Source organism: Oncorhynchus kisutch, linkage group LG1 (genome assembly GCF_002021735.2).
Source record: "Oncorhynchus kisutch isolate 150728-3 linkage group LG1, Okis_V2, whole genome shotgun sequence".
NCBI lineage: Eukaryota > Metazoa > Chordata > Actinopteri > Salmoniformes > Salmonidae > Oncorhynchus > Oncorhynchus kisutch.
The window spans coordinates 18,595,004-18,739,182 of record NC_034174.2 but is presented as its reverse complement, the minus strand read 5'-3'; the positions used below and the strand labels follow the sequence as shown (position 1 = coordinate 18,739,182).

The 144,179-nt window shown below is 44.0% G+C and overlaps 1 protein-coding gene across 1 annotated transcript; it reads right to left on the bottom strand.

Moving 5' to 3' along the window:
• Window positions 1–42,570: 42,570 nt before the first annotated feature.
• LOC109898180 (contactin-3-like) lies at window positions 42,571–139,130 on the bottom strand. Its single transcript, XM_020493037.2, has 23 exons — window positions 138,644–139,130; window positions 122,275–122,410; window positions 120,099–120,234; window positions 85,836–86,011; window positions 83,650–83,748; window positions 74,737–74,940; window positions 74,082–74,184; window positions 73,473–73,657; window positions 69,238–69,374; window positions 68,689–68,818; window positions 67,116–67,266; window positions 66,509–66,636; window positions 64,027–64,202; window positions 55,410–55,527; window positions 54,055–54,213; window positions 53,816–53,965; window positions 48,314–48,384; window positions 47,049–47,283; window positions 46,562–46,671; window positions 44,415–44,601; window positions 44,028–44,140; window positions 43,597–43,762; window positions 42,571–43,076 (listed from the first exon to the last, which is right to left on the bottom strand). The coding sequence occupies exons 2-23, from the start codon at window positions 122,327–122,329 to the stop codon at window positions 42,970–42,972; spliced, it is 3,096 nt and encodes a 1,031-aa protein (XP_020348626.1). The 5' UTR covers window positions 122,330–122,410; window positions 138,644–139,130; the 3' UTR covers window positions 42,571–42,969.
• Between the last annotated feature and the right edge of the window lie 5,049 nt (window positions 139,131–144,179).

The window sequence follows — 144,179 nt, the reverse complement described above, 5'->3', positions numbered from 1 at the left end:
TTAGCGTGAATGATTTCACACCAGCGTAAATTCTTTCATTGATTCTTTGACCAGCAAATATACACAGTTTTTCCTTAAGCCTAACCTCTCAGCATTACACATTGTGTGTGAAGAACATTAAAGAACATTAAACACCATTTTTTATAACCTGAATAGCCTTCCTCTGCATTCATTTCAAGCCACACAGATGCAGAGTTTGCAATGCCACTTAGGAGACGATAATTGCTGAAATCCAGGGCTCAGGAAGCATAAAAGTGCTTGGCTTGTTTGATAAATGGATGTTCCGGTTGAACTTTATTTATGTTGAGTGGGCTGAGGTCAAAGCAATATTTCACATGCTTGAGCATGAAAATCAGCATTGACAAGGAATTTTGAGAGTGGTGCACTTTGCATGGAGGCCATTTTATAGTCTAAGATGCACACTGAATGTAAATGTGTGCTTGTGATAGTAGCCTGGAGAAATCTTGAGAGCATAAAACGTTCTCTCTATCTTAAAGATATCTTGGTTCTGGAATACAAAATGATTGCAATGGACAAATGCTTGAAATCTACACAGATGTACAGCATTCCAATCTTCATCATCACACGCATATCTCAACACACATATTTTTGTTCACCAGATGAGACGGTCAAATTAATCGTCATACTCCTTCCCTGACCTACAAAGGCACATTCCAATCCATGAATTTGACCCTCCCTTTCATGCCTTTACACTTGGTCATCTCACACAACTCCCATATTCATTTCATTCTTTATCATTTTCATGGTCTGCAGAATGTCCCTATGGATACAGAATGTTGCCTGTCCATAGAAGACTGAAAATTACAATGAGGCCACCGTTGAATGGACAACAAAAGCTGCTAGTCTGGAAACGCTTGTTGCTGTCTCTTAGAAGAGATATGATTTGGCATGCTCTGTCAAAGCCTGAACTCTGGAAACAAACAATATGTGAGTCTATGACTCAAACAACCAATGCACTTACACACACACACGCACACGCACACGCGCACACACGCGCACGCACACACACATGACAATCATATCTTAGAAAGGGTACTTTAGATGGGTGGATCGAGCACATAGTTGTTATCACGTGGACATTTGAAGTGTATTCAGCCCTCTTCAAGCTGAGTCCCATAGAGACTTGTCTATTGATGGCAAATGCCAGCAAGTACTTCCAAGGCCTCTGCAGTATAACGGAAAAAATATAAAATGCAGCTATCTTAGTGATTCACATGGAAATGCCAGCCAAATATGTTGAAAACTACCAGCATGTGTTGAAGTGTAATATGTATATTTAACAGACTGAGAAAGTTCACAGTGTGGTAAAGGTCAGGTAGCATAGAGGCTAGAGGCCAACACCATGACAGAATTCAAATTCTACTGTTGCTACTAGCACTGCTGCTGGAACACTACTCAAATAGCAGGGGGAACATCCATGCACTGACAAAAGGAATAAACACTGTCCTAATTGTAGTCCGGGTCATATCATTTCATCTAATTGCAAATACAGCAGGAGAATAAACCTGCAAGGTGCAACACCACCAGGACCAAGGGAAGACAAAGGGCCGTGATGGCAGTGAGCCAACTGTCTCACACACACAAGTGCAAGATAACATACTGTGTTGCCTGTGCATTTCCCTACTGGTTGGTGCCTCGGGGGCGCAGCAGCGGCATTTGGGCAGCCTGATCTAAAGCCATGACCTGGGCCCCAGCTAAACTCTTGGGCAGAGCAGGAACGGGCAGGCCAAACAGCCTCTGCATGACAAGAGAGATACATCCCCATTCTGACTACAGCAGGGAGCCTGATAATGGCAGGCTGGAGCAGGTCTCCTCTGTTTACTTTCTCCTGAGCACCTGCTGTCCCTCCGCCTGTAAATTAGGTGGTGAAGCAGAGGTGCCAAACCGGAGGAACTGGAAATGTGTGGGAGCTCAACCCACCAGGATTAATCACCAGGGTCATGATAAGAGTCTGCAACTCTCTCTTTATCCTTACTGCATGCCACATCAGCAACACTTCACACATCCCTCCCCTTGTCCCTGTCTCCCCACCATGAGAACGCAGGTCCTAAAAATAGATGAGCAGAAACGTGTGATGACAGTACTAAATAGCAGGTCTTCATTCTTTCCTCTTTATTTATCTATCAATTGGACATCTGCTCACTAATTTTGCACAAAGAGAAATAGGCAGATGTAGTGAGAATGGGATGGCTACAGCGGGGTGAATAAAACAAGCGATGGACAAACACACAGATCCCTCCTCTGTGAAGACTTGTCATCATCCACTCTCAGGGGGATTGAACATTCAAGTCTTTGTTGGCTTTATTTCACCACTCACCAAGCCATCAAAACATCCAAAAGGTGATTTCTCAGATGCACTCACTATGAATAATGGGGAAGTCATTACCGAGGGAAACAAAAAGAAGAGCAATCTCCGTAACTCTGATGTTTAAAGTTGAACAATAGGATACACCTATTCAGTGATATCTCACCAAATTACTCAAAATACAACCCCCCCTCCCCAGTCAATCTGCCTTTGTATTTCATTAGACAGTCATTTGGTGAAGGGATATTACAACCTTTCAGAGAATTGTCAGTCAAAAGACTCCCTCTCATCTTTTCCCTCAAGCAAGGCCATGCAGCCTTTTTGTGTGTAGCCACTTAATATGAATGGAGTCACTCAGCCTGAAAATGTATACCAGGACTAATATTTTCAAAATGCCAGTTATCTGTAATGCATGCTGCATCTCGCAAAATAATGTTTGAACATTGGGCTTAAGACTGTCTCTGCATTACAAACATGCCTTTGCGTTTCACATGCATTTTAGCATACACAGCTGTGCCTGATGAATTTACCAGTCTTAATGGAGATCCAATGTTTGGGAATGGACACTCAACCATGTTTGACAGTAATCAAATGAAGCCGTAATAATGGTGTAATCGAAGACAGTATTTCTGCCTATGGGATCCATTCCAAGATAATGTCAAATATACCTAATAGGTCATGGCAACCCAACAGAAATACTCTGTTGCTGTGGTTGTTGCTACCGTGAGCATCAATATATGGGCCAGAAATAAATGCACATAAATATTATTTTGTTGCACATCATCTCAAGGGTATGACTGATAATATAATATGTCTTTCCAAATAATAAACACTAGCAATGCTTCTGCCATGCAACTGAACAAGGTCAATGACAAATAATCGGATAATTGAACTTCGCATTTTTCTCTTATCGTTGCACTGTAAAACCCCACTGAGAATTCCGCTTGGTGTGTACGGGCAGACCTGTTGTTGCTATACTGGTACATTAGTAGCAGTGATTTCTCTGGTGGTGAGGAGAGGATCATAGAGATCCTGATAGTGACCTGGTGCTCATACCAAGATTAATTATTTACAGTCAAAAGCAATTAGGTTTCAAAGGCAGCAGGTGAAATCTCTTCTCTTTGTCTGCTTTGCTCTTTGAAAAGTGTACTGCCCCTAATGGTTGTTCAATGTGCTCTTCAAAGTCACATAAATATAAATCTAGTGATTTGGTGCAGACATGTTGATGTGTTTACAAAGATAGATGTCTATGAACATAGAGGGGGGTCTGTGGAGCCTTATTAGACAAATCTGTCACTTGACCCGGGGTGGCAGGTACCCTAGTTGTTAAGAGCGTTAACCCATTCATTGAAAGGTTACTGGTTTGAATCCTCATGCTGACTAGATAAAACATCTTCTAATGTGCCCTTGAGCAAGGCACTTAACCCAAGTTGCTCTGGACAAGAGTGTCTGCTAAATGACTGAAATGTAAACTTTAATTACCATGAAGAGCAAACTGCTCCGCAATTAGAATGATAACTAACTCAGCAAAACAATTTCCCTAGCAAACATAGTTAAACCCTTAAGGTAAAATAATATGGAGTGGAATAGACTGCATTGTTTCGGTTGAGACACAGTGTCTTGTTGTATAGTAAGCGTTATAATTTCCGAAAAAAAATATCCCCAGTCATGAATGTAGATCAACATGTCATTGATTGTATCTGTATATGTGGGGGAGCCAGGTTCAAGTTAACTAATTAATTAACCAAGCTCGTCTCATAACTCAGTGCTTTAATTAGCTGTGAATTACACAATGCAGCCCTATGTGATTTATGTCTGATCAGTGGAATAGATTTCAGCAATTATGCGCCTTCCAATCAGGAGGGGAGAGTAAAAGCATGCTTAAGACACTGTTATAAATCTTTCTATTGATTTGAAGAGGGGATCATGGGGATTCAACAAGGCAGTCCTGAATCATTCTGTTGGCACTGCTCAAACTGAGGAGTTTTTCACACCTGGATGATGGGGTGGGGTGGCGTGATGGAGCGTTCAGATATTTAATTGTTATGTTAATGGTCGTATGAGCCCAAACAGAATCATAATATAGCTTTTGTGCTTTATGAATTACATGGGAAGGACTGCAACTCCTGTTAGAGAGGAAGTGTTAAAGAAACACCTCAGGCTTTTGAACTTGTACTGCACTCTTCAGATCTCTACAGAGTAAGAACAAATCTGTTTCTGAAGGAGTAGTAAAGATTTTTAAAGAAGAGGGTGTGGTTCAAAGTGAATCTCTGCTGTCCGGTCAGCACCGCAGCATATCAGGATATCTAGGATATCAGGACCATGGACAGAGTCAATCCAGTCCATTGCTCTGTTCACACTATTGTCCTTACTCTATCTGCAGTAACCTATTCAGTGAAGTGAGACAAAATAATTATATGTCCTTTAAAAATGTGCCAGACTGCCAGGCCAAATTCCAGACAGTGGGTTGTTAGTGGGAGGTGTTATCTTCCACCTGGAACATTTTCTGAACACCTCTGTAGCTCACCAGCCACAATTCAACATAATTTGACAACCTCCACTTCACTCTGTTTTGCCTTCAGGCACTCAAACTGGGGAACAATCGTTGCATGCATTCCGTGCTGTTTAGATCAGACTGCACATTCCCTGCTGATGGAGATTGTGTTTAATTCTAAGCCTCCTTTGAAAGCATTTTGTTTTGAGGCAATGCCTGGTTATTGTCTAAAACGTAGTAGTATCCCTCTGTACATGTGATGCTTTTTTTCTCTCATTGTAGTGGGGTTTAAGTTTGAGGTCAGTATTGTGTTATCCTTTTAAAATATAAAGAATAACGTAAATACAAATGGGAGGACAAAATGTAGGTTGTGCCACAGAATTCTGGGTCTGTAGTTCACTCAAATATTTAGTTACATAAAATGGGAAAACACTACAATGCTCAGAGTAATCCTTCATAAGCTGTTCATACAAAAATGTTTGTCTCTTGTGAGTGGCCTTACTTGAAGGAAATACTTTTCAATCTCTGCATTGTAAGCCCTGACTAGACTGGTAGTGCTGGATAAATGCTAAACCCTGGAATTATGTCCTTATTCGTCTGCCTGATCTGCAGTCATAGCTAGCACTCTGGAGTGGGATAGCAGTAGTGTCTGTCTCAGCCTCCAGTATTTATGCTGCAGTAGTTTATGTGTCGGGGGCTAGGGTCAGTTTGTTATATCTGGAGTACTTCTCCTGTCCTATCCGGTGTCCTGTGTGAATTTAAGTATGCTCTCTCTAATTCTCTCTTTCTCTCTTTCTTTCTCTCTCTCGGAGGACCTGAGCCCTAGGACCATGCCTCAGGACTACCTGACATGGTGACTCCTTGCTGTCCCCAGTCCACCTGGCCATGCTGCTGCTCCAGTTTCAACTGTTCTGCCTGTGATTATTATTATTTGACCATGCTGGTCATTTATGAACATTTGAACATCTTGGCCATGTTCTGTTATAATCTCCACCCGGCACAGCCAGAAGAGGACTGGCCACCCCACATAGCCTGGTTCCTCTCTAGGTTTCTTCCTAGGTTTTGGCCTTTCTAGGGAATTTTTTCCGAGCCACCGTGCTTCTACACCTGCATTGCTTGCTGCTTGGGGTTTTAGGCTGGATTTCTGTACAGCACTTTGAGATATCAGCTGATGTACGAAGGGCTATATAAATACATTTGATTTGATTTGATTTGGAGTTTGAGACTCTGTCCGTACCCACCGCCGTGAGCTATTTACCGGCAAACACTGATTCTGTGGTCTACCACAAGCTGCACCTCTTACACGTCAAGTGAAGTGTTATTAGAGACTGGGGGCTGGGGGGCTGGGAGTCGGCTAGCTACAGGAATAGTGCTGACCGAGCCCTTTTGATAGACAGGCCGTGTCTCTGGTCAGACCTCAGGGAAGCTCAGGGACCCTATGGGATAGCAGTAGTGTTTGCCCAGGGAAAAGGCAACAGCAAAACCAAAACCACTGCATTGCTGCTTCACTTACTGCCTTACTATAACCTGGGAACAGTCGCTGCATGGAAACCACATCCCCTTGATCACATTTGCCATTTTGTGATGAAAGATGAAATAGAGTTTGTTTAAAGAAAGTAAGAAAATGCTTGGGCAATTGACCTCACAGAAAAATGGTATATATCAGGACATTTTTCTCTTGGCTCCATTTTCACTCTCGTTTAATCTGTCTAGTAGGCTGAAGTTTCACTCTTGACACCAACATTTAAGCATGAAATATGAAATAGATTGGAGTGTAGAGGAAACCTTTGAAGTACCATTCAGACAGACAGACATACATAATGTCGCTTACAGACAGAGCAGCACTTGACTGTGGGCATAATAGACTGTGGTGAAAACTGACATTTTGCCAGGAGACAAAAAGGCAGAATCTTCCTCTCTGGCCTATTACCAGAGAATGACTTGTCAGTGATCTGTCTGCCTTTCTATCAAAACTCTCAATACAATGTGCCATCTAACTAAATCTCACACTGCCATATTTCTTCTTTGAATGCTGGAAATAATGAAAATGACGGGTAGGCTTACAAATCTCCACACCAAAACAGCTTTATGCACAACTATTATTCATATCTAATCTGCAGTAGGTCACTTACCATCTGCACTGTTCCAAAAAAGACTATTCACCAAACTTCCTACACTTGGTCCACGTGTCGGTCTACATCCCATAGTATGTGTATTCATTAAAGATCTCTGTTGGGAGTGACAGCAGTGTAGCCTCATTGTGTCAGTTCACAGCAGCACACTGAACTGGGAATCTACTGAGTGAATCAGACACCGTTTTCCGTCCTCGTAAGAACAAAATGTTTACGTTCATACCTCCCACGGAAGAAAAACTAAAATACATTTTCAGAAGACTGTGGACGTGGGTCATCGTATGACGCATTACCTGGTAGATTTAGACGATCTGCAACACACACTGCTCCCCTCAAAGCATTATATTGTCTTAGTGACGGTTGGTGTTCCCTGGGGAGAGAGCATACATTCTGGGTAAAACAGCACTTATCAACACCTCTCACACTCCTAGCAGACGCTGTCATTGGGAAGAATGTCCCACTCGTAGGGTCAATTGCTATTGTAAGGAGTCTGTCAAAACAAAGTACACATATACCTTCAATTAATAGCTGGGGCGTTTATTTGCCTCAATCACTGAACACGGCCTGCACTTATTATAGACTATTAGCCCTGTGTGGCTCAGTTGGTAGAGCATGGCACTTGCATGGTTGTGGGTTCAATTCCCACAGGGGACTAGTATGGAGGGGAAAAAAAGTTTTAAATGTTTGCACTCACTACTGTAAGTCGCTCTGGATAAGAGTGTCTGCTAAATGACTAAAATGTCAAATGGATCAGAGACTATTTTAGCCAGGTGTCTATTTGCAACGTAGATGCATGGAGTCAGGAAGCAAGTGCAGTTAGTGAGTTTAATAAAAAGAACATGAAGATGCAGAATAAGAGACGCGTACTGGACATGTAAAGAACACCAATACTGCCTGAAGACTGAAGCTACTGAGGGCTAAATAAAGGGGAAGTAATCAAGGTATTGATGAAGTCCAGGTGTGCATAAAGATAGGGAGCAGGTAAGCGTAATGATGGTTGCCAAGTATACGTAATGTGGGTTGCCAGGACCGGTTGTTGGTGGACCGGCGACGTTGAGCGCTGGAGTGGTAGAGTGGGTGTAGGCGTGACACTATTTCCTTAATGCACACAGCTTTTGTGCAATAAAATGTTGAAAAGACTACCACATTGTTTATTGTGACCAGTATGAACATTATAATACCAAATCCATCTCAGATCAGACTTGCAAAGACTAGGCTGCCTATCATGCACCCCTGATTTCGCACTTCAGCACCATGGAGAGTGCTACCACTACTCACTGAAGTTTTGTTTAGATTTGGGCAGTCTGGTTCCTTATGTCGATATGTTAGATTTATTTATTTTTAATATCAGAGCTGTGTCCATGGTAAGCTCGTAAAAATAGTATTTATTTGAATGGGATTTATTTGCTGAAATGTGTGCTGATGCCCGGCTATTAAAAGGGACAGTTTGCTATTTGAGACTGTGTTTGATTTAGGTTTTACGGTACTCTAAAATGCACAAAATGTTTTAATGCGTCAAATGTCCCTTGACTACCCAAGTGGAAATGCTTGGCATCTCTTCTTATTTTTTAACATAACTTTGTCGCCCAAAAATGATTTCACCTAATTTGAACATTTTGTCATAAAGACCTCATGTTCAACTTAAAAAAAACATATTTTTCCATTTCATGAAGTTAAATAAAAAAAACAATATAGTAAGTGTCTATTAAGTGCCAAATAAAGTAACTGGGTTGATGACTTCATCTTAAATCAGACATAAATACCATTGTGACAGTGAGAGTGAAAGCTTGTTGTGTGCAACAAGGAGTGGCAATAGAATGCAATCTTCACAAAATGCAACCCCCTCTTCGTTTTTCCACCACAAAACACCAGAAAATTGCCAAAAAGAGTAGAACCAGCTCTCCTGCTTTTATACTATGACACATTGACTATAAGATGCTTAATGTTTCTTTAGATAAAAAAAAAGGAATAGTTTAAACATATTAAAATGAGAGTCCAGTTCACGTAACAGGATTAACATTCAAATGAAAGACAGACATTTCATGTGATTAAATCACTAATCACAATTAAATAAATAATCATCTTCAGAAATGACTTTGTCAGTGAAAGAAAAATAACTAGGGCTTTACAACGATAGTAAAAACTTGGAGAAAGTTGTGGTTAAGTGGGTTAAAATGTTTCTAGAAGTCACAGAGGGTACGCAGAGGGACGTGTCAAATCCATGACATTTGGCACTTTAGAAAGTCCTTATTCATATGAATTGAATGGATGAATTGAATTTCCCATGTATTCTCTATTAAAGGGCACTTTATTTAATTTAACAGGATTTTAAAATTCAATATTGGTGGACAATTTCTACTTAAAATATCAGGTATTCTTTTCGTGGAACGACCCATTTGCCTTGTGCTTTTGTGGTCTGCTTTAAACAATCTGAGACTTTGGGGTTAGTATGTAAGACCAAATAAATGTAGTGCAGTATGTAGCCAAACAATTCTTTAAATATATTCTGGCATTTCATATCTTCTTCTTCTTCACACATTTGTTCAGTGACTATATTCATTAGGGAGGTCAGGTGTGTGTGTTTGTGTTGGACTATCATCTCTATTTCTGTACATATCAAGGGCAATCGCAGGATTGCCCTTAATAATTCATTGCAACTCCATGTTTCCAACCCAGCGGATTAAAGCCAAAATACAAAGATCATGCATAGCTCCAAGGCCAGTGAATTCCGTGTCAGTGAGTCATGTGTGGTGGCTAGGGTCTGTTTCACATACAGAATGCCAGTCCTCCTGAATCCCATGGCCCTCTCTGGCAGGGCAATACATTTCAGACTTGGCATACATATTGACAGCGATTGAATATTTGAAGATATTTATGAGTTGGAGGGGAGAAGTCAACGTAGTGAGGGGTAATGAAAGTTGATGCTGCTTCTCTGTCAGAACAGAAAACTGTTGAGGTGAATAATGTTACTGACTTACTTGAAGTAGCCTAATCTAGTTTTATGAAATAGAATACATATGGAAAAAAAACAGGATAAATATGGTAGATATACTATCTATTATGCTTTGTGATAGATATCCATCTTAGGGGGAAGTTAATTCAATTCTCCAGAGGTCAAGTCATGATGATGTGAAATGAAAAAGGGTAGACAGTCAGGAGGCTGGAGGCTGGAGATCTGGAGACTAGAGATCTTATCCTTACTGGCAGCCAAGGAAGAGAGCTTCCAGAGGACAGAACCACACAATGGCTTGGATAAATCCCAGGACTCGGTATCTCTCCTGGACATAGGACAAGCATGTGCTGAACAGATTCTGGATGTATGTTTGTCTGTCTGAAACGAACATCACAAATTGTGTACACAGTATCAAGTCAAATGTTCATAGCATTGGTACAATTAATTTTCCTTGCTGATTTTCCATTGTGGAAATATTTTAGATTTTTAGCAACCTGGTGTCACAGGTAGAGTGCAATAATGTATAATGTATAATGTACACTGAATTATGAGGAAACCAACATGTTAGAATTCAATGGTAGTTACACTGATGTACAACTGAAAATCAATGTGGGATTTGTCTCATTTTAGAAGTTTCCCACAACTTGTATAATATAAGAATCCCAGAACATAAAATCAATTGTAACCTTCATTAGTGTGCAGCAAAGACATCTGTGACACTTTCCCAGTAAATGTAGATCACACTGTATTGGATTGGAGATGGATATGAACAGGCTCCATATTATATCTGTGTGGGCGTGTCTGCCTCCCACAACATGCCAATAGTAGAGACTCGTGTTTCTAACTAATGAGATTAGAGCATATCTGCTTCAGACATGCTGCTCTCACCCTTCTACCTCCACAGGGCTCTCAGAGCAATCCTGATAAGGTGTAGTAGGATAGATAACATTCTCTCCATCACACATACTCTCATTCTCTCACTCTCCCTCCTCCCCGCTTTGTATCTCCGTCTCTTGTGTAATGCACACACAAACGTACAGTAATTTATTTGCAGTAACTTCCTTTAAACCACAGCATTTACAATATCAATCAGCAGTGATACAATGATACAGATAACTACTCTTACAAATGATGTGTCACATTCTGACCTTAGTTCCTTTATTATGTCTTTGTGTTAGTTTGGTCAGGGCGTGAGTTGGGGTGGGTAGTCTATGTTATTTTTTCTTTGTTGTATTTCTGTGTTTGGCCTGGTATGGTTCTCAATCAGAGGCAGCTGTCGTTCGTTGTCTCTGATTGAGAAGCATACTTAGGCAGCCTGTTTTCCCCATTTTGGTTGTGGGTGATTATTTTCTGTTTATTATTTTTCATCACCTTACAGGACTGTTCGTTTGACATTTTGTTCAGTGTTCAGTTGTTTTATTAAAATAATGGACACTTACCATGCTGCGCATTGATCCGATCTGTCATACTCCTCGTCAGAGGAAGACGAATTTCGTTACATGATGTTACTACATGATGAGCGCTATATCAAATAAAATTTTATTGTCACATACACATATTTAGCAGATGTTATTGTGGGTGTAGTGAAATGCTAGTGAGCAAACAACTAGACCTGCATGAACACATATTGTGGAGCTTTAATCTAAGAAATTATAACCATGACCTGTTTGGAACCTCTTAATGTGTATTGTAATGGAAGCACTCTAAATGCTACGTAACTTAATGCTACAAAATAACATCCATCCAGTACACATGTAATACATGGAGCAAACAGCAACTGGCGGCAAGTAGCCAACACTATCTCCTCAATACGGATTTGAGCTGGGTCTGTCAAGGTCTGGTGCTTCTTTTATACTTCTACCTTTAGTCCTAGCAGTCTGGTATCTGTTGTGGGCTTTGTTGGCAGTAGATTGGTGTTTGTGTGGGCATGTGAACTTGGCAGGGCAGGGTGTGAGAGAATGCACAGCTACATTCCATTTTCTTTTCAGTCCCAAGACTGTGCTAGGCAGTTCAGCTTGGGTGGTATGTGTTTCTAAGCTCTGCTGTGTACTTATCATCCAAAGGCAGGATTAGAGAAGTACATGCAACAGGATTTGGATTTCCTTTGAATGGCTCAATTTTCCTATCTCTTAGACCAAGACGTCAGTCTCAGGGTTCAAGACAAGGCACAGATCACAAATGCACACATTGATTTCTGGGGACTTGTCTATCCCATGGGGATTGTGTTCAAAATATATATTTATTTTGCACTGTAGCCTTTAGGCTACTTAAGCTTGACAACAATGTTTTCAAAGAAAAGTGTATTTTCAAGATGCCGATACTCTATAGCCATTGATTTATGACCTACTAGAAACATCCCTGAAATGTATTCGCACATATAGAAATATGACAGGAATATAAAACATGCATAGACAAGAAACAACAGAGGACAGAACTGGGGTTCATTACCCCCATCATGTCTCCTGTTGGTTTTTTCTCACAAGGGCGTGTCAGCCAGCTAACTACACCGACGTAACCTACGTACTGCATGACAACTCGCTGGTCTAACCTACCTCTGGGATAGACCAGGGGCAAGGGGATGGGGTCAGCTGATGCTGCATGAGGCTCCTTCATGTCTCCATAATTCACATTGTCAGCTGAACCCAGTGCCAACCCATAGCTGTGTCATCATCACACACAGTCAAGGGCCTGGCCTGTCGCTGCAGATGAAGCCACCAGCTCACCACTGTCCAGGAACATTGAGACCTATTTCACGTTCACATGTAGACAGTGCTCACTAAAGCCTTGTTCACATTGGCAGTTTGAAATATTTTTTCCCCATATCTGATTCTAATCTGTTATTTTTCCTGCAGTCTGAACAGCCAAACTACATGGAATTTGATATTTCAAGCCACATTTATGATGTCAGATACAAATCTGATTCCTGGCCATGCAAACGGTCAAATCTGATTTATTTGCCCTCAAGTGGTTTTTAGACTGTTATTTGGCTTATCTTGTTCCTTGCCAACTTCTCTGTTGACAATCTGACAACAACATGCGGTAACTAACTGGCTTGTTCATTGTTTACAAACAAATGAGTGAATGGCTAGAAAGCTAAACAGCTACCTTGCTGGCTATTTGACTGCTGTGGCAAGCTAAAAATTACTCGTTTTGAATGATGGATCATCTTATCATCTTAGCTTATCCTTTGATGCTTTAATAAAAGTTAAATGTTCTTAAAACCAGTTAGAGCTAGGCAGAATACTGCCCCCTTTGGAGGAATTGCGTGCCCATAGTAAACAGAAAAAAAATCTGTCCAAAATTACTAATATATGCATATAATAATAATTATTGAATAGAAAACACTCTAAAGCTTCTAAAACCGTTCAAATTATGTCTGCATGTAAAGCAGAACTCTCAGGGCAGCCATTCTCCCAAACTCTCTCTTGTCATCAAGAAAGTTGGGCCAACTTTGACGTCATCGCCCCCACCCTTCCCAACCAGCTACGGCTCTGGGAACAGTTTCTATCTCTTCAGCGCGATGTCTCCTTTCAATTGGGGCGTTTCATTGTGAAAATCGCACGCTCCCTCACCCTTTGGCAGGCTAAAAACTTCGGGTCACTCGAAAATACATGTACTCTCATGCGCGCGTCGCGTCTGGAGCTCTCTTTGTTCCGAGATTCACCAAACGATGTCAGTTTGTCTGTTCGAGCTGATAATTGTTTTGCACGTTTAGAATATCCTAAAGCTTGATTCTGCACTTAGTTTGACCAGTTTAGTCGACATATAATATGTAATTTTGAAGTTTTGATGCGCAACCCCTAGAATTTTGGCTGCATTTCAGCCGGAATTTGTCGCGTTTGATAACCCAAAGACACAGACTTGAAAGCCAAACGCAGTTTTTGGTAAGTATGACTCCTTGCACGACTTCCGATCGAAGAACATCAAAGGTAAGGGAATATTTATGTGGTAATTTTGTGTTTCTGTGGACTCCAACATAGCGGAGACATATTGCTAATCTCTGAGTGCCGTCTCATATTATTGCCTAGTGAACGAATTCTGTAACGTTAAAAATAAATGTAACACAGCGGTTGCATTAAGAAGCAGTGTATCTTTCTAACTATATGTAGAACATGTATATTTAGTCAAAGTTTATGATGTGTATTGCTTGTTATCTGACGTTATCTGGTGGAGCTATCATCATTTCTCCGGACATTTGAGTAGCATTTTTTGAACATGGCGTCATTGTAAACAGAGATTTATGGATATAAATGGCATATTATTGAAAAAAACATAAATGTACTGTGTAACATGTCCTATTACTGTCATCTGATGAAGATTTTCAAAAGGTTAGTGAATTATTTTTCTTTTAATCCTGCGTTTGTTGATTGCATCTTTTGTTCAACATGGCTATTCAAATTAGCTGTGTCTTTGGTGGTGGTTTGACATAAATATGTGCTATGTTTTCGCCGTAAAACATTTTAGAAATCTGACTTGCTGGCTAGATGAACAAGGTGTTTATCTTTCATTTGAGCTATTGGACTTGTTAATGTGTGGAGGTTAAATATTTCAAAGAATATTTTTGCATTCTGTGCGCCACCGTTTCAGTTGAGGGAGGGGGTACCCCTTGGGGGACCTGTACCCTTAACACGTTATTAATTAAACTATGATTTCTTTACACTATGATGTTGAACATTCAAAGCAACTGAGAAATGTTTATGGCAGGCATTGTTGTCACCTTAGCTTGCTTCATACAGTACCAGTCAAAAGTTTGGACACACCTACTCATTCAAGGATTTTTTATTTATTTTACTATTTTCTACATTGTAGAATAATAATGAAGACATCAACACTACTAAATAGCAAATTTGGACTCATGAAGTAACAAAAAAATTGTTAAACTAATTCAACAAGATTCTTCAAAGATGCTACCCTTTTCCAGCTATGCACACTCTTGGCATTCTCTCAACCAGCTTCACCTGGAATTCATATCCAACAGTCTTGAAGGAGTTCCCACATATGCTGAGCACTTGTTGGCTGCTTTTTCTTCACTCTGCGGTCCAACTCATCGCAAACCATCTCAATTGGGTTGAGGTCAGGTGATTGTGGAGGTCACGTCATCTGATACAGCACTATATCACTCTCCTTCTTGGTCAATCAAATAACCCTTACATACCCTGGAGGTGTTCGGTCATTGTCCTGTTGAAAAACAAATGATAGTCCCACTAAGCACAAACATGATAGGATAGCATATCACTGCATCTCACAAAGACACAGCGGTTGGAACCAAAAATCTCAAATTTGGACTCAACAGGCCAAAGTACAGATTTCCACCAGTCTAATGTCCATTGCTCATGATTCTTGGCTCAAGCAAGTCTCTTCTTATTATTGGTGTCCTTAGAGGTTTCTTTGTTACTTCAACTCCGTGAAGCATTTATTTGGGCTGCAATTTCTGAGGCTGGTAACTCTAATGAACTTATCCTCTGCAGCAGAGGTAACTCTTGGTCTTCGTTTCCTGTGGTGGTCCTCATGAGAACCAGTTTCATCATAGCGCTTGAGGGTTTTATGTGACTACACTTGAAGAAACGTTCAACATTTTTTAAATGTTCCGGGTTGACTGACCTTCATGTCTTAAAATAAATGATTGACTGTCATGTCTCTTTGCTTATTTGAGCTGTTCTTAACATGACATGGACTTGGTATTTGACCAAATAGGGCTATCGTCTTTATACCACCCCTACCATGTCACAACACAACTGATCAAACGCATTAAGAAGGAAAGAAATGCCACATATTAACACAAGATACACCTGTTCATTGAAATGCATTCCAGGTGACTACCCCGTGAAGCTGTTTGAGAGAATGCCAAGAGTGTGCAAATCTGTCATCAGGCAAAGGGTGGCTACTTTGAAGCATCTGAAATATAAAATACATTTTGATTTGTTTTTTTTGGTTACTAAATGAGATGTTTATACAACTTGATTGGAGTCCACCTGTGCTAAACTGACTTGATTGGACATGATTTAGAAAGGCACACACCTGTCTATATAAGGTCCCACAGTTGACATTGCATGTAAGAGCAAAAGCCAAGCCATCAGGTCAGAGGAATTGTCCATAGAGCTCCGAGACAGGATTGTGTCAAGACACAGATCTGGGAAAGGGTACCAAAATATTTCTGCAGTATTGAAGGTCCCCAAGAACACAGTGGCCTCCATCATTCTAAAAATGAAGAAGTTTTGAACCACAGGTGCCTCAATAAAGTACTGAGTAAAGTACTGAATACTTCTGTAAATGTATTGCAAAGATGTAAAAATATAATCTATGACCTATGATCAAGATTATCCTACCAAAGGGACATTAAAAACTGTAATATCTTGTGTTTCACTGAGTCGTGGCTGAACTACAACACGGTTAATATAAAGCTGACAGGATGTTCCATGCACCGGCAGAGCAGAGAAGCTATGACTGGTAAGATGAGGGGTGGGGTTGTGTGTCCAATTGTCAATAACAGCTGGTGTGCAATGTCTAATGTTAAAGAAGTCTCGAGGTATTGCCGGCCTGAGGTAGAGTACCTTATGATAAGCCACACTATCTACCAAGAGAGTTCTCATCTATATTATTCGTAGCCGTCTATTTACCACCACAGAACGGTGCTGGCACTAAGACAGCAGTCAACCAACTCTGTAAGGCCACAAGCAAACAAGAAAACGTTCTTGAACCCCAGTTCCCAGGGACTTCACTGCAGGCAAACATAAATCCATTTTACCAAATATCTACCAGCATGTCACATGTGCAACCAGAGGGAAAAAAACTCTAGATCACCTTTACTCCACACACAGAGATGCATACAAAGATCTCCCCCGCCCTCCATTTGGCAAATCTGACCATAATTCTATCGTCTTGATTCCTGCTTACAAGCAAAAACTAAAGCAGGAAGTACCAGTGACTCGCTCAATACGGAAGGGGTCAGATGATGCGGATGTTACACTACAGGACTGTTTTGCTAGCACAGACTGGAATATGTACCGGGATTCATCCAATGCATTGAGGAGTATACCACCTCAGTCATCTGCTTCATCAATAAGTGCATCAATGACGTCGTCCCCACAGTGACCGTACATACATATCTCAACCATAAGCTATGGATTAAAGGCAACATCCACATCGAGCTAAAGGCTAGAGCTGCTACTTTCAAGGAGCGGGACACTAATCCGGACGCCTATAAGAAATCCCGCTCTGCCCTCAGATGAACCATCAAACAAGCAACGCGTCAATACAGGATTAAGACTGAATCCCACTATACCGGCTCTGATGCTCGTCAGATGTGTTAGGGCTTGAAAAGTATTACGGACTACAAAGGGAAACTCAGACCTGAGCTGCGTGACGCTGAGTGAGCTGAGTGACGCCTACCAGACAGGCTAAATGCCTTTTATGCTCGCTTCGATGCAAGCAACACTGAAGCATGCACAAGAGCACCAGCTGTCTGGACGACTGTGTGATCATGCTCTCGGTAGTCGATGTTAGCAAGGCCTAGTCTTAGTCCGCCCCATTGTTCCGTGGCCTCCTAACCACAGCGACCCTTCTAAATGAACCCACTGGACTGAGGGGCAGCTCGGGACAGATGGGGCAGCTCGGGACAGAGGGGCAGCTCGGGACAGAGGTGGCAGCTCGGGACAGAGGGACAGCTCGGGACAGAGGGACAGCTCGGGACAGAGGGGTAGCTCGGTACTGGCTGACGACTCTAGCAGATCCTGGCTGACTGGCGGCTCTAGCAGAACCTGGCTGACAGGCGGTTCTGGCTGACTGGTGGCTCTGGCGGATCCTGGCTGACTGGCGGCTCCGGCGGGCACTGGCGGCTCCTTGCAGACTGGCGGCACTGGCGGCTCCTTGCAGACTGGCGGCACTGGCGGCTCCTTGCAGACTGGCGGCACTGGCGGCTCCTTGCAGACTGGCGGCACTGGCGGCTCCTTGCAGACTGGCGGCACTGGCGGCTCCTTGCAGACTGGCGGCACTGGCGGCGCTGGGCAGACTGGCGACTCAGGCGGCGCTGGGCAGACTGGCGACTCAGGCGGCGCTGGGCAGACTGGCGACTCAGGCGGCGCTGGGCAGACTGGCGACTCAGGCGGCGCTGGGCAGACTGGCGACTCAGGCGGCGCTGGGCAGACTGGCGACTCTGATGGCGCTGGGCAGACTGGCGACTCTGATGGCGCTGGGCAGACGGGTAGCTCCGGCGACGCTGGAGAGGAAGGCTCTGGCAGCGCTGGACTGAGGAGCTCTGGCGCCTCTGGAATGAGGGGCTCTGGCACCTCTGGACTGAGGGGCTCTGGCGCCTCTGGACTGAGGGGCTCTGGCGCCTCTGGACTGAGGGGCAGGAGCTCTGGCAGCGCTGGACAGGCGGGACGCACTATAGGCCTGAGGCGTGGTGCCGGCACTGGTGGTACTGGGCTGAGGACACGCACCTCAGGGCGAGTGCGGGGAGCTGCCACCGGAGGGCTGATGCGTGGAGGTGGTACCGGATAGACAGGACCGTGCAGGCGCACTGGAGCTCATGAGCACCGAGCCTGCCCAACCTTACCTGGTTGAATGCTCCCGGTCACCCTGCCAGTGCGGCGAGGTGGAATAGCCCGCACTGGGCTATGCAGGCGAACCGGGGACACCATGTGCAAGGCTGGTGCCATGTAAGCCGGCCCAAGGAGACGCACTGGAGACCAGATGCATAGAGCCGGCTTCATGGCACTTGGCTCGATGCCCACTCTAGCCCGGCCGATACGCGGAGCTGGTATGTACCGCACCGGGCTATGCACCCGCACTGGGGACACCGTGCGCTCACGGCAGTCTCTCTCGCACTCCGGTAAGCACAGGAAGTTGGCTCAGGTCTCCTACCTGGCTTCGACATACTTCCTGTGTGCCCCCCCCAAGAAATTCTTGGGGCTGCCTCTCGGGCTTCCTTGCCAGCCGTGTTCGCTTCGCCAACCTCATTCTCCTGTAATCTTCCTCGCACTGCTCCATCGAATCCCAGGCGGGCTCCGGCACTCTGCCTGGGTCGACCGCCCACCTGTCTATCTCCTCCCACGTTGTGTAGTCCAGATTCTGCTCCCATGTCCCGAAATCCTGACATAGCTGTTGCTGTTGCCTGTTACCACGCCGCTTTGTCCTGTTGTGGTGGGTGATTCTGTCACGGCATTCTTCTGTTGAAGGAGAGGCGGACCAAAACGCACCGTGGTTATTGTGATACATCTTTAATGAAGATGATAAATGAACAATATACAAAACAAGAAATGTGAAAAACCGAAAACAGCCCTATCTGGTGTAACAAACACAAAGACAGGAACAATCACCCACAAAACCCAACACAAAACAGACTACCTAAATATGGCTCCCAATCAGAGACAATGACTAACCCCTGCCTCTGATTGAGAACCATATCAGGCCCAAACACAGAAACGGACAAACAAGACATCCAACATAGAATGCCCACTCAGATCACACCCTGACCAAACAAAACATAGAACATACAAAGCAAACTATGGTCAGGGTGTGACATGATGCATGCAACGTCTGAGCAGGGGAATGTGACCATAGCCTCCACTGGGACTGAAACAAAAAGGTAGCCTTTTAACATAATATTTAAAAGCTTGTGCTAAGCAATCTAAAATGTAAGCAGCTAAGACAAATTTGCTTGGTTGAAATTTTTTTGTTTGTGAATGACAAGTTCACAAACAAATGACAAGTTTGAAGATTATGTCAAATTGAGGATAATTAACTGTATCAACACAACTGTTGTTGTACCAATCAAGGAAATCATGCTGCTTGCTTAGTGAGTACCACTTCTTCCTGATTCTTCTCATACCGACGCTTGAACCCAGGATCTCTTCCTCGCAAACACGTGACCGCCTTACTGAAGGTCTATACCCAGTCACGCCACCTAAATGCTAGCAATTATGGCAACGCAAATGGAGAGAAAGAAGGCTGAAGAGTGAGTTTCACCGTTCCCCATCACCGTTACCCGTAAGGTCATCAGCTGAGGTTCAACATAAAGCTGGTTGATTGTTTTACATAAGCTCACAAATATATAAAGTATTTGTTTTGGAGTATCTTCAAATAAAAAACTATCAGTGAACAAAAGCTTTCAAGAAGTCATATTGAAAGAGATGCATCTGTTGATGATACCCCATGACTATGCCTGTTGTAACTTAAATGGTGTTATTATTATTGAATGCTCCCAGACACAACACTTCAAAGCAGCCAGATAAATACCAACTGCTGTGAAGAAGGTGATACTACCTTCTACTAAGCAAACTTATTTTAAATTCCCAACTCAACAGCTACTGTACATTATATAGGCTGTTTCTATCAACATTTATCAAATTTGATTGGTCACAAACACGTGTTTAGCAGATGTTGTTGTGGGTGTAGTAAAATGCTTGTAATATTATATTGTAATTTTTATATTGCTGAAGTAATCATATTGTTTATTCTTAAACCATTGCTAACTGGCAGAAGACTTTCATAATATCAATGATTCAAGAAGTCTTAACGTGAACACACTAACCAATTAAGAAAAACTGTGTTTGTAAAGAGATGACTGATTTGAGAGACCCATCTCCCCTTTGGCTTGACACAGAGAGGGATACTGCTCTTTGCAACGAGAGGCACAGGTGCATTTTAAATAAGTCACTGTAAAAAACAAATAGCAAAACAATTATGAAGTTGGCAAACATGGCCACTCCTGAGGGCTCTTGAATTTATGAGGCCGATCCAATTTGTGGCTTATCGATGTACAAGTTCCCTCTCTGCCACAATGCTCTCATTTTTATTGATCCAAGAGCTAGAAACTATTCCCTTAAGGTCATATAAATGTAAAATATTGCCATAGTTTTGACCTGTAGCCCACAACTCAGTGCCAAGGGCTCAATATTCATTGTCGAAAGCTTCTTTGTTACAGATTACATTTCACTCCTTGTTCAAGTCACCATGATCTGCAACACCTATCTGCCTGACAGCAATGGCTTTGTTGAAGAGAAGCAGTACAAATGAATGCTAATGCTAGTATAGCGCCAACAGTCATGAATTTGTCTCGTCATAGAGGACCAGAGAAAAATGTGTTATCCTGCACCTCAAAAGCAAACTTATTTTATATCTTATAATATAATACATTATAACACAAGAACAAGCTGTGTAGGGCTGTCAAAGAGCTGCATAACGCCATAAGCAAACAACAAAATTCAAACAGAAGCCATGGATTAAAGGCAACGTCTGCGATCCTACCAGGTGAGCAAAATGCCTTCTATGCTGGTTTCGAGGCAAGTAACACTGAGCCATGCATGAGAGCACTAGCTGTTCAGGACAACTGTATGATCTTGCTCTCAGTAGCCAATGTGAGTAAGACCTTTAAATAGGTTAACATATACAAGGCCAGATGAATTACCAGGACGCGCTGACCACCTGGCAAGTATCTTCAGTGACATTTTCAGCCTGTCCCTGACCCAGTCTGTAATACCTACATGCTTCAAGAAGACCACCATAGTCCCTGTGCCCAAAGAAAGCAAAGGTAACCTGTCTAAATGACTATCTCAGTGGTGCATGCTTAATCCCCTCCTGTACTCCTTGTTTAACCACGGCAGCGTGGCTGCCTTCGACTCCAACATCATAAGTTTGCAGACAACATGACGGTGGTAGGCTTGATCACTTTCAACGATGAGACAGCCTATAGGAAGTAGGTCAGTGACCAGGCAGTGTGATGCCAGGACACCAACCACTCCCTCAACGTCAACAAGACAAAGAAGCTGATCGTGGACTACAGGAAATGAAGGGTCGAGCACGCCTCCATCAAAATCGACGGGGTTGAAAAGTTTTGGCCTGGGTCCTGAGATCCTCAAAAAGTTATACAGCTGTGCAAATTGAGAGCATATTGACTGGCTGCATCACCACTTGGTATGGCAACTGCCTGGCATCTGATCGCAAGGTGCTACAGAGGGTAATGTGTGTGGAACAGTACAACAATGGAGCCAAGCTCCCTGCCATCCATGACCTGAGGCGGTGTCAGAGGAAGGCCCTACAAATTGTAAAAGACTCCGGCCATCCAAGTCATAGACTGCTCTCTCTGCTACCGCACGGCAAGCGGTACCAATGTACCAAGTCTGGAACCAATAGTAGCCTGAACAGCTTCTACCCCCAAGCCATAAGACCCCTAAATAGTTAACCAAATAGCTATCTGGACAATCTGTATTGACCCCCTTTTGCACTAACTCTTTCGAATGATGAAGTAGGCTGCTGCTACTGCTTATTGTCCATCCTGTTGCCTCATCACTTTACCCCTACCTATATATACATATCTACCTCAATTATCTCATACCCCTGCACATCGACTCGGTACTGTACCCCGTGTACAATGCCTTCAGAAAGTATTCATACCCCTTGACTATTCCACATTTTGTTGCGTTACTGCCTGAATTCAAAATGGATTACATGTATTTTTTCTCACCCATCGACACTGTACTGGCTTCCTTCTTTTCACTCTATCATTTAGGTTAGTATTGCAAAGTAACTACAATGTTATTGATCCATCCTCAGTTCTCTCATCACAGCCATTAAACTCTGTAACTGTTTTAAAGTCACCATTTGCCGCATGGAGAAATCGCTGAGGGGTTTCCTTCCTTTCCGACAACTGAGTTAGGAAGGACGCCTGTATCTTTGAAGTGACTGGAGAAATGATACACCATCCAAAGTGTAATTGCCCGTCTTTGCATTGGAAAATCTCCCTGGTCTTTGTAGTTGAATCTGTGTCTGAAATGCACTTCTCGACTGAGGGACCTTACAGATAATTGTAGGTGAGGAGTACGGAGATGAGGTAGTCATTCAAAATTCATGTTAAACACCATTATTGCACATGGATACGAGTCCATGCAACTTATTATGTGACTTGTTAAGCAAATGTTTACTCAGAACTTATTTAGGCTTGCCATAACAAAGGGGTTGAATAGTTATTGACTAAAGACATTTCAGCTTTTCATTAGTATTAATTTGTCAAATAAAAATGTAAAAATAAAACATAATAGCACTTTTTCCACATTTTGTTGTGTTACAGCCTGAATTTAAATTGGGATTTTGTGTCACTGGCCTACAACCAATACCACATAATGTCAAAGTCAAGGGGTCTAAATACTTTCTTAAGGGAAAGACAAGTTATTGTTACTCACTGTGTATTTCTTCTTCATTATTGTTTTTCTATTATTTTTCTCTCTGCATTTTTGGTAGGTAAGGAAGCATTTCACTGTTAGTCTACATTTGTTTTTTACAAAGCATGTGACAAATAAAATTTGAATTGATTTAAACAATACTATTAGGTTTAGATTTGTAGCAATTCTTATGGTCTACATGTGTCACGCCCTGGTCAAAGTATTTTGTGTTTATCTTTATGTATTTGGTCAGGCCAGGGTGTGACATGGGGTTTTTGTAATTGTGGTGTGTTTGTCTTGGGGTTTTGGTGGTGGTATTGGGATTGTTGCTAGTAGGGTTATCTAGCAAAGTCTATGGCTGTCTGGAGTGGTTCTCAATTAGAGGCAGGTGTTTATCGTTGTCTCTGATTGGGAACCATATTTAGGCAGCCATATTCTTGGAGTTTGTCGTGGGTGATTGTCCTTAGTGTCCTATGTGTACTCTCGGTTAGTTTGCACCAGATAGGCTGTTTCGGTTTCGTTTTTGTAGTGTTCGTTTAAGTTCGTGTTTCTTTGTTTGATTAAATATTAATCTAAATCAACACGCTGCGTTTTGGTCCGATCCTTGTTCTACCTCTTCATCAGAGGAGGAAGTAGAAGAAAACCGAAACATGACCCAAAGGCCTTTGCTCAACATGGGATTAACTTTTACAGTCACACTATGAAACACATCATTCATGATGACTTATTCAGTTGGAATACCAGCTTCAAAAATAATTGTTTGCTGAGTGTGGTCATATCTATCAGTTTTGACATGCCCCTCGAGCTGTGTTTAACTTATTACCCATGGGACTATGGCACCTGAACAATCAAACACATTCATCATGGGTTTACTGGAAGACCCACAACACTACCTTAGAGGAGAATGCTAAACACAATAATATATAGGCCTCTATGATTCCTGTCAAAATTCCACTAAACCTAGTCACAAGGAAAAGCAGAGAAAAAGACTGGGCTTACAAGAGACATGGATAAGATCACTGAGACATAGTCATTGCTCAGAGCTACTTACTGTATATCTGTTAGAATAATTGATGTATTCAGTCCCTTACACACAAACTACCTATTAAGCTTAGACATGTCCTTGGACTGTTTTATTGAGTTAGGTCTTTGCATGTCATTGTTCTGCAGATGGCGCCAACAGAAATGGTCGCCTCCCTTCGCGTTCTTAGGAAACTATGCAGTATTTAGTTTATGTATTATTTCTTACATTGTTACTCCAGGAAATCTTAAGTCTTATTACATACAGCCGGGAAGAACTATTGGATATAAGAGCAACGTCAACTTACCAACATTACGACCAGGTATACGACTTTCCCGAAGCGGATCCTCTGTTTGGACCACCACCCAGGACAATGGACTTCATCCCAGTAACAGACCCAAAACAATAGCGCCGCAGAAGGGGCAGACGGAGCGGACTCCTGGTCTGGCTCCATAGACATGCACATTGCTCACCTCTCCCGAGTATACTACTCGCCAATGTCCAGTGTCTTGACAACAAGGTAGATGAAATTTGAGCAAGGGTTGGCTTCCAGAGAGACATCAGAGATTGTAACATTCTCTGTTTCACGGAAACATGGCTCACTCTGGAAATGTTATCAGAGTCGGTACAGCCACCCGGTTTCGTCACGCGTCGCGCTGATAGAAACATCTTTTAATCATGGCAAGGCGACTGGAAACATGACCAAATACAAACAGTATAGCTATTCTCTCCGCAAGGCAATCAAACAAGCTAAGTGTCAGTATAGAGACAAAGTAGAGTCGCAATTCAATGGCTTAAACATGAGACGTATGTGGCAGGGTCTACAGTCAATCACAAATTACAAAAAGATAACCAGCCCTGTCACGGACACCAACGTCTTGCTCCCAGACAAATTTAACAACTTCTTTGCTCACTTTGAGGACAATACAGTGCCACTGACACTGCCCTCTACCAAAACCTGTGGGCTCTCCTTCACCGTGGCCAACGTGAGTAAAACATTTAATCATGTTAGACCTCGCAAGGCTGCCGGCCCAGACGGAATCCCTAGCCGTGTCCCCAGAGCATGCAAAGACCAGCTGGTTGATGTGTTTAGGGACATATTCAATCAATCCCTTTCCCAGTCTGCTGTGCCCACATGCTTCAAGAGAGCCACCATTTTTCCTGCTCCCAAGAAATCTAAGGTAACTGAGCTAAATGACTATCGCCCCGTAGCATTCACTTCTGTCATCATGAAGTGCTTTGAGAGACTAGTCAAGGATCATATCACCTCCACCCTACCTGATACCCTAGACCCACTCCACAGATGACACAATTGCAATCGCACTGCACACTGCCCTAACCCATCTAGACAAGAGGAATACCTTTCTAAGAATGCTGTTCATCGACTACAGCTCAGCACTTAACACCATAGTACCCTCCAAACTAGTCATTAAACTAGTCATTAAGCTTGAGACCCTGGATATTGACCCCGCCCTGTGCAACTGCGTCCTGGACTTCCTGACAGTCTGCCCCCAGGTGGTGAGGGTAGGAAATAATATCTCCATCCGCTGATCCTCAACACTGGGGCTCCACAAGGGTGCGTTCTCAGCCCTCTCCTGTACTCCCTGTTCACCCATGACTGAGTGGCCATGCACACCTCCAACTCAATCATGTTTGCAGACGACACTACAGTGGTAGGCATGATTACCAACAATGACAAGACGGCCTACAGGGACATGGTGAGGGCCCTCAGAGTGTGGTGTCAGGTAAATAACCTCACACTCAACGTCAACAAACAAAGAAGATGATCGTGGACTTCAGGAAAACAGCCGAGGGATCACCCCCCTATCCACATTGACGGGACAGTAGTTGAGAAGGTGGAAAGTTTTAAGTTCTTCGGCGTGCACATCACGAACTGAAATGGTCCACCCTCAGGAGGTTGAAGAAATTTTGCTTGTCACCGAAAACTTTCAAACCTTTCCAGATGCACAATCGAGAGCATCCTGTCGTGCTGTATCACAGCCTGTTTTGGCAACTTCTCCGCCCACAACTGTAAGGCTCTCCAGAGGATAGTGTGGTCTGCACAATGCATCACCGGGGGCAAATGTTCTGCTCTCCAGGACACCTACATCACACAATGTCACAGGAAGGCCAAAAAGATCGTCAAGGACAACAAAAACCCGAGCCACTGCCTGTTCTCCCCGCTATCATCCAGAAGGTGGTCAGTACAAGTGCATCAAAGCTGGGACCGAGAGACTGAAAATTAGCTTCTATCTCAAGGCCATCAGACTGTTAAACATCAACATACAGACTCAAATCTCAAGCCACTTTAATAATTGGATGTAATAAATGTATCACTAGTCACTTTAAACAATGCCAATTTATATTATGTTTACACACCCTAGATTACTCATCTCATGTGTATATACTGTACTCTATACCATCTACTGCATCTTGCCTATGCCGCACGGCCATCGCTCATCGCTCATATTTCTATGTACATATTCTTATTCATCCCTTTAGACTTGTGTATATAAGGTAGTTGTTGTGAAATTGTTAGATTACTTGTTAGATATTACTGCACTGTCGGAACTAGAATCATAAGCATTTAGCTACACTTGCATTAACATCTGCTAACCATGTGTATGTGACCAATCACATTTGATTTGATTTGACTTCAAGACGGGAGATTCAAGGCAATCCACTTGTACCCATATTCAAGGTGCTGTGAAGTTATTATTTTCTCTGCCACCAAGCTGCAGTTGGTTCAGATGAAGAAAAATAACCATTTTATTTTAGATTATAACATTATCAATGTAGTTATGGTGTAAATTAAATTCATACTGCATTGATTTATCGAGACCCAGGGCCTGGATGTTGTAGGCGGGCATTGGAATCAGGAGTCTTGTGGCAATCTCAAACATAATTATCCCGGGGGGTAGTTACATCCTACTCAGTATGGTAAACTGTCTACGCACGTCAAGAGAAATCACAAGCCTATGCACAGAAAAAGTGTTTACTCCTTGATGATAGTATTCAAGGAGGGACACACATGCTCATTCTGTATGTCAGAATCATACCACTGGCTGTGGAGCTCTTTTACATGGCATTATAATTTTTTAAGGATCTTCAACCTAGCTAGGCCTATGTTTAATTCAACAACTAGTTTAAGTTTGTAGTGCGTCACGTATACATTTGGTAAAAGTTAGTTTGCATGAAAATATAGTTGATGTCGCCTATAGATGGGTTAGCTGACAACGTCACGAAAACAATGCATTTGCTTCAATGGGGCAGATGTCTGTTCCTGTGATTCTAGATATCCAGATAGCTAGCAACAATGACAAGAAGCTGCCTTGTGGGGAATTGTAAGTGACTCGTTTTAGCTTGTTGTATCTTGTTATTGACATCATGTCTTGTTTTGAGGTGTTTTGATTGATGTCATGTTTATGCTAATATGGCTGAAATTCACTAGCTAAACAACAACTGTAACAATGCATTTGAGAAACAACAAGTGCTCATAGTGCAAATGTATTTGTTTTCAATAAACATTGGAGATGAAAACTATACTAGAAATGCACCATGCAACAATTTCATTGATTTGACTGAGTTACAGTTCATAGACATCAGTCGGATAAGACCCTAATCTATGGATTTCACATGACTGGGAATACAGATATGCATCTATTGGTCAAATATACCTAAAAAATGTAGGGGCGTAGATCAGAAACCAGTCAGAATCTGGTGTGACCAACATTTGCCACATGCAGTGCGACACATCTCCTTGGTCAGGCAGTTGATCAGGGCCTGTGGAATGTTGTCCTACTCCTCGTCAATGGCTGTGAGAAGTTGCTGGATATCATCAGGAACTGGAACACGCTGTCATACACGTAATTCCAGGGCATCCCAAACAGGCTCAATGGGTGACGTCTGCTGAGTATGCAGGCCATGAAAGAGGTGGGACATTTTCAGCTTCTAGAAATTGTGTACAGATCCTTGCAACATTACCATGCTGAAACATGAGGTGTGTTCGTTGTCCATAGCTTATGCCTGCCCATACCATAACCCCCACCATCGGGCACTCTGTTCACAATGTTGACATCTGCAAACCGTTCACTCACACGACGCCATATATACGCTGTCTGCCATCTGCCCGGTACAGTTGAAACCGGGATTCATCTGTGAAGAACACACTTCTCCAGCATGCCATTGGCCATCGAAAGTGAGCATTTGCCGATTGAAGTTGGTTACGAAGCCGAACTGCACTCAGGTCAAAATCCTGGTGAGGATGATGAGTACGCAGATGAGCTTCCCTGGGATGAAATTCTTTCATTCTTTCATCAGCTGTCCGAGTGGCTGGTCTCAGACGATCCCACAGGTGAAGAAGCCGGATGTAGAGGTCCTGGGCTGGCGTGGTTAAACGTGGTCTGCGGTTGTGAGGCCAGTTGGGCATACTGCCAAATTCTCTATAATAACGTTGGAGGCGGCTTATGGTAGAGAAATAAACATTTGTAGTCAGCAGGCCAATTGCAAGCTCTCAAACTTGAGACATCGGTTGCATTGTGTTGTGTGACAAAACTGCACATTTTAGAGTGGACTTTTATTGTCCCCAGCACAAAGTGCACCTGTGTAATGGCCATGCTGTTTAATCAGCTTCTTGATATACCACACCTCAGGTGGATGAATTATCTTGGCAAAGGAGAAATGCTCACTAACAGGGATGTAAACAAATTTGTACACAACATTTGAGAGAAATAAGCTTTTGGTACTTTTGGAACATTTCTGGGATCTTTTATTTCAGCTCCTGAAACATGGGACCAACACTTTATATGTTACGTTTACATAGTTCCACACATCTCTGTTTTGTTGCTAAGCAACAAACAAGTCTATGGTAAATGTGAATATTGTGATGAAAAGAAACATGTTATTGTTCTTATAACAGTGTAATCTCATGACTCACATCCCTAATGAGCAGGCCACTTCAACCTCCACCCCTCTTCATTAACATAATTGTATTACCATTACCTGCCAGTGTAGCGTGAACAGATTGATGCCTTTTTATTATAAGATTTATGTAATTCAATCTCGTTGGGTTTCATATCTGTTTTAGGCATACCTAATTTAGGCATACCTAATTGAGTTCCTTAACCAACTTCTATGTCTATTCTGTTCTTCAATTCCCACAAATAAAGATGGTTTCCAAAAGCTGGGCACAATTGATGTCTACAGTTTAGTGATTGATGAAGCTAACCTCTGATAGTTCACGTCTCATAATGTTGTCTGGCGATACAGAGCAGATACCATATTAATAAACATGAGTGATTAATTTAAAAACCTCCCTCCTGTCTCCCCTCCCTTGTAATGTGTTGAAAAGGTGCCCTCCTAATTAGTAAAGCCTGATTGAGTGTCCGTCCTCCCAGAGTCAAAATTCATATTCAGCCTTTTGTGTTGTGAAAATTGGATATTCACACTAGAGGAGAAATTCAGTAAACTCAGAAGCCAAACTGAAATAGAGGATGAATTTGTTCTTCAGGAACAATAATGTCCTTGCACATGGACTCACACAGGTTGGATGATTTCATATGTGTAGGGATCATAACATGTCTTTATCCATATATTTTTATGTATTTATTTATTTTATTTAACCAGGCTAGTCTTTATCCATGTATGACTAGCTAGGGATGCTGGAAAATGTCATACTTCCATGTCCACTGAGACTACATTCTCAATTATGCATAAACCATATTTGTGATATACTGTAGCTAGTTTAAGTTATAACTAATATAATACCTGCTAGTTAGTGTTTTAACAACCTAGTAATATGCTGGTAAAGTCCTGCCTGGCCTTAAATATTACCGATTGGTAGATGTGTAAAAATAAACAAATATTGAATATTACTTTGAGCATGGTGAAGTTATTAAATAATCTTTTGATAGTGCATCAATTCGCCCAGTCACTACAAAGTTACAGGGGTCCTTCCTAACTCAGTTGCATTAGAGAAAGGAAACTGTTCAGGGATTTCACTATGAGGCCAATGCTGCTTTTATAAACAGTTACAGAGTTGAATGGTTGTGATATGAGAAAACTGAGGATGTATCAACAACATTGTAGTTACTCCACAATAATAGTCTAAATGACAGAGTAAAAAGAAGGAAGCCAGTGTCATGACATTGGCCTGGGGGTAAGTTTATGACAGTCATAAATACCTCTTCCCCCCTTTTTCCTCTCTCTACCCTACTGATTTGAAAATCCCTTGGTTAACATAGAGATTCTGGGAACATCAGAAGGTGGAGGGTAAATTAACTATATTCTGGTAATCCGACCATCCGCTCAATCAGTGGCCCGCCCCTGTGAAGAGACATGGGTATAAAACTTTTCAAACACACCCTTCTCGCTCCACAATGTAAAGCCTTGACGAAAATGTAACCTCCTGTTCCAAGTACGTGAGGTCTGCAGCCTCTGCATTAAAAGGACTAACATGTCAACTACAGAACTAAGCCAACCTCAGCATGAGCTTGGGTTGCGACTGGTATGAACTTTGAACTCTTATTCAATAGAAAAGTGATACCTCCTAGCCATTGAGTTAGAAACAGCAGCTGCAAACGTGGTCTAGGAAAGAACAGACAGAGTATCCCGTCTACCACACAACGACATTACTACAACGTATCCAATTGACCACCAGAGACATTCAACAAAGGACAAAGGACTTGGTTTGGCAACACGGACTTCCATCTACCACCAACCTACCGAAGAGCAGCTCAGAGTAAATATTTATTGCATTTTCCTTTTCCAAATGGGCGGTAATTTAGAATGCATAAGATACTGTATTTATGATAGCACAGCTTCTCCCTTTGTCCCTCAGTCTTCCCGCTCTTTCACTAACACCCAGCCCCTTTTCTTTTGTGTAACCAGCTGTCATATAATTAAACCCAATTTTGTATTGCTGATTCTACTTGTTAGCCAGGGTTCGTGAAGATAACCAAGAAATTACAACATTCAGATGAGACTGATTAAGGTGACGATTAATATTGACTGCTATTGATGTAAAATATTTCTAGGTCTTTAAGAGTTTATTCGGAAGATAACAGCTCTATGAATATTATTTTGTGGTGCCCCGACTCTGTAGTTAATTACATTTACATGAAAGGATTTTATAGAAGAGCATGTCATATCACTTAATCCGGCATAGCCAAAGACACGACACCGGTACAGAATAAAAAATATTCCAAACATGCGTCCTGTTTGCAACAAGGCACTTAAGTATTACTGAAAAAAAAGGCAAATAAATATATATTTTGTCCGGAATACAAGCATTATGTTTGGGGCAAATCCAAAACATCACATCATTGAGTACCACTCTTCTTATTTTCAAGCATGGTGGTGCCTGCATCATGTTATGTTGTGCTTGTCATCGGCAAAGAATAGTGAGTTTTTTAGGATAAAAAGAAATGGAATACAGCTAAACACAGCCAAATTCCTAGAAGAAAACCCGGTTCAGTCTGCTTTCTAACAAACACTAGGAGACAAATTCACCTTTCAGCAGAACAATAACCTTAACTTCTTATGGCTGGGGGGCAGTATTGAGTAGCTTGGATGAATAAATTGCCCAAACTAAACGGTCTGCTCCTCAGTCTCAGTTGCTAATATATGCATATTATTATTAGTATTGGATAGAAAACACTCTAAAGTTTCCAAAACTGTCAAAATATTGTCTGATATTGCAGACGAAACCCTGAGGAAAATCAAACCAGGAAGTGGCTTCTATTTTGATATCTCCATGTTCCATAGCCTGCCTTTGCTCCATTTAAAGCAATATCAACCAGATTCCTTTTCTTATCGCTTCCTCAAGGTGTCAACTGTCTTTAGACATAGTTTCAGGCTTTTATTTTGAAAAATGAGCGAGAAAGTTAACATTGTATGGCCGGGTGCCAGCAGCATTTTGTATGCGTAACAGAGTTTTGGCAGCCATTGACTTTCCCTCCCCGACTGAAAAATACAGTTGCGGTTGATATATTATCGATTATGTATTTTAAAAACAACCTGAGGATTGATTATAAAAAACGTTTGACATGTTTCTATGGACATTACAGATACTATTTGGAATTTGTCTGCTTTGTCGTGACCGCTCTTTCCTGTGGATTTCTGAACATAACGTGCCAAACAAACTGAGGTATTTTGGATATAAAAATCATCTTTATGGAACAAAAGGAACATTTATTGTGTAACTGGGAGTCTCGTGAGTGAAAACATCTGAAGATTATCAAAGGTTAATTAATTTGATTGCTTTTGTGATTTTTTTGACCAAGCTACTTAATGCTAGGTGTACATAATGTTTTGTAGAGCGATCGATAAACTTGGATTGCTTTCGATGTAAAGCATATTTTCAAAATCTGACACGACAGGTGGATTAACAAAAGGCTAAGCTGTGTTTTGCTACATTGCACTTGTGATTTCATGAAAGAAATATTTGTAGTAATATTATTTGAATGTGGCGCTATGCAATTCAGCGGTTGTTGATGACAATTATCCTGTTAACGGGATGGCAGCCATAAGAAGTTAAACACAAGGCCAAATCTACACTGGAGTTGCTTACCAAGATGACATCGAGTGTTCCTGAGAGGTATAGTTCCAGTTTTGACTGGATCCAGCTTCAAATCTATGGTAAGACTTAAAAATGGCTTTCTAGCAATGATAAACAGCCAACTTGACAGAGCTTGAAGAATATTAAAAGTAATAATGTGCAAAATATTGTACAATCCAGGTGTGCAAAGCTCTAAACCTCTATGGGCTAGATGGAACGGTACGTCCCACCTGGCCAACATCTGGTGAAATTGCAAAATAATATTAAACATTCACAAGTGTCTTACATTGTTTAAAAGCTTAACTTCTTGTTAATCCAGCTGCTGTGTCAGATTTCAAAAAGGCTTTACGGTGAAAGCACACCATGCAATTATCTGAGGACAGCACACAGCATACAAAAGCATTACATACATTTTCCAACCAAGCAAAGTCAGAAATAGCGATAAAATAAATCACTTACCTTTGAAGATCTTCCTCTGGTTGCAATCACAAGGGTCCCAGCCACATGACAAATGGTCCCTTTGTTCAATAAAGTCCTTCTTTATATAAAAAAGTCAGTTTACTTGGCACGCTTGACTCAGTAATCCACCGGTTTCCCTCATTCAATATGCATACAAATGAATCCCGAAAGTTACCAATAAACTTAGTCTAAACAAGTCAAACAAAGTTTCTAATCAATCCTCAGGTACCCTAATATGTAAATAAACGATAGCATTTAAGACGGAGAATAGTATGTTCATTACCGGAGCTAAATAACGAAGTGTGCGCCCTCGCCCTCACCACAACAATACAGCCAAAATGGGAGCCACTTAGAAAAAATACAAATTCTAGCAAAAAAAAAAAAAACAAGGTTGAAACTCTTTCTAAAGACTGTTGACATTACTGGAAGCCATATGACCTACAATCTGGGAGGTATTCCATTGATTTCCCCATAGACAGGCATTTTAAATGGTGTCACCTCCCCAAAAAATAAATCAGGATGGATTCTCCTCGGGTTTTCGCCTGCTATATCAGTTCTGTTATTCTCACAGACATTATTTTAACAGTTGTGGAAACTTACAAGTGTTTTCTATCCAATACTACCAATTATATGCATATCCTAGCTTCTGGGCCTGAGTAACAGGCAGTTTACTTTGGGCAACTCATTCATCCAAACTTCCGAATACTGCCCCCTAGCCAAAAAGAGGATTTATCCAGAAAGACTCACAGTTGTAATCAATTCCAAAGGTGTTTCTAACATGTATTCTGTCTCAGGGGGGTGAATACTTATCTAATCAAGATATAGTGTTTTATTTTCCATTATCTTTAATAAATCTTATAATTTTTCTTCCACTTTGACATTACAGAGTATTTTGTGCAGATCGTTGACCAAAAATGACAATTAAATCCATTTTAATACCACTTTGTAACACTCCAAAATGGGGAAAATGTCAAAGGGTGTGAATACTTTATGAATGCACTGTATATCTTAAAAGGACTTTCCCAACATATTACTCTTAGATAATTTAAGCAGACCTGTGATCTATAAGAAAATGTGAAACAACTTTGTTAGAAAGCTATATTAAGATGCTAAAAACAACTAGCTAGCTAAGTTAAGTTAGTCTGCTACCAAATCATGTAAAAATGTGTCAAATGACTCACCTTAGCAAGCCAAAAATACTTGAGTCAGCTTTCTAATTCTTGGTTTGTTAGTTGACAGTTCATCCATTGCACAATCATCTCTCTTTGCGCCAAAATCTAAATTACCTTTGAAGCGTTGGAGCCCCCATTGTCTTGCGTCAAGATGAGCATTAGGTAGGAGTGAAGCCATCTGACATAAGACAATGTTGAGCCCACTCAGACGGTGAGTGATGATGTCACAGCTCCATATTATTGGTCGATAGACCAATCAATCAAGCATAAAGAGCAGATGATGGTAGCCTACCTTATACGCATGTAGCCTAAAAAGTATCATGGGAGATCATATGTGTACCTCTGAAGGTACATTATGTGTACCTTCAACCCGGGGAACAAAACTGTGACCTAATTTTTGAATGTGTAAGAGCAAACTATTTCAACCTTTTGGGCAGGCTACTACTTTAAGTATTACTTCATGCCCAAATAAGAATCAATCATAAGTGAGTTTTTTCACCACACTAAATGTTATGCATTTAGTTAAGCGAAATGCATAACAATAAGTTTAGCTAAAACAGAAAAATTCTAAATAAATTGCTTGTGCAATAAGCAAAAGCTAAAGTGAAAGCTGTGAACGTGTATTTCAGGAGTAAGGACAGGCCCACTTTACTGACACTTTATTTACAAATAGCTTCAGTGGTTGGCATTCAAACACTGCGTTGGCCACTGTCTGACGAGCTTGGCATTTCTATTTAATTAGGAAAATGCTCAGTGCTGCTCAACCCCTAATTATACACTATTCAGAGCATTGGGCTGGTGTGAGTGGCAAGGCGATAGCAACCGACTGTAGACGAAAGTCTCTGAGTGAAGTCGGGGGAGGTGCATCTGCGACAGCCGAAAGTCAGACAATGATGTGGTTTTCCAACAGAAAGGCTCAGTGCAACATGGTAGTGTTGCCATTGTTTATAAAAGTTGTTCTTTATAATGTAGAAATAAACTCCAACCCTATATCACACACTCCCAAACTGAAGATACATGTGTGTACATTGTACAATCAATAAATTGCATCGAAGTTGGTTCCTGTTTCAGTTACTTCTTTGGTCACGTTCGCGTGGGTTAATCAAAAACATCCTAATGATTGGTTGCTAATAGAACCTTCCACAAAGCAGGTGATGGCTAGAGGATGAAGTTGGTGAAGAGCAACTGCAGAAACTTGCAATCGATGGCAATCAAAACTTCATGACCTTTGATCACATTATTCATGCAGTTGACATGTAGGCTCAAGTCGGACAATTTTTATCCTCATAATGAAACACGCTTTGAAAGGCGGTGAGCAATGATGGTCAATAACTATACAAAAGTGATCTGCTCAAAATGATCTGTAATCTCCTAAAGCCCTCCAAATGTCACAGGGTAAAACGATGCACCAACCTTAAATCAATGTTCAGAATCCACCTGTTTTTCTTATGTTGTTTAAAGTGAAACCAACAAGAAAATATGCAATTACGTGAAGAGATTCAAATGTAATGACATACGCTATATATACTGTAGCTTCTGTGCATACTGTACAGGTAACTGCCAAAATAATGAAAACAGTTGAGTAAATGAGGGATAAAATGTATATTGATGTCAGGTGCTTCCACACAGGTGTGGTACCTGAGTTAATTAAACAATTAATATCGCATCATGCTTAGTTATGTATAAAAATACTGGGCAGGCCATTATTTTGGCTACCATGGCTATGCCCACATAGGATGATAATGCGCCCATCCACCTGGTACAAGTGATCACTGAATGGTTTGATGAGCATGAAAATGATGTAAACCATATGCCATGGCCATCTCAGTCACCAGATCTCAACTCAATTGAACACTTATGGGAGATTCTGTAGAGCCGCCTGAGACCGTGTTTTCCACCATAATCAACAATTGGGTTAAGAAATTTCTCATGGAAGAATGGTATCACATCCCTCCGATAGAGTTCCAGACACTTGAAAAATCTATGCCATGGTGCATTATATTTGTTCTGGATTGTGGTGGTCCAATGCTCTATTAAGATACTTCCCATTGGGCACAGACTTCAATTCAATGTTAATTCCGCGTTGGTTCAATGTCATTTCATTAAAATGATGTGGAAACAACGTTAATTCAACTAGTGTGTGCCCAGTGGGCTTACGTTGGTGTTCCTTTATTTTGGCAGTTACCTGTATGTCTGCATAGATTTTATTCCACTCGTCCGTATCGCCACTGTCACGCCCTGACCATTGAGAGCCATTGTTTCTCTATGGTGAAGTGGGTCAGTGTTACGGTTTTCTTGCGTCAAAAGAGAGTCGGACCAAAATGCAGCGTGGTTAATTTGATACATGTTTAATACACGAAAAAACACGAACAATACAAAAACAAGAAACGTAACGCGAAAACCTATACAGCCTAAACTGGTGCAAACTAACACAGAGACAGGAACAATCACCCACGAAACACTCAAAGAATATGGCTGCCTAAATATGGTTCCCAATCAGAGACAACGATTATCACCTGCCTCTAATTGAGAACCAATTCAGACAGCCATAGACTATGCTAGAAAACCCCACTAAGCCACAATCCCAAAACCTACGAAAAACCCCAATACAAAAACACACCACAAAATAAACCCATGTCACACCCTGGCCCGGCCAAATAAATAAAGAAAACACAAAATACTAAAACCAGGGCATGACAGTCAGTGACTGGGGGTGATCTAGTTTGTGTATTACTATGTGGTGTTCTAGTTTGTTTTCTATGTTGGTGATTTGTATGATTCCCAATTAGAGGCAGCTGGTATCGTTGTCTCTACTTGGGGATCATATTTAAGTAGCTGTTTTTCCCACTTGTGTTTATGGGATATTGTTTTGAGTTAGTGCACGTAGCATCTCTGTAGTCACGGTTCGTTGTTAGTTTGTTTATTTGTTTTTGTCTTTGCTAAGTTTCACATTATTATTAAAATTATGTGGAAACCATATCGCGCTGCAGCTTGGTCCGACGTTCATTCCAACGATCGTGACAGCCACGTTATGTTCATTAGGTTAGGAATGTCTAAAAATAAGGCTTGAGCATGCATACAGTAGGCTGCATGAATTGCATGCACTGGTTTATAGTTATAATTCAAACTAATTAAGATTAAGGAATATATTGGGCCTGTGTGTGTGTGTGGTCTTCTAGTTAATATGAGCAGCAGTGAAAGCTCTTGAACACTCCACTCTCTCTCTGATGTTGAAAAGTGATTACACGCAGCAGCAGTGCTTTGTTCTACAAACTGATGTGGCAAAAAGTAATCCTTTCTGGATCCCACTGACTAAAAAGCCTTGCTTATCATTGACGTGTGAATCCCGGGAGCACAGCTTTCCCAAGACGTATTGAATTTTGCAATCCCTGCATGAGATTACATGAGGGAACTGTCTTCGACCCAATTAGGCATTACTATGTGTTACCGATGCAGGTAAAAAAATCAACTGCATAATACAGCACTTACACATCTGTAATTCTGTCACCCCTCTCTGAAATTTTGCAGAGTTGTCAAAATGATTTACAATAGCTGTGTTGACAACACTTTCAGAGTGGGGATGCTGAAAACCATCAAAGCTCAAATGGGTGTCTGTAGGCTGCTTTTTTTATAAACTAGATGTGCCTTATTATGAATATTAAAAGGTCAAATGGTGCTGGGAAACCTTTATCTGTCTGATGTGGCAGTTGAAAAGACCATACTGTAGGTCACATACTGTATGTGTGAGGAGAGAAGAAAAGTGGCTCTTTAAAGCAAACAACTTGCTGCAGTTTACGTTTTATTCAGGTCGTTTTAGAAAATTCAACACAAATGCACAAAACAATGATTCACATGCACAATTTTAGTATACAAGACAAAACAGTTACTTTTCAATATGAAACGCAGTTCTATAGGTCAGTTATCTCATGGAGATCATGGATTAATACATCAGTATTAAAATCAAGGGCCACAAGTTGTATAAAATATCAGTAAATTGTCTTTGTAGGCCATCTTTAAAAATATATATGCAAGCTATTTACATTTGACCAAGCACATTTGTCAGAACTAAAGCGCACTCTAAGTAACCAACATCAGTGTTTATCATGTCATGTTGTAAAAATGTAAACTCAAACGCAACTGACCTGATGGCTACAATAATTTTCTTGGATTGCATTTTGTACTAATTCACAAAGTACAATCCCAAAAAAGGTACATTATTTATCCTATATTTTACAGTCAGCAGGGTGTAACATACATATATATAGCTATGTAAATTATAGGATAGTCTGGCCAAATTTGATAAAGGACTTATTTGTAAATCCACATACTCTAGCGCTGCGTGATGTGAAGGTGAACTGGTAAGTATATACTATTCTACTAACCAGCATACAGAAATAATGAGCAGGGAATTGGGCATAGGAATTAGGAAAAAGGTCTAAGAGTTATACTATTTCAATTAGACACTGTTACTGTGTTGTATCCTTACACTTTTTGGATACCTCGCTGTACTTTTGTTTTACAGTAGTATTATTACACAGGCTAAGTCCCCAGACAGTTTGACACCTAAAAAGCCATTGTTCATCATTTGTAGAAAAAGAAAAGGACTGCTATATCAATGTCTCTCTTCAGCCTCAGATTAGAGTTTTTCAAAAAAAGAGCTCAAGAGTCAAAAATACATTACAAAAAAGGAACATGACAATTTTCCTCTCTTAACCAACTCATAACCTTTAATGATTAACAAAATGCTGTTCATTTTCATATGAATTTCAGTAAGGGAATTTATAAATGTGCAGCACTTAAAATCCGTTAAAGGTAGTCGGAACTAGTTGTTACCTAAAACATCAGTTTGTCACAGTAGCTCTTGTAAAAAAAAACATGTAATGTATATTAAATTGTATCATTATGATTTTGACTTGTCTCCTCTGGATGGGGTGGACACACAGACAGAGAAAGACTAGGGGAGGACATCTCAAATAGTAACCAACAAAAAATGTGCAACAGGAAGCCCCAGCATCAGTCAATCAAGCAGCTCAATTGTGACAGCTGCAATAATGGGACAGGGGAAATCAATATCCCATTGACTGGGCTGCAGCAGTCTAATCAATGAGCACAGGCCGTTATGAAACCACTGTAGGAGCAGATAGGACAGGCTGATTGCGTCCACTGTTTGGGCTTTACGGGCCTCTGGTGCCTACACACCTTTTCTGGTGGCTAAGCAGGGGCAGAGTCACAGTTACCTTGGATCACTTCCTTCTGCTTTCATTGGACGTTGCAGATGACGGGAACAGTCCCACAACAACGTGATCCTAGGTCAGCCAGCCCTAATCAGTAACAACGTTCAGTGAAGGCACAATACCTTCTAGCAGTAGTCAGCGGCCTCATGATGATGGACCCATCGTACAATAACATGAACAGGAAACACTTTCTCCCTCACCATAAGGCTTGTCACAGTTCTTTAAAAGAGTACTGTAGCAGTTCTCTAGTCTTGTACTTTATACACTCCTAAAAAATAATGTGCCATCTAGAACCTAAAATGCTTATTTGGCAGTCCCCATGGGATAACCCTTTGTGTAAAACCCTTTCCACAGAGGGTTCTACATGGAACCCAAAATATTTCTACCTTGAACCAAAAAGGGTTCTCCTATGGGGACTGCCGAAGAACCCTTTTTTCTCAGAGTGAAGTTTGAGAAAGGGACATGACAGTAGCCAACTTTTCCCTTAATTTCCAGTCATGGCTCCATTGACATGACATCATTTATTTAGATGCTTTAATAACTGCTAAATTATGCTGCAGATTCAATCATACATTTATTATGCCCGGGATCTCTCAGGAATTAGGAAAAGACCCCCCCCCCCGATTAATTTTCCAAAAACTGATCCAGAAAGAGTGGATATGTCCGTCAACTTGTAAGACGTTCCAGTGAAGGCACTCATATATGTCCTATACTTAAACATGTATGATTTATATATAATTTGCCGACTGATGATCGGAATTCTGAATAATCAGGAGGTCAAATGATAGACGTATTTAGCATTTAGAGGTCATTTGAATGCAGAAAATTACAAGGGGGATTTGTTTGACACAAAAACTCTACATGACTCTATTCTCGGGAACCTTAACATTTCACTGTGTGCTGAATGCAGTGTGATATGCATCAATTATTAAGAGGAGCATGAGATACAGAACAAAATGTCAAGTCCCATCAGATTGTTTAAATAGGGGTCTAAAGCTCAGGAGCCAACAGCTCTGTAAGGCGCCTAATACTATTTCACTATGCAGAGATGAGTGGCTTAGAGGGACAAGTGACCAAACTGGTATTCAGTTAACACAGTTCACACACAAAGCATACAAGGTAATGGTTTAGCTACAGCTATAAAGTCACTTGATCAAATTATTATGATTCCAGCAGTTATCATGTAAAACTGGTTTTATCTGCTATAGTGGCCAATTTGACATTAGTTTGGGCATGTTGTCAGTTAGATAATTAGTTGTACTTCTTCAACCTCATAATAATAACTCAAGATGCCATGTACAGTTAGTTATATCAAAGGACGTCCAACCCATATAAACCACAACACATCTCTCCATTGAGCAGCTGACACCACAATTATGTAACATACCTTCATTAAAAACTCACATTACTTTGAAAACACAAGATAACTAAATATTTTTTGTCAACTACTTTGGTATGTAAATGGGTTTAAGGCATTAGTAATCTTCAAGGATCAGTGTCAAACATATATACAGTTGATGTCGGACGTTTACATACACTTAGGTTGGAGTCACTAAAACTCGTTTTTCAACAACTCCACAAATTTCTTGTTAACAAACTATAGTTTTGGCAAGTCGGTTAGGACATCTACTTTATGCATGACAAGTAATTTTTCCAACAATTGTTTACAGACAGATTATTTCACTTAATCACAATTCCAGTGGGTCAGAAGTTTACATACACTAAGTTGACTGTGCCTTTAGACAGCGTGGTTTTAGAAGCTTCTGATAGGCAAATTGACATCATTTGAGTCAATTGGAGGTGTACCTGTGGATGAATTTCAAGGCCTAGCTTCAAACCCAGTGCCTCTTTGCATGAAATCATGGAGAAAAAAATAAAATAATCACCCAATAATTTTTTTTGTAGTCCTCCACAAGTCTGGTTCATCCTTGGAAGCAATTTCCAAATGCTTGAAGGTACCATTCAAACAATAGTACGCAAGTATAAACTCCATGGGAACATGCAGCCATCATACCGCTCAGGAAGGTGACGCGTTCTGTCTCCTAGAGATGAACGTACTTTGGCGCAAAAAGTGTGAATCAATCCCAGAACAACAGCAAAGGACCTTGTGAAGATGCTGGAGGAAACAGGTTCAAAAGTATTTATATCCACAGTAAAATAAGTCCTATATAACCTGAAAGGCCCCTCAGCAAGGAAGAAGCCACTGCTCCAAAACCGCCATAAAAAAGCCAGACTACGGTTTGCAACTTCACATGGGGACAAAGATCGTACTTTTTGGAGAAATGTCCTCTGGTCTGATGAAACAAAAATAGAACTGTTTATCCATGATGACCATTGTTATGTTTGGAGGAAAAATGGGGAGGCTTGCAAGCCGAAGAACACCATCCCAACCGTGAAGCATGGCAGCATCATGTTGTGGGGGTGGCAGCATCATGTTGTGTGGGTGGCAGCATCATGTTGTGGGGGTGGCAGCATCATGTTGTGGGGGTGGCAGCATCATGTTGTGGGGGTGCTTTGCTGCAAGAGGGACTGGTGCACTTCACAAAACCGATGACATCATGAGGAACGATAATTATGTGGATATATTGAAGCAACATCTCAAGACATCAGACATCTCAAGTTGAAGCTTGGTCGCAAATGGGTCTTCCAAATGGACAATGACCCCAACCAAACTTCCAAAGTTGTGGCAAAATTGCTTAAGGACAACAAAGTCAAGGCACTGTAGTGGCCATCACAAAGCCCTGACCTCAATCCTATAGAAAATGTGTGGGCAGAACTGAAAATGTGTGTTCGAGCAAGGAGGCCTACAAACCTGACTCAGTTACACCAGCTCTGTCAGGAGGAATGGGCCAAAATTCACCCAATTTAATGTGGGAAGCTTGTGGAAGGCTACCCAAAACGTTTGACCCAAGTTAAACATTTTAAAGGCAATGCTACCAAATACTAATTGAGTGTATGTAAACTTCTGACCTACTGGGAATGTGATGAAAGAAATAAAAGCTGAAATAAAGAATTATCTCTACTATTATTCTGATATTTCACATTCTTAAAATAAAATGGTGATCCTAACTGACTCAAGACAGGGACTTTTTACTCTGATTAAATGTCAGGAATTGTGAAAAACTATATTTGGCTAAACTTCCGACTTCAACTGTACATATATAATGTAGACATCAGAACTCCCAAATAGAAGTATATTCCATTGGAAAAAAAAGATTTCCAAAATAGTTTTACAGCATGACAGCACTTATGATATGAGAGGAAACTGTTAAATATCATGCACACAAATTCATGTTTTCTACAGAACATAATTTATATCCTCAATGCATGGCCCCTTCAAAATTCCTGTTCTGTCCAGCACTGCCACAGAGGGTTGCATCCATGCCTATCTGAATGCAGGAGCAGGCTGCTAGAGGAGAGGGAGAGAGGATGGCCGGTAGGAGGGCTGTGACTGTGTCCAGACATCACCAGGAGGAGTTGAGGAGGAGGAAAGCGTAGATGAGGAATGCGGAGAGATGAGACAGCGATAGCGGATTGAGACTAGATGCTCCCGAACCTCGTGCGCTCATGCCTGAAACCACAAACCTGCAGTCAGAGAAGCTCTTCAAGAACTGAAAATTCCACTTTTCAAAAAGAGCAAAAAAACTAAGTCGGGGCAGTTTCTGTCTCTATCTGCTAAATTTGATGACAAGTCGTTGTAAATGGGGTAACTGTGAATTACATAGTGCTTTCCATATCTCTATTTTTAATGGCTTTCAACAGGATAGACCAAGTACACAGAGATGATGAGGCTTATATCACATCAGAGAGCAGATCTCTTTGGGGGAGGGGGGGGCATTGTACTATTTTATATGCCGCAGAGCTGGGAAGTCAACAAGGAATAATAACCCAATGGCAGAGATGGATTGCACCACACATGCATTTCTAAAAAGTTTGCATTTCTTGCACCCGAAAGAAGTCTATTACACATGGTTGAAGAGGGATGCAAGAGCCCAAAATAAATGTTATGTTTGGCTGACTTAATCATCATTAAAGCTTCATCAAGGAACACAGGGAGAGGAGAGTGGAGAGAGAGGAAATGGTAAACGTACTTAATTTGTGGATGTGGATGGGTTCGCTGCCTACACCTTCACCACCCTCACTCAGGGCCTTGATCTGGATCAGGTAGTTGTCGTTGGGAGACAGCGTCAGCTCCATCCTGGTTTTGTTTGTTATGATGCTGTTTACGTCATTGTACCGGTGTCTTCTCAACAGCACCTAGAAATGGCAATGCAAAACACACAATCAAAAATGAAAGATCGCCTGAAATGAGCAGTGAGGAGTGAAGGAATTTAAACTTGATTTGCTGATTGGATGATAGAATGGCTCCTAATGCTTGGTGACAGTACAGTGAGGTTTGCTGGTTGGAGCTATGGATGTTTTGTCCCTGTGGAAAACCTTACCAAAATGATGGCAAGAGTGGGTTTGAGATGGTCGTGTTGTGCTTGACAAAAGAATAGAGCCACAGTGACATGAGACATACAAGATATCCGATGACCTCTGCCTCTGTCTCCATGGCTATCACAGGACCCCAGTGTAGAGTGAGCAGAGAGCCAATCATGGTCCACTCTACATTCAAAGGAGGCTGGCCTGGTGCTAAGAGAGAGAAGTGTTGATGAAAGAGAGATGTTTATATAATACTTGTATAGTTTTACAAAATAATGAGTTTCTGTTCCCCCTAAATGTTTAAGTAAAAATGTATATACAGTACAATCCTCCAAACAGCTGAAGGAAAATGTACTTACTACGACTGTGATAATTGTAGATTCTCACCTAGCTATCTTCAAGATAAATGCACTAATTGTAAGTCGTTCTGGATAAGAGCAACTGCTAAATGACTAAAACGTACATGGAAATGAGATTCACTCACCTGGCTTCTTGGTGGTGGCGTTGATGTGTGTAGACTGTGGCCCTGTCCCTGCAGTGTTAAAGGCGCACACAGCTAGATAATACTGTGTGTTAGCGCTCAGTCCAGTCACATTAACCGCTGAGTAGTTTCCAGAGGTTCTGACTTTGCCTACTGTGTCAGGCTTGGTGTCATCTTCCCAGTACACCACCTGTTAACCAATGGAAAGAAAACAACAAGAGGTTGAGATATCAGACACAAGCAATTTAATTCTAGCCAAAGGGACTTTTTTTTTTAAACTCACATTATTAGAACAGCCTCATCATTCAATCTGTAATGCCATTTGGTGTGCAGTGGAGGACTGGCTTCCCAATCAATGATATATGGGTCTTCAATTTTTTTATACAAATAATCTCTAGCCCATGGTCATTCTACAAAGGCACTCAAGAGTAACCTCAATAAGTAAAATGACAAAGGGCTTGTTTAACACAGTATAGGGATATTCTTGTCACAATAATGTGTTTAAGATCCACTGTTTTTGGTTCAATAAAATGTATTCCCCTTACAAATCTGTATTTTCAATGATAAAAGTACAGTTTCTGTACTTAGAAACGAACACATCCAGCTACAGCATGGAGGAATATCGTATTCTCTTTAACACTAGACAGAGCAATTCATTACTTTCCTTGGGGGTATTATAGCTTTCAATTAACGGTGCAGGTGAAGAGATATTTGATGAAGCAAATTAAATAATCCAATGCTAGTTTAGGGTAATTTTCAATATTTATGTTTCGGGTATTAAGTGACATAAGAGTAAAGTAAATAATTAGAGAGAAAATGTGAAGTCTGCTCTTGGGATAGGCACATCTATATTCCTGTTATTGGCCATGCAACTAAATTAACCTATCAGATACAAATGTTTCATTCAAAAAACTTAACAATATACCATACTGGAGTAAAAAACTATATCCATACTGTAGATCTCTGCTGCCAGTGACTGGAATGAATTGCAAAAATTACATTACTTTAAACATCAGCTATCTGAGCAGCTAACAGATTGCTGCAGCTGTACATAGTCCATCTGTAAATAGCCCACCCAATCTACCTACCTCATCCCCATATTGTTTTTATTTACTTTGCTGCTCTTTTGCACACCAGTATCACTACTTACAAACCATCATCTGCTCATCTATCACTCCAGTGTTAATCTGCTAAATTGTAATTACTTTGCTACTATGTCCTATTTATTGCCATACCTCCTCATGCCATTTGCACACACTGTATATAGACTTTGTGTTATTGACTGTACGCTTGTTTATTCCATGTGTAACTCTGTGTTGTTGTTTCTGTTGCACTGCTCTGCTTTATCTTGGTCAGGTTACAGTTGTAAATGAGAACTTGTTCTCAACTAGCTTACCTGGTTAAATAAAGGTTAAATCAAATATATATATATATATATATATATATATATATATATATATATATATGTATATATATATATATTTTTTAAATTAGATGATGGGCATATTATCAGTTTAGACCTATCCTGCCAGTTTGGCTACTAACACAAACAATACTAATGCATCTGTCTGTGAAAGGTGTCATCTCTTTCAGAATCCTATGACCTCCACTGTACCCAACCTCTAAGGCTCAAGATGCATACTAACAGCTTACCCCCTTAAAAGCCCCTCTCTCTCCAATCCTGTTTGCTGACCTGATAGCACTATTGTATCAACACAATAAAGCCAGTGCCATGGCAACCAAAGGGTTTTGTTCCAGGGGGCAGAGGTGAGCAGGACTGAAAGAGCACTGGGAGAAAAGGAAAAGCTCTTCTTGTGTACTTAAATGGATGGATGAGAGCTTTTCTCAACCGCCTTTAAAAGCTGCTGCAGCTAAATGGTGGTGGTCGTTAGACACAGCTACTCTAAGCAGTGCTGGGACAAATACAGAACGTATAGGAATCAACATATTAACAAAATGTTGTCAAGGTTACAGAACTCCTCATGATATCTTATAACGTGAGATGTTACACAGCACCCCAGGTGATATTTTATTAAGAACTGTGTGTTCAAATAAATAAATTAAGCTACTGCTTTACATATAAACACTAGAAATGGCAATGTGCATGTGTTGTTTTATTGAGGAAATTGAGTGAATTGAGTGAATCCTACCTCATAACCCAGCACTCTTTCAGGGGTGACGGGGAGGGCTTCCCAAATCACTTCAACTGTAGCTGCAGATACACTCCTGCCCCAAACCCTCTTAGGAGCCTCACTGGGGACTGCAGAAATAGAGAGCTGGTGAGCACCCCACAGACTCATTCAACACCATCAAACAAACTAATAGGAAGGAGAGGAAAGCAGAGAATAGACCTGTAGATTCACTGGATAGAGATTTTGCCTCCGCTTGGTTGTTATTGGGATCTGACGTGCATGGCAAATTCAAATAACACAATACCTCACTGACAGCTCAGTGTAGTAAGTGACTGCTAGGATTTCCTGTAATCTACCCCTGCAATAACTAATATCAAGTTGACACTCCCAGCTTGAGGGGGAATGTGTCTGAACCAACGTATTTCATCTTTACTATGGAAGGTTGTGCCTCCAGAATGAAAAGATTAGGTGCGGTTTCAGCGTGACTTCCACTGGCAGCGGTTACCTTCCTCTGCTGAGAACACTGTGGCTATGGAACTGAAGGGGCCTTCCCCACGGTTGTTGTACGCCCCAACCTTCACATCGAACGGCGAGAAAGGCGGGTTGGTGTCGTTGCGGAAGATGTATCGGGCCACCCCGGGCGTGGAGATGACCACTCGTGTCCAGGTTATGGCACCCAGCGGCCGGAAGGCGATGATGTAACCGAAGCCCTCTCCATTCTGCAGTTCCTCAGGCACGGGCTGGGAGCAAAACACAAAACTATAGTGATATTAAAATGCATACAGACAAATACACTGACACCCCTGCGTTTGTCATCAAGCACCTGCCAAAGAGATCTTCAACCTTGGTTGCAATGATTAGATGTAGTGTTTAAACAATGGTTCCCCAAATGGCTGTGATTTTATTTGGCCCCCTAGTTTTCTGAGCAAAATATTATTACATGTATTTTATTTATAAAAAAGACTAAAAACACGAGCAAATCAGCTCCAAGTGATTTTAATTGAGGAAATCTGTTCCAAAGTACTCCCACGCATAATAGAGAGATATATGTGATCATATACAAATCTAAGCAAGGTTTGAAATTATGATGTTTTAGTCAAATATTATATCTGTTTGGGCTTCTTGCTGTCAATTTGCAGTCCACAAATGATTTGTAATGATGTTCAGGCCCCCTGACCATTGGCCGGCGGCTGAATGTAGTTGATGATCCGAAATCACTGATTGTTTCATTTTTTCTCTCCCTGCATTAGCACATAATTGTGGATGAAGTGGGCTTCAAAGAAACAATCGCTGTCCCTCAGTTGAATCACATTGGAAGGGAGAAATGGCACTCCATGTCCAGCACAGAAGAGAGGGCTGGCTGAGGGCCGATCATAATATTGCTCCATTCAATTCTGCACAATTAAGCAAAACTATTACCTGGCTGTGGAGAGAACAGTAAAACCATTACCTGGCTATGGAGAGAACAGTAAAACAATTACCTGGCTATGGAGAGAACAGTAAAACCATTACCTGGCTATGGAGAGAACAGTAAAACCATTACCTGGCTATGGAGAGAACAGTAAAACCATTACCTGGCTATGGAGAGAACAGTAAAACCATTACCTGGCTATGGAGAGAACAGTAAAACAATTACCTGGCTATGGAGAGAACAGTAAAACCATTACCTGGCTATGGAGAGAACAGTGAAACCATTACCTGGCTATGGAGAGAACAGTAAAACCATTATCCAGCTATGGGGAGAACAGTAAAACCTGACAGATAACTTACCTCCCAAGTTATCACTAATTCAGATTTTGTGCCTCCTCCGCCTCCAACATCAGTGGGAGCTGTATCAGGCACTGTAAGGCAAAGCCCAGAAGAGAGCAATTTTAAGGCTTTTAACATAGCTGAAATACAAATCAAATCAAATTTTATTTGTCACATACACATGGTTAGCAGATGTTAATGCGAGTGTAGCGAAATGCTTGTGCTTCTAGTTTGAGTTGAGTTTGAGTTTATTTTTATTTTTACAGGGACAGTGCACATTAATCAACATTTCAGTAAAAGTGCCGGTTTTAGCCAACCGGCTAATTTTCAACCGCAGTCCCTGGGCAGGTTATTAAAAACAATTACAATATAGACAATAGCAACATAGAACAAGCAAGACATAGCATACAGACAGAGCAACATAGGACAAGCAAGACGTAGCATACAGACAGAGCAGCATAAAACAAAAAGCAGCAAGACAAAATTCATAAAAGCAACAAAGTGTTTCCACACCTCACAAGCAACAGACAACAGACAACATGGAGTGGCAACACACAGCTAGGGACCATGTTCACAAATCTGATTGACCTTTAGCCATGTCTTCAAGCATTTTGTGAAAGTGTGATATGTGGTGCAGTTATGTGTGTCTGATGGCAGTGTATTCCAGACATGGGAAGCTCTCACAGAGAATGCAGATTTACTAAAGGTGCTTTTCCTTAGGGGAACTATACAGTCACCTCTCATGGCAGACCTTGTGGATCTGCTGCCATATGTCTGGGTTTTCTGTTTAACAAAAATATTGAGTGGAGGGGGAGCCAGGCCATTGAGGATCTTGAATACAAGACATGCGTCAGTGTATTGCACAAGATTTTCCCAACTCAAGAGCTCATGCTTTCTAAGTTCCGACAATGCAGTAATAACGAACAAGTAATCTATCTAACAATTCCAAAAAACTACTGTCTTATACACAGTGTAAGGGGATAAAGAATATGTACATAAGGATATATGAATGAGTGATGGTACAGAGCAGCATAGGCAAGATACAGTAGATGATATCGAGTACAGTATAACATATGAGATGAGTATGTAAACAAAGTGGCATAGTTAAAGTGGCTAGTGATACATGTATTACATAAGGATGCAGTCGATGATATAGAGTACAGTATATACGTATGCATATGAGATGAATAATGTAGGGTAAGTAACATTATATAAGGTAGCATTGTTTAAAGTGGCTAGTGATATATTTACATAATTTCCCATCAATTCCCATTATTAAAGTGGCTGGAGTTGAGTCAGTGTCATTGACAGTGTGTTGGTAGCAGCCACTCAATGTTAGTGGTGGCTGTTTAACAGTCTGATGGCCTTGAGATAGAAGCTGTTTTTCAGCCTCTCGGTCCCAGCTTTGATGCACCTGTACTGACCTCGCCTTCTGGATGACAGCGGGGTGAACAGGCAGTGGCTCGGGTGGTTGATGTCCTTGATGATCTTTATGGCCTTCCTGTAGCATCGGGTGGTGTAGGTGTCCTGGAGGGCAGGTAGTTTTCCCCCGGTGATGCGTTGTGCAGACCTCACTACCCTCTGGAGAGCCTTACGGTTGAGGGCGGTGCAGTTGCCATACCAGGCGGTGATACAGCCCGCCAGGATGCTCTCGATTGTGCATCTGTAGAAGTTTGTGAGTGCTTTTGGTGACAAGCCGAATTTCTTCAGCCTCCTGAGGTTGAAGAGGCGCTGCTGCGCCTTCTTCACGATGCTGTCTGTGTGATTGGACCAATTCAGTTTGTCTGTGATGTGTATGCCGAGGAACTTAAAACTTGCTACCCTCTCCACTACTGTTCCATCGATGTGGATAGGGGGGTGTTCCCTCTGCTGTTTCCTGAAGTCCACAATCATCTCCTTAGTTTTGTTGACGTTGAGTGTGAGGTTATTTTCCTAACACCACACTCCGAGGGCCCTCACCTCCTCCCTGTAGGCCGTCTCGTCGTTGTTGGTAATCAAGCCTACCACTGTTGTGTCGTCCGCAAACTTGATGATTGAGTTGGAGGCGTGCGTGGCCACGCAGTCGTGGGTGAACAGGGAGTACAGGAGAGGGCTCAGAACGCACCCTTGTGGGGCCCCAGTGTTGAGGATCAGCGGGGAGGAGATGTTGTTGCCTACCCTCACCACCTGGGGGCGGCCCGTCAGGAAGTCCAGTACCCAGTTGCACAGGGCGGGGTCGAGACCCAGGGTCTCGAGCTTGATGATGAGCTTGGAGGGTACTATGGTGTTGAATGCCGAGCTGTAGTCGATGAACAGCATTCTCACATAGGTATTCCTCTTGTCCAGATGGGTTAGGGCAGTGTGCAGTGTGGTTGAGATTGCATCGTCTGTGGACCTATTTGGGCGGTAAGCAAATTGGAGTGGGTCTAGGGTGTCAGGTAGGGTGGAGGTGATATGGTCCTTGACTAGTCTCTCAAAGCACTTCATGATGGCGGATGTGAGTGCTACGGGGCGGTAGTCGTTTAGCTCAGTTACCTTAGCTTTCTTGGGAACAGGAACAATGGTGGCCCTCTTGAAGCATGTGGGAACAGCAGACTGGTATAGGGATTGATTGAATATGTCCGTAAACACACCGGCCAGCTGGTCTGCGCATGCTCTGAGGGTGCGGCTGGGGATGCCATCTGGGCCTGCAGCCTTGCGAGGGTTAACACGTTTAAATGTCTTACTCACCTCGGCTGCAGTGAAGGAGAGACCGCATGTTTTCGTTGCAGGCCGTGTCAGTGGCACAGTATTGTCCTCAAAGCGGGCAAAAAAGTTATTTAGTCTGCCTGGGAGGGAGCAAGACATCCTGGTCCGTGACTGGGCTGGATTTCTTCCTGTAGTCCGTGATTGACTGTAGACCCTGCCACATGCCTCTTGTGTCTGAGCCGTTGAATTTAGATTCTACTTTGTCTCTGTACTGGCGCTTAGCTTGTTTGATAGCCTTGCGGAGGGAATAGCTGCACTGTTTGTATTCGGTCATGTTACCAGACACCTTGCCCTGATTAAAAGCAGTGGTTCGCGCTTTCAGTTTCACACGAATGCTGCCATCAATCCACGGTTTCTGGTTAGGGAATGTTTTAATCATTGCTATGGGAACGACATCTTCAACGCACGTTCTAATGAACTAGCACACCGAATCAGCGTATTCGTCAATGTTGTTATCTGACGCAATACGAAACATCTCCCAGTCCACGTGATGGAAGCAGTCTTGGAGTGTGGAGTCAGCTTGGTCGGACCAGCGTTGGACAGACCTCAGCATGGGAGCCTCTTGTTTTAGTTTCTGTCTGTAGGCAGGGATCAACAAAATGGAGTCGTGGTCAGCTTTTCCGAAAGGGGGGCGGGGCAGGGCCTTATATGCGTCGCGGAAGTTAGAGTAACAATGATCCAAGGTCTTTCCACCCCTGGTTGCGCAATCGATATGCTGATAAAATTTAGGGAGTCTTGTTTTCAGATTAGCCTAATTTAGTTGAACCAGACACCAGATCTGCAATACTATTGGCACATGTTTTGCTTTACACTCAGATTGCATTTCCATAACATTTGACAAAACACAACACACAATTATCTACCTTTGACACAACATTCACAACTAAAATGTCTTGTGTGCAAATGAAATGCAACAATGTTCAACAAGCTAAGCTCAATTACCAATTGATCTCTTTCTCTTTTCAAACACTAATTGCGAAATCTGTCACTTTGCAATCAGACCTCTGGCATGGATAAAAAGGCCACAGGTGAGTACTCATGTGATTGGAGAACAATGGAAGCAAACTTGGCAGAGAAAAGTAGAGGTAGAGGTGGAGGTGGTGGTGGAGGTGGAGGAAGACCAAGAACAAGGAGAGTAATCTCTGATGAAATATCGGGCAGCTATGGTGGACCATGTGGAGAGGCTGACCTTGAGAGAGGCTGGGCAGAGAGTGCAGCCCAATCTGAGCCACTTCACCATAGCATCAATCATCCGGACATTCCAAAATGAGAATAGTTATGTACTGCAGACATTGGACCTATCTACGACTTTTACTATTTGACAGTAGTACCACATAAAGCCCAGTAAAGACTGTACATTCCAATACATACTGTAAGGGGAAACAAAGTACATGTTTGGCATATTAATGTATGTATGAAATTGAGAGCTATACTACTTTGTAACATGTTTATCTTGTGTACTGTACTACTGTAGTGTTTACTGTACTGCATGCTATTTTGTTTTTGTAGAACTGAAAGACGACTATTTACAGACAAATAGGAGGCTGCCATTGTGCAAATGGTAGTTGAAAATGATGCCATAAGACTGCAGGAAATCTAGCAACAGATTATTGAAAACCCTACCATCTTCCACAACAACAGTGAGCTTATCAACCATAGCCCGCATCCTTCAGAAACACCATCTCCGTATAAAGCAAATCAACAGAAACCCATTCGAAAGGAATTCCCAAAGAGTAAAGGATAAATGGTACGAATATGTGCAAGTAAGTAATGTAGTAGTATTACACTCTTGAAACATTAGAGACTCACTGATGTTGACAGTGAACTTTACTATACAGCAATTACAGTATTTACTGTCATATCAGAGAACAATGGAGTTGGATGCAAGTCCCATGCCCCCTGAACTCATATTCATAGATGAGGCTGGATTACACCTGCATTGCTTGCTGTTTGGGGTTTTAGGCTGGGTTTCTGTACAGCACTTTGAGATATCAGCTAAATAAATAAATTTGATTTGATTTTATTAAATTTAGCAAAGAAGAGGAGGAGAGGAAGGAACATCCATGGTCTACGCGCCATCATTGAGGTACTGTACCTGGCCAGCGCGGGGAAAATGTTGCCATATGTTCAGCTATGAGCCACAATGGGGTCCTCCACAGAACACTGCCTATCTCCTTAATTTCCTGAACACCTTACATGACAATCTTTTTCAGCTAGAGCAAAGAGGGCCAGGTGATCCTGAGCGGCAAATGTATGTTCTAGTTTGGGACAACGTGCGTTTCCATCTGGCAGCTCAGGTTCGCAACTGCTTCCATGAGTACCTGAGATGTAGTATCAGCAAACGTGTGTTAACAATTGGGAAAAATTGTATAATGCATTCACAATATTTATTTTATTTTACACCCAAGAAACGTCTCCCTTGATATTATCGACCCGACATGTTTTGGACTACATTGTCCAACTCAAATGCCAAATGTCACAAAGAATAAAACACTTTTTTTACATTTAGCTGTTCAGTTTAATATTCAGAAAATGCCATTTTACTTGACAACTGTTTCGTGCATAACACTGCAGACCGCGCATGTGCATCCTGATTCCAGCCCAAACTAAATGGTCCAAGACATCTGGTTCAAGCAGCATTTCATGTAAGATGTCAGGGGTCTGTGTATACTGTATTTACAGTATTTATGTGTATGTGTGTGTTAGTGTATGTTAGTGTGTGTTAGTGTCTGTATGTGTTTGTTAGTGTGTGTGTCTGCATATGTATTTTAGAAAGACTAGAGGAGAAACACTCACTGGTATCCTCTGTCCTGGTCTTGGCTGAGGCTGGACTGGGCTCTCCCATGCCCACACTGTTGCGGGCCACCACCCTGAACTCATACTCCACCCAGGCGTTCAGGCCCACCACAGTGGCTGTCAGTGTGTTGCCATTGATCACCTCAGGAACTGGAAGTGGAAAGTAGACCATTATTATCATGCTGGATAAACGTAGTTATGGTGTGCTTTGTTATGTACTGTATGGATGTATAAACTACCTGTGTCCACAGCCTGCCAGCCCACAGTGAAGGGGGTCCGGGCCTGGATGATGTAGCCGGTGATAGGGCTGCCGTTGTCCCTGCCGGGGCTCCAAGAGAGCTGGGCCGTGCTATCTGTGATCTCCTCCACTGCTACTGTGTCCGGGGGCCCGGGGGGACCTGACTCAATCAGACAATTAGCAAAGTGAGCCTCCACACCGCACCACCACTCCCACCACCACCATAAACACCACGCCCCCATTACCAACTCATCATCCTCTTGCCTTTACAGCTGGTCCAATGCCATCACACTCCCTCTTATTAAGCTCTGTGTCCTTTATCCGGGTTCACAGGGACATTTAATGCAGACATGGGATATGTGAGGCTGAGAAGTGATTAAGAGCATGGGATCACTAACGCCAGACAGGAACATGGGAGGGGACAATTTGGGAAACATATGCGTGTGTTAGAAAGATGGACAGTGAGAGGAAGTGATAGAGAAAGAGCGATAGAGAGCGAGAGAGGGATTGAGTGAGAGAGACTGCAACACTAAGAGGCAAAGAATGACAGACAGTGTTCATGGATATCTACTCCAAAGATGGTTGCATGCCATGATGTTGTTGTTTGCTCCACTGTTCCATTATTCAGATGTTTCTATGGTATTTTGTCGGTATGTAAATGAGCCAATTAAAGTTCTCTGTAATAAACAATGGCTTTCCAAAACACCTGGGACGGCTATTACAGGGTGTTATGGGTGTGCATACCAATGTAAATCACTATAGATAAGCTACAATAATGAGAGATGATACACTACTCCAAACACATATCAACTACCACTGTGGAAGCTGCGTTCACAAAATGTGTGCCTTTTTCAAATTCAGAGATGTCAAATATTGTCTTTCCATTATTTCCAAAAATATGTCATAAAAATGTTGTTTTCATTACACAAATACAACATGCCATGTCATGAAATATGTAAGATATTTATAGATATTATATACATGTACATTTGTCTGCACAGTTCTCACCAAAATATATTTGTCATAAAGGTAGCTTGACAGCAAGTTTAATTAACCATAATTCTTCATATAGGCCTATAAAATTAAGTATGCCTTCTAGATTCCAATTTCAGCTCCAATTTATTTCATGAATCAATTTGAATTCTGTCCAAGTTCTTAGAAGATTTTTCATTGCAAGCTCTAAGGTCAAGTATTCACAGCCGACACTATATTGTATTTCAGACTTTTCTAAAGAACTTAAAATGTCATCACTTCGGAGAAATTAGTCACTGTACAAATGGGAATCTCATAGCCAGAGTTAACTGAACATGAATTCCATAAAGGATCCCTTACAACCTTTACAGTCGGTTCTCTTACCTTTCACAACCAAGATGGCCGAAGCGGACAAGCTCTCTACGTCAGTGTCGATAACACAGACATATTTCCCCCCGTGATTCAGCTGGATGTTACGAATCATCAGATCTCCTGAAATGCTCTACAAGGGATAACAAAAACACAATAACAAGAATATCTGGTGTAAGATCAAGAAATCTAAAGGAAATACACTGAACTGTTTCATCATTCTCTCTGAGCAATTGCATGTGTGATCCTACTGTAGGTTGACTAATAAATACATGTATTACATCAGAACAATAGGGGGTGGCGCCCCTACCTTATTTTTCCTTCTAAGTGTGACTGTAGCTTTAACATTGAGGAAGCTCTGTGCACAGAGCTGCATGTGGTCCTCAGGCCACTGAGTCTTGTGACACACAGGAACCAACAAGAATGTCAGCTGTGTTCTAATCAAACAATCCTGTCGGCTACCCTTCAGGCACTGCATGTTCCCCTACTCAGCCTCGCACAGGACCCACAAAACAAACAAACACATTTCGGCTAATTGGCAAGATGATCCTAATTATTCCATAATTACATAAACCAGATTAGATAAGAATGTCTATGTCCTATGTCTCACAGACTAGGAGCTAATATTGTTCTATATAAAACTGTGTGCTCTTTGAGATCCTAAAACTGATAAACTGTTGAAAAACCCAAAGATGAGCAAGAAGTGATGAAACAGCTTCTGTACATTTTCCGTCTGTCATGGAGGTTTAGTATAGTTACATAAATGAATGTGGAAGAGCGATACAAGTAATAGTATTCATATTTTAAAGTGAGTGATATGGATCATATTTACAGTGTCTTCAGAATGTTTTCCTAACTCTTGACTTTTTCCACATTTTGCTGTTACGGACTGAATAAAAAATGTATTACATATATATATTTTTATCCATCTGCACATAATACCCCATAATGACAAAGTGAAAACATGTTTTTAGAAATGATAGCTAATTTATTGAAAAAATATGTCATTTACATAAGCATTCACACCCCTTTACTATGACACTTCAAATTCAGCTCAGGTACATCCAATATCCTTGAGATGTCACTACAACTACAAAAAATCCAAGATGGCGTAGCAGTCAGACGTCTTTGTCTTTGTCCTGTCGTGTCCCTTGTATATATTTTTATTCGCATATCTTTAAAAAAACAACAACTTCTAAATGCTATCCTGCAACCTGCCTCACCCAATGCGGCATGGATCTATTTTTTTCTAAAGTATTTCTACTTACTTCAGATCAGGAATCCCTCAACTGAAGCTAGCCAGCTAACTACCTACCAGCTATCAGTCAGGAAACCATTGCTGGTGGTCATCAGCTAACCTTTAGCTCAGAAAGCTCTCGCCAGTTTCGTACAACGTGACTCAAACCAGAGTATAACGGACCTATTTTTTTTCTCGCCATATCCCCGGATTCCTACCGCAAACTCTGAACATTTTCATCTGGATTTTCACAACTAGCTAACCGCAATCCCGGGTGACTACTCCTGGCCAGCGTCTCCATCCCGGAGCAAGCAAAGGTTAGCTTGAAGCTAGACGGGCTAGGGCTCCTAGGATACCACTGAAGCCCACTCCTGGGCTACAATATCCGGACCCCTTCTACTGCTGGTTCGGGGCACGGAACCCCGCCGATCCTCTACGACTGGAATATCATAATCTGCCCGAGGATTCCAACAGGCCCATCAGGCACAACGTCCGCTGAAGGCCCATTCTGCTGGCCGCGGCCTGCTAGCTACCTAGAGCTACTTGGAACCCTACTAATCCACGACTGGTCTATCGACGTCACCGCACGAAGAGGCAAAAACAGACTTACCTCCATCGCTACGTCCCCCAAAGGCCCTTCTGTTAACTTGCTTGCCCCGGTCTGCTAACTGCTAGCTTGCTTGCCCCAGTCTGCTAACTGCTAGCTTGCTTGCCCCGGTCTGCTAACTGCTTGCTTGTTAGCCCCGGCCTGCTAACTGCTAGCTTGTTAGCCCCGGCCTGCTAACTGTCAGAATCGCCATGTCCCCAGCCAGCCCAACCACTCACTGGACCCATATGTTCACTTGGCTATGCATGCCTCTCTCTAATATCAATATGCTTCGTCCATTACTGTCCTGGTTAGTGATTGCTGTCTTATTTCAGTGTAGAGCCTCTAGCCCTGCTCAATATGCCTTAACCAACCATGTTGTTCCACCTCCTACATATTCGATGACATCACCTGGTTTAAATGTCTCTCGGGACAATATCGCTCTCATCAATGCCTATGTTTACCTCCAATGTACTCACATCCTACCTTACCTTTGTCTGTACACTATGCCTTGAATCTATGCTATCGTTCCCAGAAACCTGCTTCTTTTACTCTCTGTTCTGAACCGGCTAGGCGGCCAGTTCATATAGCCTTTTGCCGTACCCTTATCCTACTTCTCCTCTGTTCTTCTGGTGATGTAGAAGTTAATCCAGGACCTGCAGTGCCTTGCTCCACTCCCACTCTCCAGGTGCTCTCATTTGTTGACTTCTGTAACCGTAAAAGCCTTGGTTTCATGCATGTTAACATTAGAAGCTTGTTTTACTCACTGCTTTAGCACACTCTGCCAACCCGGATGTCTTAGCCATGTCTGAATCCTGGCTTAGGAAAACCACCAAAAACCATGAAATCTCCATTCCTAACTAACATTTTCCACCAAGATAGAACTCCCAAATGGGGCGGTGTTGCAATCTACTGCAAAGATAGCCTGCAGAGTTCTGCTTACTATCCAGGTCTGTACCCAAACAATTTGAGTTTCTACTTCAAGAAATTCACCTTTCCAGAAACAAGTCTCTCACTGTTGCCGCTTGCTATAGACCACCCTCTGCCCCCAGCTGTGCCCTTGACACCATATGTGAACTGATTGCACGCCATCTATCTTCTGAGCTTGTGCTACTAGGTGACCTAAACTGGGACTTGTTTAAACACCCCGGCCATCCTACAATCTAAGCTTGATGCCCTCAATCTCACACAAATGATCAATGAACCTACCAGGTACAACCCCAAATCCGTAAACACGGGCACCCTCATAGATATCAACTAACTCCCCCTCCAAATACACCTCTGCTGTTTTCAATCAAGATCTCAGCGATCACTGCCTCATTGCCTGCATCCGCAATGGGTCTGCGACCAAACGACCACCTCTCTTCACTGTCAAATGCTCCCTAAAACACTTCTACGAGCAGGCCTTTCTAATCGACCTGGCTGGGGTATCCTGGAATGACATTGACCTCATCCCATCAGTAGAGGATGCCTGGTTATTCTTTAAAAGTGCCTTCCTCACTATCTTAAATAAGCATGACCCGTTCAAAAAATGTAGAACTAGGAATAGATATAGTCCTTGGTTCACTCCAGACCTGTCTACCCTTGACCAGCACAAAAACTTCCTATGGCATTCTGCATTAGCACCTCCTCCCAGCTGCCCACTGCTCTGAGGCTAGGAAACACTTACCACCGATAAACCCACTATAATTGAGAATTTCAATAATCATTTCTCTATGGCTGGCCATGCTTTCCACCTGGCTAACCCTACCCTGGTCAACTGCCCGGCACCCTCCACAGCAACCCGCCAAAGCCCCCACCATTTCTCCTTCACCCAAATCCAGATAGCTGATGTTCTAAAAGAGCTGAAAAATCTGGACCCCTACAAATCAGCCGGGCTAGACAATCTGGACCTTCTCTTTCTAAAATAATCTGCCGAAATTGTTGCAACCCCTATTACTAGCCTGTTCAACCTCTCTTTTGTATCGTTTGAGATTCCCAAAGATTGGAAAGCTGCTGCGGTCATCCTACTCTTCAAAGGGAGAGACTATAGACCCAAACTGTTACAGACCTATAGCCATCCTACCATGTCTTTCTAAGGTCTTTGAAAGCCAAGTTAACAAACAGATTACCGACCATTTTGAATCCCACCGTACCTTCTCCGCTATGCAATCTGGTTTCAGAGCTGGTCATGGGTGCACCTCAGCCACGCTCAAGGTCCTAAGCGACATCATAACCACCATCGATAAGAGACATTACTGTGCAGCCCTATTCATTGACCTGGCCAAGGCTTTCGACTCTGTCAATCACCACATTCTTATTTTCAGACTCAACAGCCTTGGTTTCTCAAATGATTGCCTCGCCTGGTTTACCAACTACTTCTCTGATAGAGTTCAGTGTGTCAAATCGGAGGGCCTGTTGTCCGGATCTCTGGCAGTCTCTATGGGATTGCCACAGGGTTCAATTCTCAGGCCAACTCTCTTCTCTGTATACATAAATGATGTCGCTCTTGCTGCTGGTGATTCTCTGAACCACCTCTACGCAGACGACACCATTCTGTATACTTCTGGCCCCTCTTTGGACACTGTGTTAACTAACCTCCAGATGAGCTTCAATGCCATACAACTCTCCTTCCGTGGCCTCCAACTGCTCTTAAATGCAAGTAAAATGAAATGCATGCTATTCAATCGATCACTGCCCGCACCTGCCCGCCTGTCCAGCATCACTACTCTGGACGGCTCTGAATTAGAATACGTGGACAACTACAAATACCTAGGTGTCTGGCTAGACTGTAAACTCTCCTTCCAGACTCACATTAAGCATCTCCAATCCAAAATTAAATCTAGAATCGGCTTCCTATTTCGCAACAAAGCATCCTTCACTCAAGCTGCCAAACATACCCTCGTAAAACTGACCATCCTACCGTTCCGCGACTTCGGCGATGTCATCTATAGAATAGCCTCCAACACCCTACTCAACAAATTGGATGCAGTCTATCACAGTGCCATCTGTTTTGTAACCAAAGCCCCATACACTACCCACCACTGCGACCTGTATGCTCTCGTTGGTTGGCCCTCGCTTCATACTCGTTGCCAAACCCACTGGCTACAGGTCATCTACAAGTCTCTGCTAGGTAAAGCCCTGCCTTATCTCAGCTCACTGGTCACCATAGCAGCACCCACTCGTAGCACACGTTCCAGCAGGTATATCTCACTGGTCACCCCCAAAGCCAATTCCTCCTTTGGTCGCCTTTCCTTCCAGTTCTCTGCAGTTCTCTGACTGGAATGAACTGCAAAAATCACTGAAGCTGGAGACTCACATCTCGCTCACTAGCTTTAAGCACCAGCTGTCAGTGCAGCTTACAGATCACTGCACCTGTACATAGCCCATCTATCTACCTCATCCCCAAACTGTGTTTATTTATTTATCTTGCTCTTTTGCACACCAGTATCTCTACTTGTACATTCATCTTCTGCACATCTACCATTCCAGTGTTTAATTGCTCTATTGTAATTACTTCGCCACCATGACCTTTTTATTGCCTTAACTCCCTTATCTTACCTCATTTGCACTCACTGTATATAGACTTTTGTTTTCTTTTTTCTACTGTATTATTGACTATGTTTTGTTTATTCCATGTGTAACTCTGTGTTGTTGTATGTGTCAAATAGCTACGCTTTATCTTGGCCAGGTCGCAGTTGCAAATGAGAACTTGTTCTCAACTAGCCTACCTGGCTAAATAAAGAAAAACTTGTTTGTAGTCCACCTGTTGCCAATTCAATTGTTTGGGCATGATTTAGAAAGAAACACAACTATCTACACAAGGTCCCGTAGTTAACAGTTGAAGTCAGAGCCGAAACTGTACCATGAAGTCCAAGGAACTGTCCGTATATCTCTTAGATATAATTGCGATGAGGCACATATCTCTGGAAGGTTATAAAACCATTTCTAGAGTGTTGAAAGTTTCCTAGACATAGTGGTTTCCATCATTGGGAAATGGAAAAAATATGGAACTACCCAGACTCTGCCTAGAGCTGGCCGTCAGACCAAACTGAGCAACCGGCAAGAAGGACCACTGACAGAGTTCCTTGGCTGAAATAGGAGAACCTGCCAGAAGGACAACAGTCTCTACAACACTTCACCACTGAAGCTTTATTGGAGAGTGCCCATACAGAGACCACTCCTGAGAAAAAGGCACATGAAAGACTATGAGAGCATAAGGCAAATGATTCAGTGGTCTGATGAGCTAAACATGTTACTCTTTGGCCTGTATGCAGCTCATCACCTGTCTAACACCATCCCACCCGTGAAGCATGGCAGTGGCAGCATCATGCTATGGGGATGCTTTTCAGTGACTGGGACTGGGAGGCTGGTAGGGATAGAGGGAACAATGAAAGGAGTCAAATACAGGCAAATGCTTGAAGAGAACCTGCTTCAGAGTGCAAAAATGTAAGTTCCCAACAGGACAATGACCCCAAGCATACAGTCAAAGCAAGACTTACATGGCTTCAGAACAAGAATGTGAAAGTCCTTCAGTGGCCCATACAAAGCCCACACTTGAATCTCACTGAAAATCTGTGGAAAGACTTGAAGACATCTAACTTAACAGAGCTTGAGAAAATCTGCAGGGAAGAATGGGAGAAAATCCCCAAATCCAAAATCCCCAAATCCAGATGTGTAAAGCTGATACAGACATACACAAGACGACTCAAAACTGTATTCGCAGTCAAAGGTGCTTCTACAAAGTATTGACTCAGGGGTGTGAATACTTATGGAAATTAGATATTTCTGTATTTCATTTTCAATACATTTGCAAAAATGTCTAAAAACATGTTTTCACTTTGTCATTATGGAGTATTGTGTGAGAGAAAAAAAGAGGTTCTACCTGGACCACTGTATCTGCAGTTAATTATTAGGCACATATCAAGGCTACCATCACTCTGGGGAGTTGGAACTCACATTCCAAAAATCCAGGGCCAATGTTCACTTGGTGAAGTGGTCTGTTACACATACACAGCATGCCATCCTTTAGGACATGGAGTGTGCTTGTGCAGAGATGATTCACCTGAGGGCTAGCCAGGTTAGACACACTCAAGTCACGCCAGATTTCATCAACTCACTGGGCAGTGACGACAACTTGGCTTGGCTGCAATTGGGTATGAACACTAGAGGTCTTCATAGGTCCAAAAATTTAGACCTGTTCCGAAATGGACCTGGGGCTTTCCCACCCGGACCCGATATGCATAAATATCTGTTTATATATAGAGAACCATTCTAAACGGACCTGAAGACACATACCTGAGACCCGTATCAGATCCGACCTAGACCCGGTTCTCGGGTATTCGGGTACAGGTGGATCTGTGAAGACCCTCTAATGAACGGCCTGAGGATCCTCACGTTTCAGAGTCAAAGACCAAGCGGAGCAGAGTGGCACTTATGTGAAGCTAAGGGATGGCATGGCACTCCTCTCCTCTGAGAGGTTAACATGCCTATGCCATGTATACGTCTGACATACCAGCCAGCAGATGTCTGACCGGAGTACGAGGGGTTAAATCCCATGCTTTGGCAGGCAGGAAGCTATGAGGCAGATCTGGTTTAATTATGTTAATTCATTCATTAGAAGCTGTTGAGAGGAGCTGGTAATCTCCTTGGGCATTGGGATATGGAATCTGTGAAAACTCTTTCGCATTATGTGTGTGTCCACATGTCAATGCCATTTGTAATTTCCACGCAGGAGTGAACTTAGCATGACCACAACATTGGAGGGGTTGAACTCCAATACCAACCTCAACTTTTATCCATTCATTAATTTTTTTCCAACTATATCCATACAATGAACCTGGGGTGAGGAATGAATCCATAAAACAGTGAAAACATTTCCCTAAAACTATTTGGCAGAGACAAGTGCAGAACAAATGAATATCAAAACTGAACACATATTTTCAACAAAGAGTAGTCTCTTATCGTTAATTCAAGGAATGAGGAATTTTACAGGTGCCAAGGCTTGCCCTTGGTTAATGCCAGCCAACTCATTATAAAACTCTTCCAGGGCACAAGATTCATAAATAGGTATGCAAATTAAATTACAGCAAAGAGAGATGATAACAAAATGTTCTCCCTTGAGGTGGATGGATGAAAAGTAAAAATACTTTTAATTAATCAGGCTTATTCCACCATAGAAACATTTTATGGATTAGCATGATCTCCTACGAAATACTATGGCTTTTCACCTTTATATTGTCTTATGGATAACATTGCAATTGATATGAGCTGTCCAATAGACAGGGAGACGAAATATGCATGGCAGATTCATTGAAAAAGAGAAACTATAGCTTGAAACAATGGAAATTAAATACAGCCTATTGAAGCAACACTTCAATGAGACTGCTGCTAAGATTTGATCCCAACACATCCTTCATTTGTACTCTTCTTGAATACACATTTAATAAAGTAGCCTACTGTGTAACAATAGGGCTTTTAGATGTTTTTAAGACGTAGCCAACCTATTATACAGAGATTATACAGTTTCAAAATAAGCCATATTGTTTTGCATAGTCTGCCACACTGTGTGAAAAAATATCCCACACTCTTATAAACAAGGGTGCTATCTAGAACCTAAAAGGGTTCTTCGGCTTTCCCAGTAGGAGAACCCTTTGAAAAAGCATTTTGGGTTCCATGTAGAACCATTTATACAGAGGGTTCTACATGGATCCCAAAATTGTTCTACCTGGAACCAAAAAGGGCTCTCCTATGGGGACAGCCGAATAACCCTTTTTTCTAAGAGTGTAGAATAGCCTCACAGCGGTGGTCCAATGCTGCTGATGACTTACCCCTCCTACTCTGTCGAAATGGTCGGCATCCCCGTGGAAGTCTATGAGCTGCCCGTTGAATTCCCAGGAGAAAGACACATCCAAGGCTGGATCGCTGGCTATCTGGCAGGGCAGCACGATACTCTCGCCAACAATGATCTCCATGTTAGCAGGCCTCTGGGTGATTCTGGTGGGCTCTGTCCAGGCAACGACAGTTTAGTATGCATCTTAATACTCTCTGGGTGGGAACCACTAAATTCAAACAACTCTAGTGTTTAAGATTATAACTATATCAAACTATTATTATGACAAGGATCACCATAGCTACATGTATCTAGCTTCTAGAGCTTAACTTTCAAACTATTGTTGCCTAACTGACATTTAACCTTTTTGGGATAGGGGGCAGCATTTTCACTTTTGGATGAATAGCATGCCCAGAGTGAACTGCCTCCTATGTCCCAGATGCTAATATACACATATTACAATTAGTCATTCAAACAGTTTGAAGATACAGGGTGATATTAGTTATGTTTCACTTCCCAAGGCTTCCACTAGATGGCAACAGTATTTAGAACCTGTTTTGAGGATTCTACTCTAAAGGAGGGGCTCATAAGGGCTCTTTGAGTGAGTGGTCTGTCAGTGCCACAGCCTCGGTCTGGCGCGCTCACGTGAAAAGTAGCTACGTTCCACTTCATTTGTACAGACAAAGGAATTGTCCGTTTGGAACATTAATTACGTTTTGTGCAAAAAACATCCTAAAGATTGATTCCATACTTAGGTTGGCATGTTTCTACGAGCTGTAACGGAACTTTTAGAACTTTTCGTCAATTTCTGTATATTGATGTGGCTCTCTGCAATATCACCGCATGTTTTAGAACTACTGAACGTAACGCGCCAATGTAAATCCGATTTTTTTATATAAATATGAACTTTATCAAACAAAACATACACGTATTGTGTAACATCAAGTCCTATGAGTGTCATCTGATGAAGATCATCAAAGGTTAGTGATTATGTCTATTTCTGCTTTTTGTGACTCCTCTCTTTGGCTGGAAAAAATGGCTGTGTTTCTCTGTGGCTTGGTGGTGACCTAACAATCGTTTGTGGTGCGTTTGTGGTGCTGTAAATCCTTTTTGAAATCAGACACTGTGGCTGGATTAACGAGAATTATATCTTTAAAATGGTATAAAATACTCGTATGCTTGAGGAATTTTAATTATGAGATTTTTGTTGTTTTGAATTTGCCGCCCTGCACTTTCACTGGCTGTTGCTAGCGGAACCCCAGTCCTAGACAGGTTAACAAAATTTCTGGTTAATACTCCATATTTGCATGGTCAAATTGGGGGAAAATGTTTGAAGTAGGTCTCCTGACCCCTCCTGTCTCAGCCTCCAGTATTTATGCTGCAGTAGTTTATGTGTCAGGGGGCTAGGGTCAGTTTGTTATATCTGGAGTACTTCTCCTGTCCTATTCGGTGTCCTGTGTGAATCTAAGTGTGCGTTCTCTAATTCTCTCCTTCTCCCTTTCTTTCTCTCTCTCGGAGGACCTGAGCCCTAGGACCATGCCCCAGGATTACCTGACATGATGACTCCTTGCTCTCCCCAGTCCACCTGGCCGTGCTGCTGCTCCAGTTTCAACTGTTCTGCCTTCTTATTATTCGAACATGCTGGTCATTTATGAACATTTGAACATCTTGGCCATGTTCTGTTATAATCTCCACCCGGCACAGCCAGAAGAGGACTGGCCACCCCACATAGCCTGGTTCCTCTCTAGGTTTCTTCCTAGGTTTTGGCCTTTCTAGGGAGTTTTTCCTAGCCACCGTGCTTCTACACCTGCATTGCTTGCTGTTTGGGGTTTTAGGCTGGGTTTCTGTACAGCACTTTGAGATATCAGCTGATGTACGAAGGGCTATATAAATAAATACATTTGATTTGATTTGATTTATGCAAGCAGAATACATTCCCAATGGTGGCTGCAGTGGAGTATGGGCATTGTAAGAGAAAGGTCAGGATAATTAAATTCCATTAGATTAAAGGGTTCAGCTGTTGGCGTATGACCTAAAAAAGCTAATGAGAAAAACAATGGCGGTAGTGACGGACGCTTACAATACATGTACCCGATAACTGCACCAACACACTACGTCACCACACCCATAAATAAAGACCTTCACTTAATTGCTGTATAATAACTTGTCTATTTCACCACTCTCTCTAGTGAAATCAATTCCAATTGCTTTAATTGCAAAATTACAACCTTGTCTATGTACAGACAAAATAGTAATGACCAATCGAAGTAGTACGGACAAAATTGTAACGATCACTTTCATTAAATGTTAGGTTGGAATTATTGGTACAATAATCAGTACAAGACAGTAGATAAAAATATCCGACAGTAATGACAGCGGTTGATGTTAAAAATTGATATTACGTTAAAATCATGAACCAAAATGAATAGTTTTTGGGAGATGCATCGGGCTTATTGTGAGAACACGTCATGATATCACACCTGTGATAAGGAGTCTTCCGGTGGCGCTTGCAGTCCCAAACTGATTTTTAGCGATGCATGTGTAGCTCCCCGCATCCCTTCTGGTTGCATTGACAATCTTCAGTGTCCCGTTGGCAAGCAGAGTAATCCTAGGAGATAAATAACAGAGAATATCTGAGCTGTTGCTTGGGTAGAGAATAGAAGAGCCATTTTTGAATACAGTCCAAGTGCTAGGATGCATAATAGCCTTCCGTTTCAACATCATTTCCATTTTTCCTTGTATTCCAACAGAGAAAACTGAAAATTGACTTTGCATTTAGCAATTTCCTGTGAAATTGGTGTCCTAATGCCAATCCTTCTACCCAGGCTTGCCATCCAAGAGATGGTTATCTGCATGTGAATTTTTGAATTTAAACAAAATAAGCCTGAAACCTGAATGACTGAAATGTAGGTATTTGCATATGCTAAGCATTCAATAATGCACAGACTCCGCATACAACATTTACTATCTATATCTACATTTTTTCCAGGGGTTTGTTTTCTTCTCATAGGCCCCTATTCATCCACACATCTGCAAATATTCTAATCACACACAGCTGCCCTTTGTTCATGCTGGGTTTCACACTACCTCTCGTTTTTCTGCACGATCTCATTGCTTTTCTTCCACAGGCTAATTGCCCGGGGCGAGGCTTGGGGCTTGCACTCCAGAACCACTTCACTGCCAGAGCGAGCTTTCAGCAGGGGCTTCAGTGGATTCTTGGAGAAACTGGGAGGTGATGCTTTAGGAGACACAGGGGGGGAAGTGAAGAAGACAACTTGAACCAACTCACAGATCAACTGTGCTGAGCTGAGATTGACTATCATTCCCTCCCTCCTTCCCCTATCCAATGGCATCAAAACCAGGATCTCCATAGGAACTGCTAGTGGTGTGGGGGCTGTGCTTTGGCAAAGTGGGTGGGGTTATATCCTTCCTGTTTGGCCCTGTCCGGGGGTGTCCTCGGATGGGGCCACAGTGTCTCCTGACCCCTCCTGTCTCAGCCTCCAGTATTTATGCTGCAGTAGTTTATGTGTCGGGGGGCTGGGGTCAGTTTGTTATATCTGGAGTACTTCTCCTGTCCTATTCGGTGTCCTGTGTGAATCTAAGTGTGCGTTCTCTAATTCTCTCCTTCTCTCTTTCTTTCTCTCTCTCGGAGGACCTGAGCCCTAGGACCATGCCCCAGGACTACCTGACATGATGACTCCTTGCTGTCCCCAGTCCACCTGGCCATGCTGCTGTTCCAGTTTCAACTGACCTGAGCCCTAGGACCATGCCCCAGGACTACCTGACATGATGACTCCTTGCTGTCCCCAGTCTACCTGGCCATTCTGCTGCTCCAGTTTCAACTTCCACCTGACTGTGCTGCTGCTCTAGTTTCAACTGTTCTGCCTTATTATTATTCGACCATGCTGGTCATTTATGAACATTGAACATCTTGACCATGTTCTGTTATAATCTCCACCCGGCACAGCCAGAAGAGGACTGGCCACCCCACATAGCCTGGTTCCTCTCTAGGTTTCTTCCTAGGTATTGGCCTTTCTAGGGAGTTTTTCCTAGCCACCGTGCTTCTACACCTGCATTGCTTGCTGTTTGGGGTTTTAGGCTGGGTTTCTGTACAGCACTTTGAGATATCAGCTGATGTACGAAGGGCTATATAAATAAATTTGATTTGATTTGATTTTGCTCCAGAGCTTCAGCGATGAAGCCATTTCCCCCCTCCCCCATAGAGACCAGTCCTCACTACACACTATGGGCTTCTCTAAACGTTGGGCTTTGTCTGTCATCATCACATTTTGTCAGTCATCATCTGAGACCCCCAGTGTCATTAAATATCAAGACAGAATTGGATTTCTCATCCAGTCAGTCAGATAGAACTCAGCAAAGCTCTCTGAATAAATCGATATGTAATCTACATGAGAAAGCCCTCTGATACCACTGTGCAATGCGTTTGTAGTATCAAAATCAATATGGTGAAATGATTGAAAGTAAAATGAGACACTCCATCAGATTCATATTTTCTTCTCTGGAGCCGAAGTGGCATTAAATGAGGCTGCGAGTGAATGTTGAAAAGGGCAACGGCAGGGTGCTAGTTTTATCTTTAAGAATATGATCAAACACACAGCAATCTAGACACACATAAAAGCAGAGAGGAAAGCTATCTTACCTAACACCATTAGCTCAGCGCTGGAATAAATAATGCCATGTTTGTTTTCAGCCACACACTGATACATTCCGGCGTCTGACAGGTTTAATGCTGCTATGGAGAGAGCCCCGTTTTCGATTTGCACCCGGCCCTGTGGACGAGAAAGCAAGCAGATCTGCATATGTATTGCTGGAGCAGTCTATTATGTCCACAGGCGCAAATGCAATTACTTGTACACTATGAAGAGACAAGAGAGGGGAAGAAATAACACTTTATAGCACCCTGTTCTGGTATGTATGCTCAGGTTGGGACTGGGATAGGGTGAGGGGGTAGAAAATGCTGACCTGCTGCTTCAACAAAAACAAAGAAAGTGATGTTGTCAATAGCAGTAGACCACTAATAAGCTATGTATTTCCCATGGCCATCAAGTTGGAAAAGCCACTAAAACATTTTGCTGCTGATGTATTACTCAGACTGAATTTGGACCCCATCAGCTGTTCAGAGATCCTGAAGCACAGCACACTATGTGGAGATGCTGATGTGGTTTAACATGCAAGACTCCATACATACCTCTGCCATTAGGTTGTCTCCATTCCTCAGCCAACTGTAGGAGGGCTTGGGTTTTCCGTTTGCCTTACACTCCCAGAACAGGTTCTCCTCAATGGACAGGGCCCCGTCGATCATTGTTTGCAGCCAATGGGGTTTTGCTATGAAAAGAGGGAATATGCAGATGTCAGGGACATGATGTGTCAAAGAAATAATGATGATAACAAGGACAACAGAGCCAAGACTGAAAATAAATTGTTATCGTGGACCGCTGACATAATATCAGAATTGTGCCTTAACAGTTTGAATGAATATTCCATCATTGGATTCTCCATTCACCGAGCTGCCAGGACAGTAGACTCAGGGAAATCGAGAGGGGGAGGGGTATGCCTCTTCATCAACAGCAAATTGTGTGCTGACTTGAGTACAGTGAAAGTCTCGACACATTGTTCACCCATCTTGGAATGCCTGATGGTCAAATGCCGACCCTTCTAACTCCCAAGGGAGCTTTCAGCTGCTATTGTGACTGCTGTATACATCCCACCTCAAGACAAGAAATATAACAAGTTGGCAATTAATGAATTGCTATATACAAGCGGGAAACGTACATCCGGGGTCATTAAGACACAACTTGCCCAACTTCCATCAATACGTCAGCTTCACCACTAGGGGCAATTAAGTCCTGTGCAACTGGGTCCTGGACCTCCTGATGGGCCGCCCCCCAGGTGGTGAAGGTAGGAAACAACACCTCCACTTCACTGATCCTCAACACAGGGGCCCCACAAGGGTGCATACTCAGCCCCCTCCTGTAATCCCTGTTCACTCATGATTGCATTGCCACAAATGCCTCCAACTCAATCATCAAGTTTGCAGACAACACAACCATAGTAGGCCCGATTAGCAACAATGACAAGACAGAGTACAGGAAGTAGGTGAGGGACCTGGCAGAGTGGTGCAAGGAAAATAACCTCTCCCTTAACATTAACAAAACGAAGGAGCTAATCGAGGACTTCAGGAAAAAGCAGAGGGAGCACACCCCTATCCACATTGATGGGACTGCAGTGGAGAAGGTGGAAAGCTTAATGTTCCTCTGCGTACACATCACTGACGATCTGAAATGGTCCACCCACACAGACAGTGTTGTGAGGAGGCAGAAGAAATTTGGCTTGGCCCCTAAGACTCTCACAAACATTTATAGATGCACAATTAAGAACATCCGGTCGGGCTGTATCACTGCTTTGTACGGCAACTGCACCGCCCGCAACCGCAGAGCTCTCCAAAGGGTGGTGCGGTCTGCCCAATGCATCACCGGAGGCACACTGCCTGCCCTCCAGAACACCTACAGGACCCGATGTCACAAGAAGGTCAAAAAGATCATCAAGGACATCAACCACCGAGCCCTGGCCTTCAACCACCGAACCCCACTATCCTCCAGAAGGCAAAGTCAGCACAGGTGCATCAAAGTTGGGACCAAGAGACTGAAAAACAGCTTCTATCTATAGGCCATCAGTTAAATATTGTTAAATGTTAAATAGCCATCACTAGCCGGCTACCACCCGGTTACTGAACCCTGCACCTTAGAGAATCACTGGTCACTTTAATAATGGAACACTAGTCATTTGAATAATGTTTAGATACTGCTTTACTCATTTCAAATGTATATACTATATTCTATTGTACTGTATTTTATTCAATGCCACTCATACATTGCTCATCCTAATATTTATATATTTCTTAATTCCATTATTTTACTTTTAGATTAGTTGTTGTGAATTTTTAGATATTACTGCACTGTTGAGCTAGGAACACAAGCATTTAGCTACACCCGCAATAACAACTGCTAAATATGCTTATGTGACCGATACAATTTGATTTGATTTGAATATATCCATATACGATGGAATCTCACTCCACACTGCCCTCACCCACCCAGATAAGAGTGTCATGACTGTCCTGACCAGGTCAGGTTACAGGAGACCACAACCCTACAGATTATCTCTCAACCCCAACAGAGGAGGAGAGATCTAGGGGTCTGAAGATGTGGTGGGTTTTATGACCCCTCACGCCCCTAGTAAATCTTAGGCCACAGACAAATTCCTTTGTCCTGTTACTATGGAGAACCAGCCTCAGAACATTAAACATGAAATAAAGGGACTTTGGAACAATGGTTACCCATCAGCCACAATGGTAGTCATGACGATAGATGGAATATGAAAATGTATGTCATTTTTGTTTTGTTATTAAAGGTCAATAGATGACGTTATTCCGAAAACATTGTAACGTAAAGAGATTTCCTAGTATATGTTTGATGTTTATACATTGTACTTTGTGTGGAAAATGTCCAAATCAAAGGGAATGTTTTGGTAACGATGAAATGTCTAAAATTGGATTTGAGTGAAATCTAGACCTTGCCCTCATTAACTTGGTATGCCCAGAGAATTGCCCTAAAGGTGGTTACGCCCACTTCTGACCCAAGGGTATAAAACCTTACATAGAGGACGACGTGACCCAAGCTGCAGCAAAGGTCTAAAAAAGTCAACGAACACAGAACGCAACGCAAGTTTGAAGACAAAGAAATCCTTTTCTACCTAAGCTATGGATGAGTAGCTGTGTCTAAGCGGGTGAATTCAAGTCGAACCACCTAGCCTCCATCTCCCATCGAATCGTGGTATCTAAAGGGTTTCATTCCTATGCTGTGAGTTCTGAGCTACAGAGCTGTCTGTCCACAGAAGACCCCTTCCAGAGCAAAGGGTGAGGGAACAGCCTCCTAAGCCAAAAGGACACTGACATCGGGAGGACGATCAGAGAGGTACGCCGGAGTAGTGTGTCATCGAGCAGCCTAGACGGTCCACGCAGAGAATCCTCAGAGATCATCCCCACGTAATACATCATTATAGTCTGACCCATAAGAGTTGCAGTTTGGGGCAAGGCTAGGGTTAGAATAGCATAGCTGACAAATTCACCCAAATGTATATTTCTCTCGTGTACTTTCTTTTTTCTCTCTCTCTTTGAAATCCCCCTTTTGGGGAACACGCACCATAGTGTGTTGGCCCGTTATACTAAGTTCTAATCAATCGCCTATAATGTGTTTTGTCTATGTGTATCTTCTATCATCATTTTACCTTTTTAGTAAATAAATATTCAACTAAGATTAGTGTGGTACGAAGTCATTGGTGAGACCCGGGTCCGTGCAGATTCATGGGCTATATGACGTTCAGAACGAGATTGGTAGAGGTAACTGGTTAATTAGCGGCTGTTGTAAAATCGATATTCTGATATTCTGAGTTAATTTGGGAAATAGAAACTCAATAAAAACTAGTTTCCCCATGGTGCCCCAGGTTAATGAGTTAATAATTGCTTGATTCAGTTAATCACGCAATTAGAAACTTGTAATCATTCGATGGGCAACAGTCATCACATTAACTAATACAACGTCACGACAAGAGGAATACTTATATCAGAATGCTGTTCATTTACTACAACTCAGAGTTCAACACCATTGTCCCCTCCAAGCTTGTCACCAAGTTTAGGACCCTGGGACTGAACATCTTCCCTCTGCTACTAGATCCTGGACTTCCTGATGGGCCGATCCCAGGTGGTAAGAGTATCACCTCTGTGCCACGTTGACCTTCAACACGGGAGCCCCACAGGGGTGTGTGCTTAGTCCCCTCCTGTACTCCTTGTTCACCCACGACTGCGTGGTAACGTACAACTCCAACACCATCATCAAGCTTGCTGACGCCACAACGGTGGTAGGCCTGATCACCGGAGACAATGAGACAGGGAGGAGGTCAGCCTACAGGGAGGAGGTCAGTGATCTGGCAGTGTGGTGCTGGAACAACAACCTCTCCCTCAACGTTAGTAAGACCAAGGAGCTGATAGTGGATTACAGGAAACTGGGGGGCGAGCACGCCCCCATCCACAGCGACGGGGCTGCAGTGGAGCGGGTCGAGAGCTTCAAGTACCTCTGTGTCCAAATAACTAAGGACTTCAAATAGTCCACTCACATGTGCACACTCATGAAGATGGTGCGACAGCACCTCTTCCTCCTCAGGAAGTTGAAAAGGTTTGGCTTGGGAATATGGCATTGGTGACATTAAAACTTGAAATTTCACACAGCCAAGTTTTCTAACAGATAACCAAGGCCAAAGCCAGTATTCTGACTCCAAGCCTACATTTACAAATGTGGGTATCTATTACAACAGCACATTGACTCATAAGTGTCTCTGGATTCCTTCAATGTAAAATGGATCACTTACCCTGGAAGGCGATACGACCTCGTGCAGCGTTTTTCCCCCGGCTATTTTCTGCCACGCACTCATACATCCCTGTGTCTTCCTGCTGGAAATGTGGAATTTCAAGAACAGCGTTGGAGTTCTTCATCTTCACCTTACTGGGAAATGGGACACCGCTGGTTCTCCTCCAACTTATTTCTGGGACTGGGCTGCAACACAATGAGGAGAAAAAATCCCTTATGGCGACTCTCTGTCAGTCTGAGGTGAAAAATGTTGATTAACTACAGAAGCATCTTTCTGTGTCATGGAATTAAATTTTTCTCTAAAGAGGAGGCTGCCAAAGCCTTTAGAATTAATGTAACCATACAAATCTGGAAATCTGGCATTCATCCATTTTCACTGTAGCAAATTTCAACAGCTTTGCCTTCCTGGACATATGAAAGGATGTTTGATTTTCACATCCTCACAATGTGCTACTCTCTTTACTCCTCTGTAAGTCTGTGATACTTGACTTCAAGACGATGAGTGATATCACTAATATTCCAGCATCCTATGAACAGCAAACCTCCTAATTACAAAGACCTGCATAACAAATAAACCTGCACTCTCACAAACACATGCACATTCACTTACTTTCCCAGTGCGAAGCATTCTAGTTTTACCGTGGATCCCTTCGCAGCTGGAACAGTGTCAGGGAAATTAACTTCTATTTTCGGTTCGTATTCACCCATTGCTCCTATGAAAGGGAGACAATACACAAACAGCATTTTGGCATCAATGATTAATGGCATACACACTTTACACCTTGGAAGACAAGCTCAACAATAACATGGGCCCAGAAACACAAAGGTCTTTATGTGTGGAACAGAAACGATCACTGAGAGGTTGGTAAGAGGGAGAGAAACGGAAAAGGTTTATTAAAGATTCAAAGAAGAATACACCTGGGGGAGGGGATGGTATGTATTCATCTCCTGTGGAGATGTGACTTCTTTTCAGACTGAATCTAATATTCAAGCTGCTAGGAGGGCAGCAACTCCACCCGATGACTTTTCCCTTTGAGGAGGTAAGGTTACCCTGTCTTTTACCAAGTACAATTAGCATTATAGACTATCAGGAAAGAATGGTCTATTGTAGACTGTGTATAGTCTGCCAATGCTATACACGTTGAGCGGGGTAGACTATTGATGTTGTAGCCTGTGTAGCGCCTATCTCTTTTACAAGGGGCTTAATCTGGGCAGCTTGTGCAGTCTGATCAGCGTGTATGTTTACATAAAGGATGGGATCTTACCGTCATTCCTCAGGACCAGTGGTGTAGGAGAGCTGAGGACTTTGCCCTTAGTGATGCTATTGTTGACCACACAGGTGTAGTTGCCCACATCAGAAGGCTCCACTTTAGCGATGTACAGACTTCCTGTCTCCTGGGAGATGAATCGACGACTATCTTGCTGGACTAAGTAGGGGTACTCATTGAAGATCCATGCAAATGTCAGCTCTAGGAGGAAGAGGAATGTGACAGCGGTAAATACAGTAGTAGTACTGAACAGTAACATAGACGTAGTAGTCAACATTGAAAAATGCCCTTTTGAAAATATCATTTAGCATGTATGTGAAATGTTTGTGTAGATATATCCTATTGCTGAAATACTGTACTAGAAATCAAAATACATTTTCTTCTCTATATTTAAAGTTTAAAGATACCAGGCGAATGCAGTAGAACAGCTATTGCTTCACAAGAAAGAGAGTCCAAAGGAAAGAGAGCAAACCAAAATGGATTACAGCACCGCACTGGCACTCTCATGACACATGCCCTGTTCTCTACTCTGAGTGACTCAGGACAGGGCTTTCTTCCAGGCTTGTCTCATGCATGCCATGCTTCTCCTCAGCCAACAGGACTAGCATAATTAAGAACACAGAACACAGCATTACTGACTCATCTTGAAGAGAGCACAGATTCACAGGCATGAGGTACTGTAGCAGTAGCCTATCCAATGTGGTGTGGAGGCGAGAGTGTGTAGGGAGCTACAAAGTGTGTACGTACTGTCACTCATTTCCTGTCCCCCTGGGAGCAAAAAGCCTTGCAACCTTGGCTGCTGGGATCACGCTTTGGCAGTCGGTTCAATGAAGCCAAAACTAATTCATTCTGATGAAGCAAAGCAAGACCAGGTATCCCTGACTCTAAGCTATGTGGCCAGTGATGAACAGTGATAGCATTTGTCAAGCAAATACAAGTAAAGAGGAAAATGAAAATATAGTGCAACAACCTCTTTTCTTATTGAACACAATAGCCATTTATGTAACATGCACAACGTTACAAACATGCCATAGCTACAACACAAAAGGAAACCATCCCATAATTGAGCCCTTGAGAATAAACAAATATTTATGATGGAGCCCTAATGCAGTCACTTTAGCTCGCAACAATATTTCATTTGTGGCCATGTCTATGTAACATGAGATATAATGTGTCATTTGAGAAAACATCTATTCCAACATTTGAAGCCACTGAGGCAGAATAAAAACCAGCAGGGATGTCTTATAGTCAGTGGGTAACAATGGGCCCAACGAGTTCAAGGTTGTGCGTCACATTCATGCTTCACAATGCAATGAGAGCAGTGCTACGCTTACTGGGTCGTATTCTCTTGTTCAAAAAAGGAAAACCAAACAAAACACAATACTGCTATGGTGACAACAACATGCCTGGCATAAGATCATTTCTGAGCAAGAGGCTGTCGCAGTGTGTTTCAAACTGGCTACACAAGGCCATTATCAACTCCTTCAGCTGTACAGGCCTGTATACACACACACACACACAATGTGTACTATACAAAAGAGAGGAACCTCTAATGGGTCACGTTTAAAAGGATACTTCAGGTTTTTGGCAATGAGGCCCTTTATCTACTTCCCCAGAGTCATAGGAACCGTGTATACCATTTTTTTGTCTCTCTAGTATGAAGGAAGTTACTTCCTTAAACTGCACACAGACATAAAAATGATATTCACAAGTTCAAATAAAATTATATTGGTCACATACACATATTTAGCAGATGTTATTGCAGGTGTAGCGAAATGCTTGTGTTCCTAGCTCCAACAGTGCAGTAGTATCTAACAATTCACAACAATACACACACATCTAAAAGTAAAAGAATGCAATTAAGAAATATATACATCTTAGGACGAGCAATGTCTGCATGGCATGGACTAAAATACAGTAGAATAGAATAGAGTATATACATATGAAATGAGTAAAGCAGTATGTAAACATTATTCAAGTGAATAGTGTTCCATTATGAAAGTCCATTTCTATGTGCAGTGGCAAGACAAAGTATGTGAACCCTTTGGAATTACCGGGATTTCTGCATAAATTGGTCATAAAATTTGATCTGATCTTCATCTAAGTCACAACAATAGACAAACACAGTGTGCCTAAACTAATAACACACAAATTATTGTATTTTTCATGCCTATATTGAATATATAATTTAAACATTAACAGTGTAGGTTGGAAAAGGTATGGAGTCAGAAGTCAGCAAACGTGGAGTCCAATCAATGAGACGAGATTGGAGATGTTGGTTAGAGCTGCCCTGACCTATAAAAAAAACTCACAAAATTTGAGTTTGCTATTCACAAGAAGCATTGCCTGATGTGAACCATGCCTCGAACAAAAGAGATCTCAGAAGACCTAAGATTAAGAATTGTTGACTTGCATTAAGCTGGAAAGGGTTAGAGAAGAATCTCTAAAAGCCTTTATGTTCATCAGTCCACGGTAAGACAAATTGTCTATAAATGGAGAAAGTTCAGCACTGTTGCTACTCTCCCTAGGAGTGTCCGTCCTGCAAAAATGACGGCAAGAGCACAGAACATAATTCTCATTGAGGTTAAGAAGAATCCTAGAGTGCCAGCTAAAGAGTTACAGAAATCTATGGAACATCCTAACATCTCTGTTGACGAGTCTACGATACGTGAAACACTAAACAAGAATGGTGTTAATGGGAGGACACCACAGAAGAAGCCACTGCTGTCCCCAAAAAAACATTGCTGCAAGTCTGAAGTTCATATAAGAGCACCTGGATGTTCCACAGCGCTACTGGCAAAATATTCTGTGGACAGATGAAACTAAAGTTGAGTTGTTTGGAAGGAACACAACACTACGTGGGGAGAAAAAAACTAACTTAGGGAGGAGGCTGCTTGGTTTGGGGCTGCTTTGCTGTCACAGGGCCTGGACAGCTTGCCATCATCGACAGAAAAATGAATTTCCAAGTTTATCAACACATTTTGCAGGAGAACGTAAGGCTATCTGTCCGCCAACTGAGCTAGTCAGAAGTTGGGTGATGCAACAGGACAATGACCCAACACACAGAAGTAAATCAACAACAGAATGGCTTCAACAGAAGAAAATATGCCTTCTGGTGTGGCCCAGTCAGTCCTGACCTCAACCCGATTGAGATGCTGTGGCATGACCTCAAGAGAGAAGCCTCCTCCCTAAGTTTGTTTTACTCACTGCTTTAGCACACCAACCCTGATGTCCTTGCCCGTGTCTGAATCCTGGTTTAGGAAGGCCACCAACAATTCTGAGATTTCCATACCCAGCTACAACCTTTTCCATCAAGATAGAACTGCCAAAGGGGGAGGAGTTGCAATCTACTGCAGAGAAAGCCTCCAAAGTTCTGTCATACTTTCCAGGACTATACCCAAACAGTTTGAACTTCTCATTTAAAAAATGAACCTCTCCAGAAATAAGTCTCTCACTGTTGCCACCTGCTATCGACCCCTCTCCGCTCCTAGCTGTGCCCTGGACACCATTTGTGAATTTATCGCCCCGCATCTAGCTTCAGAGTTCGTTCTCTTAGGTGACCGAAACTGGGATATGTTTAACACCCCGGCAGTCCTACAATCTAAGCTAGATGCCCTCATTCTCACACAAATCATCAAGGAACCCACCAGGTACAACCCTAAATCTGTAAACATGGGCATCCTCATAGACATTATCCTGACCAACTTGCCCTCCAAATACACCTCCGCTGTTTTCAATCAGGATCTCAGCGATCACTGCCTCATTGCCTGTATCCACGGTCAAACGACCACCCCTCATCACTGTCAAACACTCCCTAAAAAACTTCTGCGAGGAGGCCTTTCTAATTGACCAGGCCGGGTATCCTGGAAGGATATTGACCTCATCCCATCAGTCGAGGATGCCTGGTCATTCTTTAAAATTAATTTCCTCACCATCTTAGCATAAGCATGCCCCGTTCAAAAAATGCAGAACTAAGATATAGCCCTTGGTTCACTCCAGACGTGACTGCCCTTGACCAGCACAAAAACATCCTGTGGCGGACTGCAAAAGCATCGAATTGTCCCCACGATATGCAACTGTTCAGGGAAGTCAGGAACCAATACACGCAGTCAGTTAGGAAAGCAAAGGCTAGCTTTTTCAAGCAGAAATTTGCATCCTGTAGCTCTAACTCCAAAATGTTTGGAGACACTAAAGTCCATGGAGAACAAGAGCACTTCCGCCCAGCTGCCCACTGCACTGAGGCTAGGTAACACGGTCACCACTGAAAAATCCATGATAATCGAACATTTCAGTAAGCATTTCTCAACGGATGGCCATGCCTTCTTCCTGGCCACTCCAACCCTCGCCAACAGCTCCACCTCCTCCGCAACTACTCGCCAGAACCTCCCCAGCTTCTCCTTCACCCAAATCCAGACAGTAGATGTTCTGAAAGAGCTGCAAAACCTGGACCCGTACAAATCAGCTGGGCTAGACAATCTGGACCCTCTCTTTCTAAAACTATCCGCCACAATTGTTGCAACCCCTATTACCAGCCTGTTCAACCTCTCTTTCATATCGTCCGAGATCCACAAAGAATGGAAAGCTGCCGTGGTCATCCCCCTCTTCAAACGGGGTGACACCCTAGACCCAAACTGTTACAGACCTATATCCATCCTGCCCTGCCTATCTAAAGTCTTCGAAAGCCAGGTAATAAACAGATCACTGACCATTTCGAATCCCACTGTACCTTCTCCGCTGTGCAATCCGGGTTCCGAGCCGGTCACGGGTGCACCTCAGCCACGCTCAAGGTACTAAATGATATCATAACTGCCATCGATAAAATATATACCGTCTTCATCGACGTGGCCAAGGCTTTCGACTCTGTCAATCACCGTATTTTTATCGGCAGACTCAATAGCCTTGGTTTTTCTAATGACTGCCTCGCCTGGTTCACCAATTACTTTGCAGACAGAGTTCAGTGTGTCAAATCGGAGGGCATGTTGTCCGGACCTCTGGCAGTCTCTATGGGGGTACCACAGGGTTCAATTCTCGGGCCGACTCTTTGCTCTGTTTATATCAATGATGTCGCTCTTGCTCTGGGCGATTCCCTGATCCACCTCTACGCAGATGACACCATTCTGTATACTTCTGGCCCTTCCTTGAACACTGTGCTAACTAACCTCCAAACGAGCTTCAATGCCATACAACACTCCTTCCGTGGCCTCCAACTGCTCTTAAACGCTAGTAAAACCAAATGCATGCTTTTCAACCATTTGCTGCTCGCACCAGCCCGCCCGACTAGCATCACCACCCTGGACGGCTCTGACCTAGAATATGTGGATAACTATAAATACCTAGGTGTCTGGCGAGACTGTAAACTCTCCTTACAGACTCATATTAAACATCTCCAATCCAAAATAAAATCTAGAATCGGCTTTCTATTCCGCAACAAAGCCTCCTTCACTCACGCTGCCAACATACCCTAGTAAAACTTACTATCCTACCGATCCTCGACTTCGGCGATGTCATCTACAAAATAGCTTCCAACACTCTACTCAGTAAACTGGATGCAGTCTATCACAGTGCAATCCGTTTTGTTACCAAATCACCTTATACAATCCACCACTGCGACCTGTATGCTGTAGTCGGCTGGCCATCGCTACATATTAGTCGCCAGACCCACTGGCTCCAGGTCATCTACAAGTCCATGCTAGGTAAAGCTCCGCCTTATCTCAGTTCTCTGGTCACGATCACAACACCCACCCGTAGCACACAGGTTTATCTCACTGATCATCCCCAAAGCCAACACCTCATTTGGCCGCCTTTCCTTCCAGTTCTCTGCTGCCAGTGACTGGAACGAATTGCAAAAATCGCTGAAGTTGGAGACTTTTATTTCCCTCACCAACTTTAAACATCAACTATCTGAGCAGCTAACCAATCGCTGCAGCTGTACATAGTCCATGTGTAAATAGCCCACCCAATCTACCTACCTCATCCCCATACTGTTTTTATTTTATTTATTTTTATGCTCTTTTGCACAGCAGTATCTCTACTTGCACATCATCATCTGCTCATTTATCACTCCAGTATTAACTTGTTGACGCTACCCATCCCGGTACCGGGATAATTGTCATCAGCACCTGCTGAATAGCATAGCGCCACAGTCAAATAATATTACAAAAAAATATTCATATTCATGAAATCACAAGTGCAATATAGGAAAACACAGTTTAGCCTTTTGTTAATCCACCTGTCATCTCAGATTTTGAAATTATGCTTTACAGCGAAAGCAATCCAAGCGTTTGTGTAAGTTTATCGATAGCACAACATAACATTATGTACACTAAGCATTAAGTAGCTAGGTCACGAAAATCAGAAAAGCAATCAAAACAATTGTTTACCTTTGATGATCTTCGGATGTTTTCACTCACGAGACTCCCAGTTACACAACAAATGTTCCTTTTGTTCCATAAAGATTATTTTTATACCCAAAATACAGACATTTGTTTGTCACGTTATGTTTCAGAAATCCACAGGAAAGAGCGGTCATGAAAACACAGACGTATATTCCAAATAATATCCATAATGTCCACAGAAACATGTCAAACGTTTTTTATAATCAATCTTCAGGCTGTTTTTAAAATACATATTCGATAATATATCAACCGAGTGTGTAGCTTTTTCAATAACAGCGGGAGGAACAATGGCAGCTTTACTCAATTGCGCAAAACTCACTCTGAGAGCCCCCACCTATCCACTTACGCAATGTGATCTTTCACGCTCATTTTTCAAAATAAAAGCCTGAAACTATGTCTAAAGACTGTTGACACCTTAGGGAAGCCATAGAAAAAGGAATATGGTTGATATCCCCTTAAATGGAGGATATGCATGCATAGGAACAGAGAGGTTTCAAAATAAGAGGCATTTCCTGATTGGATTTTCATCAGGCTTTCGCCTGCAATATCAGTTCTGTTATACTCACAATATTTTTACAGTTTTGGAAACTTTAGAGCGTTTTCAATCCTAATCTGACAATTATATGCATATTCTAGTTTCTGGGGCTGAGAAATAGGCAGTTTCAAATGGATACGTTTCTTAGCCAAAAACGAAAATACTGCCCCCTACACTCAACAAGTTAATCTGCTAAATTGTAATTATTCGCTCTTATGGCCTATTTATTGCCTAACTCCTCATGACATTTGCACAAACTGCATATAAGACTTAATTTTTTCCTACTGTGTCATTGACTTGTTTATTGTGTTATTGGCTTGTTTATTGTTTACTCCATGTGTAACTCTGTGTTGTTGTCTGTGTCACACTGCTTCGCTTTACCTTGGCCAGGTTGCAGTTGAAAATGAGAACTTGTTCTCAACTAGCCTACCTGGTTAAATAAAGGTTAAATAAAATAAATAAATAAATAAAGTTCACCCCCAAGAATATTGTTTAACTGAAACAGTTTTGTTAAGAGGAATGGTCCAAAATTCCTCCTGGACATTGTGCAGGTCTGATCCGCAACTACAGAAAACATTTGGTTTAGTGCTGCCAAAGGAGGGTCAACCAGTTATTAAATCCAAGGGTTCACATACTTTTTACACCCTGCACAGTGAATGTTTACACTGTGTTCAACAAAGACATACAAATATATAATTTGTCATGTGTTATTAGTTTAAGTAGACTGTGTTTGTCTATTGTTGTGACTTAGATGAAAATCAGATCAAATGTCATGACCAATTTCTGCATAAATCCAGGTAATTCCAAAGGGTTCACATACTTTCTTTCCAATGCATATGGGGCAGCAGCCTCTAAGGTGCAGGGTTGAGTGGATGGATATTTAACAGTCTGATGGCCTTGAGATAGAAGCTGTTTTTCAGTCTCTCGGTCCCAGCTGTGATGTTCCTGTACAGACTTCGCATCTGGATGGTAGCGGGGTGAGCAGGCTGTGACTTGGGTGATTGATGTCCTTGATGATCTTTTTGGCCTTTCAGTGACATCGAGTGTTGATTGTCAGTGATGTGTACGCCGAGGAACTTGAAGCTTTTCAACTTCTTCATCTGACTCTGAAGTAGATAAAGGGCGTCCTTGCCAAAATCGCAAATTATCCCTTTAAAGTGAGTGGTGGTCCTTTGTAGCTCAGTTGGTAGAGCATGGCGCTTGTAATGCCAGGGTAGTGGGATTGATTTCTGGGACCATCCATACGTAATATGTATGCACGCATGACTAAGTCGCTTTGGATAAAAGTGTCTGCTAAATTGCATATATTATGGTCCTGCAACAGGGTCAGTCTGTATGTGCAAAGTCCATTATTCAATACCAAGGAAAGTTGAACTGAGTAGGGTTGCGATCACACAGACTTCAATAGCAATCTCAAATGTGCAGAGTCATTCATCTGTACAAGTTGAAAATAGCATGAAAGATAAACAAGATATCCCAGAAAGTTTTTTTGTTTGTTTTTCCTCTAGGGTATAGAATAAATGAGTTTGAAAAATCACTTTGAATTCTACATTCCATTTGAGTTGGGATAAGTTACAATTGATTATGTGATCCAGGTTTTAAAATCACTTTGCTGGGAACGTATTGCCTAAGGATCAGGTTAAGCCTCCAATTTGAGGAACATCTTTTCATTTGCCCCCAGATTTGTCTCTAATTGAAGGAAATAGTTCAGAATGAAAAACAAACAGAGGCCAATCACGCACGGCTTTATTCTGCAGACATCTGTGTGCAATACGTTTCATTTGAGGTTGCTAGCTGGAATGATTGCTTTGAGGGCTAACAAATACGGTGTTATGAATAAACATATTGTGACCCCCCCCCCCCCCCCCCCCCCCCCGAATAACTTCTGTATATAATACTTAATCAAAGATTGTAATGGGATACAGAAGAGCGGTACCTTTCCAGTTATTCATAGATATCTCTGATAAGGAGAAAACATACCTCCAGAATGCATGGGTGGTCCACATAACAAAACCACTCCTTGGCCCTCTCGGACATTCACAGCACTCCGTGCAGTTTGGGTCTTGAAGTTATCTAGGTCTAATCAACACAAAAATCCAGCTTTAGTGTTACTACAGAATGGATGAATATGCATAATAAAGCATAATGGACAGTAAGCACTAACATGAGTATGCCTAAATACAGCTGACAACTCAATCAGTAATCAGTTTCCCACTGTGGTTTGAGTTTCACCAACACATGCATCCGTTATATTGGTTTCTTCAAAGCTCTAAAATCCATGTGGTGCAGGAAACCATTCACAGGTACAGTGATTGATTGCTTTAGAACACACCCAATGCTATACAATACTTTGAAAGGCAACTGTAACATTGAACATTATTGATGGACTTGAGTATGTGATGTATACCTCACAACACACCGTTGTTATGATAGCAGCAGGAGATTAACTTGCAAAGGGATAATAGAGAGAGGAGGAAACTTGGAAGAACTTAACAAACATAGAGCACATGACGAAAAACAGGATTCAGTGCCAAGAGCAATAACCAACATCATTATTAAATGCAGTGTAATCTTGCACTTAGCTTCCCCATTGATACTCTGGGAGCAATTCATCCCTGCAAATGAAAGGGGAAAAAGCTGACAGACTGAGCTTGTACCTGGGATGATGAAACATTACTCTGTTTCAGTGAGTGATGGGCAAACCACTGTACCCCTGTGCCTAATGACTCCGCACCCTTGGGCTGGCAGCCCTGCAGTCAGGCCCCGAACACAAACAAAAGAAAGTCAATGTGACCGTTAAGACAAATTGGGAAAAGAGAAGGATTATAGAGGGGAGTGGGAGAGCGAAGGGAAGATTAATGAGCCAGTCTCTGATGACCGTGGTGAAATCCAACACGGCCAAGTCATAGCAGGATTCTGTCCAGGCCACGCGGTGGGTGGCCATCTTCCAACAGAGCAGTTGAGAATTAGAACTCTCAGCCAAGGTGCTGATTCTAAAGCAGGAGGAGGTAGGCTACCTAGGCTATCTACAGACAGGTGGTGCAGGCTGGTTGGAAAGCATAACCACACAGCTGCAGCTGATCATGACGGTAATATTAATTTCAAACAGTGGAGGTTGGTACTGAAATGTAGTAATCAGTTAAGGTAGGGAGAGGAGGCCCTCCTATTCTCCTCTCTCCTCACACAGAAAGTCACAGCAGGGACTGGTGCTAAAATGCAGCACTCTGCAGGCTGGCTCTACCCTGTCTGTAGTAGAATGAGTGCTTCCTCTAGGCTAATATGTCTCCTCTGCACAGACTCCAACTCTGAGAGCCAACAAGAATGTGTCGGGAGGGAAGCCAGAAAAATATATATAGAGAGGTATCTTATCCAACTTATCCAGTTGTGTTACAGTTGTTCAGAAATTCCATGTAAATAGGATGAAGTTGATGGCCATAACACATCACAAAAAAGAAACACATCATCAAAATGATGGTTGAATTGTGGAGACAGGAAATGGAGGAAGCAAGCCATCCTTGTCTATGGCAGCTTCTTCATTACAAGGAAAAGCTAGCAGCCTATGCAGCAACATACATGTATCGCCAATACCTCCTCTGTGCATTCCCCTACTAGACAATAAATATCAAGCAGCTTCCCTCCTCACCTAGGACCCACAAGTGAGATTCATTATCCAGCCCATGAGGGTAAAGGCAGTCAATCTCTTAAGGGGAAGGAAAGGCCTAGGACATGATCAATAGTGAGACGGCATGATCAGTGAGAGGGGAGAGGTGTCTCTACACTGTCTGTCTGTTGGCTCTCTATATGGTAGAGAATCATGCCAAAGCTTCATATTCATATAAATGATTGTGTCTGGTTTGCAAAGTCTTAAGCTTTATTTGTGTTGTTTTCCTTTCAAGTCCAGAACGCAGACTCTGGCATAGATTTGCAAAGTATCAGTCAATACCGAGTGAGCTCAGATGCTGTCAAACCTGGAAACACAGCGACTAATGAGAATCAATGGAGTCAGAAGCTGCCTTACCCATTTTGTTGCATCTGACATTTCATTCAATTAACCCTTAAAAATATATACTTGAAGCAAACCAAACAAGAAATCAGAATGCTAAGGCCACAGCAACAATACTCACACAGACACACACAGATGTGTTAAAAATAGCCCAATCACTTACATGCAAATTGTAGAGTGGCTCGGCAGCTGAGGATGATCCCCCATGTGTTGAAGGCAGTGCACTGGTATATCCCTGTGTCTTGGTCCCTGTCCAGACTGTTAATGATCAGGTTGCCTCCAGACATGTGACGCCGGTAGTCACTCCCCAGATCAATGAGTGTTCCGTTAAGCGACCATCTGGAAAGACGCAAACACAATCAGCAGCCGGGCCTCTGGAGATGCACACTCACAAACATGTATCATATGGATCGATTTGATGGGTGCAGGTGACCATTATTCTGTGAACAACATGAGATAGGAAATATCAAAACATTAGTTTGAATCTTTATGATTCCCTCATGATAAAGACAATTGAATCAAATGAAAGATATTGGATAAAATCACCCTGTAATTATTGGTGTTTTTAGAATGAGACTTTTCATAGTGTATTGGGTTAGCCTAGCTAGCTGCCTTGGCATTTCAAAGACTGGCCTATTTGTTTCTATTGTACATAATTGTATTATGAAAAAAAATGTACTTCACATCTCACATTAATGAAATAAAATAATTATGATATAAAATGATATAAAATATATTATTTGTTTTGAGTCATAGCTCAAAACAAATAATATTTTCAAAAACACCAATCACCAGCTAAAATAAATACAGGGATTTAAACTGAGTGAGGTCAAATAAAGTAAAATATAAAATGTTTTGGACGGTTTTGTACTAATGATTTGCTGCAATAAACTATTTACAAATAGGGAAAAAAATTGTTTTTCCAAAGTGAGACAGAAACCTAAAAATGAAAAAGGAAAATGAACGAAGCTGAGAGGCATGATAAGTATGGATTATTTTCCACTTAAGAAAGCAAGTAATTGGAAATGATTAGGATGAGACTTTGAGCCAGCTAGCTTGAACAATGCCATTCTGGGACAGTGAAATGACAATTCCAATGATGAGCAAAAAAAATCTATATTATTTTCCCCCTTTTCTGTAAACTAACGAGCAGAGAAAATTATTCTTCACACAGCCTTAAAACCAGCCATGACTCTCCCCAGACTCCCGCCTGACAGACTACAAAAGATATAGCTGTCTTTCATGTTGTTGACTGCATTATTCATCTATCACAGTGTGGTTTTCACTTAATCAGACATATTTTGTCATCATTCCACATACCAAAATTATTTTCAAAATGTTTGAAGTTACAGTGTGTGATGAAGCCTGTTTCGTGGGCGCACAAATATGAATGCAAAAAACTAGGGAGTTTGATGACTTATTGAATCTCAATTGCTTTAAAAAAAACAGCTTGTTTCTACATGTTCCAAACTGCTCTGTTGATACAGTATGATACATCATGTTACCATAGGTATACAGTCTATAGAAGGAGGATCTCACGTGTAATCTCGTCCTAATATTGATATATTTCTTAATTCCATTCTTTTACTTTTAGCTTTGTGTGTATTGTTGTAAATTGTTAGATACTACTGCACTGTTGGAGCTAGGAACCCAAGCATTTCGCTACACCTTCAATAACATCTACTAAATATGTGTATGTGACCAATAAAATTAGATTTGATTTGATTTATAATAAAGTGGAGAGGGGGAGAGGGAGAGGTGGTCTGGTGGCTAATTATATTCGCAGCCACCCCAGAATATCTGAAGTTAATGGGAGAGGACAGTAGGCAGGCTGAGCAGATCAGACACCCCTGGAGCAGATGGCTGAGCTCTGCCTCTGCTGGGTGTGATGGTGTCTATGCACGACATAGCCAGTCACTATGCCAGCCACCCCATCTAGCAGCAGTAGCAGCAACACCTTAAACTGCAAGCCTGAACAGTGGGACAAGTTGTCAGAGACACCCCTCACCTGCCACCACTAAGTAGCCACCAGAAAAGGCCTGGTATGAAACCCCCCTGAGGGTGAAGGCTAGGTGACAGAGCATGAAACTCCCGTTACATATAGAGCACCCATTCCATGAGAGTAAGAGTAAAGAACAAGGATAGACCACAGTGCTGCAGCTAGTGTAATTTCACTACAAAACAAGCAGATGTGGAGTTATTTAACCTGAACCAATATAATTGAAATCACACAAATTACCAAGCAGTCATCACACTGAGATGTTATTATCACTCCACCACTTAAACCCCATGTGGACATAACTATCCTTTGCCATCCACTATCCAAAACATGAATTATCCATGTTAGCATAGTCATATTGTATTTGAGTCGTCACCATCATCATCATATGCAGTGATGTGTATCTCTCTAACAGTCAGTAAAATGGTTCTCATCACCTGTGATGTTGTAAAACCTCAAATATGGCAAAAACATTAAATTAGACATATTTTTACTGTGAGAGTATAAGATTGTTGCAAGCAGCATGCTGTGACCTGTATAGAAGTCTGTGCCCTCAAACCTGTTGCCAGCTCTGAACTAATGAGGACTAGGGTTGCAAAGGGTAGGAAACTTTTCGGTAAATTTCCGGAATTCTTCCATGGGAAGTTAAGCCCTGGAATTTGGGGGACTTTGCTTAAATTCATCCAAAAAGTTAGCTCATAACAGTGAACCTTTTTTTGTGGGATACACAAGGCAATTCTAGATCTTGTGGCATATTTTGGTTAAACTATCCACAATTCAATGGAATTGCAACCCTCTGCAAGCCACAGTGTATTCTTCCATCACATGTGCAGTGAACTCTTCCATCACATGTACAGCTGATTCTCAAGATCTTGCACACTAATGAGATGCTATTGAGCCCACACTACTACACTGTCTGATCCAAGGACTACATGCGTTCTGGTAAGTTCACAACAAGCAAAAAGTCCCTCTACTTCTCTTCGAGGTGAAAATAATGAATCAGACACCTTATCGATAGCAACAGCTCATCGTCCTCCTGCAATCAGATGTGTTTTTACTCAATGGAGGAACGTAGTCAGAGAAATGCTGATGAATGTCTTGCTCGAGCTGTGTATGCAACTGGTTCACAGATTCAGAGTTCAAGTGAAGATCAAGCAAATCATCTCTGATGGGTGGTCGAATGTTCGTTGGCAAGGAATAACTAACTACATCATCTCCACCCCTCAACCTGTATTATACACGAGCACAGACACAAGGGACAGACACAACATTCTCTACATTGCATATGAGCTGAAGGCAGTCATCAATGACCTTGGACCCAGAAGGTATTTGCACTGGTGAATGACAATGCTGTGAAAATGAAGGCTACTTGGTCTAAAGTGGAGGAGTTCTACATCACATCACACCCATTGGCTGCGCTGCTCATGCATTGAATCTGCTCCTCAAGGACATCATGGCACTGAAACAATGAATACCCTCTACAAGAGAGCCACGGAAATGGTTAGGTATGTGAAGAGTCATCAAGTTATAGCTGCAATCTAGCTCATTAAGCAAAGTGAGAAGAATAAGAGCAGCACATTGAAGCTGTCCAGCAACACCCATTGGGATAGTGTTGTCATCATGTTTGAGAGGCTCCTGGAGGGGAAGGAGTCCCTCCAAGAAATGGCCATATCACAGTCTGCCGATATGGACTCCCCCATCAAGAGGATCTTTCTGGATGATGTATTTTGGGAGAGAGTGGTAAGCAGCCTGAGAGAACCGAAGAGGATGGCTGACGTTTTACATGCCCGTAATAAATTGTGATATTATGTTCATTTTTTTGCGTTGTTTGTAACTTGTCTTTTTACATATTTTGTACATAATGTTGCTGCTACCATCTATTATGACCAAATATATTACTCACCACGGACTGGAAGAATCTTTTTCCTCAAATCAAATCAAAGTTTATTTGTCACGTGCACCGAATACAACAGGTGTAAAACTTACAGTGAAATGCTTACTTACAGGCTCTAACCAATGATGCCAAAAAAAAGGTGTGTGTGTGTGTGCGGGTAAGTAAAGAAATAAAACAACAGTAGACATTTGAAAAAAGAGTAGCAAGGCTATATACAGACATCTGTTAGTCAGGCTTATTGAGGTAGTATGTACATGTAGGTATCATTAAAGTGACTGTGCATATATGATGAACAGAGAGTACCAGAAGTGTAAAAAGAGGGGTTGGTGGGTGGTGGGACACAATGTAAATAGTCCGGGTAACCATTGGTTACCTGTTCAGGAGTCTTATGGCTTGGGGGTAAAAACTGTTGAGAAGCCTTTTTGTCCTAGACTTGGCACTCTGGAACCGCTTGCCTTGCGGTAGTAGAGAGAACAGTCTGTCCTAGTAGGACTTGGGTGGCTGGGGTCTTTGACAATTTTTAGGGCCTTCCTCTGACACCGCCTGGTTTAGAGGTCCTGGATGCCAGGCAGCTTTGCCCCAGTGATGTACTCGGCCGTACGCACTACCCTCTGAAGTACCTTGCGGTCGGAGGCCAAGCAATTGCCGTACCAGGCAGTGATGCAACCGGTCAGGATGCTCTCGATGTTGCAGCTGTAGAACCTTTTGAGGATCTCAGGACCCATGCCAAATCTTTTTAGCTTTCTGAGGGGGAATAGGCTTTGTCGTGCCCTCTTCACGACTGTCTTGGTGTGTTTGCACCAATCTAGTTTGTTGTTGATGTGGACACCAAGGTACTTGAAGCTCTCAACCTGCTCCACTACAGCCCCATCGATGAGAATGGGGACATGCTCGGTGCTCCTTTTCCTGTAGTACACAATCATCCCCTTAGTCTTGGTTACATTGAGGGATAGGTTGTTATTCTGGAACCACCCGGGCCAGGTCTCTGACCTCCTCGTAATAGGCTGTCTCGTCGTTGTCGGGGATCAAGCCTTCCACTGTTGTGTCGTCAGCAAAATTAATGATGGTGTTGGAGTCGTGCCTGGCCATGCAGTCGTGGGTGAACAGGGAGTACAGGAGGGGACTGAGCACGCACCCCTGGGGAGCTCCAGTGTTGAGGATCAGCGTGGCAGATGTGTTGCTACCTGCCCTCACCACCTGGGGGCGGCCTGTCAGGAAGTCCAGGATCCCGTTGCAGAGGGAGGTGTTTAGTCCCAGGATCCTTAGCTTGGTGATGAGCTTTGAGGGTACTATGGTATTGAACGCTGAGCTGTAGTCAATGAACAGCATTCTCACATAGGTGTGTATAATAATTAATAATAATTACAGAGAACTGATTTGATAAATGAACAGTCTCCAAAGACACAACAACCTACACCACTTTTAACAGCACATTAGTCAACACTAGTGAGACTCATGTCGCCTACGGTAGGCCTACAGTATATCGAAAAACATGATGTGACTCTCCGCAAATAATTACATATAGAGGATTTGAGGATTCTAAATTAAAACCAAAAGCCACCTCATGGGTCTCTGTGGGAGCCCTCATCCACTCCGGAGCCTCCCATCCAAAGTATCAAAATACTTGAGTTGTTGGTAAAGCCCATAATGGGTCCAGGTCAGGATAACCAAAACATGTATTTATTAAAGAAAGAATGTTGCTACTTATTTATTTTGATCCAAAGCCATGAATGTGTGAGTCACTCAGCTTTATGTAGGTGCCGGCTATATGACTGATAATATATAATGATATTTTGGAGGTTATTTCATTTTCAAAAAAATGAAAGAGTGATCTGAATGAAGGCCAAAATAATATTTGTAAAGGCAAAAACATTTCTGTTTTTAGAGGGAGAGAACCGCTGGGCCAATTGTGCACCGCCCATAAAGGCAAAAATAAAGCCCTGCTAATAGCAATAATGGCACTGTACAAAGTAACCATGTGTTTGAAAGAGTATTTTCCAGTAAGCAACAATCTCATTCCAGCAAGCAACAGTTTCATTCCGTGATATTTATTCCCATAGTAATTCGTTATGGATCCATAACTAAATAAACATCAGCATTTTGAAAGAGTATTTTTATCATTATTTTATTAACGAAAGCACAAAGATGTTGATGAAGAAAATCCTGTACTGTTGTTTTGAGTTATAAATGTAACACTTCAGAGTACTTAAGCATCGAATACATTGCAGGTAGGGGGATGTTCACACCTACAGTAGCCAGGCTATAAAGAGTCTACTGTCCTGTTAATCGGGCTACAAGTGTTTGAAAACCTGTTTTCAAAATGCCACCAGCTAACACATAGTAATTTGTTATGGACCCATAACTAAATAAACATCGGCATTTTGAAAGAGTATTTTTATAATTATTTTATTAATGAAAGCATAAGATGCCATTATTAGTTGCATTGTTTTAGTTTGAACCTGCCGACTGTCACTAAGAACAGAACAGCGGGAATGTTTCCCTAGTCAGCGCCATTGTTAGCACAATGCCCCTTATTAAAGTGTTGCCAGTTTGGCGGGGTGGGGGTCCACCCCCCCTTCCTCCTCCTCCCTTCCCAATGGGCTAGGTCGGTCTTCTGTGCGTGGCTTTGCGGCCCATCCCGTGCCCCCTGACCTTGTGCCTTGAACCTTGCGTGATTTCCGTGGATACACCTGGAGAACTACAAGGCAGTCCCATTGTGAGCCACTCGTGGGGGCATGACCAATATATATTGTCCTGCTAATAACAGGGTTAACAATATATCCTGTGAGAATATCCAACAGGCTTTTATATCATTCTAAATTAATAATAATAATCGCTTTCTTTAGAAAATAACAATATTTTGGAGATGATTTCATTTTCAAATAATGTAAAATGAGCGAGATAAAGGCCATTGTTGAAAAAGTGTTGAGACAATGTTACTAATTTGTAAATAAAGCCAAAGTTTGTTACTTTGAATGATTTATTTCTGTTTTTAGAGGGAGAAAAACCAAACACCTACAGTCATCTCATGGGTCTCGCAGCCGCGGCCGGCACGGGTATTGAACCAGCATCACCAACAACAACGAGACAGCCCATAGGGAAGAGATCAGAGACCTGGCCGTGTGGTGCTAGGACAACAACCTCTCCCTCAACTTGCAACAGAGATTTTAGACTGCTGCCCACTCAGGCGCTATAAAACATGACCGGTCAGGAGTGGCCTACAGTACTACAGTAAGGGCAAAATAATCCTAACAACATAAAATAATAAAAACCTTAGTGTTTTAGTAAGTAATACTGAAGTCGTGCACAATTATCAGTTTCTAATTCGGTTTATATTGCCCATTCATTATCCGTTAGAGACACAGTAGGACCCAAAAGCATAATCAGTGCTCTAACTCCCCCTTGCGCTGGTCTGGAGAAATTAAGTGGTGATGAAGGGTACCGTACTAAACCACAAATTACCTATAAGTCCCCCGGCGTAAGCTCACAACTTTTAAAGGAGGAACCACTGTACCTACAGTTTCAAGCAGACCACCTGTGCCCAAGAAAGCGAAGGTAACCTGCCTAAATGATGACCGTAGCACTCATGTCGGTAGTCATTAAGCCATTAAGTGCTTTGAAAGCTGGTCATGGCTCACATCAACAGCATCCTCCAGGATACCCTAGACTCACTCCAATTCGCATACCGCCCCAACAGATCCACAGATGACGCAATCCCAATCGCACTCCACATTGCCCCTTCCCAGCTGGACAAAAGGAACACCTATGTGAGAATGCTGTTCATTGACTACAGCTCAGCGTTCAACACCATAGTGCCTACAAAGCTCATCACTAAGCCTGGGACTAGGACCATGGGACTAACACCTCCCTCTACAACTGGATCCTGGACTTCCTGACGGGCCGCCCCAGGTGGTAAGGGTAGGCAACAACACGTCTGTCATGCTGATCCTCAACACTGGGGCCCCTCAGGGGTGTGTACTTAGTCTCCTCCTGTATTCCCTGTTCACTCATGACTGCATGGCCAGACACGACTCCAACACCATCATTAAATTTGCCAATCACACAACAGTGGTAGGCTTGATCACCAACAACAACGAGACAGCCCATAGGGAAGAGATCAGAGACCTGACCGTGTGGTGCTAGGACAACAACCTCTCCCTCAACTTGATCAAGACAAAGGAGATAATTGTGGACTACAGGAAAAAGTGGACTGAGCACGCCCCCATTCTCATCGACGGGGCTGCAGTGGAGCAGGTCGAGAGCTTCAAGTTCCTTGGTGTCCACATCACCAACAAACTAACATGGTCCAAGCACACCAAGACAGTCATGAAGAGGGCACGACAAAACCCATTCCCCCTCAGGAGACTGAAAATATTTTTTTCCATGGGTCCTGAGATCCTCAAAAGGTTCTACAGATGCACCATCGAGAGCACTGGTTGCATCACTGCCTGTTACGGCAACTGCTCGGCCTCCGACCACGAGACACTACAGAGGGTAGTACAAACGGCCCAGTACATCCCTACAGCCAAGCTTTCTGCCTTCCAGGACCTCTATACCAGGCGGTGTCAGAGGAAGACCCTACAAATTGTCAGACTCCAGCTACCCTAGTCATAGACTGTTCTCTCTGCAACCACACGGCAAGTGGAACCGGAGCGCCAAGTCTAAGTCCAGGAGGCTTCTAAACAGTTTCTACCCCTAAGCCATAAGACTTCTGAACCTCTAATCAAATGGCTACCCAGACTATTTGCATTGCCCTGCCACCCTCTCCCTCTCCCCCTCTTTTACACCGCTGGTACTCTCTGTTGTTATCATCTATGCATAGACACTTTAATAACTCTACCTCCATATACATATTACCACAACTAACCGGTGCCCCCGCACATTGACTCTGTACCGGTACCCCCCCTATATATAGTCTCGCTAATGTTAGTTTACTGCTGCTCTTTAATTACTTGTTACTTTTATTTCTAATTCTTATCCGTATTTTTAAAACTGCATTGTTGATTCGAGGCCCGTAAGTAAGCATTTCAATGTAAGGTCTACGCCGGTTGTATTCGGCGCATGTGACTAATAACATTTGATTTGATGAACTCTGGTTGACCTTGAGGTTTACATCAATGTTGCATGAGGCCTCTTCATCAAATACAGGCAGGGAATGGAGCCACGCTCAGAGCTGTCTCCAGCCACAGACCTCACCTGGTTTCTCCTGAGGCCACACACACAGGAAAAAGTAGGCCCACACACTCACAAGCACACTCACACACACATACACTATATGACCAAAAGTATGTGAACTGGACACCTGCTCGTCTAACATCTCATTCCAAAATCATGGGCATTAATGTGGAGATGGTTCCCCCCTGCGCTTCTATAACAGCCTTAACTCTTCTGGGAAGGCTTTCCAATTGATGTTGGAACATGGCTGCAGAGATTTGCTTCCATTATTCGCATTAGTGAGGTCGGGCACTGATGTTGGGCGATTAGGCCTGGCTCGCAGTCGGTGTTCCAATTCATCCCAAAGGTGTTTGATGGGGTTGAGGTCAGGGCTCAAGTGCAGGCCAGTCAAGTTCTTCCACACCGATCTTGACAAACCATTTCTGTATGGACCTCGCTTTGTGCATGGGGGCATTGTCATGCTTAAACAGGAAAGGGACTTCCCAAAACTGTTGCCACAAATTGGAAGCACAGAATCATCTAGAATGTCATTGTATGCTGTAGCATTAACATTTCCCTTCACTGTGTTTCCCTTCACTGTGTTATGACATGTGGGGAGCGATGGAGTGACATGTGGGGTGGTGGGGAGTGGAGTGGGGTGGGGTGACGTGACATGTGAGGTGGGGTGGAGTGACATGTGGGGTAGGGTGTGATGTTATGTGGGGTGGAGAGGTGTGACGTGGGGTGGCATGTGGGGTGGAGTGACATGTGGAGGTGCGGAGTTGGGTGACATGTGGTGTGGAGTGGAGCGACGTAGGTGGAATGTAGCGACATGTGGGGTGGTGTAGAGTGGAGTGACATGTGGGGTGGTGTAGAGTGGAGTGATGTAGGGTAGGGTGGAGTGGAGTGACATGTGGGGTGGAGTGGATTGGTGTTATATGGGGTGGGGTGGTGTGGAGTGATGTGTGGGGTGGAGTGACATGTGGGGTGGAATGGAGTGACATGTGGGGTGGAGTAGAGTGATGTGGGGTGGGGTGGAGTAGAGTGATGTGGGGTGGGGTGGGGTGGAGTAGAGTGATGTGGGGTGGGGTGACATTAAGGGAGCGGTGGAGTGACATGTGGGGTGCAGTGTAGTGACATGTGGGGTGGAGTGGTGTGACGTGTGGGGTAGTGTTGGGTGGAGTGACGTGTGGGGTGGGGTGGCATGGTGTGATGTTGGGTGGGGTTGATATGATTGATTGATGATCAATGATTGATTGATGTTGATGATCAACATTGATTGATGTTGATGTGTGGTTTTGGGTGAAGTGACGTCTGGGGTGGGGTGGAGTGGCATGTGGGGTGGTGTGTTGAGGAGTGATGTGTGGGGTGCGGTGGAGTGACATGAGGTGTGGAGTGGAGTGACATGTGGGGTGGGGTGGAGTGACATGTGGTCTGGGGTGGAGTAGTGTGATGTGGTGTGGTGGAGTTACATGTGGGGTGGAGTGGGGTTGTGTGGAGTGACATGTGGGGTGGGGTGACGTGGTGTGGTGTGACATGTTGGGTGGGGTGAAGTGACATGTGGGGTGGAGTGGAGTTGTGTGACATGAGGGGAGGAGTGGAGTGATGTGGGGTGGAGTGGTATGACATGTGGGGTGGTGTGAAGTGACATGTTGGGTGGAGTGACACGTGGGGTGGTGTGGAGTGACGTGGGGTGGTGTGGAGTGGCATGTGGGGTGGAGTGGAGTAGTGTGATGTGGGGTAATGTGGGGTGGAGTGGAGTGATGTGAGGTGTGGTGGAGTGACATGTGGGGTGGAGTGGAGTGACATGTGGGGTGGAGTGGAGTGACATGTGGGTTGGAGTGACATGTGGGGTGGAGTGGAGTAGTGTGATGTGGAGTAGGTGGGGTGGAGTGGAGTGACATGTGGGGTGGAGTAGAATGACATAAGGGGTAGAGTGGAGTGACATTTGGGGAGGAGTGACGTGGTGTGGTGGTGTGGTGGTGTGAAGTGACATGTGGGGTGGAGTGGAGTGACATGTGGGGTGATGTGACATGAGGGGTAGAGTGGAGTGACGTATTGGGTGGAGTGACATGTGGGGTGGAGTGGAGTGACAAGTAGGGTGGGGTGGAGTGACATGTGGTCTGGGGTGGAGTAGTGTGGTGTGGTGTGACATGTTGGGTGGTGTGAAGTGACATGTGGGGTGGAGTGGAGTGACGTGGGGTGGTGTGACATGAGGGGTGGAGTGGAGTGACTTGGGGTGGGGTGGAGTGTCATGTGGGATGGTGTTGAGTGGAGTAGAATGACATGTGGGGTGGGGTGGAGTGGAGTGACATGTGGGGTGATGTGGAGTGGAGTGGCATGTGGGGTGGTGTGGAGTGGCATGTGGGGTGATGTGGAGTGGAGTGGCATGTGGGGTGATGTGGAGTGGAGTGGCATGTGGGGTGATGTGGAGTGGAGTGGCATGTGGGGTGATGTTGAGTGGAGTGGCATGTGGGGTGATGTTGAGTGGAGTGGCATGTGGGGTGATGTGGAGTGACATGTGGGGTGATGTTGAGTGGAGTGGCATGTGGGGTGTTGTTGAGTGGAGTGGCATGTGGGGTGATGTGGAGTGACATGTGCGGTGATGTGGAGTGGCATGTGGGGTGATGTGGAGTGGAGTGGCATGTGCGGTGATGTAGAGTGACATGTGCGGTGATGTGGAGTGGCATGTGGGGTGATGTTGAGTGGAGTGGCTTGTGGGGTGTTGTTGAGTGGAGTGGCATGTGGGGTGATGTGGAGTGACATGTGGGGTGATGTTGAGTGGAGTGACATGTGGGGTGATGTTGAGTGGAGTGACATGTGGGGTTATGTTGAGTGGCATGTGGGGTGATGTGGAGTGGCATGTGGGGTGGAGTGGAGTAGTGTGACGTGGGGTAATGTGGGGTGGAGTGGACTGATGTGAGGTGTGGTATGTGGGGTGGAGTGGAATGACATAAGGGGTAGAGTGGAGTGACATTTGGGGTTGAGTGACGTGGTGTGGTGGTGTGAAGTGACATGTGGGGTGGAGTGACATGTGGGGTGATGTGACATGAGGGGTGGAGTGGAGTGACGTATTGGGTGGAGTGACATGTGGGGTGGAGTGGAGTGACAAGTAGGGTGGGGTGGAGTGGAATGGCATGTGGGGTAGAGTGGAGTGACATTTGGGGTTGTGCGGAGTGACATGTGGAGTGGAGTGATGTGGGGTGGTGTGGGGTCGAGTGAAATGTGTGGTGGTGTGGAGTGGCATGTGGGGTGATGTGGAGTGGCATGTGGGGTGATGTGGAGTGGAGTGGCATGTGGGGTGATGTGGAGTGGAGTGGCATGTGGAGTGGCATGTGCGTTGATGTGGAGTGGAGTGGCATGTGTGGGGTGTTGTTGAGTGGAGTGGCATGTGGGGTGATGTGGAGTGACATGTGCGGTGATGTGGAGTGGCATGTGGGGTGATGTGGAGTGGAGTGGCATGTGGGGTGGAGTGGAGTGGCATGTGGGGTGATGTGGAGTGACGTGCTGTGATGTGGAGTGGCATGTGGGGTGATGTGGAGTGGCATGTGGGGTGATGTGGAGTGGCATGTGGGGTGATGTTGAGTGGAGTGGCATGTGGGGTGTTGTTGAGTGGAGTGGCATGTGGGGTGATGTGGAGTGACATGTGGGGTGATGTTGAGCGGAGTGACATGTGGGGTGATGTTGAGTGGAGTGACATGTGGGGTGACGTTGAGTGGAGTGGCATGTGGGGTGATGTGGGGTGGAGTGGACTGATGTGAGGTGTGGTGGAGTGACATGTGGGGTGGAGTGGAATATGGGGTGGAGTGGAATGACATTAAGGGGTAGAGTGGAGTGACATTTGGGGTTGAGTGACATGGTGTGGTGGTGTGAAGTGACATGTGGGGTGGAGTGGAGTGACATGTGGGGTGATGTGACATGAGGGGTGGAGTAGAGTGACGTAGTGGGTGGAGTGACATGTGGGGTGGAGTGGAGTGACAAGTAGGGTGGGGTAGAGTGGAGTGACATTTGGGGTTGTGTGGAGTGACATGTGGGGTGGAGTGATGTGGGGTGCTGTGGGGTCGAGTGACATTATGGGTGGTGTGGGGGGTTGAGTGAAATGTGGGGTGGTGTGGAGTGGCATTTGGGGTGGTGTGGAGTGGCATGTGGGGTGATGTGGAGTGGAGTGGCATGTGGGGTGATGTGGAGTGGAGTGGCATGTGGGGTGATGTTGAGTGGAGTGGCATGTGGGGTGATGTGGAGTGGCATGTGGGGTGATGTTGAGTGGAGTGGCATGTGGGATGATGTTGAGTGGAGTGGCATGTGGGGTGATGTGGAGTGACATGTGGGGTGATGTTGAGTGGAGTGACATGTGGGGTGATGTTGAGTGGAGTGACATGTGGGGTTATGTTGAGTGGCATGTGGGGTGATGTGGAGTGGCATGTGGGGTGGAGTGGAGTAGTGTGACGTGGGGTAATGTGGGGTGGAGTGGACTGATGTGAGGTGTGGTGGAGTGACATGTGTGGTGGAGTGGAATGTGGGGTGGAGTGGAATGACATAAGGGGTAGAGTGGAGTGACATTTGGGGTTGAGTGACGTGGTGTGGTGGTGTGAAGTGACATGTGGGGTGGAGTGACATGTGGGGTGATGTGACATGAGGGGTGGAGTGGAGTGACGTATTGGGTGGAGTGACATGTGGGGTGGAGTGGAGTGACAAGTAGGGTGGAGTGGAATGGCATGTGGGGTAGAGTGGAGTGACATTTGGGGTTGTGCGGAGTGACATGTGGAGTGGAGTGATGTGGGGTGGTGTGGGGTCGAGTGAAATGTTGGTGTGGGGTCGAGTGTGGTGGTGTGGAGTGGCATGTGGGGTGATGTGGAGTGGCATGTGGGGTGATGTGGAGTGGAGTGGCATGTGGGGTGATGTGGAGTGGAGTGGCATGTGGGGTGATGTGGAGTGGAGTGGCATGTGCGTTGATGTGGAGTGGAGTGGCATGTGTGGGGTGTTGTTGAGTGGAGTGGCATGTGGGGTGATGTGGAGTGACATGTGCGGTGATGTGGAGTGGCATGTGGGGTGATGTGGAGTGGAGTGGCATGTGGGGTGATGTGGAGTGACATGTGCGGTGATGTGGAGTGGCATGTGGGGTGATGTGGAGTGGCATGTGGGGTGATGTGGAGTGGCATGTGGGGTGATGTTGAGTGGAGTGGCATGTGGGGTGTTGTTGAGTGGAGTGGCATGTGGGGTGATGTGGAGTGACGTGGGGTGATGTTGAGCGGAGTGACATGTGGGGTGATGTTGAGTGGAGTGACATGTGGGGTGACGTTGAGTGGAGTGGCATGTGGGGTGATGTGGGGTGGAGTGGACTGATGTGAGGTGTGGTGGAGTGACATGTGGGGTGGAGTGGAATGTGGGGGTGGAGTGGAATGACATTAAGGGGTAGAGTGGAGTGACATTTGGGGTTGAGTGACATGGTGTGGTGGTGTGAAGTGACATGTGGGGTGGAGTGGAGTGACATGTGGGGTGATGTGACATGAGGGGTGGAGTAGAGTGACGTAGTGGGTGGAGTGACATGTGGGGTGGAGTGGAGTGACAAGTAGGGTGGGGTAGAGTGGAGTGACATTTGGGGTTGTGTGGAGTGACATGTGGGGTGGAGTGATGTGGGGTGCTGTGGGGTCGAGTGACATTATGGGTGGTGTGGGGGGTTGAGTGAAATGTGGGGTGGTGTTGAGTGGCATTTGGGGTGGTGTGGAGTGGCATGTGGGGTGATGTGGAGTGGAGTGGCATGTGTGGTGATGTGGAGTGGAGTGGCATGTGGGGTGATGTTGAGTGGAGTGGCATGTGGGGTGATGTGGAGTGGCATGTGGGGTGATGTTGAGTGGAGTGGCATGTGGGATGATGTGGGGTGATGTGGAGTGACATGTGGGGTGATGTGGAGTGACATGTGGGGTGATGTTGAGTGGAGTGGCATGTGGTGTGATGTTGAGTGGAGTGGCATGTGGGGTGATGTTGAGTGGAGTGGCATGTGGGGTGTTGTGGAGTGGCATGTGGGGTGATGTTGAGTGGAGTGGCATGTGGGATGATGTTGAGTGGAGTGGCATGTGGGGTGATGTGGAGTGACATGTGGGGTGATGTGGAGTGACATGTGGGGTGATGTTGAGTGGAGTGGCATGTGGTGTGATGTTGAGTGGAGTGGCATGTGGGGTGATGTTGAGTGGCATGTGGGGTGATGTTGAGTGGAGTGGCATGTGGGGTGATGTTGAGTGGAGTGGCATGTGGGGTGATGTTGAGTGGCATGTGGGGTGATGTTGAGTGGAGTGACATGTGGGGTGACGTTGAGTGGAGTGGCATGTGGGGTGATGTGGGGTGGAGTGGACTGATGTGAGGTGTGGTGGAGTGACATGTGGGGTGGAGTGGAATGTGGGGTGGAGTGGAATGACATTAAGGGGTAGAGTGGAGTGACATTTGGGGTTGAGTGACATGGTGTGGTGGTGTGAAGTGACATGTGGGGTGGAGTGGAGTGACATGTGGGGTGATGTGACATGAGGGGTGGAGTAGAGTGACGTAGTGGGTGGAGTGACATGTGGGGTGGAGTGGAGTGACAAGTAGGGTGGGGTAGAGTGGAGTGACATTTGGGGTTGTGTGGAGTGACATGTGGGGTGGAGTGATGTGGGGTGCTGTGGGGTCGAGTGACATTATGGGTGGTGTGGGGGGTTGAGTGAAATGTGGGGTGGTGTTGAGTGGCATTTGGGGTGGTGTGGAGTGGCATGTGGGGTGATGTGGAGTGGAGTGGCATGTGTGGTGATGTGGAGTGGAGTGGCATGTGGGGTGATGTTGAGTGGAGTGGCATGTGGGGTGATGTGGAGTGGCATGTGGGGTGATGTTGAGTGGAGTGGCATGTGGGATGATGTGGGGTGATGTGGAGTGACATGTGGGGTGATGTGGAGTGACATGTGGGGTGATGTTGAGTGGAGTGGCATGTGGTGTGATGTTGAGTGGAGTGGCATGTGGGGTGATGTTGAGTGGAGTGGCATGTGGGGTGTTGTGGAGTGGCATGTGGGGTGATGTTGAGTGGAGTGGCATGTGGGATGATGTTGAGTGGAGTGGCATGTGGGGTGATGTGGAGTGACATGTGGGGTGATGTGGAGTGACATGTGGGGTGATGTTGAGTGGAGTGGCATGTGGTGTGATGTTGAGTGGAGTGGCATGTGGGGTGATGTTGAGTGGCATGTGGGGTGATGTTGAGTGGAGTGGCATGTGGGGTGATGTTGAGTGGAGTGGCATGTGAGGTGGGATGGGGTGAAGTGACATTTGGGGTGGAGTGGCATGTGGGGTGGTGTTGAGTGGAGTGGCATGTGGGGTGATGTTGAGTGGAGTGGCATGTGGGGTTATGTTGAGTGGCATGTGGGGTGATGTGGAGTGGCATGTGGGGTGATGTTGAGTGGAGTGGCATGTGGCATGTGGGGTGGAGTGGAGTAGTGTGACGTGGGGTAATGTGGCGTGGAGTGGACTGATGTGAGGTGTGGTGGAGTGACATGTGGGGTGGAGTGGAATGACATACGGGGTAGAGTGAAGTGACATTTGGGGTTGAGTGACGTGGTGTGGTGGTGTGAAGTGACATGTGGGGTGGAGTGGAGTGACATGTGGGGTGATGTGACATGAGGGGTGGAGTGGAGTGACCTATTGGGTGGAGTGACATGTGGGGTGGAGTGGAGAGACAAGTAGGGTGGAGTGGAGTGGAATGGCATTTGGGGTAGAGTGGAGTGACATTTGGGGTTGTGTGGAGTGACATGTGGGGTGGAGTGATGTGGGGTGGTAGGGGTCGAGTGACATTATGGGTGGTGTGGGGGGTTGAGGAGAAATGTGGGGTGGTGTGGAGTGGCATGTGGGGTGGTGTGGAGTGGCATGTGGAGTGGAGTGGCATGTGGGGTGATGTGGAGTGGCATGTGGGGTGATGTTGAGTGGAGTTGCATGTGGGGGGATGTGGAGTAACATGTGCGGTGATGTGGAGTGGCATGTGGGGTGATGTGGAGTGGCATGTGGGGTGATGTTGAGTGGAGTGGCATGTGGGGTGTTGTTGAGTGGAGTGGCATGTGGGGTGATGTTGAGTGGGGTGATGTTGAGTGGCATGATGTTGAGTGGAGTGGCATGTGGGGTTATGTTGAGTGGCATGTGGGGTAATGTGGAGTGGCATGATGTTGAGTGGAGTGGCATGTGGGGTTATGTTGAGTGGCATGTGGGGTAATGTAGAGTGGCATGTAGGGTGATGTTGAGTGGAGTGGCATGTGGGGTGGTGTGGAGTGGCATGTGGAGTGGAGTGGCATGTGGGGTGATGTGGAGTGGCATGTGGGGTGATGTTGAGTGGAGTGGCATGTGGGGGTGATGTTGAGTGGAGTTGCATGTGGGGGGATGTGAAGTAACATGTGCGGTGATGTGGAGTGGCATGTGGGGTGATGTGGAGTGGCATGTGGGGTGATGTTGAGTGGAGTGGCATGTGGGGTGTTGTTGAGTGGAGTGGCATGTGGGGTGATGTTGAGTGGAGTGACGTGGGGTGATGTTGAGTGGCATGATGTTGAGTGGAGTGGCATGTGGGGTTATGTTGAGTGGCATGTGGGGTAATGTGGAGTGGCATGATGTTGAGTGGAGTGGCATGTGGGGTTATGTTGAGTGGCATGTGGGGTAATGTAGAGTGGCATGTAGGGTGATGTTGAGTGGAGTGGCATGTGGGGTGATGTTGAGTGGCATGATGTTGAGTGGAGTGGCATGTGGGGTTATGTTGAGTGGCATGTGGGGTAATGTGGAGTGGCATGTAGGGTGATGTTGAGTGGAGTGGCATGTGGGGTGATGTTGAGTGGCATGATGTTGAGTGGAGTGGCATGTGGGGTTATGTTGAGTGGCATGTGGGGTAATGTGGAGTGGCATGTGGGGTGGAGTGACATGTGGGGTGGAGTGGAGTGACATGTTGGGTGGAGTGACGTGGTGTGGTGGTGTGAAGTGACATATGGGGTGGAGTGGAGTGACATGTGGGGTGATGTGACATGAGGGGTGGAGTGGAGTGACGTATTGGGTGGAGTGACATGTGGGGTAGAGTGGAGTGGCATGTGGGGTGGAGTGGAGTGGCATGTGGGGTGATGTGGAGTGGCATGTGGGGTGATGTGGAGTGGCATGTGGGTGATGTGGAGTGGCATGTGGGGTGATGTTGAGTGGAGTGGCATGTGGGGTGTTGTTGAGTGGAGTGGCATGTGGGGTTATGTTGAGTGGCATGTGGGGTAATGTGGAGTGGCATGTGGGGTGATGTTGAGTGGAGTGGCATGTGGGGTGGAGTGGAGAAGTGTGACGTGGGGTAATGTGAGGTGTGGTGGAGTGACATGTGGGGTGGAGTGGAGTGACATGTGGGGTGGAGTGGAGTGACATGTGGGGTGGATTGGAATGACATAAGGGGTAGAGTGGAGTGACATTTGGGGTGGAGTGACGTGGTGTGAAGTTCCATATGGGGTAATGTGGTGTGGCATGTGGGGTGATGTTGAGTGGCATGATGTTGAGTGGAGTGGCATGTGGGGTTATGTTGAGTGGCATGTGGGGTAATGTGGAGTGGCATGTGGGGGAATGTTGAGTGGAGTGGCATGTGGGGTTATGTTGAGTGGCATGTGGGGTAATGTGGAGTGGCATGTGGGGTGGAGTGACATGTGGGGTGGAGTGGAGTGACATGTTGGGTGGAGTGACGTGGTGTGGTGGTGTGAAGTGACATATGGGGTGGAGTGGAGTGACATGTGGGGTGATGTGACATGAGGGGTGGAGTGGAGTGACGTATTGGGTGGAGTGACATGTGGGGTAGAGTGGAGTGGCATGTGGGGTAATGTGGAGTGGCATGTGGGGTGGAGTGACATGTGGGGTGGAGTGGAGTGACATGTTGGGTGGAGTGACGTGGTGTGGTGGTGTGAAGTGACATATGGGGTGGAGTGGAGTGACATGTGGGGTGATGTGACATGAGGGGTGGAGTGGAGTGACGTATTGGGTGGAGTGGCATGTGGGGTTATGTTGAGTGGCATGTGGGGTAATGTGGAGTGGCATGTGGGGTGGAGTGACATGTGGGGTGGAGTGGAGTGACATGTTGGGTGGAGTGACGTGGTGTGGTGGTGTGAAGTGACATATGGGGTGGAGTGGAGTGACATGTGGGGTGATGTGACATGAGGGGTGGAGTGGAGTGACGTATTGGGTGGAGTGACATGTGGGGTAGAGTGGAGTGGCATGTGGGGTGGAGTGGAGTGGCATGTGGGGTGATGTGGAGTGGCATGTGGGGTGATGTGGAGTGGCATGTGGGTGATGTGGAGTGGCATGTGGGGTGATGTTGAGTGGAGTGGCATGTGGGGTGTTGTTGAGTGGAGTGGCATGTGGGGTTATGTTGAGTGGCATGTGGGGTAATGTGGAGTGGCATGTGGGGTGATGTTGAGTGGAGTGGCATGTGGGGTGGAGTGGAGAAGTGTGACGTGGGGTAATGTGAGGTGTGGTGGAGTGACATGTGGGGTGGAGTGGAGTGACATGTGGGGTGGAGTGGAGTGACATGTGGGGTGGATTGGAATGACATAAGGGGTAGAGTGGAGTGACATTTGGGGTGGAGTGACGTGGTGTGAAGTTCCATATGGGGTAATGTGGTGTGGCATGTGGGGTGATGTTGAGTGGCATGATGTTGAGTGGAGTGGCATGTGGGGTTATGTTGAGTGGCATGTGGGGTAATGTGGAGTGGCATGTGGGGGAATGTTGAGTGGAGTGGCATGTGGGGTGGAGTGGAGTAGTGTGACGTGGGTAATGTGGGGTGGAGTGGAGTGATGTAAGGTGTGGTGGAGTGACATGTGGGGTGGAGTGGAGTGACATGTGGGGTGGAGTGGAATGACATAAGAGGTAGAGTGGAGTGACATTTGGGGTGGAGTGACGTGGTGTGGTGGTGTGAAGTGACATGTGGGGTGGAGTTGAGTGACATGTGGGGTAATGTGACATGAGGGGTGGAGTGGAGTGACGTATTGGGTGGAGTGGAGTGGCATGTGGGGTGGAGTGGAGTGGCATGTGGGGTGTTGTTGAGTGGAGTGGCATGTGGGGTGTTGTTGAGTGGAGTGGCATGTGGGGTGATGTTGAGTGGAGTGACATGTGGGGTGATGTTGAGTGGCTTGATGTTGAGTGGAGTGGCATGTGGGGTTATGTTGAGTGGCATGTGGGGTAATGTGGAGTGGCATGATGTTGAGTGGAGTGGCATGTGGGGTTATGTTGAGTGGCATGTGGGGTAATGTGGAGTGGCATGTGGGGTGATGTTGAGTGGAGGGGCATGTGGGGTGATGTTGAGTGGCATGATGTTGAGTGGAGTGGCATGTGGGGTAATGTGGAGTGGCATATGGGTTGATGTTGAGTGGAGTGGCATGTGGGGTGGAGTGGAGTAGTGTGACGTGGGGTAATGTGGGGTGGAGTGGAGTGATGTGAGGTGAGGTGGAGTGACATGTGGGGTGGAGTGGAGTGACATGTGGGGTGGAGTGGAGTGACATGTGGGGTGGAGTGGAATGACATAAGGGGTAGAGTGGAGTGACATTTGGGGTGGAGTGACGTGGTGTGGTGGTGTGAAGTGACATATGGGGTGGAGTGGAGTGACATGTGGGGTGATGTGACATGAGGGGTGGAGTGGAGTGACGTATTGGGTGGAGTGACATGTGGGGTGGAGTGGAGTGACATGTGGGGTGGAGTGGAATGACATAAGGGGTAGAGTGGAGTGACATTTGGGGTGGAGTGACGTGGTGTGGTGGTGTGAAGTGACATGTGGGGTGGAGTTGAGTGACATGTGGGGTAATGTGACATGAGGGGTGGAGTGGAGTGACGTATTGGGTGGAGTGGAGTGGCATGTGGGGTGGAGTGGAGTGGCATGTGGGGTGTTGTTGAGTGGAGTGGCATGTGGGGTGTTGTTGAGTGGAGTGGCATGTGGGGTGATGTTGAGTGGAGTGACATGTGGGGTGATGTTGAGTGGCTTGATGTTGAGTGGAGTGGCATGTGGGGTTATGTTGAGTGGCATGTGGGGTAATGTGGAGTGGCATGATGTTGAGTGGAGTGGCATGTGGGGTTATGTTGAGTGGCATGTGGGGTAATGTGGAGTGGCATGTGGGGTGATGTTGAGTGGAGGGGCATGTGGGGTGATGTTGAGTGGCATGATGTTGAGTGGAGTGGCATGTAGGGTAATGTGGAGTGGCATATGGGTTGATGTTGAGTGGAGTGGCATGTGGGGTGGAGTGGAGTAGTGTGACGTGGGGTAATGTGGGGTGGAGTGGAGTGATGTGAGGTGAGGTGGAGTGACATGTGGGGTGGAGTGGAGTGACATGTGGGGTGGAGTGGAGTGACATGTGGGGTGGAGTGGAATGACATAAGGGGTAGAGTGGAGTGACATTTGGGGTGGAGTGACGTGGTGTGGTGGTGTGAAGTGACATATGGGGTGGAGTGGAGTGACATGTGGGGTGATGTGACATGAGGGGTGGAGTGGAGTGACGTATTGGGTGGAGTGACATGTGGGGTGGAGTGGAGTGACATGTGGGGTGGAGTGGAATGACATAAGGGGTAGAGTGGAGTGACATTTGGGGTGGAGTGACGTGGTGTGGTGGTGTGAAGTGACATATGGGGTGGAGTGGAGTGACATGTGGGGGTGATGTGACATGAGGGGTGGAGTGGAGTGACGTATTGGGTGGAGTGACATGTGGGGTGGAGTGGAGTGGCATGTGGGGTGGAGTGGAGTGGCATGTGGGGTGATGTGGAGTGGCATGTGGGGTGATGTGGAGTGGCATGTGGGGTGATGTGGAGTGGAGTTGCATGTGGGGTGATGTTGAGTGGAGTGACATGTGGGGTGATGTTGAGTGGAGTGACATGTGGGGTGATGTTGAGTGGAGTGGCATGTGGGATGTTGTTGAGTGGAGTGACAAGTGGGGTGGGGTGGGGTGAAGTGACATGTGGTGTGGAGTGGCATGTGGTGTGATGTGGAGTGGCATGTGGGGTGATGTTGAGTGGAGTGGCATGTGAAGTGATGTTGTGTGGAGTGGCATATGGGGTGATGTGGAGTGGCATGTGGGGTGATGTTGATTGGAGTGGCGTGTGGGGTGATGTTGAGTGGAGTGGCATGTGGGGTGATGTTATGTGGAGTGGCATGTGGCATGTGGGGTGATGTTGAGTGGAGTGGCGTGTGATGTTGAGTGGAGTGGCATGTGGGGTTATGTTGAGCGGAGTGGCATGTGTGGTGATGTTGAGTGGAGTGGCGTGTGGGGTGATGTTGGGGTGATGTTGAGTGGAGTGGCATGTGGAGTGACATGTGGGGTGATGTTGAGTGGAGTGACATGTGGGGTGATGTTGAGTGGAGTGACATATGGGGTGGGGTGGAGTGACATGTGGGGTGGAGTGGGGTGGAGTGGCATGTGGGGTAGGGTGGAGATGCGTGACATGTGGGGTGGTGTGGTGTGACATGTGCGGTGATGTGGAGTGGCATGTGGGGTGATGTTGAGTGGAGTGGCGTGTGGGGTGATGTTGGGGTGATGTTGAGTGGAGTGGCATGTGGGGTGATGTGGAGTGGCATGTGGGGTGATGTTGAGTGGAGTGGCGTGTGGGGTGATGTTGGGGTGATGTTGAGTGGAGTGGCATGTGGGGTGTTGTTGAGTGGAGTGGCATGTGGGGTGCTGTTGAGTGGAGTGACATGTGGGGTGATGTTGAGTGGAGTGGCATGTGGGTGATGTGGAGTGGCATGTGGGGTGATGTTGAGTGGAGTGGCATGTGGGGTGTTGTTGAGTGGAGTGGCATGTGGGGTTATGTTGAGTGGCATGTGGGGTAATGTGGAGTGGCATGTGGGGTGATGTTGAGTGGAGTGGCATGTGGGGTGGAGTGGAGAAGTGTGACGTGGGGTAATGTGGGGTGGAGTGGAGTGATGTGAGGTGTGGTGGAGTGACATGTGGGGTGGAGTGGAGTGACATGTGGGGTGGAGTGGAGTGACATGTGGGGTGGATTGGAATGACATAAGGGGTAGAGTGGAGTGACATTTGGGGTGGAGTGACGTGGTGTGAAGTTCCATATGGGGTAATGTGGAGTGGCATGTGGGGTGATGTTGAGTGGAGTGGCATGTGGGGTGATGTTGAGTGGCATGATGTTGAGTGGAGTGGCATGTGGGGTTATGTTGTGTGGCATGTGGGGTAATGTGGAGTGGCATGTGGGGGAATGTTGAGTGGAGTGGCATGTGGGCTGGAGTGGAGTAGTGTGACGTGGGTAATGTGGGGTGGAGTGGAGTGATGTAAGGTGTGGTGGAGTAACATGTGGGGTGGAGTGGAGTGACATGTGGGGTGGAGTGGAATGACATAAGAGGTAGAGTGGAGTGACATTTGGGGTGGAGTGACGTGGTGTGGTGGTGTGAAGTGACATGTGGGGTGGAGTTGAGTGACATGTGGGGTAATGTGACATGAGGGGTGGAGTGGAGTGACGTATTGGGTGGAGTGACATGTGGGGTGGAGTGGAGTGGCATGTGGGGTGGAGTGGAGTGGCATGTGGGGTGTTGTTGAGTGGAGTGGCATGTGGGGTGTTGTTGAGTGGAGTGGCATGTGGGGTGATGTTGAGTGGCTTGATGTTGAGTGGAGTGGCATGTGGGGTTATGTTGAGTGGCATGTGGGGTAATGTGGAGTGGCATGATGTTGAGTGGAGTGGCATGTGAGGTTATGTTGAGTGGCATGTGGGGTAATGTGGAGTGGCATGTGGGGTGATGTTGAGTGGAGGGGCATGTGGGGTGATGTTGAGTGGCATGATGTTGAGTGGAGTGGCATGTGGGGTAATGTGGAGTGGCATATGGGTTGATGTTGAGTGGAGTGGCATGTGGGGTGGAGTGGAGTAGTGTGACGTGGGGTAATGTGGGGTGGAGTGGAGTGATGTGAGGTGAGGTGGAGTGACATGTGGGGTGGAGTGGAGTGACATGTGGGGTGGAGTGGAGTGACATGTGGGGTGGAGTGGAATGACATAAGGGGTAGAGTGGAGTGACATTTGGGGTGGAGTGACGTGGTGTGGTGGTGTGAAGTGACATATGGGGTGGAGTGGAGTGACATGTGGGGTGATGTGACATGAGGGGTGGAGTGGAGTGACGTATTGGGTGGAGTGACATGTGGGGTGGAGTGGAGTGACATGTGGGGTGGAGTGGAATGACATAAGGGGTAGAGTGGAGTGACATTTGGGGTGGAGTGACGTGGTGTGGTGGTGTGAAGTGACATATGGGGTGGAGTGGAGTGACATGTGGGGGTGATGTGACATGAGGGGTGGAGTGGAGTGACGTATTGGGTGGAGTGACATGTGGGGTGGAGTGGAGTGGCATGTGGGGTGGAGTGGAGTGGCATGTGGGGTGATGTGGAGTGGCATGTGGGGTGATGTGGAGTGGAGTGGCATGTGGGGTGATGTTGAGTGGAGTGACATGTGGGGTGATGTTGAGTGGAGTGACATGTGGGGTGGAGTGGAGTGACATGTGGGGTGGAGTGGAATGACATAAGGGGTAGAGTGGAGTGACATTTGGGGTGGAGTGACGTGGTGTGGTGGTGTGAAGTGACATATGGGGTGGAGTGGAGTGACATGTGGGGGTGATGTGACATGAGGGGTGGAGTGGAGTGACGTATTGGGTGGAGTGACATGTGGGGTGGAGTGGAGTGGCATGTGGGGTGGAGTGGAGTGGCATGTGGGGTGATGTGGAGTGGCATGTGGGGTGATGTGGAGTGGCATGTGGGGTGATGTGGAGTGGAGTTGCATGTGGGGTGATGTTGAGTGGAGTGACATGTGGGGTGATGTTGAGTGGAGTGACATGTGGGGTGATGTTGAGTGGAGTGGCATGTGGGGTTATGTTGTTGAGTGGAGTGACAAGTGGGGTGGGGTGGGGTGAAGTGACATGTGGTGTGGAGTGGCATGTGGTGTGATGTGGAGTGGCATGTGGGGTGATGTTGAGTGGAGTGGCATGTGGGGTGATGTTGTGTGGAGTGGCATATGGGGTGATGTGGAGTGGCATGTGGGGTGATGTTGATTGGAGTGGCGTGTGGGGTGATGTTGAGTGGAGTGGCATGTGGGGTGATGTTATGTGGAGTGGCATGTGGCATGTGGGGTGATGTTGAGTGGAGTGGCGTGTGATGTTGAGTGGAGTGGCATGTGGGGTTATGTTGAGCGGAGTGGCATGTGTGGTGATGTTGAGTGGAGTGGCGTGTGGGGTGATGTTGGGGTGATGTTGAGTGGAGTGGCATGTGGGGTGATGTTGAGTGGAGTGACATGTGGGGTGATGTTGAGTGGAGTGACATGTGGGGTGATGTTGAGTGGAGTGACATATGGGGTGGGGTGGAGTGACATGTGGGGTGGAGTGGGGTGGAGTGGCATGTGGGGTAGGGTGGAGATGCGTGACATGTGGGGTGGTGTGGTGTGACATGTGCGGTGATGTGGAGTGGCATGTGGGGTGATGTTGAGTGGAGTGGCGTGTGGGGTGATGTTGGGGTGATGTTGAGTGGAGTGGCATGTGGGGTGTTGTTGAGTGGAGTGGCATGTGGGGTGTTGTTGAGTGGAGTGGCATGTGGGGTGCTGTTGAGTGGAGTGACATGTGGGGTGATGTTGAGTGGAGTGACATGTGGGGTGATGTTGAGTGGAGTGACATGTGGGGTGATGTTGAGTGGAGTGGCATGTGGGGTGATGTTGAGTGGAGTGGCATGTGGGGTGATGTTGAGTGGCATGATGTTGAGTGGAGTGGCATGTGGGGTTATGTTGAGTTGCATGTGGGGTAATGTGGAGTGGCATGTGGGGTGATGTTGAGTGGAGTGGCATGTGGGGTGGAGTGGAGTAGTGTGACGTGGAGTAATGTGAGGTGGAGTGGAGTGATGTGAGGTGTGGTGGAGTGACATGTGGGGTGGAGTGACATGTGGGGTGGAGTGGAGTGACATGTGGGGTGGAGTGGAATGACATGTGGAGTGGAGTGATGTGAGGTGTGGTGGAGTGACATGTGGGGTGGAGTGGAGTGACATGTGGGGTGATGTGACATGAGGGGTGGAGTGGAGTGACATATTGGGTGGAGTGACATGTGGGGTGGAGTGGAGTGGCATGTGGGGTGATGTGGAGTGGCATGTGGGGTGATGTGGAGTGGCATGTGGGGTGATGTTGAGTGGAGTTGCATGTGGGGTGATGTTGAGTGGAGTGACAAGTGGGGTGGGGTGGGGTGAAGTAACATGTGGTGTGGAGTGGCATGTGGTGTGATGTGGAGTGGCATGTGGGGTAATGTGGAGTGGCTTGTGGGGTGATGTTGAGTGGAGTGGCATGTGGGATGTTGTTGAGTGGAGTGACAAGTGGGTGGGGTGGGGTGAAGTGACATGTGGTGTGGAGTGGCATGTGGTGTGATGTGGAGTGGCATGTGGGGTGATGTTGAGTGGAGTGGCATGTGGGGTGATGTTGTGTGGAGTGGCATATGGGGTGATGTGGAGTGGCATGTGGGGTGATGTTGAGTGGAGTGGCGTGTGGGGTGATGTTGAGTGGAGTGGCATGTGGGGTGATGTTATGTGGAGTGGCATGTGGCATGTGGGGTGATGTTGAGTGGAGTGGCGTGGCGTGGCGTGTGATGTTGAGTGGAGTGGCATGTGGGGTTATGTTGAGCGGAGTGGCATGTGGGGTGATGTTGAGTGGAGTGGCGTGTGGGGTGATGTTGGGGTGATGTTGAGTGGAGTGGCATGTGGGGTGATGTTGAGTGGAGTGACATGTGGGGTGATGTTGAGTGGAGTGACATGTGGGGTGATGTTGAGTGGAGTGACATATGGGGTGGGGTGGAGTGACATGTGGGGTGGAGTGGGGTGGAGTGGCATGTGGGGTGGGGTGGAGATGCGTGACATGTGGGGTGGTGTGGTGTGACATGTGCGGTGATGTCGAGTGGCATGTGGGGTGATGTTGAGTGGAGTGGCGTGTGGGGTGATGTGGAGTGGCATGTGGGGTGATGTTGAGTGGAGTGGCGTGTGGGGTGATGTTGGGGTGATGTTGAGTGGAGTGGCGTGTGGGGTGATGTGGAGTGGCATGTGGGGTGTTGTTGAGTGGAGTGGCATGTGGGGTGCTGTTGAGTGGAGTGACATGTGGGGTGATGTTGAGTGGAGTGACATGTGGGGTGATGTTGAGTGGAGTGGCATGTGGGGTGATGTTGAGTGGAGTGGCATGTGGGGTGATGTTGAGTGGCATGATGTTGAGTGGAGTGGCATGTGGGGTTATGTTGAGTGGCATGTGGGGTAATGTGGAGTGGCATGTGGGGTGATGTTGAGTGGAGTGGCATGTGGGGTGGAGTGGAGTAGTGTGACGTGGAGTAATGTGAGGTGGAGTGGAGTGATGTGAGGTGTGGTGGAGTGACATGTGGGGTGGAGTGACATGTGGGGTGGAGTGGAGTGACATGTGGGGTGGAGTGGAATGACATGTTGAGTGGAGTGATGTGAGGTGTGGTGGAGTGACATGTGGGGTGGAGTGGAGTGACATGTGGGGTGATGTGACATGAGGGGTGGAGTGGAGTGACATATTGGGTGGAGTGACATGTGGGGTGGAGTGGAGTTGCATGTGGGGTGGAGTGGAGTGGCATGTGGGGTGATGTGGAGTGGCATGTGAGGTGATGTGGAGTGGCATGTGGGGTGATGTGGAGTGGCATGTGGGGTGATGTGGAGTGGCATGTGGGGTGATGTTGAGTGGAGTTGCATGTGGGGTGATGTTGAGTGGAGTGACATGTGGGGTGATGTTGAGTGGAGTGACATGTGGGGTGATGTTGAGTGGAGTGACAAGTGGGGTGGGGTGGGGTGAAGTAACATGTGGTGTGGAGTGGCATGTGGTGTGATGTGGAGTGGCATGTGGGGTAATGTGGAGTGGCTTGTGGGGTGATGTTGAGTGGAGTGGCATGTGGGGTGGAGTGGAGTAGTATGACGTGGGGTAATGTGGGGTGGAGTGGAGTGATGTGAGGTGTGGTGGAGTGACATGTGGGGTGGAGTGACATGTGGGGTGGAGTGGAGTGACAGGTGGGGTGGAGTGGAATGACATGTGTAGTGGAGTGATGTGAGGTGTGGTGGAGTGACATGTGGGGTGGAGTGGAGTGACATGTGGAGTGACGTGTGGTGTGGTGTGGATTGACGTGTGGGGTGGTGTGGAGTGACGTGTGGGGTGGTGTGGTGTGGAGTGACGTGTGGGGTGGTGTGGAGTGATGTGTGGGGTGGTGTGGAGTGACGTGTGGGGTGGTGTGGAGTGACGTGTGGGGTGGTGTGGATTGACGTGTGGGGTGGTGTGGAGTGACGTGTGGGGTGGTGTGGAGTGACGTGTGGTGTGGTGTGGATTGACGTGTGGGGTGGAGTGACGTGTGGTGTGGATTGACGTGTGGGGTGGTGTGGAGTGTGGTGTGGTGTGGATTGACGTGTGGGGTGGAGTGACGTGTGGTGTGGAGTGACGTGTGATGTGGTGTGGAGTGACGTGTGGGGTGGTGTGGAGTGACGTGTGGGGTGGTGTGGTGTGGAGTGACGTGTGATGTGGAGTGGTGTCGTGTGACGTTGTGGGGTGAGACTGGTAATGAAATATACAAAATAAAGACTGTACTAAAGAGCATCACTTTAATGGTAAAAAATGAATTGTAAAATGTTTTAGATCTTGTGATTCCAGTATTATTTGACAAGAAACTGAGTAATATTACTTGCAGGCTTGTTTTCGAGTTGCTGTGCGTTTTGTTGCCAACCTGTTTTGCTACCTGACAACTTTACGGTTTTCACTTTTTAATTACCGTTCATATATTTATTTATTTTTTCCTCAACTTTTTCACTCCGGACGCTTTATCTGGACACGATTCGTCAGGACCTCAACAGCCGAAGCTAAGTAGTAACATTAACATGATGCCTTCTAGTTGCAGCCGCTGTACTCGCCTTACGGCGAGGATAGCTGTGCTGCAAGCCCAGCTTCAGACGCAATCGTTAGGCACGGGTAATTTCAGTGTAGGAAAGGATGAAACAGCGTCTGTGCCACCAGTAAGTACAGATAGTAGTGTAAATCCCCTGGCACAGTCCCCGCAGCTGGACAACTTTCTCACGGTTTCTGGAAGGAAATGCTGTAGGAACGCTCAACCGGTGTCGCTCATTCAGCCGACAGAAACTTTCAACCGGTTTTCCCCATTAAGCAGCGGGTCGGAGTCAGAGGCCGATTCTTCTCTGGTCTCTACTCCTCCCGTTAGGGGGTCTGAGACGCCGAAGCTTCCCACCATTAGCTCTGACAAATTGAAAACTCTAGTCATTGGCGACTCCATTACCCGCAGTATTAGACTTAAAGCGAATCATCCAGCGATCATACACTGTTTACCCGGGGGCAGGGCTACCGACGTTAAGGCTAATCTGAAGATGGTGCTGGCTAAAGCTAAAACTGGCGAGTGTAGAGAGTATAGAGATATTGTTATCCACGTCGGCACCAACGATGTTAGGATGAAACAGTCAGAGATCACTAAGCGCAACATAGCTTCTGCGTGCATATCAGCTAGAAAGATGTGTCGCTCAGACCCCAACCAAGGAACATCAAAAGTCGTGCTATAAATTCACAGACAACACAAAGATTCCTTGATGCCCTTCCAGACTCCCTCTGCCTACCCAAGGACGCCAGAGGACAAAAATCAGTTAACCACCTAACTGAGGATCTCAATTTAACCTTGCGCAATACCCTAGATGCAGTTGCACCCCTAAAAACTAAAAAAAATTCTCATAAGAAACTAGCTCCCTGGTACACAGAAAATACCCTAGCTCTGAAGCAAGCTTCCAGAAAATTGGAACGGAAATGGCGCCACACCAAACTGGAAGTCTTCCGACTAGCTTGGAAGGACGGTACCGTGCAGTACCGTAGAGCCCTTACTGCTGCTCGATCATCCTATTTTTCTAACTTAATTGAGGAAAATAAGAACAATCCGAAATTCCTTTTTGATACTGTCGCAAAGCTAACTAAAAAGCAGCATTCCCCAAGAGAGGATGACTTTCACTTTAGCAGTGATAAATTCATGAACTTCTTTGAGGAAAAGATTATGATTATTAGAAAGCAAATTACGGACTCCTCTTTAAACATGCGTATTCCTCCAAACCTCAGTTGTCCTGAGTCTGCACAAGGACTCTGCCAGGACCTAGGATCAAGAGAGACGCTCAAGTGTTTTAGTACTATATCTCTTGACACAATGATGAAAATAATCATGGCCTCTAAACCTTCAAGCTGCATACTGTTCAAACTGCATACAGTTTAGTTGGAATAGGGTCCTATTCCAACTAAACTACTGAAAGAGCTGCTTCCTGTGCTTGGCCCTCCTATGTTGAACATAATAAACGGCTCTCTATCCACTGGATGTGTACCAAACTCACTAAAAGTGGCAGTAATAAAGCCTCTCTTGAAAAAGCCAAACCTTGACCCAGAAAATATAAAAAACTATCGGCCTATATCGAATCTTCCATTCCTCTCAAACATTTTAGAGAAGGCTGTTGCGCAGCAACTCACTGCCTTCCTGAAGACAAACAATGTATACGAAATGCTTCAGTCTGGTTTTAGACCCCATCATAGCACTGAGACGGCACTTGTGAAGGTGGTAAATGACATTTTAATGGCATCGGACCGAGGCTCTGCATCTGTCCTCGTGCTCCTAGACCTTAGTGCTGCTTTTGATACCATCGATCACCACATTCTTTTGGAGAGATTGGAAACCCAAATTGGTCTACACAGACATGTTCTGGCCTGGTTTAGATCTTATCTGTCGGAAAGATATCAGTTTGTCTCTGTGAATGGTTTGTCCTCTGACAAATCAACTGTAAATTTCGGTGTTCCTCAAGGTTCCGTTTTAGGACCACTATTGTTTTCACTATATATTTTACCTCTTGGGGATGTTATTCGAAAACATAATGTAAACTTTCACTGCTATGCGGATGACACACAGCTGTACATTTCAATGAAACATGGTGAAGCCCCAAAATTGCCCTCGCTAGAAGCATGTGTTTCAGACATAAGGAAGTGGATGGCTGCAAACTTTCTACTATTAAACTCGGACAAAACAGAGATGCTTGTTCTAGGTCCCAAGAAACAAAGAGATCTTCTGTTGAATCTGACAATTAATCTTAATGGTTGTACAGTCGTCTCAAATAAAACTGTGAAGGACCTCGGCGTTACTCTGGACCCTGATCTCTCTTTTGAAGAACATATCAAGACCATTTCGAGGACAGCTTTTTTCCATCTACGTAACATTGCAAAAATCTGAAACTTTCTGTCCAAAAATGATGCAGAAAAATTAATCCATGCTTTTGTCACTTCTAGGTTAGACTACTGCAATGCTCTATTTTCCGGCTACCCGGATAAAGCACTAAATAAACTTCAGTTAGTGCTAAATACGGCTGCTAGAATCCTGACTAGAACCAAAAAAATTGATCATATTACTCGAGTGCTAGCCTCTCTACACTGGCTTCCTGTCAAAGCAAGGGCTGATTTCAAGGTTTTACTGCTAACCTACAAAGCATTACATGGGCTTGCTCCTACCTATCTCTCTGATTTGGTCCTGCCGTACATACCTACACGTACGCTACGGTCACAAGACGCAGGCCTCCTAATTGTCCCTAGAATTTCTAAGCAAACAGCTGGAGGCAGGGCTTTCTCCTATAGAGCTCCATTTTTATGGAACGGTCTGCCTACCCATGTCAGAGACGCAAACTCGGTCTCAACCTTTAAGTCTTTACTGAAGACTCATCTCTTCAGTGGGTCATATGATTGAGTGTAGTCTGGCCCAGGAGTGGGAAGGTGAACGGAAAGGCTCTGGAGCAACGAACCGCCCTTGCTGTCTCTGCCTGGCCGGTTCCCCTCTTTCCACTGGGATTCTCTGCCTCTAACCCTATTACAGGGGCTGAGTCACTGGCTTGCTGGGGCTCTCTCATGCCGTCCCTGGAGGGGGTGCGTCACCTGAGTGGGTTGATTCACTGTTGTGGTCATCCTGTCTGGGTTGGCGCCCCCCCCCCTTGGGTTGTGCCGTGGCGGAGATCTTTGTGGGCTATACTCAGCCTTGTCTCAGGATGGTAAGTTGGTGGTTGAAGATATCCCTCTAGTGGTGTGGGGGCTGTGCTTTGGCAAAGTGGGTGGGGTTATATCCTTCCTGTTTGGCCCTGTCCGGGGGTGTCCTCGGATGGGGCCACAGTGTCTCCTGACCCCTCCTGTCTCAGCCTCCAGTATTTATGCTGCAGTAGTTTATGTGTCGGGGGGCTGGGGTCAGTTTGTTATATCTGGAGTACTTCTCCTGTCCTATTCGGTGTCCTGTGTGAATCTAAGTGTGCGTTCTCTAATTCTCTCCTTCTCTCTTTCTTTCTCTCTCTCGGAGGACCTGAGCCCTAGGACCATGCCCCAGGACTACCTGACATGATGACTCCTTGCTGTCCCCAGTCCACCTGGCCATGCTGCTGTTCCAGTTTCAACTGACCTGAGCCCTAGGACCATGCCCCAGGACTACCTGACATGATGACTCCTTGCTGTCCCCAGTCCACCTGGCCATGCTGCTGCTCCAGTTTCAACTTCCACCTGACTGTGCTGCTGCTCCAGTTTCAACTGTTCTGCCTTATTATTATTCGACCATGCTGGTCATTTATGAACATTTGAACATCTTGGCCATGTTCTGTTATAATCTCCACCCGGCACAGCCAGAAGAGGACTGGCCACCCCACATAGCCTGGTTCCTCTCTAGGTTTCTTCCTAGGTATTGGCCTTTCTAGGGAGTTTTTCCTAGCCACCGTGCTTCTACACCTGCATTGCTTACTGTTTGGGGTTTTAGGCTGGGTTTCTGTACAGCACTTCGAGATATCAGCTGATGTACGAAGGGCTATATAAATAAATTTGATTTGATTTGATGCGTTCCTGCAGAATCGTGGAGGTCAAAGCTTGTCCATTTTCAGCTCTGAGGGACAGCTAGGGCAGTTCATTGGGGGTATTTGAGGTCTTGAGTATTTTGTGTTATGAAACGTAGGCCTATCGCTAAACATTATTGTTTCGCTTTTAATCATCAAGACAAAATTCCTTTCCTTGCCGGAGGGGACACAAGTCAAGAACAGTCAGTGTCAAACATACACTCTGGTGCAAACCAGATAAAGACACAAATGATCCCTTCTCTTGCAGTGAGTCCAAGGTCTAAACGATGCAGGCTTGGGGGTTTGCTTCATGATTAATAAAGTGACTCACTTCTATTCTAAGACCTGTGCTTTGTATTCATTTTGTTTTATTACAAATAGCTTACGTAAAATGTGGGCTTGAAGTCCTGCTTTTCAATTGATTGACTTGGGTTCTGTCTATGTTCCCAACGAAAGCGTGGACTGTCTTTCATTTGTCTTGGATTGGATTTTAGAACTGACATTAATCATGTGAAATAGCTCATATAGACACACTTGGAGTAAGTTATTAGCCTGCATAAAAAACAATCATAATATGTTTTATTGCTTATGATGACTAATGTTTTATCCATCCAATATTAAACCAGTGATAACATATCGCTGTTACTTTACTAATGCAGGAAACTTTTGAGCTGCACTTAAACATCTAAAGAGTCTTTTACTCACAGCATGCAAGAGCTATTCCACTTTATGTGTCACAGTTGACTATGGCACAATTTAACAACATATTCATAACCACAATATATGCTTGTACCTGTGCAGAAACACTTTAGCCTGAATAGTCAGAGCAGTACTAAAAGTCACAATTGTTTAGCTTGATGGTGGGAACGCATCCACTCAAGTTATTTTTCAAACAGTTCAAGTTGTAATGGTTCAGCTCATCCTTGGATCGCTCAGCTTGCACAACAAGTATAATGATACCTCCTGCTGCTGCTCTAAGACCATGTTTTCAGCACATTAGAGGAAATGTAAGCATTCAAGAAGGGAATGTCACTCACAAGGTTATTGCCTCTCTCAACTGCTTGCTGTGCATTTACATGATGCTGACCAAGCTACGAAACACAATCTACCACAAAACCAGTGCGGGCTGCCATTTACAGGCACACTCACCACCGGGGAATAACCAGAGGGATATTAGAGAATCTAGTCATTGAAATCTCCCTACATTACTAATGATTTCAGTGCAGCACACATTAGCAACCTAAAAAATCAAATCTGTAATAAAGATAACTACACTCACATATCTGAAGTAGTTATAAGCTAATGGTTGGCGACTTCCCTTCTAAATCATAGCTAAACGCGTTCGTTATTTTAAAGTTTCTGTGGGTTTTGGAATGAGCATGCCCTATTAATCATTTTCTCTGTCTGGTTAACTGTCTGGCTTGGATGTTATGTTCTTCATGTTAAATGAATGCAAATGTCAGTTCCACACTGACTTGTGGAATTATAATGTAAATAGATGGAATCCATTACCTGTATTGTGGGGAGGGTTTCCCCTCTGCCTCACATGTAATGGTGGCTTCCTGGTCAGGGGAGTTGTTGGGGAGAATGAGGTCACTGGGCTCTGTTCTCCATCTTGGCCCTTGGAACAGGACATCTTGTGCATGAGCTGGAGAACATAAAAAACACAGGCTGTGATACTCAGGTGTTAAACAATTGGCTTTCGTCAATGTGTGACATTTCAGTCATCTAACATCTAAGGATAACAAATTAGTCTGAACAAACAGGTAGAGGGTGAAAACTTGCGAATCCTGACACGCCAGCACTCACCAACAGAGGTGACAAAAATTGATGACACATTTGAAAACCATGTTTTTGATTACAAGATGGTAATACACTGTACAAGAGCGACGGGGCCATTAAAATATTTGATTTTGACGAGAGATAAGGAAACCATTATTTTATGAAATAGTATGCTACTAACCCCGATGGTTCTAATAGTTTATCCATGAAAAACCTTCTTGTTGGCAGAACTAATTCAATGTTGGCACCACAAAAAGCATCTGAGCAGTGCAAAAACCATGGAGACTTCATGTGCCGTTGAAACGTCAGTCACATGCTTGCAGCCGTGTGAATCCATTTGGAAGCAAGACGATTTATGATAAGCAACAAATCTCTCCCGCTTTGTTAGTGTTACATCACTGTGCAAACCTCAAAATATGTTGGACGTTTTTATTTGTAATCTAAGACCTTATGTTTCGGATACTTGTGTTGATTGTTGAGACCCTTAAAGCCTACACATTCAATTAGTTGTTGGAATGCTGCATCATTCGGAAGAGTGCAGTCCATCAAAAGTGACAATAATCAAATAATCAATAACTCAACACTTTCAACTTTTTGGCCATCCGATTTCAATGTCTCCAAACCCTGCTGCATCAATCTCTCCTATAGGACAGTATACTTATTGAAGAACATTGGATTCCCAGTGTGCAGCGGCTCTTACATTTTAAAAAGTAAGGAACGGTTTCAACATGATTTAGACATGTAATACCTAGTGAGGTTGATTGATCTCAATATCCTCTGGACTTTTTCACATACAACCCCAGTGCCTGCAGTGCTGCCTTCCCCAGGAACCATTTGACTGAGGTCATAGATATTAAAGTCACATGCTAAGTTTGATGGTTATATTAGCTATGCTGATTTAGTCTACACCACCTTCCTTTGAGAAATAGCTGTGAATTAGCTATAAGCTATGTCAAAACAATCAAAATGACATACATTGGGATTTGCAATGTCATTTGCACACACTAAAATAATTCAACCTCCTATTTGTTATAGCACTTTGATATTTATTTAATGTAATGAATAGCACTATACAAGTTGAATATATTATTATTATTTATAATTATTATTTGTTGTGGTTGTCTTTCAGTGGAAAAAGAGAGAAAGAGAGAGTGAGAGAGAGATTTTCATCCCAATCCCAGTTGACCACAGGGTCAGTGTGGCAAGTGGTTTGGGATGAAATACAGGCGTAGTTCCATCCCAAGGATTCTGATAAGGATCTCTGACATCTGATACACAGGAATAGGAATGGAATCCCAGAAGTCCCTGGAGGTGCAAATGCAGTAGGCTGCCCAAGAGATGGCAGAAGGGCAACAGGGGAAGTAGCCTAGCGTAAATGGAAAACTGCATTTTAATCAATTTAACCTTGTCTGTATAAAATATAATATGGTTGGTTGCAAATACTAGGCTTGGAATCTGCCTGCCATCCAAAGTAATGCAATACAGAAACTGTAGAATTGTGTAGTCAGTGCATAGAATGGTTCCTTTTAGTTCATAGCACGCTGTCAAGCCGAGTCCGGAGAATGCATATAGCACTTTAAGATGATGTAGGCAACACCATAAACATGAGATCTTACATTTCCATATGAGACCAAATAGACAACATAGGGCACACACATCAGTGTCATACTGTCAACTTCAAACAGTGCTCCATTGAGCAGTAATTGCAGTAAACTTGCCCAAAAATGTATACCAGTTTCTCATTTGTAACAAAAAGAGCAAAAAGGCCTACTTACATTTTGCAAGTAACAACGTTAATATAAACATGAATCATTCCACTGATGGAAAATCATATAGGATTAGGAACTTGTAGAATGATAACTGTAAATATCTCTTCCTGAATAAAATGTGTAGTAGAACATCTTACCGGCAAGGCAACCAATGATTGATAGCAGCAGAAGTCGTTTCCATAGTAACATCATCTTCAGTTGCCAAGGGCAAATACGACTCTCATCCAATTGCTTGTGAATGGAATGTTCTCCCTTGATTACGAGAATCTTAATCTAAGGGGAAAGTAATTATAGAAATAATTAAAATAAGACATTTTGAGCCAAATATGACAAGCATTCAACAACAGAACATGATTCCAGTATTGCAAAAGTTGCACTATTCATGTTCATGTTCATTCATGTTCATCAATAGTTTTTAGAAGACTTTAAGTAAAAAACAAACAGTGAAAGCAGTGTAAATGATATCCACTCACTAAGGACAACACATGCACATTACAACATTACTGTATGCAATGGTTGATTAATTACCTTATTAATTATACTGTATGCCCTTTGATGACTAAATGTAATGTAAAATACAAGCGTTGACAAATTGAGGGTAAGTAAGAAAGGACATCTATATGTATAAAAAAAAGGAAATAGGCACGCATCACGTTTCACCTTTCAATACCAGATGGATGCATAGGCAGCCATCATGGGGCGGAAACGTAGCCTAGTGTTAAGAGCGTTGGACTAGTAACCGGAAGCTTGCAAGTTCATACCTCCGAGCTGACAAGGTACAAATCTGTCGTTCTGCCCGGGAACAGGCAGTTAACCCACTGTTCCTAGGCCTTCATTGAAAATAAGAATTTGTTCTTAACTGACTTGCCTAGTAAAATAAATAAATACAAATATGTGACACTTTAAAATGTTCTCCATAATACCTGGTCTAGACAAACTCTTAGAAAGATAATATGTATGAAACTTGGAAAAAGTGTGGATATGATTCAGCTGCAATGAATCAAAGCTTAAAAAAACAGTACCTATTCTATGGAACTACTGTATATTTTGGACAAAGTATTGGAATAGTGACACAAATAATTGCTAAATGGGCTTGTTTTTTCATGACTAAACCATCTCAGTGGATTTATTGTGAATCTGAGCAACAAGCACAAATCTGCTAAACATTACAGGAAAGAGGGGGTTGGAAATGATTGACCTCAAAATTGACTTTCCTCAGCCTATTAATAGAAACTGGCAGACACCATACAGTTAGCAGATACTAATATATAGCCTAATATGTGGCACATACTGTAGCTGGTACAGCATACAATGAGATAAACTTACGCATTTGTGAATAAATACTATAGATAAATGTTCCTTTCAAAACACTACAGGTCTTCTGTATCTCCTTTGACTAGCAGAAAAAAAAGTTTATTCTCTCAATATGCATTCCATTTTTGTAGAGGTGGGATATATATATATTTTTTTTTATTGAACAATATGTTTATAGATTTTTATTTAACAAGACATATATAAGCAGAGATATTACAGGAAAAAGAATTATAGCAAAACCACATCAAAAGTTAACAGAAACAAAAAAATATATATAATAATAAATGATGAAACAACTAAGACAAAACAAAAGTGTTACAGAAGCATAAAACCACCAAAATGACATTTTACAGTGGTCTGATCCAATAGTATGGAACATAATTGGGACAAATTTCAGATGAAACACAGCGCCACAAGCCAAATCGGATATCTCTCACCACAACCCCACATGCACAAAACCTAACAGATCTCAAACTATTATAATGATCATTTCAGCTCTATACAATATGCTAGAGTCTGAATCAACTGAATCCTCTGCGCACAAACTGAACTCTTGGAAGGAATAGTACACTACCCAGAGTTCCCTTCATTAGCCAATATTTCACACACATCGCTCTGCTCAACAAAATCCAAAAATGGTCCCCAAATCTCTTCAAAAGTGTCTTGTTTACCTTTAACCGTATATGTTATCTTTTCCATAGTTAGGCAATACATTTCCCTAAGCCATTGGGCAATACTAGGCCTGTTCACACTTTCCCAGGCAAGGGCTATCAAGCGTTTTGCTTGCAACAAGCAACACGTTTTTTTTGTTTTTATTTATTTAACCTTTATTTAACCAGGTAGGCTAGTTGAGAACAAGTTCTCATTTGCAACTGCGACCTGGCCAAGATAAAGCATAGCAGTGTGAGCATACAACACAGAGTTACACATGGAGTAAACAATTAACAAGTCAATAACACAGTAGAAACCAAAGGGGGAGTCTATATACAATGTGTGCAAAAGGCATGAGGAGGTAGGCAAATAATTACAATTTTGCAGATTAACACTGGAGTGATGAATGATCAGATGTACAGGTAGAGATATTGGTGTGCAAAAGAGCAGAAAAGTAAATAAATAAAAACAGTATGGGGATGAGGTAGGTGAGAAAGGGTGGGCAGTTAGATGATGACTGATTGGGTACAACTGATTGTGATACCTCCTAAAAATCTTGGATTTTCTCACAGTGCCACAGACAATGAAACAGAGTCCCTTTAGACTGATTACACTTGTAGCATATATCTGGAATTGTACTATTAAATGCATTTAACTTAGCAGGGGTTACATCTGTTCGCATCAACCAATTGTAATGCAATAGTTTTAGCCGAGTATTCAGTTTGTGTCTGAGCCTTAGTACATATACTACTCCATTCGTCCAAGTCTATATCCTTCCAAATATCTTCCTTCCAAGAGTTCAGTGTGTGCGCAGAGGATTTGGTTGAGCCAGACTCTAGCATATTGTGTAGAGCTGAAATTCTACCCTTACCATTACAATGGGTTGAGATCATATTTTATAAAGTGGACAGAAGGGATTATGTTAGGTTTTGGATTTGGGCAGCTGTGAGGAAGCTCCTTTGCTGTAAATATTTTAAAAACTGTTTTCTAGGAATGTCATACTTTGCTATGAGTACTTCAAGTGACATAAAAATACTGTCTTTATACAGGTCTCAAACTTTCCTTAAAACATGTTTGGGATAGGGGGCAGCATTTTCACGTTCAGATGAAAAGCGTGCCCAGAATAAACTTCCTGCTACTCAGGCGCAGAAGCTAATATATGCATATTAGTAGTAGTATTGGATAGAAAACTGTTTGAATGATGTCTGTGAGTATACCAGAACTCATATGGCAGGCAAAAACCTGAGAAAAATCCACCAGGAAGTGGGAAATCTGAGGTTTGTACTTTTTCAACTCATTGCCTATCGAATATACAGTGTCTATGGGGTCATATTGCACTTCCTACCGCTTCCACTAGATGTCAACAGTCTTTAGAACATTGTTTGAGGCTTCTACTGTGGGTGGGGGCGAATGAGAGCTGTTTCAACCAGAGGTCTGGCAGAAGGCCATGAGCTGATCACGCGCGCACCCGTGAGAGCGACCTGCGTTCCATTGCATTTCTAAAGACAAAGGACCTCTCCAGTTGGAACATTATTGAAGATACATATACATTGTTTGACATGTTTCTATGAACTGTAATATAACTTTTTGAACTTGTCGTCTGAACTTGCGCCTGTCACACCCTGACCATAGTTTACTTTGTATATTTCTATGTTTTGGTTGGTCAGGGTGTGAGCTGAGTGGGCATTCTATGTTTCATGTCTAGTTTGTCTATTTCTATGTCTGGCCTGATATGGTTCTCAATCAGAGGCAGGTGTTAGTCATTGTCTCTGATTGGGAACCATATTTAGGTAGCCTGGGTTTCACTGTGTGTTTGTGGGTGATTGTTCCTGTCTCTGTGTTTGCACCAGATAGGACTGTTTCGGTTTTCGTTACGTTCATTTACGTTCTTTGTTTTGTAGTGTTTGTATTGATTTGTGTTTTTACGTTTGTTTATTAAACATGGATCGCAATCTACACGCCGCATTTTGGTCCGACTCTCCTTCACCACAAGAGAACCGTTACAGAATCACCCACCACAACAGGACCAAGTGGCGTGGTAACAGGCAACAGCAGCAGCAGGAGCAGCGCGACAAGAATTTCTGGACTTGGGAGGAAATCCTCGACGGGAGAGGACCCTGGGCTAAACCAGGGGAGTGTAGCCGCCCCAAGGTGCAGCAGGAGAAACATAAGGATTTATGGACATGGGAGGACGAACTGGACGGTGAAGGACCCTGGGCTCAGCCTGGAGAATATCGCCGCCCCAAGGATGAACTGGAGGCGGGGAAAGCGGAGAGGCGCTGGTATGAGGAGGCAGCACGAAGACGCGGATGGAAGCCTGAGAGTCAGCCCCAAAAATTTATTGGGGGGGGGGGGGCTCACAGGGAGTATGGCTATGCCAGGTAGGAGACCTGCGCAAACTCCCTGTGCTTACCGGAGGGCTAGAGAGACCGGGCAGGCACCGTGTTATGCTGTGGTGCGCACGGTGTCTCCAGTGCGGGAGCTGCCAGTCTGCAGGGAGCTGCCAGTCTGCAAGAAGCTGCCAGAGCTGCCAGTCTGCATGGAGCAGCCAGAGCTGTCAGTCTGCAAGAAGCCGCCAGAGCTGCCAGTCTGCATGGAGCAGCCAGAGCCGCCAGTCAGCATGGAGCAGCCAGAGCCGCCAGTCAGCATGGAGCAGCCAGAGCCGCCAGGGGGGGGGGGGACTGTCACACCCTGACCATAGTTTACTTTGTATATTTCTATGTTTTGGTTGGTCAGGTTGTGAGCTGAGTGGGCATTCTATGTTTCATGTCTAGTTTGTCTATTTCTATGTCTGGCCTGATATGGTTCTCAATCAGAGGCAGGTGTTAGTCATTGTCTCTTATTGGGAACCATATTTAGGTAGCCTGGGTTTCACTGTGTGTTTGTGGGTGATTGTTCCTGTCTCTGTGTTTGCACCAGATAGGACTGTTTCGGTTTTCGTTACGTTCATTTACGTTCTTTTTTTTGTAGTGTTTGTATTGATTCGTGTTTTTACGTTTGTTTATTAAACATGGATCGCAATCTACACGCCGTATTTTGGTCCGACTCTCCTTCACCACAAGAGAACCGTTACAGCGCCTCATGAGTTTGGATTTATTTACTAAGCGCGCTAACAAAAAGGAGGTATTTGGACATAAATGATGGATGTTATCGAACAAAACAAAAATGTAATGTGGAACTGGGATGCCTGGTAGTGCATTCTGATTAAGATTTAATTTTAAATCTGACACAGCGGTTGCATTAAGGAGAAGTATATCTATAATTCTGTGCATAATACTTGTATCTTTTATCAAAGTTTATGATAAGTATTTCTGCAAATTGATGTGGCTCTCTGAAAATCCGCCGGATGCTTTCCACCATAATGCGCCAATGTAAACTGAGATTTTTGGATATAAATATGAACTTTATCGAACAAAACATACATGTATTGTGTAACATGAAGTCCTGAGTGCCATCTGATGAAGATCAAAGGTTAGTGATTAAATTTCTCTCTATTTCTGCTTTTTGTGACTCCTCTCTTTGGCTGGAAAATGGCTGTATGTGTTTTCGTGACTAGGCTCTGACCTAACATAATCATATGGTGTGCTTTTGCTGTAAAGCCTTTTTGAAATCAGACACGATGGGTAGATTAACAAGAATTTAAGATTTAATTTGATGTATTGCACTTGTGAATGTATGAAAGCTAAATACTTCTAAAAAATATTTTTTAATTTCATGCTCTGCCTTTTCCGCTAGCGGAACCCCTAGCCCTAACAAGATTATTAAACACTTGCTGGCCCATAGTTGGAAACCTGGATCAGCTCTCCCAGGAGGGAAACTGTGGTTTCACCAGAGAGGACTAAAACGTGAGGCTGGACGGGCGGGCAGGTGCGGGAAATGATCGATTGAAGAGGATGCATTAGTTTTACTTGCATTTAAGAGCAGTTGGAGGCCACGGAAGGAGAGTTGTATGGCATTAAAGCTCGACTGGAGGTTAGTTAACACAGTGTCCAAAGAGGGGCCAGAAGTATACAGAATGGAGTCGTTTGCGTAGAGGTGGATCAGAGACTCACTGGCAGCAAGAGCGACATGATTGATGTATACAGAGAAGAGAGTCGGCCCAAGAATTGAACCCAGTGGCACCCCCATAGAGACTGCCAGAGGCCCGGACAACAGGCCCTCCGATTTGACACATTGAACTCTATCAGAGAAGTGGTTGGTGAACCATGCGAAGCAATCATTTGAGAAACTAAGGCTGTTGAGTCTGCTGATAAGGATGTGGTGATTGACAGAGTATGCAGCTTTCCAGGTTTTAGGCGCAGATTGATCAGAGCTCCTCTCAAAAAAGGGTGCAGGAGACCATTTTCATAAGATTCCTAAAACATATCCAGGAGGAGAGTGCACAGTTTGTTTTTAAATCTCTTGTAGATGTATGGGCCAGATGCTGTTCCCACCCTCATACTATCAATTGCATTGGAAATTTCCTACACAGTCAGCTCAACATTAAGAATATCCTTAGATTCATCAGAAATGTTGGAAAACTCCAATCTATCTAAAAAGCTAGCCTGGGTATCAGTTTCAAGAGGATACTCTGATGCATATCATTTTTCATAAAAGGATTTAAGGGTATTATCTGCCAAGGGTCTACCATCCCAGCTCCCCCTGCATCCTGAATTGAATTGATTGCTCTCTCGGTTTAGTGCTGTTTGATTCGCCAGGCCAACAGCTTCCCAGCTTTTTCACCCTCGTCATAATAAAATTGGTTTAGTCTCAATAAGCTTGCTGTAGCTCTACCCACAGAAATTATGTTATATTGAGCCCTGAACAAGAGCAACTTCTTGTGTGCACCTGTGGGACTGGTGAGGAAAATTGCTCTCTCCAGAGTTTTAATTTTGGTTTCAGGTCATTTCCTTTTTTGACAAGTATTTTTTACTTTGAGCTGGTGAAATGTATATTTTTACCCCTTATGAAACCTTTAGAGGCTTCCCATCTAGTACAAGTTGAAGTCTGTTGTATTAAATTGAAAAGTATACGTCAATTTGCTGTCCAATGTATTCTGTAAAACTTGTATCTTGCAGCCATTTAGGTTGGAAGCGCCGTTTAGGAGGGTCTCCTACTAAATTAGAAAATATAACAATGCTATCATTAAAGCAATTTTCAATTGTAGAGTGTAATGCTGCTGAGATCAAACAATTATCGATTCAGGAATAGGTCTGGTGAGTGCTAGAGTAACAGGAGTATTCCACATCATCTGGTTTCATTTCTCACCAAATCTCTACTAAGTTTAAATCCTTCATAAAGCGTAATGTGGGAGTAGTTTGAACCCGAGGTGCGATCTTTAACAGGATCCAAAGTGCAATTAAAGTCTCCTGCAACAATATAATTACCTGGAAGTGTGGAAAGGTTTAAAAACAAATCATTAAAGAATTCAGAGACATCTTCGTTGGGAACAGAGTGATCTTTGTGAACTGCTCGGACAGCAAGGTACATAATAATAATAACATATCTGCCGGCGGGATCACAAATGGTTTGCAATATCTGATATGGAATGGACTTATGGATAAGAATAATAACTCCCCTTGCATGGGAACTAAGTGAGGCTGCAATGATTTGCCCAGGCCACCCAGGCATATCTTAGGAATGTCGCCAGATAATAGATGTGATTCTTGCAAAAATATGATCTTCGCCTGAAGTTGTTTTGATCTACTTATTACCTATTTTATTTTGGCGATTTTATTTAATCCCATTCAGTTCCAGGATGTAAATTTAACCTTAATACTATGAGTCATCGACTTTACCAGGTACACATGAAATAGAACATTGCCAAATAAGAGCACATTGGATCAGCCTAATAACAATCAAGCACGAACGTGTGATTAACCATCTTACCTCAGTCTCTAACAGACCTCCCCCTCCCAGTGACACTCCGTATAAGGTGCTTTACAGATCCACACACAGGTGATTAACGACGTCCACTGCAGACAGTACATTTTCGAATTTGATAGAGAATTCTGCATATCTTTGATGGCCTTGAAGATATCTTTGGAGCTAACGGCACTGCACATGTTTGTCGCCTCAGTCCTGCTTCCACCTCTAGCACATGAAGCTAGCACGACGCCTTCGTCCTCAGACTTTAAACTTTCACTTATTAAGTCTGCCTTTTTGGTATGACTTTTCTTTGTCAGCATTGTGGGTTTTCGAAGCTAATAAACTATCACTGCCTTTCCTGGTACATTAAGCTTAAGGGTGAACTTATTTCAGGATGTATTTCAAATTTGTAGTGGAGCTGAAAAAGATACGACTGATCAGCTCTGCGCAATACCGGAAGCCCATTGCTTGTCATTTTAACTTATAATCCATCCCTGCTCTGATGAAGGTCTCATGACAGAAATCTTAGCCCAATTAAATTAAATGTGTGCATTAGTCCTGAGTTTGTGGATATTTATTCCATTACCTCATAATCCATTGAAATGATACATGATACATATATTACATGAAATCACTCCTAAATTATTTGATTATTTTTGCATTGGGTTACTTACTAAGGTTTTCAATATTCCCTTTCAAAAGCTTTCAAACCTGGTTTCACAGTCAGAAGCTAGAGAGAAGTTTTTCCATTGAGCCTATGCCATGCTCACAAAGTCTGAACTGAGCATCAATACAGGACTAAGATCAAGTCGTGCTACACCAGCTCTGATGCTCGTCGGATGTGGCAGGGCCTGCAAACCTTTACAGACTACAAAGGGAAGCACAGCTGAGAGCTGCCCAGTGACACTAGCCTACCGGACCAGCTAAACTACTTCTATGTTCGCTTCGAGGCAAATAACACTGAAACATGAATGAGAGCACCAGCTGTACCGGAAGGCTGTGTGATCACTCTCTCGAAAGCCGATGTGAGTAAGAACTTTAGACAGGTCAACACTCACAAGGCCGCAGGGCTAGACGGATTGCCAGGACGTGTACTGCGAGCATGCGCAGGCCAACTAGCAAGTGTCTTCACTGATATTTTCAAACTCTCCCTGTCCGAGTCTGTAATACCAACATGTTTTAAGTAGACCACCATAGCGCCTGTGCCCAAGAACACTAAAGTAACCTGCCTAAATGACTAACGACCCGTAGCACTCACGTCTGTAGCCATGAAGTGCTTTGAAGGGCTGGTCATGGCTCACATCAACACCATCATCCCAGAAACACTAGACCCACTCCAATTTGCATACGGCCCCAACAGATCCACAGATGATGCAGTCTCTATTGCACTCCACACTGCCCTTTCCCACCTGGACAAAAGGAATACCTATGTGGGAATGCTATTCAGACTACAGCTCAGCGTTCAACACCATAGTGCCCTCAAAGCTCATCAATAAGATAAGGACCCTGGGACTAAACACGTTCGTCTGCAACTGGATCCTGAACTTCCTGATGGGCCGCACCCAGGTGGTAAGGGTGGGTAACAATACATCCGCCACGCTGATCCTCAACACTGGGGCCCCTCAGGGGTGCGTGCTCAGCCCCATCCTGTTATCCCTGTTCACTCATGACTGCACGGCCAGGCACGACTCCAACACCACCATTAAATTTGCAGATGACACAACAGGGGTAGGCCTGATCACCGACAACAACATAACAGCCTTTAGGGAGGTGGTCAGAGACCTGGCCATGTGGTGCCAGGACAACAACCTCTCCCTCAACGTGATCAAGACAAAAGAGATGATTGTGGACTACAGGAAAAAGAGGACCGAGCACGCCCCTATTCTCATCAATAGGGCTACAGTGGACCAGGTCGAGAGCTTCAAGTTTCTTGGTGTCCACATCACCAACAAACTAACATGGCCCAAGCACACCATGACAGTCATGATACGGGTACGACAAAACCTATTCCCCTAAGGAGACTGAAAAGACTTGGCAAGGGTCCTCAGATCCTCAAAATGTTTGACAGCTGCAACATCGAGAGCACCCGGATTGCTACCCAGACTCTTCGCATTCCCACCCCCCCTCTCCACACCAGTCCTGTTGTCATCTATGCATAGTCACTTTAATTAACTCTACCTACATGTACATACTACCTCAACTAACCAGCACATTGACTTTGTACCAGCACCCCCCTGTATATATTGTTATTTTACTGCTGCTCTTTAATTACTTGTTACTTTTATCTCTTATTCTTATCCGTATTTTTTGGTTAGGGGTTCGGTTAGGGGCTTGTACGTAAGCGTTTCACTGTAAGGTCTACCTGTTGTATTCGGCGCATGTGGCTAATAACATTTGATTTGATTTGATTTGAATGCACCATACATAATATTGTCTGACAAGTAATCTAATGGACATTTAAAACATTTCTGATCTGGAACTTGTGCCTAATTTCTACAGTTCCAATTTAAGCATTATTCCAATGGTAAAAGCTTTCTTTCCTAAAGCTTTGACCGACAATACATCCCTGTTACCACAGGTAACTGATATGCCTCTCAGGATTAAGCATCCTATCCCTTCTCCACATTCTTAGAATGTGACACTTTTGTGGATTAACCCAATAGGGTACTACTATCTTTTCCATTCTTAATATAGCAGTAACATGGCATATAAAACTATGGTTTCATCGTCTTAAAATGTTTTACAAACCAAGACAGAATTGTGTATGCAGTTTAAAGGGAGCAGTATAGGCCTAGCAGTTATTGTATATCCATTGTAATGAGTCACATTTTGCAAGAAGCACCAGCCTCCTGAAGCCACCTATACTGTCGCCTAGAACACACTCTTCAGGGGGGTGATCTCATTTGGTTATAGATTACATAATCTTCCGGCCAGTGCTGGTTTAGCACCATGGTCCTAGTGCCAGCAATTGTTCCTCATCTGCTGTAATTACGTGGCACAGTGTGTCTCAGAGTGGATTTCCTGGTGTCTTTCAAGATTTAGGGGGCATTTTGCCACTGTAAAATTGTGTCACATTGGATTACACGCTTTGAGATCGTACTGGGTAGAGATGTGTGCCACATTCCTCAGTGTGTCTGGTTTGCTCTGCTCCATCCTTCCCAGTCTAATGCAGGGACCCATGGAGGACAGACTGTACCTCTAGTATTTTCAAGATGAGCTCTTTATTTTGACAACCTCAGTGGAGACCAGAGTATGTGAGCGGAGTTGAGCTGTTGGAAATCCCGCTCATTGCTCATGGAACAGTGCTTGGGCTCCATGTCCTTTCCTACCGCTCTGCTAAAAGCCGCTCCATGCTCACAGGAAAAACAACCCCCGCTCCAAATTCAATCCATTCATTAAAATCGCAATTTAACCAACACCCATCTATTTGTGTGACTACCTGGATCTACAAATAGTTAAAGTATTGAAACCAAACCATATGGATTTGAATGAAAAGCATTTGAATAAACATGAAAAAGGTGAATTTAAGAAGCTCACATAATTTCAAATAGGTTACATGTCATATTAAACAGCATATAAACACTCTAAATAGGTCAGGAGGCCGGACAAGGAGCCTAAGAAGGGGGAAAACTGAATTATTTAGGCTAAATTATTTCAATTATTTCAAGGCTATAGCCTACAAAGAAATACATTGTATTTATAATGTATTGCGACACAATAGGCTGGTAGGGACATAAACGCGCAGCATTTAAACAACATTTCATTGTATTAAATCATTATAGTCTATAAATTGTGCATATAGTCTGTGACTTACTTAGAATTAAATACAAATTAAACGAAAAATGACTTATTAGTGACTTTGAATTCATTTTTAAAATTCATTTTTAGAAACACGAGTTTGGCCAGTCTGTGGCTTCAGGCTCATGTGATGGTACCTGGAGAGCTGGTCAGCAGAGGAGAATATCCTCTCCACATTTAGCCACTGGGGATGCTAAACACCCTTTTGGCCACTCTTTCCAGGCTGAGCAGAGAGGTTGGCCTAAATGGTTTTCGCTCACATACTCTGGTGAAGACTTTGCTTGACATGTTGGAACCCCTGCTTGTGGGAGAAATCAAGTTGGGCAGTCAACATGTCAAGCAAAATATCTCCACTGAGTTCATCAAAAATGAAGAGCTCATACTGCAAATACAAAACATTAAAGACACCTGCTCTGTCCATGACAGGTACAACCAGGTGAAAGCTATGACCCTTTATTGACGCTACTTGTTTTAAAACATTTAAAAAATAAAAATGTATTTAACTAGGCAAGTCAGTTAAGAACAAATATTATTTACATTGACAGCCTACACTGGCCAAACCCGGACGACACTCACCCTATGGGACTCCCAATCACGGCCGGTTGTCATACAGCCTGGATTCAAACCAGGGTGTCTGTAGTGACACCTCATGCACTGAGATGCAGTGCCCACTCGGGTGGCCCAAGTGAATCCACTTCAGTCAGTGTAGATGAAGGACAGGAGACAGGTTAAGAAGCATTTTTAAGCTTCGAGACAATTGAGAGATCGATTGTGTATGGGTGCCATTCAGAGGGTCAAGACAACAAATGTAAGTGCCTTTGAACAGGGTATGGTAGTAGGTGCCAGGCGCACCAGTTTGTGTCAAGAACTGCAACGCTGCTGGGCTTTTCACGCTCAACAGTTTCCTGTGTCTCAAGAATGGTCCACCACCAAAAGGACATCTAGCCAACTTGACACAACTGTGGGTAGCATTGGGGTCAACATGGGCATTGGCACATCTGTGGGAAGCATTGAAGTCAACATGGGCCAGTATCCTTGTGGAACGCTTTCGACACCTTGTAGTGTCCATGCTCTGATGAATTAAGGCTGTTCTGAGTGCAAAGGGGGGGGGGGTGCAACTCAATTAGGAAGGTGTCCTTAATGTTTTGTACACTCAGTGTAGGTATGCATTACAATGACAGTCTGTCTTCTATTTGGCCATGTACTATAATGGTAAGGATGGCTGGATATCATTATGCACTGGCGGAGGTGAAGTGAAATTATGAATACGAGATTGCTCTGCCAAATGTAATGAGGCATCACAGTTTCACCTTCACAATAGCTAAGCCTAATGAAAGTCAATGGCTAAACGTATCCCAGAGTAAATTAGATGACTTCTTGGTTAGAGGGGCTGTTGTTTGGTGCATAAATGATAGGAGAGGTGGTTAAAGGCATTCGTTCTCCCCTGAGGGGATGCATAACTCCAAAGAATCTAATAATGGCAGGAGTAAAGGAGAGAGGTTCCATCACAACATGAGAGAGAGGGTGAGCTGTTTTCTGATGCAACATGACCTATGGCAAACAAAGCTGGACCAGCATATACTGTAGTGTACACCTCAAAAGGAGACACTGTTACACAGTTAGATTAGAAAAACAGATCATAGGTAGGCTATTCACTGTATGACAAGACAAGACCCATCTAAAACCTCATTCATATTGAAGATTGTCTCTTTTTAGAACAGGATACATATAATTGTGCTGTAATCACTATTATTGCACTCCGTTGGAAAATCTCTAAGGCCAGCATCGACCAGAGACATGATTTCAGTTCTAAGTTCCACCATGCGCTGTGATTTACCCAAGAAAGATAATGAGCTCATCGTCATCTGAGTGTGCCTCACTGTTTAGTTTATCCAGCGATCCGGCTACTGAGTAGACTTAATTTCACATGGGCCAATGAGGATGAATAAATGTTGCATTGCACATGGTTAGGATATCAAAGTTGGGTATTAAAGAACAGAACAAGGGCATTGAAAGAAGTCTTTGAGATTGTTACACAATGATGTTCTAAATGCACTGAGCTGAGTAACTGAATGGTGTTTGTCCAAGACCATTTCAATGTAGTGACTTGGAATATATTTTGTAACCTCTTACTTTATTGCCTCCCTTGCTCTCCTTAAAACTTTGTACCATTTACATCCAATTAAAGAATGGTATTACATAATCATATGAATGCCTCTCCTGAGATGTCTCTGTCTGCTGTTTTAAGTGCAGCTGCCATGGAAGCTCATCACATAATGCAGAACACTGAGACGCTCCATAAAGATGACTGATTGACATGTCGTTAGATACATGCGCGCATAAGATAACATATGATTAGAACGGACAAACTGGCTGTGACTAAGACCAAAAATGCACAGATCACATCAATGAGTAATATAGACAGAGCCCAAAAAGAGGCGAATGTTATTACGTTTCTCACTTCTGTCACTCAGAGAAACATTATAGTGATGTTGAGTCACAATTGTTTTATGTAGCTACAGTATAGTATAACAGATGAATGGTTAACTGAAAATGAGAAAGTAACGCCAAACCTCAAAATTTTAAATGATTTGTAAAGATTAAGGTTTTTAATCAACAATATTGCATTTGAAGACAATCAATATGTCACAAATGTAATCCATTAAACTACATTTTATGTAGCAAGATATTTTCAGGGGAAGAAATTAAATGTTTTCACACATTAAGTGAGAGAATTTGTTTAACACCCCAATAACAGCTGTGCACAAAGGGTGGGGTGATTGATAGTTATCTGGTGAAAAATTTTTGCCAAAGAAGGAAGGTTCTTATAACTGTGAAAAACAAAATAATTCCTGGAAGGCCACACTGTTCAAAAGACAAAACAGTATAATCCAGCCATTCCCTCAGATGTTAACAAAGGGTCCAATGCATTGGTGAACCCAGCAGCTGCTGCAAACCATGGGGCCAGGCAGAAGAGTAAATGCACTTAAAGAGGCAGTCTGGGATCTTAAGCACTTACAAATGTGTAACATATCGTACGAATAGCAACGACATAACATATCATATGAATGGACAAATGACGTAATACACAACTGTGCACAATTTTTGAAGACCTGTTTTGGCTCGTGAGCACTGCTTTCAAGACTACTGGCTGAAATTATACGAAACCTCTGTAGCATCACTTTATCAGACAGTGAGAAGTGATCCGTTCCACAACCCCATCATTGTGGTCGCATATCTCCAGACCCCCATCCCAATAGCCATAGATACATCACTGGGTTGGAGGTGTGGGATGTGTGGAATGAAGAGGTAGAGGGACAGATTATCTCTAGACTAGAGCTAGATCTCTGTGCATCCATGTACAGCACTATATTCAAAACAGAAATGCACTTACTGTAAGAAGATTGCCTCTCTGATGTTCTTCAGAAGGGATTTCAAAACCAATTGAGCTCAAATAAAGGGACACAACCCTTTCCTCTGTAGTAATAGATGTCAGGGGTATATTGCAGTGTTCAGGAATAACTCAGCACCATAGGCGCTTATGATGTTTTCACCTCTCATTTGGCTGTTCTTGTTAGCCACAAAATGAGATGAGCAAATCATGCTAAAGAAATCTATAAATAAACATGAATAGAGGAGAGGGATGAAAATCCCCCATGAATAGCTCATACTTTGAAGATGTGTATTGGCTGAGCATGTGCAATTCTGCTGCAGCTGGTGTTCTATCTTTTTTAAGGGGTCCACTATATGGTCAAAACAGAAGAGACAGAGTTTTGAGACATTCATATATGCATTTAGCTAGAGAAAATAGAACAAACGTGACACGGTTTTGGTCACAAAGGTCCCCCAGAGGGCAGCCTGTAGGCAATCATTCCACACAGTCAGAGGAGTCAAAGTACTTATCAGGAAAAATACAATACAAAATACAATGCCAGCAACATAATTAAAAGCAATAACAACATAATTAAAAGCATAATTGAATTATGTGTTGGATGACTAATCACAGTTTAATATGGAAAAGATTGTGTTCAAGAGACACAAGGTGCATCTGACTATGTGGAGAAAGGGGGCTCTGTTGCAACCAACCTTAGCATTATAGCCTATCTGCAGTCAAGAGCTATGAAGACTACTGTACCTTCCCTGGCCGCACCGCACAAAGCAAAGCAGCCCCTTGTGCCCTAGATGAGTTAACAGAGCTGCCTGAGCACCAAGACAGATCTCAGTAGCCTGGAGCAGCCATTCACGGCTCAATTATGCATGAGATGATCATGCACAACCATTATATATCCCGTCTGATGGTGCCCCCTTACACACTTCAATATATTTGTTTTTAACATGAAATAGCTTTTTCTACAATTCAGAAGACAGGAAGTGTAATAAATGATTGAATCAGGGTGTTTCTGTTTCACCTTTGCCACTGCCCATAAGTGAAAATGTGAAGCAAGAAAAAGATTGTCACTCTTCAGAAGGGATTTCAAAACCAATTGAGCTCAAATAAAATGGACACAATCCTTTCATCTGTAGTAATATATGTCAGGGGTATATTGCAGTGTTCAGGAATAATTCAGCCCCGTAGGTGTTTTTACCTCTCATTTGGCTGTTCTTGCTAGCCACAAAACCAACCATAACAATGGACCGTGTGATTTACGTTGCAGTTGCCTTAACATTGCTAACTATAAAATAATTCGGATATCTCTCACTGCCTTTTCATTTATTGAAAATTAAAAATAAACTTCCCAGCATTTCGAAAAATACTTGTAGTCTAATAGCCTATGAGGAGCGATTGTGGAATGCATAGACACTCATACTGACAAATGTATCCACTATTATGAGAGACATTTAAAGTAGCATTTTGACATATGTAGAAGCTTATCAAGTCAACTAATAAATACTTACTGAGTTGTTAAACAGAATGTTTTTTCCTCTTTATGAAATTGTGTGATCAGAGAAATGAGCCGGACATAAGTGGTAGTATTTATCGAGTGTCTCTATGTCCTTTAAAAATATATATACATTTTCGTAGCAGCTTTGGCTCTCTCATTTCAGAATCCCATCGAGAGGTTGCGCGTAAACGCTGGTCCACAGAATCCCAGTCCGTGCACACTACACTCGTAAAAAGTCCCGCATATGCCTCTCTCCTCTTGGTTTGGTGGAGATGCTCCTCGATGTAATCCCGAGGCACCCAAACAATTAGCTCAGCAGTGACAGAGCTTCAACTCCGATGTCGCCTTCTCACTCACAGGTGCTTTGGTTTAGTCTTTCAACAACCAAGACACTCTAAAAATGCTGCCAGTCTGGAGGAATACTGTGACAGAGTGATCTCTGAGTCGAGATGTATTAACATTCTGCGCATCCCCGGGCTTCAGCGGTAGTGCAGAGGTGGTGAAGCGCTCACTGATGACACGTGAAAACGCGTGCAAATGAAATGCAGCACCGGTCAGGCTCTCAATACACACCCTGCATGCTCTAATTTCCACATTCAAAGCCAAATAGATAGTTTTTTTTATTACATGGCACACGGTCATTTATATGCGTTGCCCATTTGGAATTAGTCACAGCCATCCAAATTGAGGGAGTTACAGCTGTAGTTTAATTTCACGACTGTCAGGGTAATTTGTGTAATACCTCATGGTAATTGCATAGTGAATGTTATGAGCATATCGTCCTGAGATGATTATTGAATTAGGACCAGTATTCAAAGTCAACAAACCAATTCAAATATATTCCACTGTAGGGCTGGTGCATCTAGTTATATCTACTACATATATTTATCTCTAGGCCTAAATGCAATATCCTACAGAAAATGTATCACAAATTGTGTTGAAAGCTCAATGTTTTATAAAGCTGTAGGCAAGGCTTCTAACCTAGCCTACATGCAACCAATAAACAGGACATCTTCATTAAATAGTACATGCAAAACACCAGTCTCCATGTCAACAGAGTAGAGGCGACACCGGGAGTTGCAAAGTTGCAAAGAAAAAGCCCTATCAATTCAATTCAATTCAAGGGCTTTATTGGCATGGGAAACATGTGTTAACATTGCCAAAGCAAGTGAGGTAGACAACATACAAAGTGAATATATAATGTGAAAAACAACAAAAATTAACAGTAAACATTACACATACAGAAGTTTCAAAACAGTGTGTTTTCTCATGATTTGGTTGGGTCTAATTGTGCTGTTGTCCCGGGGCTCTGTAGGGTGTGTTTGTGTTTGTGAACAGAGCCCCAGGACCAGCTTGCTTAGGGGACTCTTCTCCAGGTTCATCTCTCTGTAGGTGATGGCTTTGTTATGGAAGGTTTGTGAATCGCTTCCTTTTAGGTGGTTGTAGAATTTAACGGCTCTTTTCTGGATTTTGTTAATTAGTGGGTATCGGCCTAATTCTGCTCTGCATGCATTATTTGGTGTTCTACGTTGTACACGGAGGATATTTTTGCATAATTCTGCGTGCAGAGTCTCAATTTGGTGTTTGTCCCATTTTGTGAAGTCTTGGTTGGTGAGCGGACCCCAGACCTCACAACCATAAAGGGCAATGGGCTCTATGACTGATTCAAGTATTTTTTGCCAAATCCTAATTGGTATGTTGAAATTTATGTTTCTTTTGATGGCTTAGAATGCCCTTCTTGCCTTGTCTCTCAGATCGTTCACAGCTTTGTGGAAGTTACCTGTGGCGCTGATGTTTAGGCCAAGGTATGTATAGTTTTTTGTGTGCTCTAGGGCAACAGTGTCTAGATGGAATTTGTATTTGTGGTCCTGGTGACTGGACCTTTTTTGGAACACCATTATTTTGGTCTTACTGAGATGTACTGTCAGGGCCCAGGTCTGACAGAATCTGTGCATAAGATCTAGGTGCTGCTGTAGGCCCTCCTTGGTTGGTGACAGAAGCACCAGATCATCAGCAAACAGCAGGCATTTGACTTCGGATTCTAGCAGGGGGAGGCCGGGTGCTGCAGACTTTTCTAGTGCCCACGCCCATTTTCCCAAGGTTACTGTTGACACATATTCCACGGTAGTTATTGGGGTCAAATTGCCTATCTCAGACTGGCCAATAAAAATAAAAGATTAAGATGGGCAAAGGAACACAGACACTGGACAGAGGAACTCTGCCTAGAAGGCCAGCATCCTGGAGTCATCTCTTCACTGTTCACGTTGAGACTGGTGTTTTGTCGGTACTATTGAATGAAGCTGTCAGTTCAGGACTTGTGAAGCGTCTGTTTCTCAAACTAGATACTCCAATGTACTTGTGCTCTTGCTCAGTTGTGCACCGGGGCCTCCCACTCCTCTTTCTATTCTGCTTAGAGCCAGTTTGTTCTGTGAAGGGAGCAGTACACAACGTTGTACGAGATCTTCAGTTTCTTGGCAATTTCTCGCATGGAAAAGCCTTCATTTCTCAGAACAATAATAGACTGACGAGTTTCAGAAGAAAGTTATTTGTTTCTGGCCATTTTGAGCCTATAATCAAACCCACAAGTGCTGATGCTCTAGATACTCAACTAGTCTAAAGAAGGCCAGTTTTATTGCTTCTTTAATCAGGACAACAGTTTTCAGCTATGCTAACATTGTTGCAAAAGGAGTTTCTAATGATACATTTGCCTTTTAAAATGATAAACTTGGATTAGCTAGCACATCGTGCCATTGGAACGATGGGCCTCTGTACGCCTATGTAGATATTCCAATAAAAATCAGCTGTTTCCAGCTACAATAGTCATTTACAATTTAAGCAATGTCTACACTGTATTTCTGATCTATTTTATTTTATTTTAATGAACAAATATTGTGCTTTTCTTTTAAAAACAAGGACTTTTCTAAGTGACTCCACTTTTTAACGGTAGTGTATGTGTGCGCATTTTATATGTGTGTGGGCGTATGTAGTGCATGTGTGTATGTGTGTGTTGTGGTGTCAGTGTACGTGTGTGTTGTGGTGTCAGTGTACATATGTGTGAGTGTGTGGGTAGAGTCAAGTGTATGTGCATAGAGTCAGTGCATAAATGGGTCAATGTAGGTAGCCCAGGTAGCCATTTGATTAGCTATTTAGCAGGTTTATGGCTTGGGGGTAGATGCTGTTCAGGGTACTGTTGGTTCCAGACTTGGTGCATTGCTCCACTTGCCTTGTAGTAGCAGAGAGAACAGTCTATGAGTTGGGTGGTTGGAGTCTTGGAAAAATGTTTGGGCCTTCTCCTGACACCGCCTGGTATAGAGGTCCTGCATGGCAGGGAGCTCAGCCCTAGTGATGTACTCACCACCCTCTGTTGCACTTTGCGGTAGGGTGCCTTGCAGTTGCCGTACCAAGCAGTGATGCAGCCAGTCAAGATGCTCTCAATGGTGCAGCTGTAGTATATTTTGAGGATCTTTGGTGATCATTCCTGCCACCATTGTTTCGTCAGCAAAGTTGATGATGCTGTTGAGGTCGTATGAAGCCACGCAGTTGTGGATGAACATGGAATAGGAGGAGGGGACTAAGGTGATTAATCACACACCCCTGAGGGGCCACTTTGTTGATGTTCTGTGTGGTGGATATGTTGTTGCCTACCTTCACTGCCTGGGAGCAGCCCGTCAGAAAGTCCAGGATCTAATTGCTGAGGGAGGTGTTCAGTCCCAGAGTCCTGAGCTTGGTGATGAGCTTGGAGGGGACTATGGTGTTGAACAGCATTTTTACATAGGTATTCATTTTGTCCAGGTGGGTCCAGGGTGACTGGGATGATGGTGTTGATGTGAGCCTTGACCAGCCTTTCAAAACATATAATGGCTATAGATGTCAGTGCAATGGGGCGATGGTCATTTAGGCAGGTTTACCTTCGCGTTTTTGGGCGTGGGGACTATGGTGGTCTGCTTGAAACCAGTTGGTATTATAGACCGGGTCAGTGATCGGTTGAAAATGTCAGTGAAGACACTTGCCAGCTAGTCAGCGCATGTTCTGAGTTCGCATCCTGGTATTCCGTCTTGCCCCATGGCCTTGCGAATGTTAACCTTTTTAAAGGTCTTACTCACATAGGAACAGCTGGTGCTCTCATGCATTGTTCAGTGTTGCTTGTCTCAAAGCGAGCATAGAAAGAAATTAGCTTGTCTGGTAGGCTCATGTTGCTGGGCAGTTAGTGGCTGGGTTTCCCGTTGTAAACCATGATAGTTTGCAAGCCCTGCCACATCCGTCAAGTATCAGAGACAGTGTAGTAGGATCTGATTTTAGTTCTGTATTGATGCTTTGGATGTCGTAGCAGGATTTCTTATAAGCGACCAGATTAGTGTCCCGCTCCTGACAGTGACAGTTCTAGCCTTTAGCTAAGTGCACATGTTGCCTGTAATCCATGGCTTTTGGTTGGGGTATGTACGTACGTACATACGATCACTGTGGGGACGACGTCGTCGATGCACTTAATGAAGATGGTGACTGATATGGTAAACTCCCCAATGTTATTGGAGAAATCCCGGAACATATTCCAGTATGTGCTAGCGAACCAGTCCTGTAGCTTATCATCAGCTTGATTGGGTCACTTCTGTATTGAGCGTGTCACTGGTATTCCTGTTTGAGTTCTCACTTGAAAGCAGGAAGCAGGAGGATAGAGTTATGGTCAGATTCACCTCTTGTAAGCGCAGGTGACATGTGTGTAAAAATGAAGTAAAATGTATTGAAATGAATGTAATGCCGCCTCTGAATCTGCATTTTCTTGTTTGCGTATGGCCCAATACAGCTTGTTGATTCCAATCTTAGTGCCAACATCAGTTTGGGATGGTAAATATACAGCTATGAAAAATATAGATAAAAACTCAGTAAATAGTATGGTCTGCAGCTTATCATGAGCTATTCTAAACTCAGGCGAGCAAAAACTAGAGACTTCCTTAACATTAGAGATTGTGCACCACCTATTGTTAACAAAGAGAGACACACCCTCCTCCCTTCATCTTACCTGAGTTTGCCTTCCGATCTTAAGGATGCATAGAAAAACAAGCGAGATGTTCAGTATGTTATCCATGTCTCCGTTCAGCCACGGCTCAGAGAAACATGGGATATTAAAAATGTTCAGGTCCCGTGGATAGGATAGTCTCTAATGGAGCTCATCTAGTTTGATCTCAAGTGACTGGACGTTCGCCAATAGAACAGAAGGCAATGGCGATCTATTTGCTCGCCTACGTAGTATCGTCAGGATGTTGCCTCGCTGGCCTCTCTTTTGACGCTGCTTCCTTTTTCGAGTCCCAGGGATTAGGGCCTGGTCCAAAATAAGCATAATTTCCAGAGATTCGGACTTTTGGACGTAGAAATATTGATCCAAATTGATGTTAGTGATTGCTGTTCTGATGTCCAGAAGCTGTTTTCGGTCATAGGAAATGATGCCGGAGACATTATGTGCAAAAATAGTTGAGATCAGTGTAACAAAAACACAAAATAGCATAATTGGTCAGGAGCCCGTAAGACAGCTGCTATCCACTGCAGCACTACTA

Excerpts from the sequence above, each read along its gene's own strand:
- LOC109898180 (XM_020493037.2), bottom strand. The coding sequence starts at position 122,329 with ATGATGTTACTATGGAAACGACTTCTGCTGCTATCAATCATTGGTTGC. Across the intron at positions 55,528-64,026 it reads ATTTCGACAGAGTAGGAGGG|AGCATTTCAGGAGATCTGAT; the intron begins GTAAGTCATCAG and ends TATCCCTTGTAG. Across the intron at positions 44,141-44,414 it reads CGCCACCACCAAGAAGCCAG|CACCAGGCCAGCCTCCTTTG; the intron begins GTGAGTGAATCT and ends TCTCTCTCTTAG.